Raw genomic sequence first — 144,179 nt, forward strand, 5'->3', positions numbered from 1 at the left:
TACAAAAATAATTTATCCTAGTGTCCAAAAATGTCTCCAAGTGCCCAAAAGCCTCTCCAAACGAATAAACCATTATAAATGTACATAAGAACTAATTACACATGCAAACACAACAATGACTGAAGGTTTGCACAGCATGCAGACATGATTTTAGTAATGAGATCTCACAGAATGAGTGTCTTTTGACTCAATGAGTCTGTGTCATTTACTTGGTGCCATCTCCTGGTGGCCATTTGTAATTTCGTGCTTCATGTGGATTATTTAATGATCTGTGAATTAGATTACCTTGTGTGTGTGCTTGTTTAAAAGATAAACACCTATATGAAATGATATGTGATATTTTATGTTCTTATTTTTCGTGAAGTTGTAAGCAAAAACGCGGCATATAAGCAACAACATAATTGTCTAAGAAATATACTTCGCTATTGCTCGCAGATTTTTGTCTAGCAAACAAACAGGCTGGTTGTTTTCTACTCTTTGAGAGCTTTCCAACAACACATGACACATGGCTATTTGATGAGTTTGATGTTTTTACTGATTGCAATAAAATGTACAGTGCAGTTTATAAAAACGATCACTTCTGATTTGTCTGGAAATTTCAAAGCACTTTTTCAGCTTTGGTCATAATGCCTGCATGCACTGGAAAGTAGAGCTTCTAAGCTTTCAAATGATACCTATTTTGTTTTGGTCAAGACGGTTAATATTTTATATTAATATTTTGACAATTTGTTTTTCTCGTTAGTGGGCCCATCCGAGCTTAAAGGGTTAATCCCTCCACAAATTGGCCCCATTCACTTCCATTGTAAGTGTCTCACTGTAACCTTGATATTTTTTTATTTTTTTTTTTATAAAGGAGGGACGAGTTTAGATTTTTTTTGTGGTAATCCACATTATGCCACAAATGCTGTTGATTGAGCTTAACTTTTATTGAACCCGGAATATTCCTTTAAGCAGTTACATACATTTCAGTTAGTGCACATTTCTGTTGCTGTTATTATAATTAATTAGCTTACATTAAAATTTACTCCAAGAACACACTGTGTGAGCCCAAGTAAATATTTTTTTTCTGTTGTTGAAATAAGTTGTACTGTTTATTCTGTTGTAAAAGTCAATTTATATGGAACCAATTAATGAATGTATATTAAAAAAAAAATCTCTTTTTTGTTTTACTCTATTTATCATAAAAAAAATATTGGAATTTTTGAATAGGTTAGAGATTACATTAAATGAATATGTAATTTCTGAAAAAACTCAGAACAGTTGCTGGCAGATATCAGTTCTTCAGGTACAAACATAGATGTTACCAGGGATTCATATAGACTTTACTTCTGACCAGCCATTTTTGGTAGTTTCAAATCTTCTCTGTATTGTACACGAGCCATTGCTCTAGATATCAACTGTTTCATAAGAAATAAACACGAACCAGTACTAAAATTATTGTTTCTTTTCTTTTATTTACCCTGCTTGTTGCATTGATACCAGTTGGTTAAAAGTAATTGCAAAAATGCGATGAGAAAAGCTCTAGCATCAGTTGTTTGCAAATGCCACTTCACTTGGTTTCATATTTTGTTATATAGTACAATGACAGACATTTTTAGTCAATTCATTTTTATTTGTATAGCGCCTTTCACAACACACATTGTTTCAATCAGCTTTACAGATGATCATGCCTTAACAGAAAATGAAACCGTAATATCTATAATGTCTTAGAGTCATCATTGTGTAGTTTGATAAAATAGGATTGTGAACTGTGTTTAAAAATATGTAATTAAATAATAATTGTATTTAGAACCCTAGTGAGCAAGCCGAAGGCGACTGTGGCAAGGAACACAAAATTCCATAAAATGTTGGTTAATGGAGAAAAATAACCTTGGGAGAAACCAGACTCAATGTGGGGGCCAGTTCCCCTCTGGCTAACATCATGAATATAATGCCAGTATTACTTAATTATGTATAGTGCAAGTCATGGTTTAAAATTATTACACTAAGTAAGTGTTAAGGGTCAGTGTTTAAACAAAGATTTAGTATGAAATGTAAGATTAATGACTAATGTCTTTGAAGTCCATCCTGGATTAACTGCAGAAGTTCACATAGATGCATTGTCCTTTGTTAGTTGACTGATGAAGGGTTTTGTTGGCAATTAATTGATAGTCTGTGTATTCCATTATAAGAGTGTAGTCCATCATTAAACCGAGGTGATGCAGGCACAGATCAGTGAGGTGCATCGCAGTTCAACAGGCCGGTAATTTCAGTGAGGTTGGGTGGGGTCCATCTTAAGTCCAAGGTTCAGGCAATGGCATATGAAGTATCCCATGTCTTATGGTTGGAGTTGGCATCAGTTCATCCTCTGAAGTCCATCGTAATAGACTGAAGTGATGTCTGGCTGGCACTGGCTGCATTTAGTCGTCATCACTCAGAAACACATAGCAGTGAAGTGCAGCACGAAGCAGGATCGGAGCTGGATCCAGCCGGTTCTGGTGACCTCAGGATAGGAGTCCCGAGGTTGAGACGGGGGTACAAATAGAATAATATTAGCATAGATGCCATTCAATTTATTGCAGAGTTATAGAGCATGATAAATGTTTCTGGTTCCGGCAGACCTAACTAAAGCAGCCTAATTGTGAATTGAAGGAAAAATTAGGTATATGCCTGGCTAAATAGATGAGTCTTTATTCTAGACTTAAACTGAGTGAGTGTGTCCGCATCTCAAACAGTGTTAGGGAGACTATTCCATAGTTTAGGAGCTAAATATGAAAAGGATCTTCCTCCTTTTGTGGATTTTGATATTCTAGGAACTATTAACATGCCAGAATTTTGTGATCGTAATGAACATGATTGAATATAGTGTGGTAGAAGGTCACTTAAGTACTGTGGAGCTAGACCATTCAAAGCTTTGTATGTAGTTAACAGAATTTTTAAATTAATATGAAATTTAACAGGTAGCCAATGTAACGATGATAAAATGGGGCTAATATGATCATATTACTTGTAGTCAGCACTCTGGCAGCTGCATTTTGAACCAATTGAAGTTTATTTATTGAACTTGCAGGACATCCTCCCAGTAATGCATTACAATAATTTAGTCTTGAGGTCATGAATGCATGAATTCGTTTTTCAGCAACAGTGAGCTTGTGTCGTAACTTAGCATTATTTATGAGGTGGAAGAATGCTGTTCTACAAACATTGGTAATATGATATTCAAAGGACAGATTGGTATCAAATATAACCCCTAAGTTCTTTGTTGTTGAAGACGATGTAACAGTACATCCATCGAGAGTCAAATTATATTTTAGCAGCTTGTTTTTAGAGGTTTTTGGTCCAATAATTAGTGCCTCTGTTATGTCGAAATTGAGTAGGAGGAAATTTCTGGCCATCTAATCTTTGATTTCATTGATACACTCTGCTAATTTGGAGAATTGTGAAATTTCATCAGGTTTTGAAGAAATATAAAGTTGGGTATCATCAGCATAACAGTGGAAACTTATTCCACAATTCTTGATAATATCTCCCAGGGGAAGCATATACAAGGAGAAAGGCAGAGGCCCTAAAACTGATCCCTGTGGCACTCCATACTTAACTTTTGTTTGATTTGACAGTTCCCCATTTACACATACAAAGTGGTAGCGGTCTGCTAAATAGGACCTGAACAATGCTAATGCAAGTCCACTAATCCCAACATAATTCTCCAGCCTATTCAAGAGAATGTCATGATCTATCGTGTCGAAGGCAGCAATAAGATCGAAAAGCACTAGAAGTGAAATGCAGCCGTGATCAGATGATAAGAGCAAGTCATTTGTAACTCTGATAAGTGTAGTCTCTGTACTGTGATGGGGCCTAAATCCTGACTGAAATTGTTCATATATACTATTTCTCTGAAGAAATTAACATAGTTGGGAGGACACTACCTTTTCTAGTATTTTCGACATAAATGGGAGATTTGAAATCGGCCTATAATTAGCCAATTCTCCAGGATCAAGTTGTGGCTTCTTAATAAGCGGTTTGATAACTGCCATTTTAACATTTCTTGGGACATGTCCTAAGGATAGTGAGGAGTTAATAATATTAAGAAGAGGTTCTGAGATTACAGGAAATACCTCTTTTAAGAGCTTAGTTGGTAGTGGATCTAACATACATGTTGTGGCGTTTGATGTTTCAATAATTTTGTTAGCTCTTCATGACCTATGACAGCGAGGGATTGAAGTTGCACGTGAGGAGAATTATGAGACACTGTTTTCTGAGGTACTGTGACAGATGTGACATATACCAATTTACAATAAACATCAGATTTACACAACACAATTTAAAATCTAATATACACATAATTACACATAACACAATATACAAATAATAATATACAATGTACAGTATACAATACACACAATATAGAATACACATTATACAATAAAAATAGTATATATAAAATATACAGTAGGTTGTATTGTACTGTATTGACATTCAGGCTGTTGGTTGATAGTAAGTTTGCAGTGTGTTGTTAAGAGAGAATATAATTTATGACAGTCCGTGTGAGATAATAAGAGTAATAAAGTGCAGTGCTGATGTATTTTTATCGTGAGAGATCAAGAGTTCAAAAGTCTGATTGCTTGGGGAAGAAGCTGTCATGAAGTCGGCTGGTGCGGGTCCTGATGCTGCGATACCGCCTGCCTGATGGTAGCAGTGAGAGCAGCCCATGGCTCAGGTGGCTGGAGTCTCTGATGATCCTCCGAGCTTTTTTCACACACCGCCTGGTATATATGTCCTGGAGGGAGGGAAGCTCACCTCCGATGATGTGTCTGGCAGTTCGCATCCTTCCATGCACCGTGAAATACCTCTAATTTTGTATTCTTAGATCCACTGATACTTCCTAAATTGAGATTATGTTCCTTTTAAATGTCATTTGTTTAGAAAAATACCATCATATTTCTATCTCATTACTAAGTAAATTGATATTTATCGGCCAAGTAAGCAGGGCTGGGAAGGTTACTTTTAAAATGTATTCCACTACAGATTACAGAATACATGCTGTAAAATGTAATTTGTAATGTATTCTGTTAGATTACTCAAGGTCAGTAACGTATTCTAAATACTTTGGCAGATTTTGTTTTACTTGTTTTGACTATAAACACATTAATAACAAGTGAAAAAAACATACTGCCAGGACAGTATGACAAAATACACTTATATTAAAATACATATTCTGATCAAATTTATGTATGATCGAACATGGATTTTCTTGATTAAAAAAAAAAGTGTAATCATGGCTGGAACCATGTGCATGTAAAAAGGCTAGAACTAGCATTATAGCTTAGCATAAAGCTAAATGTTCACATGGCAATTTATACTTTTATGTAAAGGTTAACTATTTCTGCTGCTCCAAATGAACTTCAAAACCTTACAGAGTGTACACAACCACTTTTTCCTAAATTATGTCATATCCACCTTTTAAATAATGTAAAAGCACCCTCTGCTCGTATGAATGTAACACATCTTAAGAAAGTGTTTCACTGCTGTTTAAAAGCTCCTCGGATCGCATCATTATATGGATAAATGTTTTCCAACTGAACTGACTAAATATTAAATTAAGCAAATTTCAATAAAAGGCAAATAATTTCATCTGTAATCAAAATACATTTTGAATGTAACTGTATTATGATTACCAACTATTTAAATTGTAACTGTAGTGGAATACAGTTACTTATATTTAGTATTTTAAATACATAATCCCGTTATCCCCTCCCCCACCCCCAGCCCTGCAAGTAAGTATCACTCACAAGGAATTTGGCTTTATGGGTTGCACAAAAACCCAAGTTGCTCAGTTGGTGTTTTTTCCCCCACTTAATGTGGTTAATGTAGTAATGGTTCTTTCGAATTTGGTTTTTGACCAGAGCTCTTTCCCAAAGTTTGTATTTAGAGCTTCTGTATTGATCTGAGCATTAAGACGCATCCAAATTAGCATGTAAAATAACTTTTCCTACTTTTATTAGCAAAAATATGACCATACTTTGTAGGTCTAAAATAGTATTAAAAAAAAAAATGTCTACAATACTTCAATACACATTTAAGTGTAATATTCAAAGCAGATGCAGACAGAAACTGTAAAAATAAAAGTAGAATCGTTGTGTCAAAAGAGAAGGTTTGACTTTGACAAGAATCTGTCAATAATTTTTCCAACTATGCATACCACATATGTGTTTCCACTTCTGAAAAATATAGCAAGAGGTGCCATATTCTTGGCATAGATTAAAACTTCTGTTTTCATAAATAAATGCAATGACTCTTTAAATCTAAAAGCCTTATGAGTATAAGCTGTTGTGATGTGGCTGTTGTTCAACATCCCTTGACTTGTGCAACTTTCTTTTACAAGCACGCAAACTTGAAGGAAGACCATATTTGGAAGTGGAAACACCAATAATATCCTGTGCTGAGAGGTAGCATCATGCAGTCAGCAAACAATTTTCATGGTGGTTCCAAAATGTTTTTGGACACTTAATTCACACTAGCAACAAAATATCATGACATATGCAAACTAATGATACTAAACGTTTTTTTAAAACTAACTTATTTTAGTGGATGTATGAAGTCAGTTCCGCTCACGTTCACAGAGGTGTCTAAGCAGAGGTGGAGTTCAGCATATTAACTATGAACATTTTCCACTAACGTTTGACAACCAAATACTAAGCGGCCTAAAAGGAACATTGCAGGTGCAATACAAGTTAAACTCAATCTACAGAATTTGTGGCATAATTTTGATTACCACAAAAACGTATTTCAACTCGTCCCTCATTTTCTTCAAAAATAGCAAAAATCTGGGTTACAGTGAGGCACTTACAGTGGAAGTGAATGGGGCCAATCCATAAATGTTAAAATACTCACTGTTTCAAAAGTGTAGCCACAAGACATCAACAATATGTGTTAATATGATTTTAGTGTGATAAAATCACTTACTAACCTTTTCTGTGTAAAGTTACATCCAATATTAAAACTTTGTTGCCATGTCGGTGTAACACCATAAACCCTAAAACCCTAAAGTGACTGTAAAAACGACAATTTAAACAACTTTACAGCTAAAAATAAAACAAGTTTTAACAGAAGAACTAATGTAAGTGCTTTAATATAATAATAAGCTTCACATTTTTGCCTTTAAACCCTCCAAAAATTGGCACCATTCACTTCCATTGTAAGTGCCTCACTGTAACCTCGATTTTTGCATTTCTTTAAAGGAAGGACAAATCAAAAACATTTGTTATGCAACAAAAGCTGTCATTGCTTAACTTGTATTAAACCAGGAATATTCCTAACATTTTGAACTATTGTTTTATCTTTTGAAACCTAACAAACTTCTTTTTGTGGTATGTTTTGCTTGAAAAGTGTGCTGTCTTTAAAAAATAAATGCCTTTTTGTTTGAAATGTTGTTTTGGCATTAATGCACTAAAATCATAATAACTGAAATCAGGACTTGAAGTTTTAATAGCTAAATGGAAAAACAGTAGCATTTAAAAATTCCATAGTAACATTAAATTGTAATCCTCTTTTCCCCCAAGTACCATACTTTCGCACACCCTTTCACACTCCCACGAGACAACTGCCTACAAGAAATTCAGGCTACGATCTTGTTAAGTGATATCTGATGATGCAACACAACTATTACAGAGTTCACTTCACAGCCAGGTAAGCACATCCTTTCACACACCTATTGTATTTAACAAGCCAGAAACACTTAGTCACAGTACCACATCATAAAATCTGAGACTGGCATAAACTGGATTTGCAGGGGTGAAAACAATGGGAATGTCATGTTTATGTCCTAAGTACTCATTTCCTGTGCATCACTTCTGTTTACCAATTTCAACTCTGTGTCACTCTTGTCAAGCCAGTTGGCAATTTTACAAAGTAACAGCCATATTGTTTTATTATCAATACCAAATGCACTTTTATGTTCTGAGTTTTTATTAGATCTCTTCAAGGTCCCAAAAAGTGGCAATACACTACAAGCTGCTGAGTGCAACGATTTTGACCAACGTTTTAAAAACTCAAAATGAGGAAGTGTTACATAAGCACAAAACTTTTGCTGGACAATCCAAAGCAAATATCTGCTTTAAACAAATGATTGATTGCTTAACTATAGACAAAACCCTAAATATCCTCACTGTTGAAGAATTTACAACTCATTTTCCTCAACTCAGTTTTGGATTTTCTGTTATTGGAGTTGCTAATTCACCCAGAAATTCCTTTGTGAAAATTACAGCGTTAAAAAGTTCTGACTAGCTGCTAGAGTTTATGGTTTTATCTTAAATGTTACAGTTATATTGTCATATTAGAGATTTCACTCGCAATAACACTTAAAAGCAAAAAATACTGAAAGTAATTCTGTCAATTCAATTTCGCTGCCATATATATCTTTTTTTAGAGCACTGAAAACTACAGATGTGTTTTGAAGCTTTTACAGTTAATTTCTGCACCACTTTTGCCACCAAATGAAATTGCAAAAATAATGCTTTTGAACCAACCTAGTCTCATAGAATTACGTTACAATACCTACATTTTTACTAAATTATTTTTTGTGGCTCATAGTTATGTATCACAGCAGTTTCCTTGTAAAATTAACACTAGAGGCGTTACAAGGACAATGTATTTTATTTATTTTCACACAAATCATGAGTGAAACAGCATATTATCAGTTATATAACGTTTACTTTTCACCCTGTTCCTCACACTACGCTATCTCGTGACATCAAAACACTTTTACTATTTCGCATGACTTGTAAGGTGATAAATTTAAATGTTTGCATTACATAACCAACTACATTTTCTAACATGCGATGAAGTTCAAATGAAAGAATGAGGTACAAGTCCAGAGAAGTACGACACGCAAGCCAAAAGTGTCATAGATGCACCATAAAATGACGTGGTTGCTTCAGTAATTGCATTTTTATTACATGCTTTTAGACACTATCGGTTAGGTTTAGGGTTTAGGGTAGGGAGGTAGGTTTTGTTGATTTAAAACTCATTAGATCATTGACCTTAAAATCTGTTACGGAGAACATTGTCGCTTTGAGCGCCACACAGTGGACATTTTGCCTCAGAACTGTCGCAATAAGTGTAATGAACAATATAATATCATTTTGCAAAAATGTCGTAACAGGCGCACAATTTTTTTAAGAGGTCAGGCAGTTTCAAACAGGTTTCCAGAACACTCCCCCTGTGTGCCATTGGTTGGTCAAACAGATAGCCCCAACCCAAACTCACGCCAAAAGTCGAGTCAACGTTGCTGTGTTCGGTTAGTTCGAAATGCTCAAACAAACAAAGCAATGTTTTGTTAGTGCCACAGAGCCAAAGTCTTTTCAGGCGCATCAACTTACAAATTGGTTACTTATATAGCTGTCTCTGAATATTGAGCTGAGATAGGAAAAGTTTTTTAACACTGAAAAAATTACACACTTTTCCTTGAAACAGGTGATTCAATTTTAATGATTATGAACTTACAGAACTGATACTAAAAATTCCAGCCCTCACTGCTGCAGTAACCATAAACAATTAGAACAACAACAATACAATAATAAAAGCATCAGAAACACTATAACAACTGGATATTTTTAGTCGTCTTGCGGTCCTTCACTATCTCCAGTGGACACTGACTCTGACCTCTTCATGTGATATTATGGGATGTTATCTTATTCCTGCAGAGGGGCCCGAGTGAGTCGCTGGCCCCTTGCAGTCAGAGGGTGATATTTCAAGATCAGTTTAGTGTTTAAACTATAAGCACCTCATTGCACATATTGTATATAGCTGGTTGTAAAGCAACACTGTCTGTAGGTAAGACACTATCTGGATTTGATTCTGACAGCTACTGGCAGCCAATGCAAATTCACAACTGGAGGCAAAATATAAGTTGTGTACATAAAAAGTTAGTTTTAATTACATAGTTTTGTTTTGTTTCTTAATCTTAATTTTTGTAATTTAATAAATGTGTAGTTTCTTACTCTGATTAGACATCTTATTGCATACCTTAATAAAAAAAAAAAAAAAAAAAAAATATATATATATATATATACTAATTTTATTTTATTTAATAATTTATTTACCTATATGATATTGAGCTTGAAAATGTACTTTTTTGAATTTTCTTATGAATATTTTCTCAAATACTGAACCAATCCTCATAAATTATATACCGTTTGAAAGATTAAAGTCTTCCCAGATTCCCAGATCTCAGTTTTATAGGTATTTACAGCTTCGCCATCTATTCTGCACTGTTTTTGGGAGTGGCACGCACCCCCCTAAAGTGGCAGATACTCTGGGAGTGGTGATTACTGCTTTTGGAAAAGGTCATGAGGCATCAGTGTATTACTTCCTGCTAATTCAGAGTCTGGGGGACGGAGCTTCAACTTCTCTCAAGAGATTATGGGAGAAAGATCTAAACTTGACATTGGGGGAGGGGGTGTGGGCTAGGATCCTAAAAAACGTCAAGTCTGCATCTAGAGATGCAAGGGTGTGTCTGATGCAATTTAAGATTTTGCATCGATTTTATTGGACCCCCTCTAGATTGTATAGGCTTGGTCTTAAAGACACTCCCACCTACTGGTGATGCCAATCAGAAGAGGGGGACACAACCCATGTTTTTTGGGGATGTGTTGGGATCCAGGAGTTTTGGTTGAGGGTTCAGAGCTTTGTGTGTGATGTAGTGGACACTCAATTTTCGTTTTGCCCCAGAATGTGTATTGTAGGTGATGGGGCGGTCCTGAATATAGATGATAAATATATAAAAAGATGGGTCCTAACCAGCATGATGATTGGCAGACAGGTAATTCTCAGGGGATGAAGTCAACTGATGCGCCCTCATTTCATGAGGGGTCTACCGAGATGGGCAGGGTAGCAGCATTTGAGGAGATGGCATGTAGAAGGCTAGGCAACCTGGATTTGTACATCAGGAAATGGGGCAGCTATTTAGCCTTTTTGGAAGGCTCTTGGGGAGGGGCAGTGGAGAGAGACTGGTGTTTTTGTGTTTTTGTCTATATGTGTGTCTTTCTCAGTTGGCTTTTGACCACTGGGGTGCTTGTTTGTGTCGGGTGGGGGTGGGGGGGTTAATATTCGGGGGGAAAAGTTGTGATTTCATGTGGTTTGATTCTGCATTTTCTGTCTATTTGATTTGCTGCATGGAATCAATAAAAATTGTTAATAAAAAAAAAAAAGTCTCAAGAAGCAAACTTTGTCCATTTAAAAAAATTTAAATAAAAATAAAAAATAAGATGAAATTACAAGTATAAACACTACATGGCTGCAGAGAGCTACTTATTCATCCCTGGTTGAAGAGAAGATTATTTCTAGATTTTGTCACAAGTTCTGCATTTAGATATATATTTAAACATTATCAAAGACTACTTTTGTCAAAGTTTAGCTTTTTGTTTGATTTGTCTGAGGTTATTTTTGTCAGCTTCTGCATACCTGAAATGAGTAGAATAACAAGTAATAACCTAATTTATCCCTGGTTGTAACAAGACACCCGTCAGATAAAGGAAATCAGTTTTACTGAAGAAAGAAAATTGATTTTGGTCAAATTACCAAACAGTGCATGAGGATTAAAGATGGCACTGCTGAATAAGGTCGTTTAACAGATTTAATAAAAAACACACACTAAAAAGCCAAAAGATATCCGATTTTATATTATTTCACTGTCGTTTTTTTTTTTTATGGGAAAATGTTCCTAGTGCTTGAATTCTTAATTTGGTGCTCTGAATAAAAAAAAAATATTAATAGCCTAATAAACACAATGGATCCATATTATTATGATAGCAGTGATGATCAAGCTCTTCAACATGCAAAGCTTATGCATTATCACGTGATGAAACATTTTCTTATGAGGAAATCCAAATAATTCTGTTTAATAGCTCTGTATCTTGGCATTTAGCCAACAAAGAAACATTTATGACTTTATGTTAGAAGGGGCATTTCCCTCTAGTCTAGGCTATAGAAAAACATGCTTCACAGCTGACGTACGAGAATGTCGAAACCTGTAAACTTCTACTTCCCTGGGAATTCCCGTTTGAAGAAGGATATAAAACACACACACACACCCTCTGTCACACAACAGACCACAGCTTCTCATGAGAGAGACGATCTAACAAACTCATTCATTCAAGAAAGAGAACTTACCACCCGACTGGTATGTGGCTCAGAAATTACTACGACTTGCATTCATCCTCAATCACTATGCTTTTTTAACGCAAAGTTTGATCTCTTCTCAGTGTCTTAACAGTTTTATGCTTTATTTTAGAATGATGGCCTGCAAGGGATATGAAATGACACTGTCTTTAGACTAGTAAGTATTCCCAGATCAAATGCATTTGTATTATTTTCATGATTTCAGTTGCAGTCTCAGAGCATTCTTGAATGTTTGGTGCATGCAGTTCTCTAGTGGATGCATGATACGTAGCTAGTTTGCTCATTTTGATGATATATTTGTTTCCTAAACAGTGCATACGAAGTTGACAGTGCGTTTGACTCTGACAGCACTGATTATGATGAAATGGACTGCTCAGATCCACTAGCCATGGTGGGTTACTTTTAAATATGTTTGCATTATGTTAGCATGGTCTGAATAATAATAGCAATCTGAAACATGGTTTTAAAAATACAGTTTCTCTAAAAAATAAATCTGATTTCTCCAGAGTGGGCGATGCGACACGCATGAAGGCATCAAAGTGGAGATGTTGACGCATCCTCACAACAGTATGAGACAGGTGGTGAACCTCATTGTTGCTCTGCGGAGAATGAAATGCCTCAAACAACAGTCAACTGAATTTAGGAATGACGAACTGCTCAGAATATTCATGGATGATGTGATTGAAGGTACCATTACAATGCATTCATGTAAATCCACCCTGCTGGTTTTACAAGATTTCTGGTCTAGATGACTGATCAGCTGATGGAACTGGTTTCAGACTGGTAGACCGTCTTGGTTAAACTGGTTGGGGCTGGTAGACCAGCAACAAACCAGCTACCATGTTCTACAAACCAGTTCTGGTAACATTTCACAATAGGGTTCCACTCGTTAACATTAATGCAAGCATTAGGTATAATGAACAAACAATTAACAGTATATTTTGTACAGCATTTATTAATCTGTGTTAATGTTAGTTAATAAAAATACAATTGTTCATTGTTTGTTCATCTTAGTTCGTAGTGCATTAACTATTGTTAACATATACATCTTTTGATTTTAATTAACCAAGATTAATAAATGCTGTAAAAGTATTGTTCATGTTAACCAATGTTTACAAATGGAACCTTATTGTAAAGTGTTACCCCATTTTTAAATAAGCCATTTTTTCTGCTTACTTAGACACACTTTATCATTTATAATTAATTATATCGTAATTCGATACCAAGACCAAGTTTTTTTGATGAGGCATTTGCCCTCTTTTGGTTGTTGACAAAGTGGTGAATTTGCACTCTGCAAGACTCATTAATGTCTTTATACTTCCACAGAGCGGTGTGTGAATTGGAATCGGGAAACGGCACGTACCGGAAAAGGATCCTACAATAAGAGCAGCCGGATCTTGCAGTGCACTGTGTGCGATAAGTTCCAGAAAAGTCTTGTGCGGAGTGGTACGGAGTATCATTTGCAGGCCGTGACACTAAAAGCAGGCAACACTCAGCAGAAAGGTAAATCTCTTTGAATTTATCCATTTAGACCAGATTTATCTTCAGAAATGTTCTATTGAATAGAAGTTGCTTGCGGTTCTGAATTGCATAACATTGCCAATACAACTGCCAATCAGGACTGTAACCACTATTGGGGGGACATGTCACATTTTCTATTTCTTTCCCAACAGTTTGGTTCAGTCTATCAACATATGTATCTACAAATCCCAGTGTGTCTAACTCCCAGCCGGTGTGCCTGGGAATTTCCAAGAGCAACCTCTACCTTGCTTGTACCAAGCAAAACCCAACTGACAATCCTACCCTGGTCTTAAAGGTTAGTGCATTATGATTACTGTGAACTTTTCTGTGAACTGTGAACATTTGCACATTCATATTCTGCACATATTTTGCACATCCCTGCACAACTGCACATATTTTGCACAACTGTACAGCTCCTTTACTAAAACCAGTCAGTTTACTTTTTCTCTTAAATATAGTTTATTATTTATCTTACTATGTTTATTGTTTATTGTTATTGTATGCATAAAACACCAAGGCAAATTCCTTGTATGTGAAAACTTACTTGGCAATCAAGTCAGTTCTGATTCTGAATCTGATTACATCCTTTTCAAACACACTTCAGCCCACAATGTGTATACAGTATATAAAAGAGAGGAATTAATCCCCTTTTATTATTTTATTTTAGGAGGTCACTGATACCTTAAACACCATCACAGCTGATGATCCAAATGGGCTCCTCTTCTTCAGGAAAGAGACCGGTGTGTCTGTCAACACTTTTGAATCTGTTAAATATCCCGGATGGTTCATTAGCACAGCTTTTGATGATTATGAGCGAGTGAATGTGTGCCAGGAACCAGCTGTGGACCGCATCAAGAGCTTCATGCTGAATGATGAAAAAATAATCCAGAGTTAAGAATCAGATTTGATTCAGTAGACCCGTTTCCAGAGAGTATGTACCAAGTACAATGAATAGTCTGGATTTGTCTGTTGTTATTAACCTGTTAGATCTTGTTTGGAAGATCCGTTTTTAAATTATAATTTTTTTGCCATATACAAGTGAGGAATATGTTGTTGTAATGGTAACAGGTAAATTCACATTGAATTCTTTGTCAATATGAATGTTTTTCTATTGGATTTGTATTATTGTATCTATTCATATTTAATATTTATTTTAAATTATATAAAGTATCATTGAAAATCAAACTTTATTTTACACTTGATTTTTGTATTTAATTTTGTACTTAACTTTGAATAAACTTAAAACATGAACATTACATAATGTCACATCCAGTTTGTAAAAGTATCACAGATATTAGCAGTGTGATTGTCTTATGCAGGATTAGAAAACAAATCTTAGAGCGCCCCCATGTGGTGGATGAGAGTCACTGCACACAAAGAGCTAAGTAATGATGTCAGATGATTTTACATTAAGGGCAAAGTTTTAGCATTTTAATTCGACATTTTATAAACTATAAAAAATTTATAATCTATAAATTAAATAATTAAAACATAAAACACATAAACCAATGAACAAGAAAAAATGCATACAGGCTGAAAGATAGATAGAAACATATTATGAAGGAACAATGGAACAAATGAAAACTAATTTTGATTGACAGCTTAATGCTCGCCAAAAATAACGCTCTAGCACCACCTAGCTTTCTGAAAAATCATAACACACATATGAGAGAGTTTCACAGCTGGATGCTTTTCCGACAACATGAAAGATTATTATTTATTTATTTTCTCAAAAAATATTGAGACATGGAAACAAATAGAATAATATTAGCATAGATGCCATTCAATTTATTGCAGAGTTATAGAGCATGATAAATGTTTCTGGTTCCGGCAGACCTAACTAAAGCAGCCTAATTGTGAGTTGAAGGATAAATTAGGTGTATGCCTGGCTAAATAGATGAGTCTTTAGTCTAGACTTAAACTGAGTGAGTGTGTCCGCATCTCAAACAGTGTTAGGGAGACTATTCCATTGTTTAGGAGCCAAATACGAAAAGGATCTTCCTCCTTTTGTGGATTTTGATATTCTAGGATCTATTAACAGGCTAGAATTTTGTGATCGTAATGAACATGATTGAATATAGTGTGGTAGAAGGTCACTTAAGTACTGTGGAGCTAGACCATTCAAAGCTTTGTATGTAGTTAACAGAATTTTAAAATTAATATGAAATTTAACAGTTAGCCAATGTAACGATGATAAAATGGGGCTAATATGATCATATTTCTTGGTTGTAGTCAGCACTCTGGCAGCTGCATTTTGAACCAATTGAAGTTTATTTATTGATCTTGCTGGACATCCTCCCAATAATGCATTACAATAATCAAGTCTTGTGGTCATGAATGCATGAATTAGTTTTTTGGCATCAGCAACAGAGAGCAATATTTCAGAATGCTGTTCTACAAACATTGGTAATTTGATTTTCAAAGGACAGATTGGTATCAAATGTAACACTTACGTTCTTTGCAGAAGAAGACGACATATGTGGACATCCATCGAGAGTCAAATTATAACAGTAAAAAAAATATATAGCAGTTTTATAAATTTTTTTTAAAAAACTTCATTGAAAATAATGCCTTATAAAATATTAAAATTGCCTTAAAAATAGTACATACCTTCACGTTCACTTGTTTCACATTCCTGGCACGTTTTTCTGCTCCTGACAGATGGGTAGCCATATCTACTTCTATGTAATGTATCATCACTTGGGCTACTTTAAACATCTTTGACAGAACAAGGGCCCCCTGCTGGATCGGGGGCCCAGACATCTATGAAAGGACATTAACAAGAGCCTAGTGGTGGCTATTCTTGGTGTTAAAGGGATAGTTCACCCCAAAATGTAATTGTATTATCATTTATTCACCCTCATGCCATCCCAGATGTGTATGACTTTCTTTCTTCTGCTGAACACAGACGAGCATTTTCAGAAGAATATTTCAGCTCTGTAGGTCAAGACAATGCACGCAGAACTTTGAAGGTCCAAAAAGTACAAAAAGGCAGCATAAAAGTAATCCATAAGACTCAAGTGGTTTAATCCATGCCTTCAGAAGTGATATGATAGGTGTGGGTGAGAAACAAATCACTATTTAAGGCCTTTTTTACTATAAATCTTTATTTTCACTGATCTGTTTCTCACCCACACCTATCATATCGCTTCTGAAGACATGGATTAAACCACTGGAGTCTTATGGATTGCTTTTATGCTGCCTTTCTGAGTTTTATGGAGCTTCAAAGTTCTGGCCACCCTTCACTTGCATTGTATGGATCTACAGAGCTGAAATATTCTTCTAAAAATCTTCGTTTGTGGTCAACAGAAGAATGGTGAGTAGATGATGAGAGAATTTTCATTTTTGGGTGAACTATCCCTTTAAGACAAAATGTTCATAGACTTTCACATTTTAAAGACCTAAATTCACAAATAAGGCCAAAAAAATAAATAAATAAAAAAATTATTAAAAAATAAAAAAACAGTAACATACTTATGATGGAACTGTAACTAATAGCTGTACAATTTGGATGAATAGTTTTTATTCACACTTTCCAAAGACTTGGTTTCTTAACATGGGACTTGGACTATCTGGTTTAAACTAGGGTGCTTATCCCAATTCTGAAGAATTACCTATAAAGTGTACAAACATTTGTCCCTGTAACCGCACTACAGTGGATTTGTAGAGGACAAACAGCATTAATGCTCTCAGTTACAGGTCCATCAGCAGGATTGAATTGCAAAACCTTAAACCATGAACACGGTCATAAAAGATGCTTAAAGGAATATTCTGGGTTCAATACAAGTTAAGCTCACTCGACAGCATTTGTGGCATAATTTTATAACAAACAAATAATAATAATTTAGTCTCGTCCTTCCTTTTCTTTAAAAAAAGCAAAAATCGAGGCTACAGTGAGGCACTTACAGTGGAAGTAAATGGGGCCAGTTTTGGTGGACCGAATGCAGAAATGTGAAGCTTATAATTTAATTAAAGCACTTCCATAAGTTGTTCTCTGAAAACTCATGTATTATTTGAGCTGAAAAGTTGTTTAAATCACCATTTTTGTGGTCGCTTTAGGGTTACGGCATTACATCATCATGGCAACGAAGTTGTAAAATTGGATATAGCTTTACACAGAAAAGCTAGTTAGTGATGTTATCACACTAAAATAATGTTAACACGCATTTGTTTACATCTTGTTGCTATACTTTTGAAACAGTGATTATTTTAATGTTTACAGATTTGCCCCATTCACTTCCATTGTAAGTGCCTCACCATTCAATTTTTTTCAAATAAAAGGAGTAACGAGTTAAATTCATTTTTGTGCTAATCAACATTATGTTACAAATGCTGTCGCTTCAGGTTAAATTGATTTGAACACAGAATATTTCTTTAGGGTAGCCTAATTCTTTGCTTCTGTGAGTCATATTGCATTTTTACTTCATTACTAAAAAAAAGAAAAGATAAGAAAAAAAAAGAAAAAAAAGATACATTTCTTAAGAAATGAACAGGAGTAAATCCATGCAATGCATTACTCAACAAAGCCCTTTACTTAAAATGAAAAGTTAGTCCAATATTTCTAAACATTTTGCAAGAATGCATTCATGCAATTCATTATTCAACTTATTTTTAATGGACTGAAACATATAATTAAAAATTTGGTTAAATTCTTAAATTATTTTTAACCAAAAAAAATAACAACAAATGTAGTTGATTTAATTAATGCAACTGATTATTCAACCTATCAAGGGGTTGAAACACCTAATTGAGCACCTTCCATGACAGAGCCCTTAAAATCATGTTTCAATGTAATTTTTGTGAACAACCCTTCCCCCTCCAGCTGTCTGGCCGCTCACATGCGCATGCTGCAGAATGTATGTCTCACATTCCGGGCACATGGCAACACCAGCTAAATATAGACTGCCAGCCCAGCAGCACGCTGGGATCAGGGTTTCTTCCTGTGAATGCAGAATCCCCATCACGTAACTCCCCTCCCCTCCCCTCTCCTTTGTGTGTGTGTGTGTGTGTGTGTGTGTTACTCTCCCTTGCTCATGCACCAGGAAACTCGATATGGTTGCCAGAGGCAGCATTTCATTTACAGGGTCTAGCATCGTGTGCACCAAAAGAGAGTCACTGTTCAAGTTGTCCAGGGACTTGAATGCCTTCAACTGTGATGGCGAAAGAATCATGGCTAAATAACATATCAAAACACACAGTGTTTTCTTCCACTCCCACAAAATACATGAGCAAATATGAAGTGCATTGTCACGCATTAAGCATTTTGCAGTTCACTTTATCAGCTTCTGTGTTCTTTGGGAATCAAACTCATGACTTTGATATTTATAATGATATTTTAATTGCATTTTCTCTGAAGCAATGGTCATTTCTGAGAAGGGGAGAAACTAAGCCAACCCAAATTTTCATATGGTTTTATCCAATGCAAACATGTTGGCTTTTTGCTATGATGTCACACAACTCCACCCACCATGAACTCAGTCAGAATAAGGAGTGACCCGCCAGATGCTCTTTTGAGTCTAAATTGGTCCACGTTTAATACTTAGTCTCTTTTTAACCAATTGAACATTCATGTGGTCACAGCAGGGAATTCGTTGCATTTGAAATAATCCTGGCCTGATTTGGCCGATGCTTTAGCATGGCATTATGTTCCCGTATGCCACTCCTGTATACAGTGCCACCCTGTCTAATTCCTTGGTTGGATGGGGGTCAATCAGGACACAGACCATATTAACACCTAGTAACCCCCTTCAGCTCCATGAGGAATGTTTAACAATCCCATTGGTTTCTGTTAGAATGACACATCAACCAAATGACAATCAACAAAAAGGTTGCAGACGAAACGGCTGATATCTGCGTCACTAGAGATGCTGCAATGTAGTTAAAATCACACATATCAGAAAGTTGCACTCTAGTATTGCAAATTTTACAGAACAGCAACACATCTTATCACACGAGTCAATTTTTGATGCACTTGTTTATGCAAGTCATGCAACAACATGGAATATGCAACACTTTTCCAAATTAACCATGATATTTACGACATACTAGAAAATATTTAGAGAAAAATATTGCTAGCAACCACTTTTGTAGTGGCAATTGGATGGCGAACCGGAGGCTGAAGGTCAAGTTTACCCTCAAGTGCATCTCGACATATATCATCAATGGTAACCCAGTATTAAATTACTGCATTGAAGAAGCCTAAAAGGAATATTCCGGAATCAATAAAAGTTCGACAGCATTTGTGGCATAATGTTGATTACAACAAAATAATATATATATTTCCGACTTGTCCCTCATTTTCTTCTTCTTCTTCAAAAAAAAAAAAAAGAAAAACAACAAAAAACAAAAAGCAAAAAGGATGGACAGTGGAAGTGAATGGGGCCAATTTTTGGAGGGTTAAAATGCAGAAGTATGAATCTTATATTTTAATAAAAGCACTTACATTAATTCATCTGTTAAAACTTGTGAATTGTTTGAACTGTAAAGTTTAAAACGTCCTTTATACAGTCATTTTAGGGTTTTAGGGATTACGATGTTGCGTCACCATGGTAAAAAAAAGTTGTAAAATTGGATATAACTTTACACAGAAAAGGTTAGCAAATTATTTTATCACACTAAAATCATGTCAACACACATTTGTTTACGTCATGTGGCTATACTTCTGAAATAGTGAGTATTTTAACATTTACAGCTTGGCCCCCATTCACTTCCATTGTAAGTGCCTCACTGTAACCTAGATTATTTTATTATTAAATTTATTTTGCTTTTTAAAGGGACAAGTCGAGATACATTTTTGTGGTAATCAACATTATGCCACAAATACTATTGATTGAGCTTAACCTACACTGAACCTGGAATATTCCTTTAACAAAGGGTTATCAAACATTTTGTTGACAAGGACTGCCAAATGTAATCCCCTTGCGAGGGACCCCCTTTCTGAAATATAAAGGCAGCTACATACAGTATTTTCATGTATAAATGACCAATATAGTAAGTGTGAGATTATAAAGACAATACGTTGTTAAATGAAATATTTTTCCAAATGCAAAATTAAATAATTGGTCATTGTAATAAAGCCAAAAGAAATTTTCTAGAAAATATTTACTTTGTATTAAGTTGAAAGTTTATTTTCTCTGACTATTACAGTAATGCAAACATTTGAAGAGAAACTATTTCAATTCAACCTATTTATATACAGTAGCACTTTTCACAATAAATTATAATAACGACTTACATCTAGTGAGCAACCTAGAGTTGACAGTGGTGAGTAAAAACTCCTTAAAAAAACATGAAAATATTCTTGTACAAGTACAAAATATGTACACTGCAAGAAAGGAGAGAGATGAACAAAAAAATTTCCACAAAACTATTTTTAGACTTGTTTTTAGATTAAAATAATGGCCGTCAATAGAATACACACAATTTATCTTTTTTTGATCAATCTTCAGAGGCAGAATGAAACCCAGATATGGTTCAATATGGTAAATGTTAACTTTTTTTCTCTTAAATTTTTTAAAAGATTCATTTTTCACAGACCCCCTTGTGGCCCCCTGGGGATCCCCGGACCCCAAGTTTAAAAACTCCTGGCCTAAACAATGCCTAAAAAGCTTTTTGGCTATTAGTTAAGTTCAAAAGCCCAAACAGCATTAGTAATGTCATCTAAAAAAAAAAACACTTAAGAGGCTAAATAAGTAATTACATTTTGATGAGAGATTACAAAGACATTTTATTTTTCTGTGAAATAAAAAAAAAAAAAAACATTCACTGATAAACTGAAAACAAAAGACTGGGAGCATGCATTAAGAAAATAAACAGGGTCAGCTTTGACTTCATGTTGACTTTAATACTGGAGAACACGAGCAATGTACAAAAATTAAAAGAAAGACACCAGGCCAGAAGGCAAATGCTTTCCATCATTATAATTTCCTTTATTCTGTTACAAACATACATAGCATTTTCTAAATATAGACTTGTAAATCTCCAAAAAACAAACAAACAAACAAATGGTGTAGCCATGGGAAAAATGGAAGACTGCCCGTACTGAAGGAGGCAGTCTGGGTGGGGCTTGATGGGCGGAGATACTTATAGAGTATCTGAGACCTGAGCTCTTGACAGTGTCCTGCAATAGCCTATGAACTCTTTCTGTAACTTCAATATTATGTAACAGATCGTGAACATGAATCGCACAAATATGTTTATATATACTGAGAATGCCAAGAACCTGAGTTGAAACCAGACAAAGGCATTTCAACATTAAAATCTCTGCTGAAAACATAAGATATATTGGAAAAATAGCTATCTTCTTGAAAAAGATTGTTCTGTGAATTGCAAAGCTTGTGCGTACGATCCGGAAAACGGTGTTCGAAAAAGACGGCGGTTGACGCATGGATGCTGTTAAGAGCTCGGGTGAATTACCTGGAATAACGTAACATTCTTCAAAAATTCTTATATTTCATACAGAGGTATTGTTCATTTGAAAACACATGGAGACAACCCACAGAACTTTTGCACATATCCTAACCTCAGGAAACAGGAAGACTAATCAGCCAATTGTGTCAGTGAAGATCCTGACAGGAAATGAACTCATAATCCCATCCCTCTGGATGAGTATTGCTTCCTGCCCCTGATTTCTTAGCAATAAGGTGGTAACAAATCACAAAGCTTTACAGAACATGTATTTATATATATATATATACACATAATACATCTGAAATAAACACAGCCAAGTTTAGTCGAAAGAAAGTCCATTTTTAGTTTTTATGATCGCTCTTGCTTTATGATTTGTGCCCAATTGCATTTCAAATGGACAGGTCATCAAAAAGTGCTTAAAAATTGTACTATATTTTAGAGTGTTTGCCTTAAGGCCAAAGCATACTTCATCTTGCGCATGGTGCACGTGGCACAAATTTCATCATTCCGCAGTTTGCATGGACTGTCCACGTCTTTGCACATCTACTTTGAAAGGTTGAGCGCTCGACAGAACGGCATGCGGAAAAACTAAGTATACTATAGCCTTTACTCAGTGCAGGTATAGATCTGTTCAGCAGTGATGTCAATTTGTAGGCGAACCCGGAAGGCTAATTCGCCATGGGATCCCTCTGGATTTTCCAGTGGGTTTTTTATAATTTAAGTTTTCGACTTGTGTAAAATAAACTATGTCGTAACCATTACTTGCCGATACATGGACATTTTATTCTACAACATAAATTACACAATTTCATAACTCAAATGTGAATTTTGAAGCCACCCTGTTTCTTTTTTAAGTATGCAATTCAATACAACTTCAAAATTCACATTTGAGGTATGAAAGTGTCATTTATGTTGTAAAACGAAACATCCACATATTGTCAAGTAATGTTATCACAGACCTTGTTTTACTTATAAATCCAAAACTGTCATTAAGAAACTAGGCTGGGATCAATGCCTTTTTCATGCATCGATAATCAGAAGATTTTCCAGATGATTATTGATATATATATATATATATATATATATATATATATCGGGATTTCTTTCAATATAAATAGGGCTACCCATAGCACAATAGTTTTTGTCTCTTCAAACATATTTCTCAACACACCTTTGGTAAAGCGTGAGTGACAGGGTAAATTAGGGGGGGGGGGTCGCTCTATGTGTCCTGTGCAAAGAGCTTTAAAATACCTGTCCTATGTTGTGATACCTGTGCCTTGCGACCTGCTTCAGTAAATGTTATATCACTCCCATGTGGTCTCTCAACGCTATTATGCCAGACATTAAACAGAAGCCCAACTGAGTGAATTGGAAAGCACACAAATCAACCTTCTAATTTAAATGTCAGCTAATGTTAATATATCGATGCCTCAAAAATATATCAATTAAAAAAAAATTCCGATCAATAATCGATATTTTATGCCATGCCTCATAAAAACCCATAGGAAAATTCTGAGGGAACCCATGGCGAATTCTCTTCCGGATTTTTGGACTACAACCTGAACAGTTCTAAACACCTCAAAGTGAAGAAAAAGACTCAAAATGGCTTATTGTCAGTGATTTGCAAACTGTATTGAAACTGTAGAAGCAAAATTAGTCAACGATCTTGGTTCGTCAGCATGTCACATTCAATATATATGTCAGGGCCATTAAGAACTCTCTGGATTTAGCAAATAGCATTAATGGGTCATACAATCAAATTTTAATTCATATTATGATTTATAAATAGTGCTATTGTCGATTTAGACACACCACTGTAAGCACAAAGTGCTAAAGAGCCACAAAAACAACACAGATCTCCTTCCTAGAGCAAGTTTGCAAAAAAAGCAGTAGTGATGTAAAGCTATCTCAACCCCCTGACTCCTAAATGGTGCCTCCCATTTAACAGAGCAATCCGAAACAGCAGCTGAGGAGGAAGGGAGGGCATGGGATGCAAGAATTTCCTGCCAACAGCTGTTGTGTCACGCTTTCAGTTGGCGTTCAGGCTCGGCTTCCAAATCAGACCCTGTTTTTTTAAAGTTAGTCTACAAACATAACCATAACAGAGCCAACAATTCAATACCAACAACTTCCTAAGCCAAACAACTTGAGCCAAAGTTCATTGGATCACTAAAAACACTGCATGCCACGCAACTTTGAACAACATTTTTTTGGGGTTTTCCCCAGTACATGGCTGCAGCAGCCCCCGTGACATGCAGTAAATGTGGTCTGCTGATGTAATAACATTTGCAGTAGCGCGTGGATAGCTCAACAATCAGGCCCTTGTACCTCCCTGCACTTCAGAGCTAACGCCACAGCTGAAACCACGGCCACCAGGGCAGGAATGCATACCCTCTTCATGCTTCTCACATTAAAATAGCCAGCCTGCTAAGTCAGCTTGTGAAGGAACAGCTGCCACAATTGTAGATGTACAGAAAATGAATCTGGATGAATCAGGCATACTGGCATCCGCTAACAATTATGCAGTTTATAGAAAGTGTGTGTGTGAAAACTCTCCATGTAAAAGAGACAAATTCTGAAATGGACTATTAGGAAGAAATTGATCAATTGACTTACTTCATACTTAATACAATGCAATTTGACTTTAATCGTTTGGGAAGGATTACGACTCAGTTGCTATTTAACACGAAACAGTACGGATGGTCAAAGCACACTTGAAGAAAAAGGTTGATCAGATCTTTGCGGTGGACATCAAGCATGTCATTGCATGAACATCACTCTAAGTAAACTACAGTTTGCTTGTTTCTGTGCTAAAGTGCGTAGATGAAATGTTTTCAATGTAACAATCTTTCTCCATCATAACCCTCTGGTCTACTTGGTTATTTCAACATATTTTTGGTGACACACTCGCCCAGTATATTCTTTATTTTCTAATGAATTAAAAAAAAGTTTTGCATTAATATAGTTGCAGATACTACGCAAGAAAAGCAATAAATTAAAGGCAAATGCAGGACAAGCATGCACAGAAATGGGCTTACTACAAAACCACTGAAGACTTTTGATATCTAGGCCTATTCTATAGAAATTAAATGCAATGATGCGTGCACAAACTCAAGAGGATTATGGGAGGAGCTTGGGGGATGACATTTCATTCAGCTAATCTGAAATATGCAGTCATAGATGCATTGTTATTGATGTTCTTTAATTATGACACTATACTCGTTCACAAAACAAATACACAGGACATTCTTTCAATCCCAGCTTATTTATCTCTTTCTTTTTTTAATTTTTTTTTACAAAATAAGCTTCTTGAGCCTTTATAATTCTTTAGTTTATATATAATTTGTACTTTGTATATCCAAAAATATGCTGGTTTGTTGACGTATTCTCTCATATAGAATGATCCTCCATTTACTAAAAAGAAAAGAACAACACAAAAAGGGAGAGGGGTGAAAATACACACACTCATGTAGCTTTGTCCTTTATATAATGGAGTGTTATCATGCTGTACTTCTATTAAGCAATCTGCTTTTAAATATTCAGAGGGGACTTTAAGTCCAACATAGTCAAAGATTTGGACCCAAGTCAAGAAAACAACAAAGCCCTTTGTATGTTGACCCCTATCCCTAAATATCCCATAAGTCCCCAGCAGGCTGTAGCCATAATGTCAATTCATAACAGTGGAAGAGTATAAACTTCCGGTAAAATGAAATCACTGCTTGAAAGATTCTGACCTCCGATTTAAAGTCTCTGAGACCACAAATTAGGGGTCAAAACTTCCATGTTTAAAGGGATTGTTCAACCAAAAATAATTTACTCACCCTCGGTCGTATGATTTTCTTCTGTGGAATACAAAAAGAGACAGAATGTTGGCTTCAGTCACCATCCACTTTCATTGCATGGATTGGAAAAAGGATGCAATTACAGTAAATGGTCACTTGATTCCCCCCCCAAGTTAAAAAATTCATTCGGGTCTGGAACAACACAAGGGTGAGAGTTTTCATTTTTGGTTGAACTCTCTCTTTTAAGATATTTTCCATCCAAATCTGAATTTAAAACATGTCATTGTCTAATCACCAAACTATAAAACTCATTTTGCTGGATACATGGCTTACCAAATGAAACAAATAAAACAATAAGTTATGAGACCCTTGGGAACATTGGTCTATTAAAAAAATGAAATAAAATAATCTGGAAATGCAAAGTTATTCTGATGCACAACAGTTGTGTCTGCCTTGGTTAGAAACACACCATAAAGACCAGTGACACTGAATATTTATACAAAATTTCTTTCCTCTAAATCTGTTAGACAATTTGCACCCATGTAACCTGGTTTTATTGACAGCAGTCTTAGTGTTGGATATACTAAAGGTTTAATTGTTAACCAAGACAATTAAACTTGCTGGTTTACAAGGACAGGGAAGCATCAGGAGTAAGTCAAAGCTCATGAGAAGGGCTGTCACTAAAATAAAATTTGTATGTGTGGGATCGCTCCAATGAGTAGATTATATCATATCATAGAGGGCCCCATGAGGACAAGGAGACCCCTGATAACAGCCCTGCAAATGAGACATCCTTCGCCCATGGCTTCTTATATATGACCCTCACCACATAAAAACTTCACAGATCTATTTTTCTGTCAAATTAATAGTATACCACAATATCTTATTAGGCTAGTTGAGTTCAATTCATGCACTTATCGTTTCTCATACATCTATTGAACTTTTCATGTGACCTTAATGTCAGTCATCGTCCACATCTTCCCCTTCCGACTCCTCTCTCCTCTCGTACATTTTATCCCGGTGTCTCTCCTGGATCTCCTTCATCTCCTCGGCATAGCGACAGAACGCTCCACCAAACTTACCCCAGGCTTTGAAGGGAATGGTGATGGAGTTCCTGTAGCTGGGTTTGACCTCGCTGACCCGCAGGAACACCCCGTACTTGTTGGAGCCGACGTCGAAAAAGAACCTCTTGGAGTCCACGATGATGGAGGTGCCCTCGGGCAGCTCTCCGTATCCCCCAGGGGCGCCGGGCCCCCCGCTCAGCTCCTCGTCCTCGCCGCCGTAGTCGTCGATGAGTTTGGCCAGGGCGTCGCGGAACTCGATCAGGCCCTGAGCCGGGAGCGCGATAGTCTGGCCGGCCTGCACGGCGCCCCCGGGGCCGCCGCCGACTCCAAAGCCGGGCCCTCGATTGACGGTCTGCCGGATCCTTAGGAACCTCCCGCGCTGGTTCTCCTTGAGGTCGAGGTAGTATTTGCGGTTCTCGCGAACCAAGAACTCGCTCTTGAGCGCCCGCCGCGGGCCACCATCATCGCCACCGGAGGACTGTGCGATCTGCTCCGGGCTGCTGGGCCCCAGCTGGGCGTAGTGCTCGATGAAATCTCCGAGGTAGTCGCGGAACTCCGCCGCAACAGACATGGAGAGAGTCAGGCGGCTTTTAGAGCCCCCGGCTCCCACCTCCGCTATCTTAATGAAGCGGCCCTTCGAGTTCTGCTTAACGTCCAGGTAGAAGCGCTTGTTCTGAATGTCCAGACGCTTGGACGCCAACTCCTGGGTCTCCTGCTCCCGCTGGAAGTGCTGGAATCCCCCACCGCCACCGCCGCTACTGCCACCGCCGCGCTCGCTCCCACTGTCTCCATCCGCCATCTTCACCACCTCCAGCCAACTTCTCCCACAGAGAAACGCTCCTCTCTGCCCCTGCTCCACACACTCGACTCTCAACACCACAGCATTGGCCTAACATCTGCCAATTGCAGGCACTGCGCATGCGGGTGGTCACTCATAGGTTTAAGCGCTTGTCATTCGGAGCACAAGGGAGGTGCTGTCAGGCTCCATTGGTTAGAGACATTTCCCCCTCCTCTGCATGCATTTCCTGTCCTCAGAATAAACAACAATAATAATAAGGATAATAATCATTTAAAACACAGTTAATGATTTTTATATAGCATATAATTTATTTTATATAGCATGGACATTTTTTTTTTTTTATTGTTTTTTTTTGTTTTTTTAGTTTGGAAGCTTTGAAGGAGAAATAACACTAATAAATAAACATTATTATTTTATGTAGCATATAATAACCTCTTTTGACCCATATAAAAGTGGTTGTAATTTATTTTATCCATGTCATTATAGAGTTTGGAAGCTTTGAAGGATAAATAATAGGTACTAATAAATATATTTAAAAATAATAATAATAAAAAGAATACTTTAAAACACAATTATTTTTATATAGCATATAATAACCTCCTTGGAATAGAAAAAAAAAAGTTTTTTAGATTTATTTTTTGGAGTTTAGAAGCTTTGAAGGAGAAATAATACTAATAAATACAATAATAACATTTCTTAAAAACAGAATTATTTTATGCAGCCCAGATCAAAGTGTTTGTAATTTATTTTATCCACGTCATTATAGAGTTTGGAAGCTTTGAAGGAGAAATGATTGGTACTAATTAATATAATAATACAAAAACTGAATTTTGTATGCAGTATATAATAACATCTTTAGAACTAGAAAACGTTTTGGAATTTATTTTTCTACGTTATTATAAAGTTTGGAGCATAAGAAACATAAGACTTTAAAAATAAATAAATAAAACTGACATTTTTTATCCTCGCAGGAAAATCCTACTGTGCTTGGAAAATTCACTTACATTTTTTTTTTTTTTTTTTTAGATGTTTATCTACAGGAAACCGTAAATATAACTGATAATAATAAAATAATATCAAGGCAATCTACTGTTCCTCTTTCTAGTATTTGTTATTTAAATGTCAGCCTATTTTAAAAATCAAATAATTTTTTTTTATTATTATTTTGTTTATGTATTTATTTTTAGGTAGTGCTTTACAGAGAACACGTACATAAACACACATACATATTTCTGTATTGCCCTTAAAGAACTGATCCAGGACCAGTCATTTTTGCACCCTTGGATTTTGGCTACTTATGACATGACGTAAACGCTGAATTGAGATCGGATACTGAACTTCCGTCTTTACATGGATTTGGGGGATGGCGTCAAAAATGACGTCATGCTTTAATTCCCGAGGTCAGTGTATTGCGTGCACAAGTGATGTGAAAGCACACACGAATAATTACTGCATGTGATTTAAGTGCTCTTGATTATATTAGAGTTGTAATATACAATCTTTAGGCTACATCAAATAACGTAATTGATTTATTAATGAGTAATTTGAATAAACATGATTACTTTTATATAGGAAGCAGTTTATGAACATGTTACCAAGTTTACATGGTTTAAATGATGCAAACAAATAATTAAGTAAAACATGCGTCTAAGTATAATAAAAACGACAAAACAAAACGGGGGGAATGTGCCACAAATTAATAAATATCACTTACTTAATGATATTTAATATATTTTTATTATTATTATTATTATTATTATTATTATTAACAACCAACTATACCCAATTAAATGACAATGACATGTCAATATTCAAAGTATAATGATATTTAATATCGACCTCAATGACCCCATGTGCAATGACACAATTTAACTGTCACCGCAGCTTTAACAGCCAAATGCAATACACAGCTTCTATCAAACACGCTATTAGACTTTTATTTCTAAATATGCTCTAAATTCATATATTATTGTAATTAAAACCCGCACTTCAAAACATGATAAACCCTTTAATTTATTTAATCCGCTCTACTGTATTGACTGCACGCATGCGCACAAGACCAGTGCGCTGGTGGTCCAAAAAAAAAAAAAAAAAAAAGAAAGAAAGAATGAACAAAAACCACACATATTTAAAAAGCACTGTGATTGGTTGGATGCGACAATTCAAATTAAGACGGAGCCCGTTGATTGGCCTTTACGCTGAGCCGTGCCGCGCTATCACTGAAGTGGTCATCTTTGTGTTTTCCCTCCGTTTCGAGCAAACAGACACGAAGCTCATCCGGCGACATGGTAAATTAAGTTTTGTAATTTCTTAATTTTCAAAAATGCGTAAATCGGATCGTGATGTCAAGTATAAACTGTAATGGTGCACTGTTTTTGTTCGATGCATGTAGTGGCTTTAATAAGCGCGCAGTGTTTGTGTTTTGGTGAAAGAGCGCCGACCATGGGAATAAAGTAAATTTAGTGCATCTTTATTTTGCAAAAAGAGTTAAAAAGATCCAGGAAAATGTGTATGTGCATTTAATAAGTAACACACGAGACGAAGTTTCCTCGTTTTAAACTAAATGTAAGACTTGTGTTTGATCACCAAGTCAATAAGTACTCTGTATATACACATTATGACCCAGGATGGTGGGACATTTTGGTGGTGATGGGGTTTTTTTATGCCCTGTTTGGTAGTCTTTCTGATTTGCATTGGCCTCCATGTGGATTTAGTGAGTTTTTGTGTGATTTTTAATAATATAGCCTATATAAAAAAATACTCAAAAACCTATTGAATCCACATGAAGACCAATGCAAGTCAGAAAGGCCAGAAAATACCCATCATCATCATCAAATTATCACATTGTTTTTGTGCTGCCCTAGGCAGGAGGAAAAGCTGGAAAGGACAGTGGCAAAGCCAAGGCGAAAGCAATCTCCAGATCTCAAAGAGCTGGTCTACAGGTAATAATATTTTTCCTAAGAAAATATAGATTGATATTATATCTAAATGAGTGATGTTGTCTTTATCTGTGGCTTGTTCTGCAGTTCCCTGTAGGCCGTATCCACAGGCACCTGAAGACGCGAACCACTAGCCATGGGCGTGTTGGTGCTACAGCAGCGGTGTACAGTGCGGCTATCTTGGAGTATTTGACTGCTGAGGTAATGTTTTTATAGGACTGGGTTCCGAAGGTCATGGAAAACTTGGAAATATCAGGGTATTTTAAAATTCTGATTTACACACTTGGAAAAATAATGGAAATTTCAGTTGGTAGTAGTTGTGCTCGACTCCAAAATATGCAGTCAGCTTGAAATTGCTCTGCTTGTCAAAATTACAGGTGTTGGAGTTGGCTGGTAATGCCTCTAAGGACTTGAAGGTGAAACGTATTACTCCAAGACATTTACAGTTGGCCATCCGTGGAGATGAGGAGTTGGACTCGCTCATCAAAGCCACCATTGCTGGCGGAGGTGAGCTTTGTGTACAAAACCTGCATTTTTCAATTTAGTTTGGAAGCTGTAGAAGTATTCGTTTATTTTACATGACGCTGCAATGATTGACAACATTATATTATTGTTGGATCATTGGGATCTTGATGTTTCATGCTTCATTAAAAGTGTTAATTAAGCTTTTATCTATTTCCGACATGCAAGTAGTTTGTCTGTCGAATTTTCCAAGTTGATCGAATTCAAAATTCGGAAGGGCTTTTACAACCATTATTTTAATTGTAAAATAATTACTTGATGATTCGATGACCTTTGCTGTGACTTGAATGATTTGTTTTTGCAGTGGTAGAACTATGAAAATCATTAAATACAATATAAAAAAATGACTGCTTTGAGGGGGCCTGGGTAGCTCAGTGGTAAAATACGCTGGCTACCACCCCTGGAGTTCGCTAGTTCGAATCCCAGGGCGTGCTGAGTGACTCCAGCCAGGTCTCCTAAGCAACCAAATTGGCCCAGTTGCTAGGGAGGGTAGAGTCACATGGGGTAACCTCCTCGTGGTCGCTATAATGTGGTTTGTTCTCGGTGGGGCGCATGGTGAATTGAGTGTGGTTGCCGCGGTGGATGGCGTGAAGCCTCCACACGCGCTATGTCTCCGTGGCAACGCGCTCAACAAGCCACGTGATAAGATGTGCGGGTTGACTGTCTCAGAAGCAGAGGCAACTGGGATTCATCCTCCGCCACCCGGACTGAGGCGAATCACTATGCGACCACGAGGACTTAGAGCGCATTGGGAATTTGGCATTCCAAATTGGGAGAAAAAGGGGGAAAATCCCAAGAAAGAAATAAAAATCACTGCTTTGGACTTTTTGCTTGTGTTTTTAATGCTGTCTTTTCCTACAGGTGTGATTCCACACATCCACAAGTCTCTGATCGGAAAGAAGGGCCAGCAGAAAACCGTATAAGATGCGTCTGGACTGTATTGTCTTTATCATAAAAGCAATCAGCATGGAGAAAGCAGTTGTTTCGTTACGTTCCATTTTTGTTTGGTTATGATTTTAAGCGTAGTTTTTACTTAACAATGGTTACAGTTTAACATACTGTTTTCATGGTGGGAGGGCAATAAGTGGTCTGGGGTAAGAAAACAAATCATGTCTTTTTTTTTTTTTTTGGTGGTTTACGAAATAGGTTTGGCTTTTGAAAATCTGTTTTATACATTAAAAGACCATTTTTCTACATTTTATACCTTTCCTGTGATTATTTCATTTGATGAGCACTTTTTTTCCATAGACTATTAAAGGGATAGTTCAAACAAAAATGAAAATTCTCTCATCATTTACTCACCCTCATGCCATCCTAGATGCAGATGACTTCTGCTAAAAACAAAGATTTTTTTTTAGAATATTTCAGCTCTGTAGGTCCATACAATGCAAGTGAATGGTGGCCAGAACTTTGAAGCTCCAAAAAGCACAAAGGCAGCATAAAAGTAATCCATACGACTCCAGTGGTTAAATCCATATCTTCATAAGTGATATTATAGGTGTGGGTGGGAAACAGACAAATATTTAAGTCTCTTTAAGTCTATTTAAATCTTTTTTTATTTTTTGCCATAAATTCTTCTCCCTGCCCAGCAGATGGTGGTATGTATGAAGAATGTGAATTGACAAAAACAAAAGAGGAAGAAAGTTAAAGTGGAGATTTATAGTAAAAAAGGCCTTAAATATCAATCTGTTTCTCACCCACACCTATTATATTGCATCTGAAGACATGGATTTAACCACTGGAGTCTTATGGATAACTTTAATGCTGCCTTTATGTGCTTTTTGGACCTTCAAAGATCTGGCCACCATTCACTTGCATTGTATGGATCTACAGAGCTGGAATATTCTTCTAAAATCTATGTTTGTGTTTGCACAGAAGAAAGACATACACATCTTGGATGTCATAAGGGTGAGTAAATAATGAGAGAATAAAAAAATCAAGTAATGAGAGAGGGGGTTTTTTTATTTATGGGTGAACTGTCCCTTTAAGTGTGCTGGTTGCTGTGAGTTATTTATTGAAATTCTCAAGGTTCAATCCTTACACAAGTATTTCACCCATGTTGAAACATGACTCGGACATCTTGCAGTTGTTTACCAATACACAAATGTTTCTGCCCTGTTTAACTTTGTACATCATGCAATTTGCTTGTTTGCTACGGCATCGACTGTAGTGCAGTTATACATTTTTATATATTTTTTTAAAAGTTTATTGTTAAAAATCCCAACCTATAAATTGCAGGCTAATTTGAAATGGTTCTTGGATCAGGTATAAAGAACCATAAAGCAACATTAATGATGTATGTGGAAAAAATGCTATATATTAACCATTAGATATAAATGTGTGTTTAAATACAGAGAAATTCTACTTTAGGCAATTTAAAGCCAAAGCATCATGCCATAAACATATTTGAGTATTCAGTTAAAATAAAAAGTTTGGCTTGTTCCTGTAGCTCAACTGGTAGATCATGTTGTTTGCAACACCAAAATCATGGGTTTGACTCACAGGGAACACACAAACTGATGAAATGTATACCCAGAATGCATTGCAAGTTGGTTTGGATTAAAGCGTCTACAAAATGCTTGAAGGAAATTATTTATGTCATGATGACCTGTAAAATGTATCTAAATTGCAATGAGTAAAATGTGTGCTTATTTCCTTTGGAAATAAAAATGGAAGGAGTATTCAATTTAAGCAAGGTCCCCAAAACAGTACTTATAGCAATGAAGTACTTTATACTCATGGAAATAACTAATTTACACAGTGTACTCAAATAGAAAAAGATTTATTTATAGGCTCCTCTTGTACACATAGACATGAATGAAATAGAACTTTATAAGTTTTACAAACATATTTAAATAATTTGTCAAACAATATAAACAGCATCACCAAACTCAAGGAATCACATTCGATTGCACTTTACCCCCCTGTATTCACACATGTAAACCATGCCAAAAAAGCAATGACGGTCTGAAATGAATGTTTTGTTGGCGTTCTCTGTTCTCACTGTGTGTTGTAGAACTGAGAGTGGTAAGGCTGGTACGGTGCCATCATGGAGGTGTTGCTAGGATGCACTGGCAAGCTCTGTAGGGTGCTGTACGGGTACAAGGCCTCCACTGGCAGGGTCGGGATGCTTCCCGCTGTGGCCGGACTGTAGTGGAAGCCTGGGGGACACTGGGCGTAAACTGCCGGGCTCTCCTGTACTCCTGAGTAGTAGCTGGGATATGGAGCGGGTCGGTAACTGTGCAGGTCAGAATAGTGCATCATATGGGACGCGACCTTTGCCTGACACGCGTGAGCCAAGCTGTCCTGAACGGTCCTTTTCAGCTTCATGCGGCGGTTCTGGAACCAGTTTCTAATCTGGCGGAGAGAAACATGACGAAGATTCAATCTCTTGAATGTTTTTTGTCCATTAGTTCTAGTAAGAGTCTAATTCTTTCCTTTCAGCCAAATTAAACTTCGACCTATAAAACTACGCATAAAAACAATATATCCCTTTTTTTTTGTTTTTTGTAAGATCAGCCATCATCTTGTTAAATATGCATTTAAAGAAATTTTGGCATAATGTACATCCAAAAAATTGCCGTTAAAGGGATAGTTCACCCAAAATTAAAATTCTCATTGAATCCCAGATGTGTATGACTTTCTTTCTTCTGCAGAACACATATGAATGCAAGTGAATGGTGACCAAAACTTTGAAGCTCCAAAAAGCACTTAAGTGCAGCATACAAGTAATCCATATAACTCCAGTGGTTTAATCCAAGCCTTTAGAAGCAATCTAATCACCTTTGAGGGAGAACAGACCAGAATGTAACGCCTGTTTCACTGTAAATCTTGCCATTACCGTCTCTAGGCATGTATTAAACCACTGGAGTCTTATGGGTTACTTTTATGCTGCTTTTATGTGCTTTTTGGAGCTTCAAAGTTTTGGTTACCATTCACTTGCATTGTATGGACCAACAGAGCTGGGATATAAATCTAAAAATCTTCGTGTTCTGCAGAAGAAAGAAAGTCATACACATCTGGGATGGCATGAGGATGAGTAAATAATGAGAGAATTTATTTTTAGGTGACTATTCCTTTAAAAGATGCTAACCTATATTTTGTTTACTTGGTGAAGGTGATATAAAATCACTTAGATTTTAATACTTACACATCTTTATAGCTATTATTTTGGATGTTGTCTAAAACTTAGGAAGTTGACTGCCAAATATTGCAAAAAGTCAAAATTTGTTTCCAACTAAAATCATACATGCATACAGTCTGTAGTACCTCTCCTTTGATATGACTTACATTGTATACATGACTCTTATACTGTAGTAATGGTAAATATTTTGTGTGAGAAAACACTACATACCTGTTTATCTGACAGATTTAGTCTTTTGCAGAGCTCTGCTTTGTCTTGAGCTCCGAGATAAGCGTTTCTTTTGAAGGCTTTCTCCAGACTGCTGATCTGCTCAGCGGTGAAAGCCGTTCGGGGCCTGCGGCCAGCAGACGGCGATACAGATTGAGCCGTGTCCTTTGGGGCCCCAGGTGAGAGAGAGCGACACTCTTCACTCTCATACCCTGATGTCTCCTCCTCCTCTGCACTGCTACCGAAACCTGGCTCTGATGCTATTAGAGAAAAGACATATATGAATGTAAATATAGGCTTAAGTAACAAAAAAATGACAAAAATGGAAGAGCGGATTTGCAGTCTATAAATTTGCATTCTTTAATGTTATTATATGCACTAAATTTAAAAAAGAAAAATTTGTTCTACAACATTAGAGAAAAACATTAGGGGAAACAACTTTAGATAATGTTGGAATAATTTAAGCTATTATAGACTGCATGCAAATTGTAAATTTACTGTATCATTCTTTAAGCATTTTTTAAAATAGGATCAGGATTAACCTAAAGGAAATAGCGTAATATTTTTCTAAATTTTAAACAAATAAAATTCATTAATAGTATTTTAATATGATAGTTTTGCAATATTACTTATTACTATTCTTGTCAAAACACAAGAAGTAGTATGAAGCAATTTAACTATTATTTACATATACGATTTTTACCATTAAATAGTATTTTAAGAGCATTTAATTTTTTGCTCATAAAAAAATGTAGAGCAGATTTAAAAGTGAAACTTATAAAATAGTTTTTTTTACCATGAGTGTGTTGCTGGACAATATTGCTGTTTGTCTCTTGCATAGATGTACTCAAAGAACTGTTTCCTGACTGCACTGGCTCCATATGTTTCTCCTGATTTTCCATTATTTCTGGTCTCCATCTGCTGTAGAAGCCAGGGAGGCTCTCAGAAGCCGTGCCAGATGTGCTGGGCCCCTCCTGGCCAGAGAAGACCCAAGAGTTTGAAAGATGTGTTGTAGTTACTGGGCTACATGTGACCTGGCTGCTTTGGGACAACCACTCGATGGAAAAAAGACCCTTCATCTCAGATGTCCAAATCCAGGAAAGAACAAGAAATATCCAGCAAAAACAAGGCAAATAAGCAGTTCTTCTTCTTTAAGGTGAGTTCCCAGAGTCTTGTGAATAGAATGAGGTCCTCTGATTGAGACTCTGTTTGTGTTCTGGTAAGTGTGGCTTCGGGTTCACTGGTCAACACCTCCTGTATAGGGCTCAAGTATTTATAGGGGTAATCCCAGCTCATTTACAATTCACTTTGCCCAGGATCAAAGGAGACATCCTCCCCTGTCCTGATCTCCACCCCTTCAGTTTTCACAAGCGTGGTAATGAAGACGTCTCAATCGGCCTTGAGTGAACCCATTAACTACTGGCACCAGTAAGTCTGGAGATGTAATCCCCTCCCTAAAACCATCTCTGATCCTGTCTCCTATCCGAGGTGTGTATGTGCGCGTGTCTATGTGATTTCATATGTCCTCGTTAGAAGAATCTGATAGGTGAAGTTCAAGGTTAAAAACGGTGTCAATCAGGTGTAATCATGGACATCATCAATACCAATATTTGTAAAGTTTTGGTTATTAGTTAGCCTATTTCTCATACGAGTACTACTGCCAAAAAATCCGATGCAAGCTACTTAAACTGATGTGACATGGTAAAGCATAATTTTGCAATATCAACAGGGCTAAATGCAGCTTTGAAAAAGAATCACTTTATTTATATCTTACTTATTTTATCATTTATTTTTATTTTATCAGTTTTACTTATTCCAAAATAACAACATTAAGCACAAAGTTTTCATAATGTACTGGTCACATCAAACAACTTTAAATAAGGACTTGGGTTTATGTGTTTGTTTGTTTGTTTGTTTAGAATAATGTTTACTGATTCCAGCATAACAAAACAAAGAGCAATTGCTTCACAGTCTGTTTTCGTAGTAAAATAGAAATGGTCACACAACAACTTCTAATAAGTACATCCAGTTTGTTTGTTTGTTTGTTTGTTTGTTTGTTTGTTTAGGATCACATTTACTGATTCCAGCTTAACAAAACGAGGCACAAATGTTTCATAGTCCTTTTTCAGAATCTCTTTAGAATAGAAATGATCACTTCAGATCAGTTTGATGTTTTTTTGTTTGTCTAGAAATGCTTTTATTGATTTCAACATAACAAATTAAAGTGCAAATGATCATAGCCCGTTTACATTGGAAGTATTCAAACAACTATTTCAGAAAAGGACTTCTAGCTTGATATTTGTTTGTTTGTTTGTTTGTTTAGAATCACTTTGATTTCAAAATAACAAATTAAAGTGCAAATAATCATAGCCCGTTTACCTTGGAAAAAATATTCAAACAACTATTTCAGAAAAGGACTTTTAGCTTGATATTTGTTTGTTTGTTTGTTTTGTTTGTTTAGAATTGCTTTTATTGATTTCAGAATAACAAATTAATGTGCAAATGATCATAGCGTGTTTACATAGAAACAAATGGTAAAACAACTACTTCAAAAAAGGACATCCAGTTTGATGTTTGTTTGTTTGTTTGTTTGTTTAGGATCATATTTACTGATTCCAGCTTAACAAATTAAAGCGCAAATGATCATAGCCCGTTTACATAGTAAGAAATGGTCAAACAGCTACTTCAAAAAAGGACATCAAGTTTGATGTTTGTTTGTTTGTTTAGGATCACATTTACTGATTCCAGCTCAACAAATCGAGGCACAAATGTTTCATAGTCCTTTTTCAGAATCTCTTTAGAATAGAAATGGTCACTTCAGATCAGTTTGATGTTTGTTTGTTTGTTTGTTTAGAAATGCTTTTATTGATTTCAACATAACAAAATAAAGTGCAAATGTTTCATAGCGTGTTTACATAGAAGCAAATGGTAAAACAACTACTCAAAAAAGGATTTCCAGTTTGATGTTTGTTTGTTTGTTTAGAATCAATTTTATTGATTTCAGCATAACAAATTAAAGTGCAAATGATCATAGCTGGTTTACATTGGAAGAAATATTCAAACAACTATTTCAGAAAAGGACTTCTAGCTTGATATTTGTTTGTTTGTTTGTTTGTTTGTTTGTTTAGAAATGCTTTTATTGATTTCAGCATAACAAATTAAATTGCAAATGATCATAGCCCGTTTACATTGGAAGAAGTATTCAAACAACTATTTCAGAAAAGGACTTCTAGCTTGATATTTGTTTGTTTGTTTGTTTGTTTAGGATCACATTTACTGATTCCAGCTTAACAAAACGAGGCACAAATATTCGTAGTCCTTTTTCAGAATCTCTTTAGAATAGAAATGTTCACTTCAGATCAGTTTGATGTTCATTAAGATCTTTAATTATTTATTTAATTCACAAACTTATTCATCAAGAATCTCATTTACTGATTCAAATGGAAACAAAAAAGAAATGAATGCAATTCTGTTGCTCTGAGAAAATCTCTGTCACTCACAAAAAAAAAAAAAAACTCTCACTCTTTCTGTCTCAGACACACTTAATGTTCCTGTGAGTGGCTGCAAATGTGGGTAATTCAGCCCTTGTTTATGCCCTTTTCAGTGGGTATTGGTATCAAAGCACACGGCTCTTTTGAAGTGGCAGGTGGGTTAATGGGCTGTTTTAGAAACAGTACACGAGTATAGAGACAGTAGTCTGCAGAGGCTCAACTACTGATGGAGATAACTGCCGGCCCTTGGAACTATTCACCCCCCCACCCAAATGGGATCATTACGCATAGTTGATCTGGTTTATCAGCTGCTTGTTGGAGATTAACTTGATCAGTCCCACTATTGAAGAATCCATGATTTCAAAGCTTGCCAGACATGTTTGATTATCCCACGAGCAAATAAAACAGGCTCAGATTGTCCCGTTATTGTTTCTAAAAGATCTAAAGAGTTTGATCCGTTTTAGATACATTAAAGGGAAGAAACAGAAAGACGGCGCCAAGGGTGGAGATTTTACACATACAGAGGTCCATACACATTAAGACATGAGATATCAGTCAATGCATTATCACCTATCTGCTTCATTCTAGCAAATGTTTTATAGTCCTCTTATTTATTTATTTATTTATTTATTTGATCATTGGGTTCATTGGTTTGTTGTTTGCTTATTTAATTGTTTGTTTTTTTATTTGCTTATTTCTTTTGAAAATCATAAAATTATGAAATTATATGTTTTCTTTGGCTTATACATCCTTCAAAAGCAAAACTCATTTTGTCAGGACAATACCAATTATTTGTCTATTAATATTCTAGATCAATCCACTGAAGAAAAAAAAAAAAAAAACTAAATAATGGGAAAATGTTTCATTGCGCTTTTACATAGAGCAGAAATCATCAAACAACAACTGTATAAAAAAAAAAAAAAAAAAAAAAAGGATTATCCAGTTTGGTGTTTTTTCTTTGTTTAAAATCACTTTTACTGATTCCAGCGTAAATTAGGTGCAAATGTTTCATTGTCCATTTTCTTCAGAACAGAAATGGTCATGTCAGGTCAGTTTAAAATTCATTAAGATTTATCTTTATTCATTTCAATTATTCATTCATCAAGAATCACACAAAAAAATGATTATAAAGACTTCAGTATGACTCCTTTTGAATGACCTTCAAGTCAATGATAAATGTTATTAAAATGATATAGGCAATGACTTATATAACTGTTCATTTTATCAACTAATTGTAATAAAATCATATAGCTTAGATTTGCACAGTTTAGTCTGAATAAATTCCACCCTCTTTAGCTCATTTAAAAGTTCAAAGGGCAGATACTTTGTTTACACTATCTCATCATATCTTCATTTCTTTCTCTCTCTCTCTCTCACTGAAAGGCTAAACCAGCACCCCGATCTCATTCTTGCCTTATCTGTCACTGATCTCTCATTTAGGGTTTCTGTATTCCAGTAAGGATCAGCATTAGGAGACCGTCCCCGTCTCGTTTCCGCTTTCCCCAGGCCCTGATATGTGATAAAGGCAGGTTTGACTTTGATGTGCATGTCAGAACTCAGGCTACATTACAGACCGGAGCCTGTTTTTATGGATGACAGACGGGAGGGGTTGGAGACGGCAGGTCCACTTCTCATTTCACTAACACTGTCATTAAAACATTGATTACAGTGTGAGAGTCAGACTCACGTGTGATAATGTTTCTGAGCTGATAGGAGCAAACAGTGGTATGAAGTATTAGAATGACCAAATTTACATGTATGCACTTGGCAGATGCTTTTTTCCTATTTTTCTTTACATTAAGATTGTGTGTTATATAGGGAGGGAATCTGTGAAATTAGTCAATTTACTTTTTGGAAACTAAGAAGGTTACTGTCTTGGCATAAATATATATTTTTCATCAATGTATTATTTAGATTTTTTTCATATTTTTGCATGCTTTTAGAGATGTCAGTTCTTCAATAAATACTATGATTTCTTTAAATGTGCACTCAGTAATTTTGCAATATGTCGTCTTGGACTTACACTGACACCTAGCAGCCTGGGTGCAGCATCATTCAAACACAATATTTTGCTGTTACAGATGCCAGTGTAAAAATTCACTATTCACAGTAAACTATGATTAATCCATGAATGAAAGTGTCCAATAACAGGGCGGTTTCTGAGATTAAGTGAGTAGTATTTTGCTGGTCATATGATCCTAACATGGCAGCTCCCATAAGGAGACCCTCTTCATGTAGAATTAAACAGCTTTTATAAGTTTACTAATATAATTGGAGTCTTCATCTCATTTGAGTGGTCATGACTGTATACATCTGTTTCAAAATTGCAATTGACTTCTTGAGGAGTAAAACTTTAGTAATGATGAAAAAATTACTGAGTGAAACTTTAAACCAACACATAAATTAGAGATTTAGGGCCCTATTTTTAGAACCGCTTCGTCTGAAGGGCAGTGCTATGCAATGCATCATATGCGCAAAGTCAGTGGGTATTGCCATGAAGTTTTGGTATTTTTGTGCAATTATGCATATAGTCTTTGTCGAAATAGCGGGTTAGGTCAAGTACAATTTAATTCTAAGGTTCTTCTCCAGTTTATGCAGTTTGTGTCCTATTATATATTCCATCAAGCAATGTTGATATAAATGAAGACAGCCCATTCCTAAAATTTGGTAGTGCATTAATTAATTAATTAATGCAGTGCATTAGAAGAATGCATTGTATGCTCAATTTACTTAATTTAAATGATCTGATGCAACACAATTCCTGAACATTTTGCCACAATTTAATAGCATGCGATCCACTTAAATTTGTTGAAGTTTACTTAATCCATCTGTGTTGGGACAACATAAAAAAAATGTTGTTGGCCAAACTAGGTGTACATTTGCTGTCCGTTTCCCAGCATGCAATGTAGCATGAGTAAATATTTGGAATTAATGTTTTAACATTTACTATTTAATGCTGTATTTGTACTGGTGGTGTTGTGTTTGTTGCTCTTTTGAGTTATGTGTCATGAAGTATTTGCTTAGAGTTGTAGAGTCACCATCACTGTGGTTTGTGGGTTGGATATTAAGGGCCCTGTATGCCTGTAAAAATGGTAGGTTTAAATCTCTTGTGCAAGATGTTGTCACCTACTTTATATGTGAGACTATGAGCTCATGGCTCTGTGCATTTACAGTAAAAAATGACTGGTTGAAAGCTAAGAACAGTGGAAGTTGCGTTGCCTCAACATAATTAAAATGATGACATTTGACATTTTTAAATGGTGGATATTAAAATAAATTTAAGTTCATTCAACAAGACTAGACCAAATCCATTCAAACTAATTATTTTGGGTTGAAATTATGTAATGTAATTGCATGGAAAAGTTTCCCTTAAATTTATTTAGTTAATTCAACTTTTTATTTTTGATCAAACAAGCTCCTTATACACCGATCAGCCACAACATTAAAACCACCTGCCTAATATTGTGTAGGTCCCCCTAGTGCTGACAAAACAGCGCCAACCCACAGAATAGCATTCAGAGATGATATTCTTCTCACCACAATTGTACAGAGCGGTTATCTGAGTTACCGTTGTTCGAAACAGTCTGGTCATTCTCTGCTGACCTCTCTCATCAACAAGACATTTCCATCCACAGAACTGCCGCTCGCTGGATGTTTTTTGTTTTTGCCACCATTCAGAGTAAATTTTAGAGACTGTTGTGTGTGAAAATCCCAGGAGATCAGCAGTTACAGAAATACTCAAACCAGCCCATCTGGCACCAACAATCATGCCACGCTCCAAATCACTGAGATCAAAATTTTTCCCCTTTCTGATGGTTGACGTGAACATTAACTGAAGCTCCTGACCCGTATCTGCATGATTTTATGCACTGCTGCCACACGATCAGCTGATTAGATAATCCCATGGATGATTGTTGGTGCCAGATGGGCTGGTTTGAGTATTTCTGTAACTGCTGATCTCCTGGGATTTTCACGCACAACAGTCTCTAGAATTTACTTTGATAGGGATGCACAATATATCAGTGACTGTATCGGCAGATATATATTTTCTTACTTTTGTTACTTTTTAGTTGAAGGGATGCACAATATATCAGTGGCCATATCGGAATGGGTAGATATATATTTTTGTAATATTGTGATGAGGAGGAGGGCGTGGATCACGACCAGCGCTGAATCAGCTGATCAGCGGGAGAGCAAAATAAAGGGGAGCGAGCGAGATGCACGTGGCCGCATTGTGTGTGTCAGTGTTCATGTTTGTTTTATGTTGTTTTAAGTTGACTTTTACCATTAAATTTTGTTTACTGTTCAGACGGTTCCCGCCTCCTCCTTGCCCATCCTTTAACTGTTACAAATATAAAGCAGTTTTAATAGAGAGTAATTATGTTACTTTTTAGTTGAGAGAAATATCATTTTTGATAGGGATGTACAATATATCAGTGGCCATATCGATATGGGTAGATATATATTTTTGTAATATTGTGATGAGGAGGAGGGCGTGGATCACGACCAGCGCTGAATCAGCTGATCAGCAGGAGAGCGAGATAAAGGGGAGCCGGAGGCGCCAGTTTGAGAGAGAGAGAGAGATGCACGCGGCCGCATTGTGTGTGTCAGTGTTCATGTTTGTTTTAAGTTGACTTTTACCATTAAATTTTGTTTACTGTTCAGATGGTTCCCGCCTCCTCCTTGCCCATCCTTTAACTGTTACAAATATAAAGCAGTTTTAATAGAGAGTAATTATGTTACTTTTTAGTTGAGAGAAATATCATTTTTGATAGGGATGTACAATATATCGGTGGCTGTATCGGTATCGGCAGATATATATTTTTGTAACTATTGGTATAGGTCTTGTTTGGCCGATGTGTGAAACAGATAATATCAGAGCTTATTTTTCCAATTCAAACAGTAAAGACAAAGCAAGCAGTTTTGATTTGTAATATTGGCCATCGCAAAATTGATCGGTTAATTTTTCTATGGCAGGTTTCAAAACTACTAAACAGTTATCTATCTTTCCTGCTATACATGGTGCCTTATTTGACTTGAAGCATATAAAAATCTAGTTTGGAGCTTCAGTGTGAATGCTGTTTAAAATAAAGTTGTCAAAGCAGTAGATTTGTAATATTGGCCATCATATCAGTTTTCGAATATTGCAAAAATAACCATCCATCAAATGTTTAGGTGCATCCCTAATATTTGATCTTCCACAGTTATTGTTGAGAATTTTTTTTATAAGCAAAAGATGATTAACTAATACCATACAAAATAGCTTGCAGCTATGTGCTTGTTTATAAATTAGTCATTAAATTCTAGTGCATTTCTTATGGGGCTTTCAATTTTTGTCTCTGAATTTGTGATTATGAGTCTAGTTAAACATATTTGCATCCATTATTTCAGCTGTTAGAAGAATATGGGCTTTCAGTGTCATGAGTTTGAAAAGGTCATTGGAAGTGTCCGTCAGTGAGTTCTCCTCCCTCACAGTTTAGTCTGAAGTGCTGCTACAGACGACAGTCTCTCAGTGTAATGGCCCCCAGCAGTGAGGCCCTTTGATTGTCCTCATTGAGCCCCTTTCATCTCTAATAGGGCTGTTTGCTGCTCTGCTATGACTGCATGCATTGTGCTGCAGGGGCCGGAGTGGTGGACACAACCAGCTGTGCAAAATCCACACCAGCTCCAAGTTAGTATGTGCATCACTTTCCTAGAAAATAAACAGAACATCAAAATTTGCAGTTGGTATTAACCTTATGAGCACCCATGCATAGATTTATGCACAGACCCAAACTGAGAAACTTTAGAAACTCTAATCACTAAAATACAAGGATCACTTGATGCAGGTATCATAAATTACAGTATAAGGTTATAAGATTTGCTCCAGGACCCAGATTTTACATCAGACATCAACTGGCAACGTAACACAGTACTAAAATTGATTATCATAAAAAAGTAAACAAAAAACTCAAATTAAATATTAAAATGTATTTTACCATGAAATGCATAGGCCCAACAAAATGCAAAATTATATTTATAATAGATAATAGATGCAATAAGAAAAAGTGATTATTTTTGTGTCTGTATGATTCTTGAAGTTTAATTCAATTTTCATGCAAGTTTAATTTTTTGCATTGTGACCCAGTTGAAATCCATTTATTTAAAGTATAATGAAGTAACAATAGTGGTATTAAAAAAAAATTTTTTTAAATGGTATACATAATATAATAAAGTTACAATAATAGTATCAACATAAAAATACAAATGAAAAAGATACAATGTAAATCAAAATAATAATACATTTGGTATACATAATAAAATAGAGCAACAATGTAACATGTACAGAAATTTTATGAACAAAGAAACAATATGAAAAAAATAAATAAACTGAATTTCTCCAAAATCTTAATACATGGTAAATTTGTTATCTTTAAAAAATAAAAATGTATGTATATATATATATATATATATATATATATATACACACACACACAACATTGCAAAAAATCCTAAGTACTTTGCAATCATATATATATATATAGTAGTATATTGTCAATATTTTAGTACCAGGTACAGTTACAACTACTTTTCCTCCCTAAAAATATAACTAAATGACTAAAAACTGAATATATACTTTATATATAATATAATAAAGTTGCAATGTAACATGTACAGTATATTACAAAAATAAAACTGTGTAAGTCGGCAGGAGAATTTCTCCAAATCTTAGTACACTATAGTGTAACATTAATACACTTGATGATCTTGAGAGCATTTTACTTCCAAGTACTTTGCAATCTTTTTTTGTGCAAATATGCAAACTGAGTTATTTCCATGTTTGTGATTTTGCATATTGGGCACTATCTGTTACATCAGAATTTAAAATATGACTGTTGAACCTCCCAAAATGATCTTCGAAATGATCTGTTTAATTCTCAATTGGACATTTTTTGCATATCTTGCATATTGTAAGTAACTACTCCGGTTAATCTCATCAATTTGATTGCCACACATCCAGTAATCCCCCAGTTGACTCCTATCAGAGCAATCAGCCTCAAAGAATAACCAGAGGAACCGCCTTGGTTGGAAAAGCAGGTCTGTAATTAACAGGCAGGGCTAACAACTGTGAGAACTCAAGTCAGACCATCGGCAGCCCCGCTCTGTCAGAGCCCAGAAGCCGAGGAGCCCTGTCTCCAGTGGGCCAACGCCATGTCTGCGCCTCATAGAGGCCAGAGGTGTCCCATCCTCTCTATGGCCCCTTTCACAACACTTTTGTTTCACACCTGGAAGAGTGGGGAGGTGTGAAAGAGGCATTAAGCTCAATTGAGCATAACTGTTGATACCCCACCCACCCTTTATGGCCATCTTTTAGGAGCCGGGGGCCCACTCGCCATGTTTGTGAATGCTCTCAGATCATGGACAGTTGTCTGAAAAGCAGCATCCTTGCAGAGAGTGACAAGGGAGGAGGGAAAACTACATTTGGGTTTTTCCTTTTCCTGTTAAGAAAGTAATGTAAAGCCTGATGTTAGGTGTGAACACAGACATGCTCTTTGAAGTTAAAATGACATTTAGAGGTCAATTATGTTGTTAGCAGAAGGTGTCCGCTGGTTTGAAACCGCCATAAAATACAACTTAAAGGTAGATAAAATGAGACGCACCAGTTTATGTCCTGTCAAACCTGAAAGTGTTGTAGACACAGCATTTACAGCAAACTAATAAGCATCAGGTATAAAACAATATAACATTTCACGATATCTATTAGAGAAACATTTACTTTAATGAGGTGGAACAGAACATACACAGACCTATATACAGTATATACTATATATATATATATATATATATATATATATATATATATATATATATATATATCAGATTTCAGTTCAGAAAACATCACTTTTTGTGACTTCATGTGAAATTTCAGGTCATATTTCTTATTTTCAAAAACATACATAATTAATTTGTTCAAATACTACACTATAAAAATAATTTTGAGTGAGGTAAATATATCAGAAAAGATTAAGTACTTTCTACATTGAATAAGTTACTTAACATGAAAATATTAAGTAAATTCTACATTCAAACATGCTCTATCTTATAAGTAAATATTATTTATGATTGATAATTATCTTTACAGTGTCATTATGTATCAATCCTAAAGTAGAAAACTTTGCAATTTTTATCTGCTAATTTGAGTAAATTTCACTGGTAAATATAATTAGTCAATTTTACTTAACTTTTCAGAGCTGGTGTTCCCAGCATGCACCGGGCTTGAATAATTAATGAGCTTGCATGGTTTCACTGTTTGCAAGTTTATTTACACTGTTTGTTAATTTGATTGTAACATTTGGTAACTTCTTGTTTTGCAGTCTTAATTTCATTTTCTACTCAAAATTACCTGTTGATTTAAAAAAAAAAAAAAAGATTATTACTGTCATCTTGTTTTGTGCACTGTATCTTGTTTCTATCTCCAGTAATGTAAGTAAACATGACATGTTCAAATAATGTTTATTTAAATTTTACTACGTTTAATCAAGTACCATGTATGTCATATTTGTAAGTAAACGTTACTGTATTTACTAACCTGTTTAAGTAAAATTTACTCACTCCAATCAATGATTTTATTTAATTTTATTCCATTCATTTTTACTTAGAGAAACTGTGTGCAAAAACTTGTGAAAAAAAATGTCATTTTTTTTCAGTGTATAAAATTAATAAATTAATCATTAAATCACAAAATAAATCAATAAATGTCCCTTATATTTCATTTTTGCACTAGTTTATATCTAGTTCAATTTTAACCATGTCTTCAGGTTGATTTTTTATGTAAGCACAAGCTTTGTGTTATTTTATTTTCATTGTTGTGGTTAGTCAGGCATGTCACTCAACGACTGTCATTATGTAAATATTTATTTACTGATTTAATTTTGAGTAATTTGGCCTCTTTGCTGTGAAAATGGAATGTCATTTTGCATTTGACATTTTAAAGGAATGATGCTTTGTCACTGTGAAAATAAAAATAAAAATGTAATCGCTTAATTTGATTTTTTTAAATGACTTTTTATGTACTTTGCAGAAATGAAATGCTTAATGGTATTTTCATTTTCTTTTTTTCCTTACATTTTTATTTTGTATTTTAAATAGGCAGAAAATACGATCTATAAATTACTATATAAAAATGAATGGCAATTAATGTTAAATATTTGTGTGGATTCTGTAGCGCATTTCCAACTTGTGGTCATTTCTACTACAAGTAATTTTTTTTATTAGCAGGTCATGCATTTTTTTCTGTAGGTAACTTTCTTATTAAGTATATTTTCTGTAACTTTGACCAATGTTACTATACAGTATATAATAATGTATAACTGGGTCTGATATGTGGATTCATTTGTTGCTTTTGTAAGGACAAATAAACAATGCTGCCATTAACACTGAAAGAAAGAAGCCCTGCAGAGACAGAGACGTCTGTTTACAGTAAGGAGGGAGAGCTCAAAAGATATATAGTCAGTATGAAAATATGCATGGTGGTTGGGGAAATCAGGTCAAAATGATCCAGGTGCAAATACAGGAGACACCATGCAACCACAAATGCATCCTGCAGACTTTTTATCATATATTACATCCTAAAGATGAATAAACATGCAGAAAATGCTCTCTCTGACAAACCTGTAAGCCCTCCAAGAGATTGATTCATGTGTCTGTATCACATTTAAGTGTATTGCACAGGCAAGGAAGTGCCAAAAGAATGACAGACTATCTTATATTTTTACAATAGTTTTACTATTTTATTTGCGTCACACATACTGTGCGTGGAGGGATCAGCAACGTGGATATACGAAGTATACTTTGGCCTTAAGACACATTTGAATCAGGCCTACATGATCCCCCACTTTCCTGTCTCTCTAAACAGTCCTATTAAATTAAAAAGCAACAAGCCCCCCCCCCAAAAAAAAGAAATCACTGAAGGCCACATATCGAATTAGTTGAAAAAAAACAACAACAAAAAAGAACTGTCAAATTACAACAGTGCTTTGTGAAAAAAATTAAGAGACATTTTGAGTTGCAATTAAAATGATCTTTATAAAGTATAAAATATGACAAATAATTTAATGTTCAATTTTCAAAAGAGACAAATAATGTCTCATTACAATATCTTATTTACAAAGAATTAAATGTTAAAACCTCATCCTGTGCTTGTGTCAAACTTAGTACAGTACATAGTATTGATATGGTGTAGAACGCTGAAACTAAAACAGTGTCTGGATATCTGATCTTTGCAAAACATTTGCAGCCTTTTGACCATTACTTTCTATAAACTTTTATATATGACACTTGATGTGATCATAACTAGTTTGAGAGCTAAAATGCATTTAAGAGTGCAGTCTAATGGAAATGTAAGGCTCTGTGGTGAAAGCACACATGCACATGTGTAGTGTGAATCAGAGATGAACAGATTCAGGCATTCCGTTCACAGGGAGGAATAAACTCCAGTCCCAGGTAGGCAAAAATCTCCTCCTCTGTCTGAGCTCTGAGATAACACTTCTGTACAATTTTACACACAAAGAGAGAAATAGAGAAAATTATAGTATATCTGGTATGAAAGTAGGAAGTATAATATGAAATTTGTTTAGGAGGGATTCTGATTTAGAGGCGTTCAGTCTTAATCCCACAGATGGTAGCTTCGCACCAGTGGCTCCTCAGCCAAGCACACGCACCAAATGTCTGAACCTGCGGTTCCTCTTGTACTGAGCAGGATTACTATTGCTACAACACATCATCAGTAGGGTAAAACTAACCTGTCTCACAATGGTCTAAGAGTCTATGATTGGATCATTTTTGCAGTGATTAATATGTTTCAGCTGGCAACAATTCTTTTAAGCCTAACTGATGCAGTGTGTAGCTTCTCATTTCTTAAACATCCATGTCGGAAGACGTATCGTTAAAAAGGTGTTACTGTTTCAGTAGGGGCAAATTATTGGCCTGCATCAAGCAAAGAAAACAACTAAGGAGATTGCTGAAATCACTGTAATTGGGTTAACTGTTCAACGCATTATTAAATCCTGGAAGGATAGTGGTGAACCGTCAGCTTTGCGGAAGAAATGTGGTCGGAAAAAAAATCTTGAATGATCGTGATCGGAGATCACTAAAATGCTTGGTGAAGTCATATCGTAAAAAATCGACAGTAGAACTCACAGCTATGTTTAATAGTGAAAGTAAGAGCATTTCCACATGCACAATGTGATGAGAAGTTACAGGATTGGGACTAAACAGCTGTGTGGCCAAAAGAAAGCCACTTGTTAGCGAGCGCTAATCGGAAAAAATGACTTCAATTTGCTAGGGAGCATAAAGATTGGACCGTGGAGCAATGGAAAAAGGTCATGTGGTCTAAGGAGTCCAGATTTACCCTATTCCAAAGTGATGGGCGTGTCAGGGTAAGAAGGGAAGTGCATGAAGTGATGCACCCATCATGCATAGTGCCCACTCTACATGCCTCTGGAAGCCGTGTTATGATCTCGGGTTGCTTCAATTGGTCAGGTTTAGGCTTAGCAACGTTATGCAGCAATAAAATGAAGTCAGCTGAAAACCTGAATGACCAGGTTATCCCATCAATGGATTTTTTCAATGACCAGGTTATCCCATCAATGGATTTTTTCTTCCCTGACGGCACGTGCATATTCCAGGACAACAATGCCAAGATTCATCAGGCTCAAATTGTGAAAGAGTGGTTCAGGGAACATGAGGAATCATTTTCACACATGAACTGGCCACCACAGAGTCTTGACCTTAACCCCATTGAAAGTCTTTGGGATGTGCTGGAGAAGACTTTATGGAGTGGTTTGACTCTCTCGTCATCAATACAAGATCTTGGCCAAAAATTAATGCAACTCTGGATGGAAATAAATGTTGTGACGTTGCATAACAATGCCACGATGAATGCACGCCAAAAACAAAGCTAAAGGCGGTCCAACGAAATATTAGTGTATGCGACTATGCAGTGTACTATTAAAGGAATAGTTCATACAAAAATGACAATTCTGAAAAATTAAAATTCTCTCATCATTTACTCACACTCATGTCATCCCATATGTATGACTTTCTTCTGCTGAACAAAAACATAGTTTTTTAGAAGAATATCTCAGCTATGTAGGTCCATACAATGCAAGTGAAGGGTGGCCAGAATTTTGAAGCTCAAAAAAGCACATAAAGGCAGCATACAGGTTATCCATAAGACTATAGTGGTTAAATCCATGTCTTCAGAAGTGATATGACAGGTGTGGGTGAGAAACAGATCAATATTTAAGTCCTTTTTTACTTTGACTTCTCCTACATGCCCAGTAGCTGGAAAGAAGAATGCAAATTGACAAAAACAAATGGAAAATGTGAAAGTGAAAGTGAAAGACTTAAATATTGATGTGTTTCTCACCCACACCTATCATATCTCATGCTCTCAAGAGAGCAGCTCGAAAAATGGAGCACAAGTGGAAGAACACAAAATTAGAGGTATTTCGCGGTGCATGGAAGGATAGTGTCTGTAGCTACAGACAGGCACTAAAAGCTGCCAGGTCAGCATATTTTAGCAAACTCATAGAAAATAACCACAACAATCCTAGGTGTTTATTCAGTACTGTGGCTAAATTGGTTAGGAATAAAGCCTCGACTGAACCAGATATTTCGTCACAGCACAATAGTAAGTAGTCTTCATGAATTTCTTTACTGATAAAATAGAAATCATCAGATATAAAATTGGAAACTGTCACAGTACCTCAGAAAACAGTGTCTCATAATTCTCCTCACGTGCAACTTCAATCCTTCGGTGTCATAGGTCATGAAGAGCTAAAAAATCTTATAAAAAAATCAAAAGCCACAACATGCATGTTAGATCCAATACCAACTAAGCTCTTAAAAGAGGTATTCCCTGTAATCTCAGAACCTCTTCTTAATATTATTAACTCCTCACTATCCTTAGGACATGTCCCAAGAAACGTTAAAAAGGCAGTTATCAAACCGCTTATTAAGAAGCCACAACTTGATCCTGGATAATTGGCTAATTACAGGCCGATTTCAAATCTCCTATTTATGTCAAAAATACTAGAAAAGGTAGTGTCCTCCCAACTATGTTCATTTCTACAGAGAAATAGTATATATGAACAATTTCAGTCAGGATATAGGCCCCATCACTGTACAGAGACTGCACTTATCAGAGTTACAAATGACTTGCTCTTATCATCTAATCATGGCTGCATTTCACTTCTAGTGCTTTTAGATCTTAGTGCTGCCTTCGACATGACAGATCATGACATTCTCTTGAATAGGCTGGAGAATTATGTTGGCATTAGTGGACTTGCATTAGCATGGTTCAGGTCCTATTTATCAGACTGCTACCACTTTGTATGTGTAAATGGGGAACTGTCAAATCAAACAAAAGTATGGAGTGCCACAGGGATCAGTTTTAGGGCCTCTGCCTTTCTCCTTATATATGCTAGGAAGCATAAAGGAGATATTATCAGGAATCGTGGAGAAAGTTTCCACTGTTATGCCGATGATACCCAACTTTATATTTCTTCTAAATATTTCACAATTCCCCAAATTAGCAGAGTGTATCTATGAAATCAAAGATCGGATGGACAGAAATTTCCTTCTACTCAATTTCAACAAAACAGAGGTACTAATTATTGGACCAAAAACCTCTAAAATTAAGCCACTAAAATATAATTTGATACTTGATGGATGTACAGTTACATCGTCTTCAACAGCGAAGAACTTGGGGGTTATATTTTATACCAATCTGTCCTTTGAAAATCAAATTACTAATGTTTGTAGAACAGCATTCTTCCACCTCATAAATAATGCTAAGTTACGACACAAGCTCTCTGTTGCTGATTCCGAAAAACTAATTCATGTGTTCATGACCTCAAGACTAGATTATTGTAATGCATTCTTGGGAGGATGTCCTGCATGTTCAATAAATAAACTTCAATTGGTTCAAAATGCAGCTGCCAGAGTGCTGACTACAACCAAGAAATATGATCTTATTACCCCCATTTTATCATCGTTACATTGGCTACCTGTTAAATTTCATATTAATTTAAAAATTCTGTTAACTACATACAAAGCTTTGAATGGTCTAGCTCCACAGTACTTAAGTGACCTTCTACCACACTATATTCAATCATGTTCATTACGATCACAAAATTCTGGCCTGTTAATAGATCCTAGAATATCAAAATCCACAAAAGGAGGAAGATCCTTTTCATATTTGGCTCCTAAACTATGGAATAGTCTCCCTAACACTGTTCGAGATGCAGACACACTCACTCAGTTTAAGTCTAGACTAAAGACTCATCTATTTAGCCAGGCATACACCTAATTTATCCATCAGCTCACAATTAGGCTGCTTTAGTTAGGTCTGCCGGAACCAGAAACATTTATCATGCTCTATAACTCTTCAATAAATTGAATGGCATCTACGCTAATATTATTCTATTTGTTTCCATGTCTCAACCTCAAGATTCATATCCCAAGGTTACCAGAGCTGGCCAGATCCAGCTCAGTTCCTGCTTGTTGTCGGTCTCCACTGCTATGTGTCACTGCGTGATGATGACAAACTACAGCCGGTGCTAGCCAGACATCACTTCAGTTTTTGGACTTCAGAGGATGAACTGATGCCAACTACAACTGTAAGACATCAGATACTTCATATGCCACTGCCTGAACCTTGGACTTAGGATGGACCCCACCGAACCTCACCGAAATGACCTGCCGGTTGAATTGCGATGCACCTCATTGATCTCGGCCTGCATCACCTTTGTCTACTGATGGACTACACTCTTGAAATGGAATACACAGACTATCATTTAATTGCCAACAAAACCCTTCATCAGCCAACTAACAAAGGGCAATGCATCTATGTGAACTTCTGCAGTTAATCCTGGATGGACTTCAAAGACATTAGTCATTAATCTTACATTTCATACAAAATCTTTGTTTAAACACTGACCCTTAACACTTACTTAGTTTAATAATTTTAAACCATGACCTGCACTGCACATAAACTAATATTAGCATTATATTCATGATGTTAGTCAGAGGAGAACAAGGTTATTTTTCTCCATTAACCAACATCTTATGGAGTTTTGTGTTCCTTGCCACAGTCGCATTCAATTGCTCACTGGGGTTCTAAATACTATTATTATTTAACTATTTAATTATTTATTTACACAATGATGACTCTAAGACTTTATAGATATTACATTTTCATTTTCTGTAAAGCTGCTTTGAAATTATGTGTTTTGAAAAGCGCTATACGTATAACAATTACATGACTATCACATCGCTTCTGAAGACATGGATTTAACCACTAGAGTCTTATGGATAACTTTTATGCTTCCTTTATGTGCTTTTTGGACCTTCAAAGTTCTGGGCACCCTTCACTTGCAGACCTACAGAGCTGAAATATTCTTCTAAAAATCTTTGTTTGTGTTCAGCAGAAGAAAGTAATACACATCTGTGATGGCATGAGGGTGAGTAAATGATGAGAGAATTTTTATTTTTGAGTGAACTATCCCTTTTATATGCATTATTAGACATTAAACCTATATATTATATAATACATTAGTCCAGAAATATTTAATATATCTGATTACATGTACACATGACAATATATATGTTCAGTGTTGTGAAACATGCCCATATACAGTATGCAGTTAGTCACCTGATTGCTGTCGTACAGGGCGTGGCTATTCAAAGACATGTGTTTCTCTTGCCCTGCCCACCTTCTCAACTCCCTCTCAAACAGCTGCAGAACAAACAACACAACATGAGAGAGCTGACTTTAAAAAACTAAGAGGATGAAGATAACTAGACTAGAATGAAGAGTTCTAGAAAACACATCACACTAAAGATTTTAACAGCACACAGTAAATGAAAATGATAACTAAGAGTGAATATTTGTAACAACCAAGAAAAAAGAAGATTTTTTTAGTAAAAGAATGAAAACTAAACTGTCTATAAACTATAATACCAATGGAAAAAAAATTATAGAAATACAGAGAAAATTGTACTCATTTTCAAATTACTGAACACTTTTACATGCATGTTCTTACACCGAATGTGCTTAATGAGCTGACAATGTGTAAAGTCATGTAAATGCATTAAACAGCTTTCCTTTATCAGGGCAAGGTCATAAAAACGGTTTAAACAAAAATCGATCGGCACATGTAGATTTTTGCCCATTACCCTGATTTTGCACTGCATGTAAACACCTTTACCGCTGTTATTACCGGCTTATCTAAAGTGGGCAAGTGTTGTGCGCATGCCTGTTTTGACTTCAAAAGTAGAATAGAACCCAATTATTTTCTATTTAATTAATTAATGTACTATAAATGCTTTTTTGCATTGTCAGATTTTCTGGGTAAGCTGATTTTTGGTAGTTATCTGTGCTTTGGCGTGCATGTAAGTGGACTCATTGAGCTGGTTTACATGCACACCAATACACTGAAAAACTCCCAAAAATCAGCTTTTATAAAAAATCCGACAAAGCAAGAAAACTGCATTTACATGAGATTTGAAATGATTGCGTTATTCTCTGCTTTTGACATCAATCCATGAAGAGGCATGCACACAACTCTTACATTCATTGGATAAGCTGGTAAGAATACCTGTAAAGGGGCAGTGGTGGCTCAGCGGTTAAGGCTCTGGGTTACTGATCAGAAGGTTGGGGGTTCAAGTACCCGCACTGCCAAGATGCCACTGTTGGGCCCTTGAGCAAGGCCCTTGACCCTATCTGCTCCAGGGGCACCATATCATGGCTGACCCTGTGCTCTGACTCCAGCTTAGCTGGGATATGTGAAAAAAAGAATTTCACTGTATATGTGCAAATGTGTGATAAATAAAATTAATTAATTAAATTAAATGTGTGCAACTCAAAATCAGGAGTTAAGAATAACCCATGTCAAATGGGTTATTCTTAAGCCATTTATGACCAATAAAGGAAAGCATTTACATGACCACATTGCTGGCTTATTAAGCATAATTGGTGAAAGACCATGCATGTAAACACTCAGTTGAACACCAAAGCCAGACTTATGACAACTATGAAAATGACTAAAAGTAGAAATTCAAAGTAGTACCTTTTAAGCACCATTAACTATCTGAAATTAAACTAAAATTATAAAACCAAACTACTAAAGACAAATACAAACTAAAATGAGTGACATTCAAAACAATGTAATGTATTCATTCGGAGGGTACAAAGTTACAGACCTTTGACCCTGTCCAGCCAAGAGTAGCAAAGGCAAACTGACTGTAGGGGCTGACCACAAGATCTACACGTACAGCTCGCCAGCTCGAGGCCTCTGATTGTTTGACGGATCTTTCAGCTTCACTTTCTGTGCTCTCAGCAAACCTCTGAAGCTTAAATATGGAGAAACATCTCTCAAACTGATCCATATTATTAAGTGGCCGAGCTGGGCCGTCCATTTGCTCCAAATAAGTGTTTCTGGTCGTCTTCTGATATAACAATAAACCCTGATGACAAATACAGAGTTCCTTTTACATCCAAAGTGAAAGGATCTACTCAAAAAATTCCAAAGTTACACATGTAATACTTTTTAAAAGCCTTTTTTGTTATAGCTTAAAGAAATATTTGTGTTAAGTTAAGCTTAATCGACAGCATTTGTGGCATAATGTTGATTACCACAAAACATTATTTCGATTCTTCCTTCCTTTTCTATTTTTTATTTAATGTAATTTTTATCCCCTTTTCTCCCAATTTGGAATGCCCAATTCCCCCTACTTAGTAGGTCCTACCGGTGGCACGGTTACTCACCTCAATCCGGGTGGCGGAGGACAAATCTCAGTTGCCTCTGCTTCTGAGACCGTCAATGCGCACATCTTATCACGTGGCTCATTGTGCATGACACCGCGGAGACTCACAGCATGTGGAGGCTCATGCTACTCTCCGCGACCCATGCACAAATTACCATGCGCACATTGAGAGTGAGAACCACTAATCGTGACCATGAGGAGGTTACCCCATGTGACTCTACCCTCCCTAGCAACTGGGCCAATTTGGTTGCTTAGGAGACCTGGCTGGAGTCACTCAGCACACCCTGGGTTCAAACTCACGACTCCAGGGGTGGTAGTCAGCGTCTTTACTCGCCGAGCTACCCAGGACCCCCCAACCCTCCTTTTCTTTAAAAAAAGCAAAAACAGAGGTTACATTGAGGCACTTACATTGGAAGTGATTGGGGCCAATTTAGATTTAAATTTGAAGGACTTAAAGGTGCACTCTGTAGTTTTTTTTCCTCATTTAAAAAGTTTTGTTTCTGAAGAAATTAATAGTAATTTTGAAACACATGTATAAAATCTTGACCACTCATGTGAGATGAAGACTCCAGTCATATCAGTAACCTTATAAAAGCTCTTTTATTCTACACGGGGCAGGGGCGCCTCATGGGACCTGCCATGTTAGAATCACATGACCAGCTGAATACTACTCGTTTAATCTCAGTAACCGCCCTGTTATTGGACACTTTCATTAATGGATTAAATTAATCCTGGTTTACTGTGAATAGTGAATTTAAATGGCATTGATAACTAAACCCTATTGCATTTGAATGAACCAGCATCCAGGCCACTATGTGTCAGTGTAAGCCATAGTTCAACATACTTCAAAAAATTACTGAGTGCACTTACATTAATCTTTCTGTTAAAACTTGTGTATTGTTTGAGCTGTAGAGTTGTTTAAATTGTCATTTTTACAGTCGTTTTAGGGTTTGTTGACATTACATCTTCATGGCAACGTAGTTGTAAAATTTTATATAGTTTTACACAGAAAAGGTTAGTGATTTTAAAACACTAAAATCATGTTAACACGTATATTGTTCACATCTTGTGGTTATACTTTTGAAACAGTGAGTATTTTAACATTTACGGATTGGCCCCATTCACTTCCATTGTAAGTGCCTCACTGTAACCCAGATTTTTGCTTATTTTTTAAAGAAAAGGAGGGACGAGTCGAAATTAATTTTTGTGGTAATCAATATTATGCCACAAATGCTGTCGACTGAGCTTAACTTGTATTGAACCTGGAATATTCCTTTAATAGTGCTTGAACAAAATACAACGGGTCTCTATGGAATCTATGAAATTCATAATGCAACTGCTGAAAGAATTTCATAAAGTACTTTCTCCTCCAACCAGTTTATGATTTTGGCAATCAGTCCTTCCTCTTTGCCCTCTTCTGGATGTGTTATGAGAAAGTCAACATCATGACCAACTTCTTTCCCCCTGAAATGCACATGAACACTCAACGTGGCTTTTATAGATACAGTATTATGGGAAGTTGTGCATGTCATTAATGCATAGCGTTCCCAAAAAGCAAAACACACCTCTTGAATCCCCCCATCAGCTGGATCTCTGCTCCAGGAAGAACAGTGTGCACAGCTTCCTGTACGATATCACTGATTACTTCCGCCTCTGCTTTAGTCACAGGCTTCTGGAGATCATTGTAATACTGTACTCCTATAAGTAATGAGGTCAGATTGAAACTCTAGATCATTTCGGATTACCAAAATAGACCTTATATACTTTTTTAATACGCTGGACTTATTGTGCACGATTCACTGGTGCACATCATCAATGCAACTAAAGAAAATGTTTGACTTCCTGATTTTATCAAAATGGATTGTTAATGGTTGTTGAAACACAGTACCTGCTTGCTGTGCACGGTTCAGCTGTTGTCCCATCTGGATCAAATCAGAAGGAGATCGTAGACCCTCCCTTAACCAGCGATCTGCCGTTCTCACACCCACCCCAAAAATACCAGTCAATGCCTATTGGAAGGGAAGATGAGAGTTCAATATGTTCGCAATTAAATACTAGCATAATACTTACTGCACCGTATATACTGTATACTGCAAACTATCTTTTAAAGGAATATTCAGGGTTCAATACAAGTTAAGCGTAATCAAATGCATTTATAGCATAAGTTGACTACCACAAAAAATATGCTCGACTCGTCCAGTTTATTAAGCAAAAAATAATAAAATAAAAAAAATCAAACCAAAAATCTGGTTTCCAGTGAGGCACTTACAATGGAAGTGAATGGGGCCAATCCTTAAACGCTAAAATACTCACTGTTTCAAAGGCATGGCCACAAGATGTAAACATTATACATGTTAACATGATTTTAGTGTGATGAAATCTCTTTTCTACATGGTTTTAGTGTGATAAAATTGCATGGGTTTACCCGCATTGCATCGTCATGGCAACAATGTTGTAAAATTGGATATAACTTTACACTGATATTGTTAGTGGGCAATTTTATCAAACTAAAATCATGTTAACACGTATATTGTTTACATCTTGTGGCAATACTTTTGACACAGTGAGTTTTTAAACATTTATGGACTGGCCCCATTCACTTCCATTGTAAGTGCCTTACCTACATTTTTTTTTAAATAAACGAGGGACGAGTCGAAAATATTTTCACATGCCACAAATGCGGTCGATTGAGCTTAACTTGTACTGAACCCGAAAAATAGTGTATGAAACAGAATGCAATACGTGACAATACAGTAAATAATTTAGTATCTCGGAAATAAATATATAATAATTTTGCAATTTGAAACCAATTTTGAATTCAAATACGTAGCTAATCGTCCATTTATTTCTTTGTTGTTGCATCATGGGATACAATGTATAATGTGTACTTCAAGGAGGTCATTCGGGTATAGCATACAGAAATCTGTGCACAGTATACACTGCAAAAATAATACGTGTAGTATTGTGTATGCCATTCTGTTCATGTCCACTTATTACCTTCATGGCCTGAAATTGCTCACACTGTCTTGTTGTCTCCACTTCCCTTGATGTTCCATCTTCTAAAATCTCCTAAAAGAGTCATTATGGAGTGATGCTTGTTTGTCTGTTTAATAGCTTATTTAGTTTTATTAAAGAATGCAAAGGAGTCACAATATCACCTTTATAACCCTCTGTGAGTGCTCACCCAGCCAAGGCAAACACTTCAGCTCATCCACGCTGTGTACTCGACAGGGAAGTGCCTTTAGGACCGACGCTGCCCGTCTGAATGCCACACTTCGTCCTTCATTCTCGCTAAATTCTGCATTCTCAGCCAGGAGCTCGAGAGCTTCCTACAAGACAGTGTGGGAAACTACATCAGTAATAAAATGAGCTAAAATGGATCGAAAAAAATCTCTCAATGGTAAGACTAAACAGTGACTAAAGGGGTTAAAAGACATAACGGACTCACTGTCAGAAATACATTGTGGTGCTTCAAGGGTGTTCTTCTTTGGCAAGCATAACTTTTCATCAGAATTATTTTAGCGTCACCATTGGGTTTTGGGTTAACCTGGAACATATTTACACATCAGGGGCTGATAATGGAATTATATCATTTCTCTTCTTGTGCAATTGTCATTTTTAAAGTAACGTGCCCATGAAAGCAGCCTATGCAAGTGAGATCTGTCTTTTTACCTTTAATCTGTGTTTGTCCTGAACTGTAACAGGACGTCCTGCCTCCATGCTCTCTGTAAACCAGCTGATGTCCAACAGATGGACAGAAGTGGATGTGTCTCCTCCGCTCTGGTTGTCCAGCCAGGCCTGGACGTCATCTCCACTGTTGTTTTCTGATACAACATGTGTAACGGAAGAACTGTGAGACAAAATAAACTGGAATAGTCAAAAGCTTCTTCACGCCTTTTAAGTTATGATTACTATACTTGGTAGTACCATGGTTTCTAGACATGTACCATGGTAGTAGCATGGCATTTTTGGTACTGTGAGGGTACGTTTTCATAAGTGCCATGCAAATTACCATTACAAACAAGTGTTGTGGTGATATCAGGTGGTAATCTTATGTACTTTTTGATATATACCATGGTAATGAAATTCATGTTCCATTGTATTTGCATGGTACTCCAAGGTAATTCCAAGAAAATACCATGGTACCATGACAAAAAGGTTCTTTTAGCACTATTTTATAAGTAGAATGTTTATCATATTCATGCACCATGGCTCAAACAATACCATGGTATTACCATATCCAAGAAATCATGTTAGAGACATAATATTATGTATATTCTAAATGGAAAGTAAATATACCTGTATTTTTCTTTAATGAGAAATCCTTTGCTTCGTGCCAGTCGTGTAAGGAATGCTCTTCTAGATGCCCCCATCTTCCTCTCCAGAATGAAAATTGACACATGGGGAAATTTACAAGTTTCATCCTGTTGGCTTTCAGTATGTGATATTTTCCTGCGCTTTAATGGTATCATTGTCAATGAATATCACATTTGAATCACCTCAGGTGGCTTTAAAATTCACATACACTTTAATTACACTGATCAACTCCATATACTACCACAGGGCAGATTAGACAGCTTCTACCCCCTGAGTATATCTCTGCACCTCCACCGCACTGAATGTCATGTTAAAAGAAATAGAATAAGTCGGTAGCGAGGCGATTAATGTAAAACATAGCATAAAATGGGCGGGGCGTGGTGGCCCGGAAGTTTTCTCGACAAGTTATGATTGATAAAAATATTGTTTTTCCTTAGTCTTTACAATGTGTTTTCATTTCGTTCGCTATTTAAGAGTTTTTCAGGTGTATATTATTATCCAGACAGCTGCTAAAACAACACTTTTGCTGCGTGGTCACATGGCACCTGTTACTTTTCGCAGCGCTCATTAGGATTGACCAATCATAGTCATTCATGGTTACTAGAAAATGCATTTTCAAAAATAATTTTATAGAGAATTTTATACATTTCGATTTTTTTTTTTTTTTTTTTGTCAGGTTACAAATAATTTTAATTAATAGCTTTAAAAGATTATACTTCTTAATATACAAATGTCTTCACTTCGAAAAAAAAAAAAAAAAAAAAAATGTCCTGAGATTTTAATGCAGCTCAATGGAGAATTCGGCTTTTTGAGTCGCCACGCGCCTCCTTGTGTACAATTAGCAACATTTACCGACCGATGCTTTCCCAATTATTATTATTTTTATTTATTGATGGTATTTCCGAATTTTTATGCTTGAATTATACAAAACAAAATACAACAACAACAACAACAACAATAATAATAATAATAATAATAAACAAACAAAAGAAACAGAGGTGCTTTCCTTATTTTATTTTATTTATTCATTTATTTTCTGTGTAAAGAATTAATAATGTGAAGTATTTTTATATATGAAGTATTTGCACTGCTTGAATGGTTCGTTTGGCTGTGTCACTGTCAGCTGCTGAATCAGGCTGCGGTCATATGACTCTTTCTCGTCTCACTTCCTCAAACTTTCTCAGCCCATCCCACCTGCGCGTGCAGCTGCTGTCCGCCACTCCGAACCCTTCGGCCGTATACTTTCTCTCCAAACAGATCAGATCACGAGTAGTTTTGGTCTCATGGCAAGCTTGTGGGTCGGTCACTGGAGGTCCAGCGCGCGTGTCGTGGCTACCTGTCTGTTCGTCACGCTGCTCACCTGCACGCTCAGGTGTTCAGAATGCGTCAAACTGAGCAACATCATCCTCATTCTCACCGACGACCAGGATGTGGAGATGGGGGGAATGGTAAGTGTACTTAAGTTTACTTCTAATTTAGTATACTAACAAAAAGTACCGTATGGCATTCACAAAGTACTACATTCTTTTTCCGGACATGTACCATATTATTACCATGTTTTAAACGCACTGTGGTACTACCGTCATTTATTAAAATGGTACCACCATGGTTTTTGGATGTGTACTGGACATATACCATAGTGCAACTTTGGTATTCTTTAGGGCTGGGTAAAAATATTGATTTTCAGAAGAATCACACTTGATCACCATATTTATTCTTAAAATCACAAGATCGATCTCTTTACCTTTACCTTAAAGTTTACTTCAGTTTTGCTTGTGTTGACAATTATATCTGTTAAACAAATAGCAATTGAACTGCATAGTTTGGTTCCTGTTGTTAATTTTTTTAATGTATAATTTCATGGCGTACTGAGTTAGAAGGTTCCCTGTATAATTTACAGCATTAGTTTAGAGAGAATTTCTTTCATATGCAGTGTTGGTAAGTTACTCAAAAAAGTAATCCACTACACATGACTACATATTTCTGTACAATTGTAATCAGATTACTTTACTACAGAGCCCCTTAGAGGACAGAGCAGGAATTTTGTTTCTGAAATGAGTCTTGCTTGCCCTCGCAGTACATTTACCATGGTTTTACTATTGTAACCATATTTTAACCTTGATATTCTTAGTAAAGACCATAGCAATAATACAGGGAAATTAAAACTATGTTAATAAAAATCATAATTTTGTGGTTATGGTTTTACTATGAATATTTTGTAGTAAAACCATAGTAACCACAAGAATTACCATGGTTAATCTATGGTGAAGCTATGGTTATTATATGGATACAGTATACTTTATTAAAACCATGGTTTCTGCCAAAAAAACAAACAAACAAAAAAAACATGGTTACTTACTTTTCATAGTTACTACAATATTACAATAGTAAAACCAATGGTTTCCACCAAAAAAAACATGGTTAGCCTACAAAAGTTATGGTTACTACAGTATCACTTTAGAAAAATGATTTCCGCCAACAGGTATGGTTACTACAGTCTACAATATTACTACAGTAAATCCACAGTTAAACTATGGTATTTGTATAGTAAAACCATATTTTTGTTACCATAGTTTTTTTTTTCCTCTATTATGACTATGGTTTCACTATGAACATCATGGTTAAAATAAGGTTACTGTAGGAAAACCTGGTAAATTTATTGTGAGGGAACGCAAAACGTTTTTAGAAAACAAAATTCCCGCCTTGTCTTCTAATGGGGCTTTTCCACTGCACGGTACAGCTCGACTCGACTCTGCTCCCTTTTTGGGGGTTTTCCACTGTACCTGGTACCTGATACTTTTTTAGTACCACTTCGGTCGAGGTTCCAAGCGAGCCGAGCCGATACTAAATGTGACGTCAAAACTGATCACTGATTGGTCAGAGAGAATCGTCACTATCAGCGTCACCGGATTTGCGACACGGGACATCAGGACGCTAGTTTTAAAGTAAGCAACAGCGACATCAGTATCATTTGTTCACGCGACTTTCGAAAATTAAAAAGAAATGGCTGTGCGCAAAACCACGCCGTGGTCAATAAACGAGGTGCAGACGTTCCTCTCGTTAGTGACGAACGAAACTATGCTAAACGAAAAAGTCTTTCAGGAAGTGTCTCAGCTGTTGGCCGCACACGGCTACCACATAGCATAAAGTTAAAAAAACTTAAAAGTGACTACAGAACCATCAAGGACCACAACAGCCGGAGTGGTTCAAACAGAAGAAAGTGGAAGTGGTTCGACCAAATGGACGCTATCTATGGCAATAGATCTATGGCGTTGTTGGAGTCCACGATGGAGAATGGTAAATTTTGTTACGTTAACTCTATATTCTACTTGAAAGCTTCACTTTATTTAGTTGACCAGCTACTGGAAAGCTTGCTTCTAAAACAACCAGGCCAATTTAACTGTTACACTTGTGTAAAATCACCATGCAACAACTGCTTTATGCAGCACAATGAGCTAGTAGCTAACAGCTAGCGGTCGTGTTATTGTTTATGGTCAGTAATGTTTGTGTCACGTTTAAGATGATGTCACGGCAGTAGAGGCGGCGCAACTGTGACGATCAGCCTATAATCCCACCCATGTTGAGGCGACACTAAACTGCAGTGGAAAAGCAAGCTCAGAAAAGTAAAGCGAGCTGAGTCGAGTCGAGTCTAACCATAATGTGCAGTGGAAAAGTGCCATAAGGGGCTCTGTACTTTGCTGATTATGCCATCGAAAAAGTAATTCAAGTCAAAGTAAACACATTACTAATCACTTTTAAGTTACTTTCTGAAACATTTTGTTTTATTTGTACTTAATGAATTGTAAAATAATGTTAATATTTCCTCCTTGTTCATTGTCGCATGCAAGTTATACACCCAGCAACACACGTTTCTCCTTTACAATGACTTTCTAGGGTGCGTACGCACGTATGTTCCTCACAGAAATGCAAACAGAATGTATACATAATTCATATTTTAAATTCTACATAAAAAATACTATTTTAGAAATGTGCAACCCAAGTAATGTACTAAAAAGTGATTAACTTAATTGAAAGTCAGTATTTGTAATCTGATTACTAGAATTTAAAATCTAACGTGTTACACTACTCTTTGAATTTAAAAGTAATTCAATTACAGTAACTAGTTACTTTGCTATCAGATTACACCCACTGTTCAAATGTAAGCAAGATGGACAATATAACTAAAATACACCCAATTTAATCAGAATTGAATCAAATTGTACTGAAATCTAAATTGAAGCAAGAGCTTGTGAATCGGAATCAAATGAGGAAATCTGTATCGATACCATAGTATTCTTTGATGTACTCTGGAGTATCATGTAAATACCATGGTACATGAATATTGTGATCATTCAGCACCATGGTATTCCATCTGATACCATCACTGCACCATGGTACTTTTTAAAGGGTATTTAGCTGATGTTTTAATCCTAAGTGACATATAGAAGAATTAGTAAGGGACATTTCCCCTTGAGTAACCTGATGTTAAGTGTTTTGGCATCAGATCAAGCATTAGTAAGTTCAGCCCTTGTTGGTTTGAACCTGCAACCTTTCAGTTGACAGCCAGGATCTACTATACCTATTAGCTTACAGCACATGCTGAAGGGAAGGCATGTTAAAATCATATTGAAACCTCTGTCATTGTCTTGTGGTGTGTGGGGTCAAGTTTTTCTGACAAGAACTTGCCATTTGTCTAATGTGTGAAGTCTTCCATCCTGTGAAGATGGTAGAGAAGATAAATTGTTATTAATGCTGTTACAGCTTCATTTAGTCTTTCTATATCCACAGACACCCATGAAGAAAACCCAAGATTTGATTGGTAGTAATGGTGTGACCTTCTCCAATGCTGTGAGTAGACAACAGCGAAGTCCTTTTCATACATCTTAATAAGGAGACACTAAAATATCTGTCAGAGATATTTTACCTTTAAAAGCCTGTTATTGTTTTGTCATGCATTTGGTTAAATATCCCAAGTATCTCCTGTTGTGTTTAGTTCACAGCAACCCCCCTTTGCTGTCCCAGTCGTAGCAGCATCCTCTCCGGCAAATATCCACACAATCATTTGGTCCGAAATAACTCAGTTTCGGGAAACTGCAGCAGCGTGGCGTGGCAGAAAGTGGCCGAGCCCTATGCGTTTCCTGTCTACCTCAATAAGATGCACTACCAGACTTTCTATGGAGGGAAATACCTGAATCAGGTTTGTTTTTGTCACCTGTGTTGTACTCAACACACTGTACTAGTCTATTTGCATGGTGTTTATCCTTGTAAATTTGCCTACAGTGAGATCAGAATCAGAAGCTCTCCACAACTTTGCCAAATATTTGCAAATCCTTCAAATATTTGAAATGTTCTTAGCCAGGAGTTTGATTGAAATAAATACCGAAATGACAACATTCCTTTTCAGTGGCTGTCCCAGTCGCTGTTTTCACTGACTCAACTTACATTACCAGTCAAAAGTTTGGACACACTTAACTGAAATGTTTCCCATTAACATTTGAATATAAAGGCTTATGTTTCAATGCTTGAAATTAGTTTTGTAGACAAAAAGTTGATTATGCCCATTTATGAAATAAAATGTCTTGGTTTAGTTGTACTCTTAAATGAAAAGAAACAAGTAAGAAATTTTGCACAGGAAATGAAGCCCTTTTTTAGGTCTGTTAAATTTTTTTACATTGTGACACTATTTTCATGACAGTTATGCACATTTTACCCTCTTCCGCCCATATCATTAGCGCAATGTGAAAAAAAAGATATGTGAAGTATTTATACATCATAGTTGTACTCTCTTGGTCCCTTTCGTTTTTGCTGATTTTAATTTAACCCTTTAAGCTTGGATGGGCCTGCTGAGAAAAAAAAATATTAAACCATGAATAACTACAGTCTTGACCAGCAGAAAATAGGTATCGTTTTAAAGCTTAGAAGCTGTACTTTACAATGCATATAGGTATTTTGGTACCTTTAGGTGCTTTGAAATTTGCAGACAGATCTGAAGTGTTCCATTTTGATAATTTCTTAATAATTTTGCACAGTACATATAATTGTAGGTGGTAAAAATATCAAACTGATGAAATAGCCATGTGTCATGTGTTGTTGGAAAGCTCTCAAAGAGTAGAAAACAACCAGCCTATTTGTTTTACTCACAGACCAAAGTATAGCGAGTAATAACTAAGTACATGTCTTTGACATATATGTTACATATAAACAGGTGTTGCTTAGATGCTGTGTTTTCCCTTATAACTTCATGAAAAATAAACAGAACATAAAACATCACATACCATGACTTAGAGGAGGCGATTAACTTAAACTAAAACAAGCCCACACACAACGTAATCTGTTGTATAGATCAACAGATTATCCAGACAAACCACAATGTGCGTACAGCACATCATATGCTATCTGGCTAAAAACACATTGGCTAGATCAGATGACTTCATCGGAAATGATGTAGTAACTTGTCCAGCGTTGTGGAATGCTAAACCAATCATATTAGGATTCATATCGCTACAACCAGAGGTGGAAGTCATCCAAATATGGGCAGAGAGGTTTGTTCACTCTAATTACATATGACCACCAGTAGATGGCGCCAAGAACATGACACAGAATGAAACGGAATGAGATCTCGTTACTCATGCCTGCATGCTTTGGAGAGAGAGCATACCTTTATTGTTGTATTTGCATGTGTAATTAGTTCTTATGTACAATTATTATGTTTTGTTTGTTTGGAGAAGCTTTTGGGCACTTGGAGACGTTTTGGACACTAGGATAAATTATTTTTGTAATGCTATAACTTTTGATTGCTTTGTCATATCAACACAAAATTTTACTCGGTTACAGGTGACATCGTTGGGAGCAAAACAAAAGCTTTTCAGAGCTACCTTATTTGTACCCTGATATATATAATGTCAAATCAGAAAAATAAGAAAAAAAAATTATTTATTTTTCAGCAGTTTCTTGTATATGTATTTCTATAATGTAGGCTTATTGTTTTGGGGTTAAATATGACCAGGACAGGTTTCATGGTAAACAAGTGTCCATCATGTATGATAACTCCTTCAGTATTGTTTAAAAAGCATCTCAGAATGCACCTTATGAGGTTCCCTGAGAGAATGAACAGACAGAGCTGTCATCTAGACAAAGCATGCATACTTTTGAAGTCACTAAAATATAAGATAGTTTTGATGTGTTTCAAATATTTTGGGCACTATAAAATTCCCATGAGCCATTTGTGTTATTTCATAGTTTTTTTTTTTTTTTTTTTTTTCCATAGAATTCTATTATTCGAAAATGTGATTAGTAATAATTAAGAATGAGTAGGTGTGTCCAAACTTTTGGCTGGTAGTTTACATAAAACTCTCTCTTTGCTTTCAGTACGGGACTAAAGACGCAGGCGGTGTTGCTCATGTGCCCCCCGGCTGGGACCAGTGGCACGCACTGGTGAGTTACCAACAGAATCCTCATCAGAGCTCAGTCAAACACTTCCAGTTTCACTTTGTTGTCCCTCTATGTTCAAATCAGCACAGAAAAGCTATAGGTGCTGCAATGTGTCCCATACTTCCCTTATTTTGCAGTATCAGTAACTTCATGCACAACAGCCTGTTTGGCTTGATTATGTGCTCTCATATGTTGCAAAGCAAAAGCAGATCCAGTTTTAAACCATCTTATTTCTTGATAAGTGCTGGTTTAAATGTAGACAGATATTTCATTTATTGGATGCTAAAATGTAAAATGATTTAAAAAGCATGTCTTATTCCTTTTTGCTTGTATATGCAAAGGTGGGGAATTCTCGATATTACAATTACACACTTTCTGTGAATGGAAAAGAGGAAAAACATGGCGACAGCTATGAAAAGGACTACCTCACAGACCTGGTTGTAAGTTTTTAATGCTTTTAAGTTTATGCAATGGCCTTTGAAACCAATTTTTCCACCATTATGTGATATATTAACAATTGGAGTGGAACATTTAACTAGAAAAAAAAAGTAGAACAGGACTTAATTTTGTTCCATCAGGAATTGATGTGTTTAGCTATCATGCCACATCAAATCAAACATTAGTTTTTAAAAGTGAGGTCAACAGTCACTAGTTTTCTGAACTGAAGTGGGAATATTTACTTAATGGTAAATGTGGAGGTTTAAAAATTTGACTAATTGCATGCCAAACTTGTTTTACTTGGCCAATAACATTGTTTAGTTGTTATCCTGTTAGTTTTCAACACAGTGTGGTTAATAAACAATTTTGCCACTGAGAAGCTGTTTCCCTGATTAAATGAATAAAAAGCCCCTTGTTGCACCCCACATGACTTTGCATGCTAGTCATAATGTGACTCCAGATATCAAACTGTCTACACAGCAGTATGTGTCATGCGACTTCTGTGAGATGCATGACCAGACATTTTGATATGTGCAATAACATTGTTTTATAGCTGTCAGGCACCATAACCTAGCCAGAAGTGAAAATGCTGCCTCTGTTATTATTTAACTACGGGCAGGTGTCCCGGAAACAGATTAAGACTAATCCTATGTTAAACTCCACTAAGAATAGTCATTTTCCTTGGATAATCCCTATTTGTAAGATGAGCCATTGCATGCCTTAATTTACTTAATTTACTTTGCAATAATGCAAAAAAATACGAATGGTCCTAAAATAAAAAAAATAAAATAATAAAATAAATTTTTCCCTTTATGCAAAATATAGTTTCTTATTGTACTGAAGCTAGCACTATTTTTTTCTTTTTCTCCCAATTTGGAATGCCCAATTCCCAATGTGCTTTTAAGTCCTTGTGGTCGCGTAGTGATTCGCCTCAGAATCACTACGCGGAGGACGAATCCCAATTGCCTCCCCGTCTGAGACAGTTAACCCGCGCATCTTATCACATGGCTTGTTGAGCACGTTGCCACTGAGACATAGTGCGTGTGGAGGCTTCACGCCACCCACCGCGGCATCCAAGCTCAACTCACCGCGCACCCCACCGAGAACGAACCACATTATAGCGATCACGAGGCGTATAGCGTTACCCCATGTGACTCTACCCTCCCTAGCAACCGGGCCAATTTGGTTGCTTAGGAGACCTGGCTGGAGTCACTCAGCACGCCCTGGGATTCGAACTAGTGAACTCCGGGGGTGGTAGCCAGCGTCCTTACCACTGAGCTACCCAGGCCCCTGAAGCTAGCACTATTAACTGTTCTCACAATCTGGTCTTAAAATATGATCCTGTGTCAGAGTGCATGAAATACAAGGCAATCGGGTTCATGTCTGCATAATATTATCATGAAAAATTGGTGATTTATAACTGATTCAGAGTCTGTTTTCTTTATTCCAGTTGAATCGTTCTCTGCATTTCCTGGAGGAACGGAGCCCTAATTATCCGTTCTTCATGATGTTGTGTCCACCATCCTCTCATTCGCCATGGACGGCCGCTCCTCAGTATCAACAGTCCTTCAGTAATATTAAAGCTCCACGCAACGGCAGCTTCAACAAACCTGGAAAGGTCATTAGCTCTTAAATTATGATTTCGGTTGGATTTAACAATTTTGACTTTCCATCAGATTTTCAGAAAACATAATATGGCAATGAGTACAACAAAGTATTATTTTTAGGGCTGGGAAGTTTAAGGCGTTCATTTCTGTGATTAATACAGTAGTTACGGAAGCCCTAAACCGCAAGGTGAAAAAAAAATTCACGAGGCGAAATTTTTTTTTTTCAGTGTCTTAGTGCCTTCCTTAGCCTGTCCTCAAGAAAAAAAATTCTCAGCAAATTCTTTTTTTTTTATTTCTCTGGAAAAATCTTTTCTCTCTCTGAATTTTTCTCTGAAATCTTTTTTCTTTAAATTTTTTCCTTTGAAATTTTTGTTTCTTTGGAATGTTCTCTGAAAGTTTTTTTTCATTGGAAGAATTCTGAATTTGTTTTCTAAATTTTTCTGAAATTTCTTTTTCTTTCAAAGATGAGATTTTTTTTTTCTTTTCTTACAATTAGCAGGTGGTACCAACCTCGGCCACTAGGTGCCACTATCAGTAACCATGAAATCTTCACCCTAAGGTGTTACCTCTTGAGAATAACAAAAAAAATATTTTGCCAGAGACAAAAACATTTGCAGAGACACCTAAAAAAAAATTCACCTAGCTAAATTTTTTTTTTTACCTTGTAGTTCAGAGCTTCCGTAAATAGCAAAAAAAATATTAACACAAAGCAGTATCCATTTTTTTTCACTTCCTGTTGCTAAAACAAACTGGCATATATACATTTTTAGGAGGTACGCACTTGACATCCTAGCACAGAAACTGATTATTTGGAGCAGTGCACACTTATTTATTATGTGCGATGCATGTCCCAAGCATAATAAACACGGGAGCGGATTTACTGCACAGAGAATGGAGACTTCACCCGCAAGTGGTGAGCTAGGTATGAGAGAGATACGGGCAAGATATCTCTTCGCATCACCCAAAAACGCTCTCTCACTGTCATCTGAACCAGTGTCAAAAGCGACACCATGCGAGATACTGAATGGCTTAATAAGAATTGAATTTGCATTCTCAACCTTAAAAGTCACAATAACAAAAAATCACAACAAAGTTGTTTAAATTCCTCTGTAATACATCCCCTTAACTGCTGTAAATGCCAGATGTGTGTGGCCTCGGCATGACCCTTAGTAACAGCAAAGATACTTTTCTCAATTCTCAGGACAAACATTGGCTACTAAGGCAACCTGTGAACCCGATGTTAAACAACTCCATTCAATACCTGGATGACGCTTATCGCAGGAGGTACACAGAGCATAAATACATTTAGTAAGAAGTATTAGCAAATAAATCACGTCATAACCTCCACATTTAATATTTCCAATAGGTGGCAGACACTTCTCTCTGTGGATGACATGGTGGAACAACTAGTGAATAAACTGGTGTCAATGAAGGAGTTGGACAACACATACATCTTCTACACGTCTGACCATGGCTATCACACTGGTGCGACCTTTATGACCGTGTGCCTCCTGGTTTTATCGACCTGTTGTCGTCTGGCTCTATAACACAATTTGTTTTGATACATTTGATATTCACAGGCCAGTTCTCTCTGCCCATTGATAAGAGACAGCTGTACGAGTTTGATATTCGCATCCCTCTCTTGGTTCGTGGACCAGGAATCAAACCAAAACAAACACTACAGGTTAGCACAGAGAGCTGTGTAGCTTAAATGTATTGAGTTCTATGTTTGTGTTTATACAGTGCGATCTATATACATTTGGGTAACAGAAACATTTGGTTTGTTTGCATTTGGCACATGTTTACCACCCTAGTACATGTCCCTAACATTATATATACCTGTATATCTTATAGTGGCTATATCTTATAAAAGATGTAAACCTGAGTGTATATAGTAATACATACTTTGTTAATAGCAACAAACAGCATCTTATGTATACTAACAGCATCTTTTGTTAACTAAATTTGCAAATAGTGATGGAAGTAATATGCTATTTTTACTAGGTGTAAATTGTCAGAGCAATAGTTAATGTACAGTTGTGGCCAAAAATATTGGGACCCTTGGTAAATATGAGCAAAGAAGGCTGTGAAAAATATGTCTTTATTGTTTATCCTTTTGATCTTTCATTCAAAATATTCACAAAATTGAACCTTTAATGGATATCAAACAATTGCAAACAGAACACAAGTTTTATCAAAAAACAAATATTTTTGTCAAATATATGTGTAGCACAATTATTGGCACTCTTTTATTCAATACTTTGTGCGACCTCCCTTTGCCAAGATAACAGCTCTGAGTCTTCTCCTATAATGCCTAATGAGGTTGGAGAACACATGGCAAGAGATCTGAGACCATTCCTCCATACAGAATCTCTCCAGATCCTTCAAATTCAGAGGTCCATGTTGGTGGACTCTTCTCTTCAGTTCACCCCACAGGTTTTCTATGGGGTTCAGGTCAGGGGACTGGGATGGCCATGGCAGAACCTTGATTTTGTGGTCAGTGAACCATTTTTTGTGTTGATTTTGATGTTTGTTTTGGATCATTGTCCTGCTGGAAGATACAACCAGGGCCCATTTTAAGCTTTCTGGCAGAGGCAGCCAGGTTTTGATTTTTTTTTATCTGTTGGTCCCATTTGAAGTTCCAGTAGTGTCTGGCAAACTGTGTTTGTTGTTGGATGAGAGCAGAGGTTTTTTTTCTTGAAACCCTCCCAAACAACTTGTGTTGATGTAGGTGATGTCTGATTGTGCTTTTGGAGACTTTCTGACCCCAAGACCCAAATAATTTCTGCAATTCTCCAGCTGGGAACCTTGGAGATTCTTTGGCCACTTGAACTATCCTCCTCACTGTGCGTGAAGACAATATAGACACACGTCGTTTTCCAGGCCGCTTCTTAAGATCTCCAGTTGATTGGAACTTGTTAATTATTGCCCTGATGGTGGAAATGGGCATTTTCAATGCTTTGGCTATTTTCTTTTAGCCACTTTGCATTTTGTGAAGCTCGACAGCCTTTTGCCACACATCAGAACTATAGTCTTTAGTCTAACCCACTGTGATTGATGATTAAGGGAATTTGGCCTGTGTGTTACCTCATATTTATACCCCAGTGAAACAGGAAGTCATGGCTGAACAATTTCATATTCCTAGTCACCCAGGTGCACTAAAAAATGTAAAATATGAGTGGGAATATATTTCAGATAATATTTTACTTAAGAATTTCTAGGGGTGCCAATAATTGTGGCCAACGTGTTTTGGAAAAAAAAAATTTAATTATGAGACTTGTTTCCCCCACCTTTCAGTTATTTTACTTCAGTTAAAGGTTAGATTTTTTTGTGAATATTTTGAATAAAAGATCAAAAGGTTAAACATTAAAGTCATATTTTTTACAGCCTTCTTTGCTCATATTTACCAAGGGTGCCAATATTTTTGGCCACCACTGTATGTACTGAAAATATCCCTTGCCAACAAGGTTTCCTATTTGCAATTAGTGTAAATAGACCCTGCCACATATAACTGAGATTGATAAAAGATTAAGTAACATCTGTCTGAATGTCCATCAGTCTCCAGTGATGAATATAGATCTTCCTATGACTATCTTGGACATCGCTGGAGTCAATCTCTCCACTGTCAACATGGATGGACAGTCTTTCCTTCCACAGATGGTGAGTGTGGCATGTTATTTACTTCCTGTTTTCTGAGATGTGTATGTATTGTGTATTTTATTTTGTAATCATTCTTATACTGCTAACTTATTGCATTGTTCTTGGACTATTCATTATACTGTTGTAAACTAGAGGTCGACCAATAGTGGATTTTGCCGATACCGATAACTAAGTGTTGGAAAAGGCAGATAACCGATTAATCGGCTGATAGTTTTAAAATCGGTTTATAGAATGTAAAAAAAAAAAAGAAAAATGTGTCTTTTGTTACTACGACGGGCACAGACATTGATGCTACAAGTGTCCAAAATGAATAAAATCCCAAATGCAGTTTACTGTGTAACCAAAACCCCAATAACTTGGGATTTTTTTTAACTATAAACAAGCCTGAAATGCAACGGGGACTCTAATTTGGAAAATGTTTAAACCGTTAAAATGCTCTAAATGTCAGTATTTGTCAAATTAAGATTTTTATAGCCTATATATATTCACCAGATTAAGAATTTTGTGTGTATATATTTATATATACGTTTCCATATAATCATATTTTTGTTTGCATGCCCTCGCTTAAATTTTAGGGCTCTATGATTTGCGCAGTGCGGAAAATGCGGACAGAATCGCATAATCCAGTGATTAAAAAAATGGAATTAACTAAAAAATTCCAAATGTCATGGAAATCTGCATATTTGGGATAAAATGAATGTATGAAAGTAAAAATAATCCAAGTAAAATCATCATATGTCCTAGTGTGATGATTAAACCATAAAAGGCTGTGATTTAATGAAATAAATATACAGTCTGCATATGCTGTGTGTTTCAAAATGAATGTGTGAAGCTGGCCACTCATACACTGACAACACCTTGGTCACATTGGTCCCTTTCAAGGCTAAATATTCTCTGATCATTAGCAATGCGCACTCTGTGTGGCAGATTACAGAAAGCAGAGCACTCATTAACCTTGAAGTGTGCAGCACATGCAGACTATATATTTCTATAATTAAATTGCTGCCTTTCTTGGTTTAATAAGCACATTAAACCATAAAGCGAACTGCTTATCCGAAAGTGAGAAGCCACTGTCAAACAAAAACTGAAAGGGCTTCTCTCCAAAATAAAAGCTTTCACCAAATGTAACTAGATGCGTGAAATGTAAGAAATTGCGACAAATATATCAATACTATATGGTAAAGTGTAGTAGTAGTAGTAGTAGTAATAATAATAATATTATATCAATAATAATTACATTATATTTAAGCAATATCTCACAAGCAAGAGTGAGTAATATAACGGAAAACACTGAATTTGAAAAAAAAAATAAAACTTTCATAGGACCCTACTATTTTGAACGCTTGATTATCGAATAAAATAAATAAATATATATATATGCATAGAAGTGAGGATAAAAATATGGATGACTATTGTCACTGATTGTCAGCGATTATTAAAAAATAAATAAAATTTAAAAAAAATAAAAATAAAAAAATGTTTTCACCTCTAAAGTCCACTGTTCTAAAAAGCAACTATCGGCACCGATTTATCGGTAAAACCGATATATTGGTCTACCTCCATTGTGCACTACATTGCCTGTTTTATGCTGCTTTTTTGCATTTTTTTTTCTCAACATGTACCTCAAGGCAATATTATATCACACACTTATCTGTATATACAACTCAAATTGATATTTATTGTGGGAGAATCATACAAAACCTGTCTAGAGCCTGTCTGGGTCATATTTCACCGCAAAATAGAAACAAATAATACATTTTATTTTGCATTAGATTTCATTTGTGACATTATTTTCATGAACTTTAAGCACATTTCCCCTCAAAATTCTTAAATGTGAAATAATCTTATTCTCATTTGGCATTTACCAAAAACTTTAATCCTAATTGTAATTTTCATTTTAAAAGTCGTGCACTATTTTGATTTTTAATATGATTCTTTATACTTTCATCGTGGTATCTGTTATATCAGTGTTAGTGTGACTGTATACTCAGTGTCTTTTCTATTCGAATGTTCTCCATGAAGGCTCCGTCATTGCGTAATGGCACAGAACGGCCCTTCTTTCTGGTGGAGTACACTGGTGAGGGATATTCCTCTGAAGACCCCAGCTGCCCCAAACTAGGCCCTGGACTTGCTGTAAGTGTTTCTGAATTATTATGAAGCATTTACCCATTAAACATTTCCTTGATTTCTTAAAATATTGAGCAAAGTTGTATCATTCTTTCCTCTTTAGCAATGTTTCCCAGACTGTGTATGTGAAGACGCTTTTAACAACACGTACGCCTGTGTCAGAACTCTGAAGGATGGTAACCTGCAGTATTGTGAGTTTGCTGATAATGAGGTGAGCACTTCATAGCACCGATCAGATTTTACACCACAAGAGCACTAGAAAAAGACATAAAATCTTGTTGTAGCTGTATATACACAGTCAGTAAATTAAATGAAGTCACTAAATTCTCCTGTGATCTTTTGCAGTCATTCGTAGAGGTGTACAATCTAACGGTCGATCCCCATCAGCTGGAGAACATCGTGAAGAAGGTTGACCCTTCTCTCCTGCAGACCATGAACCAAAGACTCATCAGACTGCAGTCCTGTATGGGAGACAGCTGTCGAAACATCAAATAAAAATCTAAACGCAAAGTGTGGGCCAAATCTCACCTGCTCTGAAATTTCAAGTCCAAGATTTGGTAGTATGAAGATGTATCAGGTGTTCACTTGCACATTTCTCTGCTGAAACTTTTAATTCTGATCGCCTGAAGTCATGCTCGCATCCCGCCTTCAAATGTGAATGTATCTAAAGCGTGATATTCATATGCACCTTGATAATTTCCTGTGCTGTCATACAGCTATAAGGAAACTGTTTCTGAGGGCTTGAACCAGTTTAACTGGAAGTTTACTTGTCATCAGGCATGTTTTACTTACAACTGTCATCATGCATTTGTTGTTTTGACTCTTTTGAGCACTTTTATGGTCAATGAAAGTTTAAACCAAATGTTTGTGTGTATGAACTGTGCTAGAAATATACTACCATCAAAAACATTTACCTTGTGTTTTAAAAATCCGATTATGGTCTTATGATTTTTTTTGTTTTACGTCTTTTTTTTTTTCTCTCATGTTGTTTTATGAAATTACCTTCACACTGTGAATCAAACCATAAACAGTATATATCCATAACTGCTAATCCAAAGACCAAATGCTCGTCTCACAGTGGAAATCACGTTCTGATGTTATTTTTTTATTATTAATTTTGCTTCATAAAGGGAAAGATGTGATATTTAAGGGAATTTTGCCAATTTTTTATCTAAAATGTGATTGTGCCTTTTTGCCTTGAAGCAGTGTTTGTGCCTTTACTCAAATTAAACATTTGTATTGTACAATCAATACATTTATAAACAAATATGGTTTATAATCCCGTGTCATTTAATACTTATTAAACATCGGTGTATGAACATGCATATAAACGTGCTGCTTATTCATCTCGAACATTAATTGATCAAAGAGATTTTCATCCTTATTAGGTCTATATATATATATGTTTGTCCTGAATTTTGAGAAACAATGTTACAACTTAAAGAAATAGTTCATCCAAAAAGGACAATTTAAATTCTCCCTCATGCCATCCCAGATGTGTATGACTTTCTATCTTCAGCTCTGTTGGTCCATATAATGCAAGTGAATACTGACCAAAACTTTGAAGCTCCAAAATGCACATAAATGCAGCATAAAAGTAATCTGTAAGACTCCAGTGGTTTAATCAATGTCTTCTGAAGGGATCCAATCAAAAGAGGGTGAGAACCGACCAAAATGTAACCTAATTTTCACTATAAATCTTGACGATTACAACTAGTGCTTGACGCATGCGCAGAGCGCTAGATGGTGCTAGGAAGGGTAATCGAGCTTGAAATCATGATCGCCAGTTGAGTTACATTTTGGTCGGTTCTCACCCAAATTCGACTGGATCCCTTCAGACGACATGAATTAAACCACTGGAGTCTTACAGATTACTTTTATGCTGCATGTATATGCTTTTTGTAGCTTCAAAGTTTTGGTCACCATTCACTTGCATTGCATGGACCAACAGAGCTGAGATATTCTTCTAAAAGTCTTTGTGTTCAGCAGAAGAAAGTCATACTAGAGGGATGGCATGAGGGTGTGTAAATGATGGGAGAATTTTCATTTTTGGGTGAAATATTCCTTTAATTAACAACAAAAACATGTTTCTCCCCAGTACATTTAATATAACATTTTAGTCTTTACAGAAATACACATTATAGGATCCTTCAATTAAAATATGTGAAAGTCATTTATTGTTTATTCTCTGTACAATTTTAAACATAAAGACCAGATAAGTTTCTAAAGCACATTGTCTTTTTAGAGATATTTGTAGACTACTTTTTCTTCTACTGTCTGGACCTCCATTTTAACTGGACACTTGTAGAAATGAGACAGCAGTTCCTCAGTGTACCCGATGAGAAAATAAAGTTTCGTTGGTAAGAGCTTCTGTATCATCAGAGCACAAATGACAAGGATGTTTCCCCTGCGTTTGATCACCAGTTCATCAGCTAAACAGCCGTGAAATGTGCCATATATGAAGCGCCTGATGAAGACGTCCTCCACTATCCGCTCTGCCGCTCCATCTTCACCTTGAAGATTGCCTATGTGGAATGAGAAGGGGTTAGGAAAATTATGCATTAACACACTTTCCAATGCAAAAAAAATATAATGTATATTTCCAGGTTTTCCACAACTGTGGGAACCCGGGTCGAATTATTCAGATAAGAATTTTTTAAAATGCTGGGAATCTAATAGGGTGAAGATCTGATGTAGGACACAGATTGTGACTTACTGGTGTGTTGGGACAGCCAGCCCTTCCTGTGCCCGATGTGATGGGGGTGATATGACTGCTCATAAGTCAATGGCCTGTCTCCTTTACCCACTCGAATACGAGCTGCACGGTTCTGTTAGAGAGAGGTTCATTTTAAATGAAAAGTTCTTGAGTGAATGAGACACACAAAAGTCACCTTATTAATTGTAGTTACCTAATTTCTGGTTTCATTTAACCACTTAAGTTTGCATACATACCTTCAAACATGCTGCTGTGCAGTGAATGTTCCTCGAACATGCAACAGAATTTAACTGACTGCAAACCATCTGCGAAAATATCGATTATTAGATTAATAACATAATTCTACACATCAACATGCTTTTGCCATCCCACATTGCATTCAGTGCCAGTATCTCTATTTTAAACGGAATACATGTCACTTTCATCAGGCATGTAGGGGTAAGGGGTAATTAGTTACAAAACTAAGAAAATTAATAAATACAATCTTACCGACAACAATTTTGTCTGTCTGATCAAGGGCGCCGCCATGTTTTCTGCCATAAACTGCACGAGGGCATCAGCATGAAGAACACGTTACTGCCACCTGCCGGATTGTAAAGCAATATTCCCTGTAAAGCTGCTTTGTGAAAAGTCTTATTAAAAGACATTTCAATTGAATTGAATATACTTCTCTTCAGGTTTTTACATCTAACATGACTCTGATATTATGTAGAAAAAAGATATGCTGTCCACTTAATACAGAGTAAATAGTTTCCAGATATTTTAACAAGATAATACTCTACTCTTTTTGTCTTTAGTGCAATAACAATATAAAAGCCAATTATTTAAAAACTTTGAAGGCAACATGTTGTGTTTATAATGTCACACTTACTATTTTTCTCACATTAAAATAGGGACTTTGCATTAAAATAAATAGCTGACTTTATATTTTAAGGAAAGGGGTCCTTCGCAAGGGATCATCACATTTGGGGGTCCTAGATGGCAAAAAGTTTGAAAACCCCTGCTCTATGCAATTAAAAAGATAGGAGTACAGGTAAAAATACTAATACATATTTAAAAGCTAAAAAATATTTAATCAGTTACAAAAGAGCCATCTTTTACGGCCATTCTTAAACTTCTCTCAGCCTGTATGTATATTTCCGAAGCACTGGTAATTTATTCCAACTGTGCTTCTGTATGAAAAGTTTTTTTTTTTCCCCCCATTAAACTCTTCAGTCTACGTGGATAAATATTTGTATTATTACCCCCTGTGGCATAAATGATGATCTTTAATCAAGTTTATGCAGTTGGCCAAACACCTTGAAAAAAAAAAAAAAAAATTATATATATGTATATGTATATGTGTATATGTATATATATGTGTATATGTGTATATATGTATATATGTATATATGTATATATATATATATGTATATATGTCCCCACAATGTAGGTGATCTCAGGTTTTACTATCCTTGTGGGAACATTTGGTCAATTTTTTTTTTTTTTTTTTTTTTGGTTTGTTTTTTGCACCAGATGGCAGCAATACATGACACATTCTAATATTTTCTTCATGTTTTAAGTGTAGGTTTTTAATGTAGTGAAATTAACATAAATTTGCTTATTTGCATATGCAAATCAATGGTGTAACTGAGAAATTAAAAAATAGCATACCCCCCAACCCTTCCACCCACAATAATAATAATAAAAAAAATTTAAAAAATTAAAATGACACGTTTATTGTTTTCGGTCAATTTTGACCGCGAACAATACAAGTGTGAGTCTAAAACGAACACCGCACAGGAGATAAAATAATCGTTTTCAAAGTCTTCTATTTTGGAGGGACTTTTATTCTTGTTTACGAAGAACAGGAAGTTCCTCAGCAGCTGGTCTCTTCCGGTAGATCTGTTGTTGTTGCAGTGCAGCTGCGCAAGTTTGCTGCGGATCTGCTGTTGCTTTACGTTCCTTCCCCACTAAACTACATCTAATTAAAGCAGCTTTAGGGCAGATTTGATCTCGCTGAGGCCCTCAGTCATGTCTTCGCCGGTGGAAATGACAGAGTTGTATGATAATGCGCTGCTCGGGATTCTGCAACATGTTGGAAACATCCAGAATTTTCTGCAGGTTTATTTCGGGTTTCTCTACAGAAAGACGGACTTCTACCGGCTTCTCAGCGGCCCACATGACCGCATGGGTTTCCCACCGGGAGTAGCAGAAAAAATGGTGTTCAAGGTAGAGAAGCAGATAGCCAACTGTGTGTGACTGACTTTTATAACGTTTGTTTTGATCCAGTAAACTTGCTGTTTGCCCTACAAAAGTATTCTGGCGGCAGCACCATACAGTGATGGTGTCAGATGGAAATGATGTATAATAACATGGTCCATATTAATTTATGTCATGGATGTACATGGTATTTCAAGGTGTAATTAATGGTAAAATCATGATGTATCAATGTGTGTCAGTGTTGTGATTTTGTATTTTTACATTTTCTGGGCTGAAAAAAAAAAAAAAAAATCTAGTATTTGTACACAGTCCTGGCTCTGCAATTGGTACAAAAACAAAGTGGATCGGACCGATCCACACAACATTACTCCAGCCAATCAGCAACAGGGGGTGGTTCTTCTGCATGCACAAGATGGGTGGTGGGGGCAGAGCAAGAGGGAAATTCATTAGAAACTCCAAGGAGGACAAATGGCTGAGAAACAGACCAAAAAAAAAAGGTCAGACGAAAATAAACCGCAAAAGGATTATGATAAGTCGAGGCACGATTATAAAGCACTTTTATAAAATCACTTGCAATAATAGACATGTATCTAGTAGGTATGTCGCAGTACCATTTTATGAGAATGTACCGATACTTCCTTTTTGGTTCTTGTCGTTACCAATACCTGTTTTTTTAATTCCATATCAACAGTTTATTGATTTTTTTATTTTATTTTTTTTATCAAAATGCTGCCTAAATAAATGAATTAATTAAAACTTTAATCAAATGGAAATTGAACAATACATTTTCAACATAATATTGTATTATTTTTATCAAATGAAGTGCTTTTATACAGAACCTCACAGCACAATCCAAAATACAACATTAGTTATATTTTATCAAACAATATTTTGTTTTGTATAACAGAGAATCACATATGAGAGATATTGCTTAAATATTATACAGTTACTATTGATTTATTATTATTAGTATCACAGTGAATATTACATAACTATACAGTAGTGATATATTTCTGTTGTACTTTTCTCCATTTAAATGGAGCTTTTATTTTGGTGGAAGCTTTTATTTTGAAGCCCTTTCCATTTGTGTGTGTTTTTGACGTTAGCTTCTCACCTCCGGAAAAGCAAGTTACTATGTGACTCAAAGTGATAATTATGAAACCACAAATGGCTGCTATTTAATTAAATAAATATTTAGTCTGTATGTGCCTTGCGCTACAAAGTGAATTAGCGCTCTGCTCCCTGTCATCTGCAATAAACAGAACGCGCGATTCTCATGATGGTGTTTTACGTGTACGAGCCAAGGAGCTCTAAAAGGCACAACACCGACTCCACACATTCACTTTTAAGCTTGCAGCACATGCAAACTATGGATTTATCTCATTAAATCGCATCCTTTGCGTTTTATAATCACACTAGGACATAACATGATTTTAATTTGTGCGCTGAATGTTTACAGAATAACATTCGAACTTCAGAGGGTATCAGTTTTTGGTATTGGAGCATTTTTTCGAGCAGAAGAACACATACATGAGCGCGGTATTGGACCCAGTTCCGGCATCAGGACATCCACAAAATCTAGTTCACATTGCCCTCAAAATTTCATGTTTGTTCTTAACCAGTTCAAATTTCTGGTGTTATTCTTTTTCCAGACTTTTAAATTATTTGAAAAGCTGGCAGAACAGGACAGAGAGAGAGCCGCAAGACTATCAGAGGAGACAAAATCAGCTCCTCCTGCACTACAGGAGCTGGAGGTTCAGTCTGAGCAGGAGGCTGAAGCTCCTGTGGAGGAGATGAGGAGTACAGAGGAGCCCACACCTGTCACCATCCCATTAGAGCCAAACACCGAGGCAGGTAGAGAGACTCCACACAGCAGTACAGCTGAAGCTACAGGAGAGACACAGACAGCGGCAACAACAGTGTCATCAAATACGGACTCCAGCAAAGCCAAAGCGTATGAGTGTTTTTCTTTTTTTTAATTAAAAGTTTTTATTGATTCCATACAATATATATATATATATATATATATATATATATATATATATATATATAATATATATATATATAAATAACAGAATATTTGGAATCACATTATATTATTTACAACCCTTCCTCCCGAACATTAACCACCCCACCCCACCACCCAACACAAACAGATACCCCAGTGGTCAAATACAATTGACAAAGACACACAAACAGACAATAAAGCAGAAGAAAATATTTAGAAATACATTTAAAAAAGTATATGTTCAAAAACAAAAAGGCTACAACATAAATATTTAAAACAACACGTCTCCTTCCACTGCCCTTCCACAAGAGCCCTCCAAAAAGGCCAAATAGCTGCCCCACCTCCTGATGAACATATCCATGTTGCCTAGACTTCTATATGACAACTCTGCCCAAGCTGCCACCCTGCCCATCTCCTCGCACCACTCATGAAACAAGGGGGCTCCAGCTGACTTCCATCCTCTAAGGATAACCTGTCTGCCCACCATAATATCGGCCAGGATCCAATTTTTCATGTACTTATCTCCTACATCAATGACTGCCCCGTCACCCAAAATACAGAGTCTGGGGCAAAAGGAGATCCGAGTACCCAATACGTCGGCCATAAAATTCTGGACCCTCAACCAGAACTCCTGTATCTTACGACACCCCCAGAAAACATGGGTGGTGTCTCCATGTTCTGAATGGCATCGCCAGCAGGTGGGTGTGTCTTTAAGACCAAGCCTATACAATTTATTAGGGTCCAATAAAATCTATGTAGAATCTTAAATTGCATAAGGCGCACCTTTGCATCTCTAGATGCAGACTTGATGTTTTTAAGAATCCTAGCCCACACTCCCTCCTCCAAAAACAAATTTAAATCTTCCTCCCATAATCTTTTGAGGGAATTTAAAGCTCCATCCCCCAGACTCTGAATTAGCAGGAAGTAATACACTGATGCCTCATGACCTTTTCCAAAAGCAGTATCACCCCTCCCAGAGGATCTGTCGCACTAGGGAGGTGCATGCCACTCCCAAAAACAGTGCAGAATAGGTGGCGCAGCTGTAAATACTTATAAAATTGAGATCTGGGAATCCCAAAATTTTGAACCAAATTTTCAAAAGGTCTCAATACTCCACTCTCATATAGGTCACCGAGTGTATTAACCCCCCTCACAATCCACTCTGACCAACAGTAAGGGGACTTATTAATGCATAGTTTAGGGTTCTGCCAAATGCTCAAGGATACGTTTAAATAAATATCAGAATTTAACACTCTGGACACTTTTGTTCATATCAAGTGTAAATGCAAAATAACAGGGTGTGACTTAACTTCTCCAGTTAATTTGATCGAAAGGCTTTGCAGAGGCAAGATAGGGGCAAGAGCCTCCTTTTCAATAGAAAACCAGGGAGGGGCTTTCTCAGGTGGAAGCGACCAATGAGCCAAATGTCTGAGACCTAATGCATAATAATAAAACAAAATCTTGGGTAGGCCTAACCCACCTTTGTCAATCGGCCTATGTAACTTATTGAAATTTAACCTGGCACGCTTACCATTCCAAATGAAGGACTTCGCTATGCTATCAAATTGCTTGAAATAAGAGAGGGGGACATCTATAGGGAGAGATTGTAACAGGTAGTTGAATTTTGGAATACAATTCATTTTAATTACATTAACCTTCCCAATCATCGATAATTGTCATGAAGCCCACCTGTCCACATCATTCGAAAACCTTTTTATTAAGGGATCAAAATTAACTCTGACTAAATCAGACAAATTTGCTGGGAATAAAATTCCCAAATACTTAATGCCCTGTTTGGGCCACTGGAAGGTGCCCGGCTGGAAGGCCGTTACTGGACAGTACGCTGTCAAAGACAAAGCTTCGGATTTAGACCAATTGACTTTGTATCCTGAGAACTTGGATAAGGACTTAATAAATCTGTGGAGGCAAGGCATAGATCTAGTGGGGTCGGAGATGTATAATAAAATATCATCTGCATAAAGCAGAAGCTTATGCGCCACACCTCCCGCCACCACCTATGGAAAATCATCTTCCCTTCTTATCAAGGCTGCTAATGGTTCCATTGCAAGACAGAACAAAAATGGGGAAAGAGGGCAACCCTGCTGAGTGCCCCTATTCGGAGTAAAATAATCTGAAATTAATCCATTTGTTTGTACCGCTGCTACAGGGTGTCTATAAAGTAACTTAGTCCAACCAATAAATGTACTCCCGAACCCATACGTTTCCAAAAACTTAAAAAAAATAATCCCATTCTACCATATCAAACGCATTTTCGGCGTCAAGTGAGATGGCAGCAACTGGAGACTGATCATTCGCTACTGACCGCATATTGATTTGTTGATGAATGAGGCATACTGTATTATCCGACCCCTAACAACCATCTTAAGTGCCTCCCAAGCCACGCCCACAGAGGATACTGAGGACCAGTTGATCTCCATATAAACATTGATTTCAGTCTTTAACATTTGTTGGAAATCAGGATTTTGCCAACTATATGATTTATTTTTCTCTGTATATGGCAACACCTCTAAACTCACCAGGGCGTGATCTGAGACTAAGATATTTCCAATTGAGCAATCAACAACAGATGAAATGAGGGATTTGGATATTTAAAAAAAATCTATTCTAGAATAAATCTTATGGACTGATGAAAAAAATTATAGTCACTACCAGATGGGTACAAAAGTCTCCAAATATCTGTAAGACCAAGATTTTTACACATCCTGTGAAGCGTCAATGTTGCTCTAGGGGGCTTACACACTTCACTATGATCAAGGACTGAGTCCATCAATAGATTAAAGTCTCCTCCCAATATTATATCATGAGGGGTGCCAGCGGTTTGCAGCATCCCTTCAAAATCTATAAAAAAGCCCTGATCATCAGCGTCAGGTGCGTAAATATTAGCCAAAATCAACCTTTGCCTCTGAATTTCAGCTAAAACAATAATTACTCTTCCTAATTTATCTTTAATCTGTTTGAGAAATTTGAATTGTAAGTGTTTATTAATCAATATAATGACTCCCTTGCTCTTACTTGAGCCAGCATTAAAACAAATATGTCCACCCCATATCTTCCCAAATTTTTCAGCTTCCTGCGGGGAGAGATGTGTTTCTTGAAGAAACATTATATCATATTTCTTACGTTTAAGAAAAGTTATAACCTTCCTTCTTTTTATGTGGTGCCCCAACCCATTCACATTCCATGTGGAGAGAGATAGTACACTCATATTACCATTTGACATTTTGATATAGTAGAATAAATAAATTGTGTTTCAAAAACAAAATTATACAGACCACATTCCCCATTAGTGAAACAATCAAACCCTGAACTTCCCCCCGAACAAAACAAACAGAAAAAAGAAAAATGTGCGCATTAACCCCACGCATGACAGCACCAACTGGCGACAATCCCTCTAAATTCAAAAGGTCCATGAACGCCCACGAGCCCCCACGACAACTTTGCCATCGGATTGCTCAAATTACATGACAGAAAATACTTTGTAAAATAAACCCCAGCCAATAGGAAGAATGAACACAAAGAACGTGTAGATTCATTCACAGAACTGTCTCAAAGGTGTGATCTTCCACAAAACAAATTCCAGCTGATATAAAACTGTTCAGATTCCTCGGATAGACAAACGAATGTTCAGTGAATGACGTAATCATTCCAATGTCCCGTAAAAATACTCAACAAAACAAACTCCAGCCGCTCGGCGGAGCCAACGCAAAAAGAAACCAAAATGATGCCCAGCTTCCTCAAAAGCCAGAGTAAGTACAGCGAGTCGACCCACTCACATGAGAAACACCCAATGGTTTACACACCCATTGATTCTATAAAAGACATTGCCTGATTGGGACATGTAAATACTTTGCGACCGTCCTTTGTTTCTGTTCTCAGTTTGCCCGGAAACATCAGAGCAAAAGTGATCTTTCGCTGCTGTAAGAGTTTCTTACATTCCTTGAACCGATCGCGTTTATCTCTTGTCGAACTTGCGAAGTCCGGGAACAAGAAAATATTATGGTTCTTCCAAGAAAGCTTCCCTTTGCTCCTCGCCTGGTGCAACACAATATCTTTATCGGATGATTTCAGAAATCTGGCCAGGATTGATCGGGGCCTATCTCCCTCAGCAAATCTGTGAGCTGGGACTCTGTGAGCTCGCTCGATTTCCAGTTTATGGCCTGTTATGTCGAGCAGACTCGGGAAAAGCTCGTCTAGGAATTTCACCATATCTCTGAATTCCAACAATTTGAACGTTATTCCTGCGGCTTCTATTCTCAAGATCTTCAAGCTTTTCAAGGAGATGTTCCAAATCAACTTTGGTCACGGGCGGATTAGCGGCTAATTTTCTCTCCGAAGATTCCAGACAATCGATTCGTCTCTCAACATCAGTCACTCTTGTAGCTAACTCAGAGAATTTTATTTCCATCGCCGTAAACGATTGACGTATTACAGCGAGATCCTCCAAGTGAGCAAGAATCTTCGTCAGCATCACCGACATGTTGAACAACTGATGCTGGATCGCCTCTCCCGCCGCGCCATCCAAATCCAGTCCCCGGTCTGTAGGCCTGTTGGGGCTTTAATTGTAAGTGTCTTTTAATGTCTCCAGAGCCTGAGGATTTTGACTTCTTTGCCATGTTTTGCCTCAAAGAGCAGATGTGTAACTGGGTGTATCAAATTTCACCAGATTATAACATGAAAATAATTAAAAATTTAGCAAAGTGCGCAGAGCTCGTCGTTCACACGTCTGCTTCTTGCATGGTGTCGCGTGACCCCCGAGTGTCTTTCAATACATAAGCACAAAAGTATCATGTAAACGAACATGTTCGAACACAAACTCTGTATGCAAATAGATAACTTGTTATAAGGACACAACTTCACATCACAGCTTTTAAACACAATGGACTTTATTCACTGAACTTTAACAGAACAAATTTCAGTGTAAATTGTTTACAATGACTTTCTTACATAAATTGCAGCTTTCAATTCAGTGAAACAGTTTACATAATGTTTTTATAAACTATTTACACATAAATCTGTTCTCCTCGTAACTGAGGCCCATTTTTATATTGCATGTCACATCCTGCATTTAGACAGCATTTTTGCAATTAGGTGGGTGAAAATATATCAATGCATCGATCATACAATTAAAAAAAACGGTATTTAACTAACTATTCTAGTTACAATAATAATGCCAAATGTATTGCACGTTAATTTCTTATCTAAAATGGAATTCTTGACCTTTTTTGCTTGTACAAGTTTGTTGTTTCAGTTAATGAAATGTACCATTAAATCGGTACAATAAATCTCCCATGTACTTCATTTCTGCACTAGCTTTGAATCCATTTTAATTTTTTAAAATCCTTTTCCAAACTAAAGTCAAAAGATATCGATTTAAAAATATGACACCCATTGTGATTAAGTGACGTGCTGATCACCGTAACCCTAGCATTTTTTTTTTTAAGATATGAATATCATGCTTTAAAGACTAAAAACAGCCCAAAGATAATGCTAAAATGACAATGGATGCCAATTAGTGCTAAAATGAAATACAAGAGACGTATTGATTTATTTAGTGATTTGATGATTAATTTAATGATTTTATAGTTTCACTATGTAATGAATGATTTATTTACATTTTTATTTGATGATTTAATTTGAGTAATTTTCACCCAATTTAACATTTATAATCCCGGCATATTTTTTTTAAGTAATTATGAATCGTACAAAAATAATCCAAGCAAATTGAGGTTGAGTTAAAAAATGTTAATACAATAGCTTTGTACAATGTGTTACATTTTGTTTGGGAAATGTTAATAAAGCATTATTGTTACATATTGTTTTGTTTTCTTTCCTAAGAAGGAAATAAGTGCATTTTGACAGGAAAGTATGTTTAGAGTAAAATTTCAGCACTTTCAAAATCTACGATTAATCACGAGTAAATAAATGTAATCAAATGACAGCACTAATTGCATTAAGGACAACTGTTTGTTAGTTTTTTTCTTCTATTAACCAGTTCATTTTCATATGTACTTTCCAGGGGGCAGGATTCCTTTCAATCCAACCCAGACAGTTACAATGGTGCCATCAGGGACAATTACACCTGGTCACAGGATTACACAGATGTGGAAGTTCGAGTGCATGTCCAGCCGAACATCGTTAAAGGCAGACAGGTGTGTTTTAGCTGCTGGGATCAATTTACTTCTGGCAACATTCACATTTAGAGATTTATCCCACAGTCTCCCATTACCACGAGCATAATTCGATTCCAGGTGTCTGTGGATCTGCAGCCGGGGAGAGTTTGCGTGGCTGCGAACGAGGGAGGATCGCAGAGAGTCCTGATGGAAGGCGAATTCACACACAAAATTAACACAGAGAATTCCTTGTGGAGTTTAGAGCCAGGCCGCTGTGTTGTGGTACACATTGTTTTTTTAATCAGATCTAGCATCTGTATTTTAAATAGCGATAGACTGGTGGGGCCTGGGTAGCTCAGCGAGTATTGACGCTGACTACCACACCTGGAGTCGCGAGTTCGAATCCAGGGTGCTGAGTGACTCCAGCCAGGTCTCCTAAGCAACTAAATTGGCCCGGTTGCTAGGGAGGGTAGTGTTACATGGGGTAACCTCCTTGTGGTCACGATTAGTGGTTCTCGCTCTCAGTGGGGCGTGTGGTAAGTTGTGCGTGGATCGCGGAGAGTAGCATGAGCCTCCACATGTTGTGAGTCTCCGCGGTGTCATGCACAACGAGCCACGTGACAAGATGTGTGGATTGACTGTCCTTCGCCGCCACGAGGACCTACTAAGCAGTGGGAATTGGGCATTCCAAATTGGGAGAAAAAAATAGTGATAGACTGATACTATATTGGCCATGCCAATTCATTTGCTAATATTGGCTGTTACAGCTTGGTGTAAATTTTACATCCCCTTGTGTCTGTTCCAGAATCTAGTCTTGTTTTTTTTATATATATTTTTTTATATATATTGTTAATATTGTTGTGTAAAATTAGTGTTAATTTCATTCAGTTTTATTAAGGATATGTCGTATTATAATGTGTAAATTTGTATGTTGTATTAAATAATGTTTAAATCCCCCAGCTCTCCCTCAGTAAAACCGGGGAAGTTTGGTGGAGCGCCGTGTTGAAGGGTGAGACTGAGATTGATGTAAACCAGATCAACCGGGAACGCTCCATGGCAACCGTGGATGAGGAGGAGCATGCCGTTCTGGACCGCCTCTCCTTCGATTACCACCAAAAACTCCAGGGGAAGCCACAGAGTCACGAGATGGTGAGCACATGACTTCTTAAAGACCCCATTGTTTTTTTGTTTTTTTTTTTGGCTTTTAAGGCCTGTTCACACCAAATTTGTGATGAATTTGAGAGACGAACTGCCGGAGAAAAGTCTGTTCACAAAGAGACTGAAACAAATTAAATGAAAAACAATTTCACCCTTGTACAGTAGGTGGCGCTGTTCTACATACATATTTATTCTTGCATATTGCAAGAATCTTTAAGCATTCAGCTGTCAAAGCATGATGTGGGTTTACTCATTCATGGGTTTGCCTTTCCCAAATGTATAAACACTGAACCTCCCAGGCACTATCAAAACATTGATGTTTATATTTTGAGTGGGCCACTCAGCTCCATCCATCATTTTCTAACTCAACCTATAGTGTGAGTTTGGGGTGTGGCTACGTGAACTAGCTGTTCAACCGGGAAAATATGAACATCCATTGCAGACGTGTTACAGAGGAAAATAAATGTAGCTTTGCCTACAGATGTTAAAGCCAAAATTCGAAGAATTAGTAAAAAAGACACAGAGAACAGAGTAAAACCAGAGTGAACATTGGCGTCGCATTCACAAGGTGACAGACTTTGAGGGAATTTTTGGGGTTCGATGGAGAGTTGCTTCTTGACAGGTAAGCTACACTCAAAGTATTGCCATGTAAGTTAGCTCATTACTGTCGAGTTCCAGATAAATTCGTAACCTACTCAGAATATTTATCGTTACGATTACTAGTTACCAGAAGAAACATCATTATATTTATGCATTCCGTCTTATATGCTACAAGTATATTCCAAACGAACTCCCGAACCCAGCTTTTCTTTTTGAATACCTAGATAATATAATACAAATTACAGTGATATAAATACACGTGAAATAATGTACATTAAGTAAAACACGTATAGCAAAAAACATAATGCAAACACTTGTAGAAAAATATTTGCATAAAAAGAGACTTTGATGTGATATTTACTATTACTAGCTCATATCTCATATCTCATTGGTCATTCAGTTTTCATCCCAGTTCAATGGAAAAAAAAATCAGACTTGTCAGCAGAGGATTTGTTGGACCGAGTGTCTTGGTGTGAAAAGCCATTCGGTCTGTTAGCTTTGGCCATCTCTATGCTAGTGTACGCCTTATAGTTGACTAAATTAATTGACGCATTAAACATTTACAGTATATCTTTTTCCTGGAAAATGGACCAAATCATGGTCTGTGATGTTTACAGAAGACTTTTACTTTGTATTTCAGAAAGTCCATGAAATGTTGAAGAAAGGCTGGGATGCAGAAGGATCTCCGTTTAAAGGACAAGAGTTTGATCCCTCCATGTTTAACATCCCTCCCAGTGCTGTCCAGTTTTGAGATTATAACACAATGTCAGATGCAAGGTCAGCACTTACTGTAACTCACACGTACAGACTCACACTGAAGTACACACAGAGGTAGCGACAGTTTCTTGCGATGCTACAAAACGAACAACATCAACAGTGTATCTGCTCTGCAAACTTCCTCATGCCAAACTGATTTGCTGACACTTTGATAATTAAATCAATTATTTTCAGTTATTGTTTCCCTTGGAAACTGGGACCTCATTACATTTGTCAGGTTACTGAAAGGAGGTTCTTCCATTATGTACTCACCCTTATGTGGTATGACTTTCTTTCTTCATGGCACGAAGTTTAGGCACTCTCTCAAACAGTTTCGCTATGAGTAATCAGCAGAATCATGGGAAGACTAGATTTAGAGATCAACAACTGAACAACACAATGATAAATATTTCAGTGGCTTTCATCAGATATATAAAGACTTGTGTTTACTGTGACCGCTGGTAAATGTTCCTTTTTCCCCTCATTTGCATCAAAGCATTTTTTTTAATTATTTTTTTTAACATATGTGCCTGAATATATTAAAACTTTTTGCAAACATGGAATTTGTTGCATTATTGTTTGACTTGTAAATGGCTGTGTTTCTGAAATGAGTAGAAATCACCGGTAAATTGTTACCAGTCTTAAAAATCACTACTGGAGCAGATTCATATATCATCATGTACATGTATCTAAAGGATTTAAGTCTGTCATGCAAAACATGAACTTATTAATGTCATTCAGTCAGTTTGAGTTTTTATTCCAACCTTTACACCTGGCCTCCAAAAATATTTACTTTGTTTAAGGTTGTTTTTCACCTATGTTTAAGGATGCAATGCTCAAATATGTAGTAGTGCGTAAACTGTACCTCTAACTTGGCCCCCATTTACCCTATGACTAGTCAAACCTGTAACTTATGCATGTCTGATGCAGACGGTCCCAGATGTGCAAATTGTAGAAAAACTTTGTACTTTGTCACTATTGGTCTTTGTAAGTTGGTATATGTACAGTACTGTGCAAAAGTCTTAGGCACATAAGATGTTTCACAAAAGCATTTGTCTTAAGATGGTTATTTATATTTACATTTATGCATTTGGCAGACGCTTTTATCCAAAGCGACTTACGGTGCCCTTATTACAGGGACAATCCCCATGGAGCAACCTGGAGTTAAGTGCCTTGCTCAAGGACATAATGGGGGGTGGCTGTGGGGATCGAACCAACAGCCTTCTGCTTACCAGTTCAGTGCTTTAGTCCACTACGCCGCCGCCACCACCACCACCACTCCACTGGACTTTATATCTTCAGCTTTAGTGTGTCAGTAGGAAATATAAATGTTAGACTCACAAACATTACATTTGCAAATAGAAAAGATCAGAATAGAAGAACAGGGAGCCCTGCAACAGATGTCATGTCCCCCACAAAGACCCCCACTGAACATTGTGTCTGTCTGAGATAAAGTGACTCCATAAAGAGACAGAAGCAATCGAGACAGCCTAAATAGATAGAAGAACTGTGGTGAATTCTCCAAGAAGCTTGATACATCCTATCTGCCAACAACCAAGAAAAACTGTGTCCAGATGTACCTAGGAGAACTGGTGCTGTTTTAAAGGCAAAGGTGGTCACACTGGATATTGATTTAGCTTTTTTATGTTTACTGGACTTTGTATGACATTAAGTGATAAATGAAAACTATTTATTTCATTATTTTTGAACACTGCAACATTTTTCACAAGTGCCTAAAACTTTTTCTCAGTACTGTATGTATGTCAAACTTCAGTTTAATTGCTTCCGTATGTTTTCAAACTCAACATTGTTTTTGTACACTCATTAAGCAGACACATTGATATACAAATAAGCTACTAGCACATTGATTCACATACACATGCACAATTAGCATACTCACTTTGTTATTTGCACACACTCAACGAACAAACAATTAACGAACACAATGAACTTAAGACTTCGCAAGGAACAATAGGTTTTCTTATTTTTAGTTTTCCACGTGGAGAGAGTTCCTGATATGTTACCATGCCAATAAAGCTACTTTTTCAATATGAGAGAGAGAAGAATACAAGCAATTAAAAGGGTGAATACTGTGTTTCAGGAACGGATTCTACATCAATAACACTTTTACTGTCTTAGTATTTGGTATGTGCCCCGCTTTTGCTTTAATGACATCATGACATCAAACAGATGTCGAACAGAATAATTTTTTATAAAAATATTTGTATTCAATTATAAAAGTGAGAATCTCTCAACATTTTAGGATTCCCAGACCTTTTATAGGTATTTACAGCTGCGCCACCTGCTCTGTACTTTGGGAGTGGCATACACCCCTCTAAAGCAGCAGATACTCTGGGAGTGGTGATTACTGCTTTTGGAAAAGGTCATGAGGCAACAGTGTATTACTCCCTGCTAATTCAGAGTCTGGGGGATGGAGCTTTAACTTCTATCAAGAGATTATGGGAGAAAGATTTAAACTTGGTATTGGAGGAGGGAGTGTGGGCTAGGATTCTAAAAAACATCAAGTCTACATCTAGAGATGCAAGGGTGCGCCTTATGCAATTTAAGATTTTGCATCGATTCTATTGGACACCCTCTAGATTGTATAGGCTTGGTCTTAAAGACACACCCACCTGCTGGCAATGCCAATCAGAAGATGGGGACACAACACATGTTTTTTTGGGGATTTGTTAAGATGCAAGAGTTTTTGGTTGAGGGTTCAGAGATTCGTGTGTGACGTGGTGGACACTCTGTTTTCGTTTTGCCCCAGACTGTGTTTTGGGTGATGGGGCGGTCCTGAATGTGGGTGATGGATATATGGAGAGCTGGGTCCTGACCGGCGTGATGATTAGCAGGCGGGTAATCCTCAGGGGATGGAAGTCGTCTGGTGTTCCCTCATTTTGTGAGTGGTGCGTCGAGTTGGGCAGGGTGGCAGCGTTTGAGGAGATGGTATATAGAAGGCTGGGCAACCTGGATATATACATCAGGAAGTGGGGCAGCTATCTGGCCTTTTTGGAGGGCTCTCAGGGAGGGGCAGCGGGGGGGGGGTGTTATATATATTTTCTGCTGTTTTATTGTCTATTTGTGTGTCTTTGTCAGTTGGCTTTTGACCACTGGAATGCTTGTTGTGTCGGGTGGGGGTTAATGTTCGGGGGGAAAAGTTATGATTTCATGTGGTTTGATTTTGCATTTTGTGTTATGTCTATTTGATTTGCTACATGGAATCACCAAAAAATTGTTAATAAAATAAACTAAAATAAAAAAAAGTGAGAATCTCAGATCTCTTGCTTCACATGTCTAATAAAGAAATGTTGTTAGATGTTTTGCTTTAGTTCAATGAAATACAGTAAAGTGTGTGTGCAGAATAGTCTTTTATTGCCAAGCATGTTTCACCATTTTTAAATGCACGTTTTCTTTTTGCACTTCTGAACTTCTTTTTGAATACTCATGCTGACTTTTTATGGAAGTTTACTTTCCTAGTTTGAGCCATCTCCACAGGGGACTTCTTTCTTCTCCATTTTCTTCAGCCTTTCGCTCAGCTTCAGCTGCCTTTTCTTCGGCCATTTGCTCGATTTCAGCTGCCTTCTTCGCAGCCTTAGCTCGCTTTTCCTCTGCCTTTCTTTGAGCCCTGGCTTCCATTTGTGCCTTCAGTTGGTCTTTCACTCTCTGATGCTCTAACTTCAGCTGGTCCTTGGCTCTTTTCTCATCCATCTTTTGCTGGGCTATGGCTCGCCTTTCATCCAAATTTACCTGAGCTAGGGCTCTCTTTTTCTCAACCTTTAGCTCGACCTTGGCTCTCTTCAGCTGGTCTTTGGCGTTCTGTTCCTTCATCTTTTGTCTTACTTTTGCAATCTTCTCCTCCGCCTTTAGTTCAGCTTTGGTTACCTTGAGCTTTGCTTTGGCTGTCTCTTCATCTACCATTTGCTTGGCTTTCTCTCTCTTCTCCTCAACCTCTTGCTGGGCCTTAGCTCTCTTTTCATCAACCTTTTTTTCAGCTGTGGATCTCTTTTCCATCTTTAGCTGAGAGATGGCTTGCTGTTGCTCCCTCACAAGATCAGTCATCTGCCTCACACGGCGATTCAAATCCAAGATCTCTACGTCTCTATCATGTAGCTGCAAGTCCCTTTCATAGAGATGTTCTTGGAATTTCTGGTTAGTTGCTTTCTCGGCCTTCAGTGCTTCTTCAAGCTGGATTTTCTCATTTCTCAGCTTTATCATCTGGTTCTCCAGGCCTCTGCCCTCATCTCCCCATTCGGCTCTTTTCTCTACCTTCAGTGCTTCTTCAAACTGGATTTTCTCATTTCTCAGCTTTATCACCTGGTTCTCCCAGCTTCTCTTTTCCTCTTCCCATTCAGCCGTCAGCTGATCCATAAAGTCATCATCTACATAGTACATCTTGTTTGAACTGTTTAATAGTCGACAGTGATCTGTGGATGTGCGCTGGAAAACGAACATGTTTATCCTTCTCTTGCCTGAGTAACATTGTGACATCATAATCGCTACACGCGTCTCATTCGGAATTCTATAGAAGAGTGTTTAGTGCTGTCTAAAGTCAAGGAAACGGGCCAATAATAATATATAGATAAAAAAAAATTAACGGTGGTTTTTACCAGTTTTGTTGGGTGATTTTGGTTAGTACCCCCCCAGAATTTGTTTTACCCTTGTCCCAGAAACAGACTTTCAATCTTAAAATATTAAAATGTGTCATAAATATATTATTACCGTTTAAAACTATGGTAAATTTGCTATTCAATTCTATTTTTGCGCAATAGGCCTACATAGAAACCTCTTTATTAATGCATTAAAATGAATAAGAATAAGAAAAAGATTCAACCACACTTCTCACTTCTCTTCTATGGATTCAAAGTTTTCTCTTCCATAATTGTTCAGCCATTAAAACTAAACTGTAGCCTACGCCTCATTTTAATTACAGACGTGCTTCTTTATGGGGTTTGAAACATTTCATATTGGCAAATAAATGTACAGAGATTCATAAACAGAAGTTTGATTGATAAATAAATAGAATGAGGTTCAAAATAAATAAATAAATAAAAATAACAGATCGATCAGTTTGCGAATGTTTGTTGTGCTGTCAGCCTCCTTAATACGGGAAAAGTAGTGAAGTTTTCATTTTATTTTCATGACTGATGTCAACATTCATTCAGTGATAAAACTAATAATGTATTACGACATTTTATTTGACGCATTCGCTAAATAACAGTTTGGGTCAGACATGACTGAATATTATCTTTATATGATATTTAAATACAATAATCATAAAGCAATATGTTGAACATTACAGCCGACCACAGAAAATCAGCCATTTTTAGGGCATGATTTTTAATCAAGGTTTTATTTAAACTACTCAGCGGGGACTTTAAGACATTACAGACATCACAGCATCATTTTCGGTAAAGCTGCTTTGAAATGAAAAGACCGAATTTTCGGTGCGAATATTTCATTCCATTTCCATAGCGCTAATTACACTCGGTCCAACAAATCCTCTGCTGACAAAAAAAAAAAAAAAAAAAGACTGCTTAATTTGACAAAAGATCAATGTATGAAAAACAGCCTCATATTCAGCAACAAACACATGCTGACAAACTAAAAATCTTCATAAACATGGACATTTAATAGCCTCGGGAAGCAGGATATGATGGATATATTCCTATAACATTTTCCTCGATAGAGATAAACTTGTGGACTATTGGACTATTTAATCTAATGAAAAGAGATGAAACGTTTAACTGTATATTGGCTTTTATCAAAGTCAGACTAAATGTTAATGATCATGAAGACGGAAATTCATCTCTTTGCAGTCCTGAGACAGGGCAATAATACATTAAAGACTATTTAAATCACATGAAAATGTTTAGATTATAAGAGTCAACTTTGTCTTAAAGGGATAGTTCACCCAAAAATACAAATTCTCTATCAGTTACTCACCCTCATGCCATCCCAGATATGTATGACTTTCTTTCTTCTGCTGAACACAAACGAAGATTTTGAGAAGTATATCTCAGCTCTGTATACAATGCAAGTGAATGGGTACTAAAACTTTAAAGCTCGAAAAGCACATAAAGGCAGCATAAAATAATTTATAAGATTCCAGTGGTTTAATCCATGTCTTCTGAAGTGATATGAAAGGTGTGGGTGAGAGAAAGATCAATATTTAAGTCCTTTTTTACTATAAATCTCCACTTTCACTTTCTTCTTTTGTTTTTGCTGATTCACATTCTTTGTGCATATCACTACCCATTGAGCAGGGAGGAAAATTTATAGTAAAAAATGACTTAAATATTGATCTGTTTCTCACCCACACCGATCATATCACTTCTGAAGACATGGATTAAACCACTGGAGTTGTATGGATTACTTTAATGCTGCCTTTATGTGCTTTTTGGAGCTTCAAAATTCTGGCCACCATTCACTTGCATTGTATGGACCTACAGAGCTGAAATATTCCTCTAAAAATCTTTGTTTGTGTTCAGCAGTAGAAAGAAAGTCATAAACGTTTAGGATGAAATGAGGGTGAGTAAATGATTTGAGAATTTTCATTTTTGGGTAAACTATCCCTTTAATATATATGGCAGTATATTTTCCCATCTGGGCTTCTTTACATGAAGTCTTCATAGAAGATAGAGTCGTCACTTCGCAGTATAAATATCTTCCATACTGGAACTGGTTAAACACTTTTTCTCAACAAGATAAAGAAAAATTCAAATATGAAGAGTTCTAATATGAGTTCAGATTTGATCAGATGGCGTTCTTGTTGACATTCATCTCTTTGCAGAGGCGGGACACTCTCCTTCCTGTTCTGCTCAGATGATGTCTGCAGGTTCTGGAAGTGTTCCAACAGTCTTCTCTGGCTCTGTCTTCAGTTTATCTTTGGACAGGAAGTGCACAATCTCATGGACACACTTTAATTGTTGTGTATTTTTGTGAATGGTCACAAATGGTGGGAAAACTCTGGAGGACAGACTCACAGTTCTAGTGTCATTAGTATCCTAAACTCCCAACACAACCTCAGTATTAGACACACACACACACACAAATGAGTAATATTTTTTCATTCATGCACTATTGGCATTGAAACCTCTTGTTAACAGAATGGCAGCTTTAAAATGTATTTACCTGATATTTTGGATAAATAATATCAGGGGTGTTTTTCCTACTAAATATTTGTCTATCCTAATATATCATGAAATATTTACAGGCCGAACAGACAAACAGTCAAGTCAGATACAGATGTACAAAGCTGGTTTGTGCATGCATTTGCTCAAGTAATCGAACAACCCAAGTTCTCTTTCATCACAACATGGCCCTACATTGTATGAATCATTAATTTTTGCAAGAACTGAAATGAGCTATTTCTGTACAATTAGACTTAAAAATGTGCTTCTCTTGTATAGATAAAAAGGATCACAACACATTCTCAAGTACAAACACTCACTGAGAATTTTATTACGAACACCTGTACACCTACTTATTCATGCGACTATCTAATCAGCCAATCGTGTGGCAGCAGTGCATTGCATAATCTCGTACGGGTCAGGAGCTTCAGTTAATGTTCACATCAACCATCAGAATGGGGAAAAAACATGATCCCAGTGATTTCAACTGTGGCATGATTGTTGGAGCCAGACAGGCTGGTATTTCATCTCTTTGCTGAGGCGGGACACTCTCCTTTCTGTTCTGCTCAGATGATGTCTGCAGGTTCTGGAAGTGTTCCAACAATCTTCTCTGGCTCTGTCTTCAGCTCATCTTTGGATCTCAGTATTTCTGTAACTGCTGATCTCCTGGGATTTTCACCCACAACAGTCTCTAGAGTTCACTCAGGAAACATCCAGTGAGCTGCAGTTCTGTGGACGGAAACGCCTTGTTGATGAGAGAGGTCATCAGAGAATGGCCAGACTGGTTCGAGCTAACAGAAAGGCACCGGTAACTCAGGTAACCACTCTGCACAATTGTAGTGAGCAGAATGGCATCTCAGAATGCACGACATGCCGAACCTTGAGGCGGATGAGCTACAACAGCAGAAGACCACATTGGGCACTTTATGTTCCTTTATGGACCATAGTGTTCCTAATAAAGTGCTCAGTGAGTGTATAACCGGTTTGTCCCATCTTCCAATAGGTTGAAATGAGATCTGTGCACTAAAATACACTTAAGATTGTTCAATGGATAGATGCTGCAGGTGTAATATCACAACTCCGCTGCGCCCTCTACCGGTGACAGAGCGCATCTCTCTGTCAGCGCTTCAGTGCAGCGGAAAACAAGTGGACTGCAGTTGAACGGCGCATTCGGTGAGAGGTTGAAACGGCAGTCGTGCCTGCTCGTCGGCGAACCTCTCCCGCACTCAAATCCGCATCTACGTTTGAGTTTTTATCCTATAAATCTCGTAGCTCGAAGGCACAGAAGCAAACTCGCAGTGTTGACGCGTACTCGGATTTAGCCACGAACTAGGACAAACACAGAGGAGTGAGAAATGGCAACGACAACCTGTACGCGCTTTACCGACGAGTACCAGCTTTATGAAGAACTTGGAAAGTAAGATTTTGTTTCATGTCACTCTGCTGGGGTAAATGCATAAGCCGGTTGTCATATATTAATATCAAATATTGCTTTTGAATACTCATTAACACTGCACATGTCATCAGGAGTGTTTAACGATCACTGACTATTACCAATGAGGTATTGGGTTATCATTGCGAGGATGTTGCATTGAGGAAACATTCAAGAGAGATGCATTTAAATACTCACACCACTGCATGTTTTAGTGTAAATTTAATTATATACAGTCTCTAATCATAATCATGAGCACTCGTGTGTTAATTGTGAAGATATTGCATGTGCTTTGGGCCCTTTGAACTCTCGTGCATTTAATGCAGAATGCACAGAGGAGCTGTCAGGTAACATTAGAGGGAGTTGCATTGACATACTCCCACTATACTATGCCTGTGACAGTGAGTATTCAGTCAACTGTATACAGTCTGAGATATTCGGTGACACTTTTGCAATATTGCATGTTTTGGCACCTTTGAGCTCTGGTGCATTGCATGCAGAATATACATGAAAAATCAAAAATCAAATCACTTATTGTCACACAGCCATATATACAAGTGCAATGGTGTGTGAAATTCTTGGGTGCAGTTCCGATCACCATGAAGGGGTTTTCCAAAAACATTAGAGGGAGTTTGAACTCATTTTATGCAGAATGCACGGAGTAGCTGTTACGATGCCTAAATATGATCGATTTGGGCGATACGTTGTAGCTACTCGTCACTGCTGTTAAACATGCCAGTCGGTCGCTACAGTGTATCTCCTGATGAAGAGTCGCTACACGCGTTCTAAAGTGATCGCTAGTTCGCTACAATGTATCATTAACTGAGTGAAGAGTCGCTACACTGTATCTGTGTGTGTCCGGTGACATTTGGAGCTGCCAGAGCTGCCCGGGCGGCTGTTTGCTGTCTATAATCGGTGTGTGTGGGCGGGTTTGGGTGGTTTACGAGGACAATTTTTTTTTAGGTTATAAACTGGTAATTACAAGGGTATTATGCTGTAAGTGTGGTTCATGAGGACATTTCTAGTGTCCCCATAATTCAAATCGCTTAAAAAACATTCTAAATGTTCATTTCTTTGAAAATGTAAAAATGAAGAAAGTTTTTTTTTTTTTTTTTATTTATTTTTTTTGTGAGGGTTATGGGTAGGGTTAGGGGATAGAATCTATAGTTCATACAGTATAAAAATCATTATGTCTATGGAGAGTCCTCATAAGGATAGCCGCATCAACATATATGTGTGTGTGTGTGTGTGTGTGTGTGTGTGTGTGTGTGTGTGTGTGTGTGCGTGCGTGTGTGTGTGTGTGTCGGGCATGCCTGCAGCCTGACGTTAGGAAATTATTTTACTCTTCTGCACCCCCCAACCCGTCAGTATTGCGTTTCTTTTGCTCCATTTTCTCCTGAATTATTAATCGTCCCCGTGTATGTAAACCCACGATAATAGTAACACACATATTTCTCTCAGATAATAATACTCACATATCTCTATGAAATATTCAACACATTCCTCTCAGAAATTACACGTTTCGTTATTTCTTTTTGTTGCGGAAATTTGTTACTCATTTTTATTTTTTTATTTTTTTACAATTGTGATATTTCACTCTTACAGCTCTTTACCATACTGCACGCTTTACCACATCCCCAGTTTGTGGTTGAGATCAGAGCCGTATTAAGGTGCTCCGGGGCCCCGGGGCTTAACGTTTCGCGGGGGCCTCTGTCAGCCGCTACACGGACGGATTTAACCGTTGCGCACCTTCTCTGTGTTTATATCAGCGTCTCCCGCTGAACGAGTTTTCACGCGCGCCTTCCCGAGTGGAGGATGCCGCGAATTGTACTTTGGTTCTTTATATTTTTTGTCTTTTGTAATGGATTGTGTCCCTTGCAAAAAAAGTACCATGGTATTACCATAAAGTACCAAGGAAAACCAATAGAGGAAACTCCCATGATGGTAATACCATGGCATTCTTTGCAAAACATTACAGTACCATTTAACTGCCAAAGTACATGAATATGGTAATCATTCAGTGATGTTATATAGCCTACATTAGTGTACACCCTTACAAATAAGTAATGTGGTACAATAATAGTATCAGATGAAAATTCTCTCATCATTTACTCACCCTCATGCCACCCCAGATGTGTATGACTTTCTTTCTTCTGCACAACACAAAGATTTTTAGAGGAATATTTCAGCTCTGTAGGTCCTCACAATGCAAATCTACAGAGTTGAAAACTTTGAAGCTCAAAAAAGCACATAAAGGCAGCATAAAAGTAATCCAAATGACTCCAGTGGTTTAATCCATGTCTTCAGAAGTGATATGATAGGTGTGGGTGAGAAACAGATCAATATTTAAGTCCTTTTTTTTTTACTATAAATTATCCTCCCTGCCCAGTTGGTGGCGATATGCACAAAGAATGCGAATCGCTCAAAACAAAAGAAGAACTGTTAGGACAGAAGAGTGCCTAGGAGGGAGATTTATAGTAAAAAAGGACTTAAATATTGATCTGTTTCTCACCCACACCTATCGTATCGCTTCTAAAGATATAGATGTAACCACTGGAGTCGTATGGATTACTTTTAAGATGCCTTTATATGCTTTTTGAACTTCAAAGTTTTGAACCCTGTTGACTTGCATTGTATGGACCTACAGAGCTGAGATATTCTTCTAAAAATCTTCATTTGTGTTCAGCAGAAGAAAGAAAGTCATACACATCTGGGATGGCATCTGTGCGAGTAAATGTTGAGAGATTTTTCATTTTTGGGTGAACTTTCCCTTTAAATAGCTGCATTTCATGACATGTCAGACCAAAAGCTGCTTTGTTTGTTGTGAAGTTCATGTCCTTGCACAGAGAGCCTCATAAGTTTTCTGCCACTCTGTGCCAGTCTACCTCAACACCTCAGCAGCTCGCAGCTTGACGGGTCGATCTTCCTGACAGTAAATCAGCTCAGTGTTTCTTGTGAGACGGTTCAGGGTGCTTCAGGAACTAATGAAAATACACGTTTGCGATTACAGTTCACGATCTGCAGATGGACAGGTCTCCAGCCTCGTGCTCCAGGCACTGACCCGGTCAAGAGATAACAGCTCATTGTTGTGACACTACCTGACCTTCTGAGAAGATTCTTTTCTACTTCATTGAGTATCAAATGTGATGTTTCTATCACACTGACAAGCCTGCAATATTATAATTAATTAAATACATTCATGTTAATGTGCAATATAAATTAATTATAATCAGCGTTGGGTGTTATCTAATTTCTTTTTTTAATTCAAAAAGTAGTGTAGTGCACTACATTTCAGATGCTTGTAATTAGATTACAGCTTCTGACTTTTAAAGAAGTGAATTACTTTTTAGGTCACACATATTTCTTAAATAATATTATTTATGTAAAATACATTTAAAAGATGAATTACGGTAATATGTCCATGCTGGCATACAGAACAGTCACTGGGTCTGCTCCAGCATACCTAAAATCATTTCTGCAGAGCTACGTTCCCACCAGAAGCCTGCGGTTGGCTAATGAGTGGCGCCTTGTTGTACCAACACAAAGAGGCACCAAAACACTTTCCTGGACTTTCGGTTTCACTGTACCACGTTGGTGGAATGATCTTTCCAACTCCATCCGTGAAGCAATATATATTCTTGTTGCATTCTAATCTGTCTTGGATACTACTATTCTGATGCTAGTGAAACTTTGTAATGCAGCACTTTTCGTACTACTGTCTCCTTAAGATAATATTATTTATTATTCCTTATGTCACTTTGGATAAATGCGTCTGCCAAATGAATAAATGTAAATGTACATCTGTTTGTGTTTCTGTGACAGCTGAAGGAAATATAGACATGAGAGGTAATGGGGTAGAAATATTTATATAAAAATTAAAAAGTCCTTCACATAGCACATAAATGGACAAGTCATATATCAAATGAAAGCTCTCTCAGGGATGTGACTATACGTTTAATTTTGTTGCCCTAATACCACAGTTTGAAAGATTTTCAAAAGAATCACAAAGTGATAGATGAATTCTGTCATCAAATACAAACATCTCTTTATGCTCCATTAACTGCTGCTGTAAGCCCCAAATAGCTAAAAACTTTATATCTGCTTTTACCTTAGGAAGTTCTCTAAAAATGAGCCATTGTTTACTTATCTGTGAGCTTGCATGTGTGAATAATCCAATGTTATATCTCAGATGTCCAGAACAAAATATGCCATCCAGAAGGAAAAGCATGCAATACAAATCATAAGAAAATAATCTTTCGACTACTGATGATAAAATGTTTTCTAATCTCTGTTTTCTAATGACCCCTAGATTAAGCTTCTAGTCCACTCAGAGGCCGAGATTTTCAATGAAACAACAAGGGTGGTGCATGAACTGATAATTAGACTGAATGTTTATGGTCGAGCACATCAGTGAGGGCTAAAATGCGTTAGAGCGTTACCTACATTTTAGATCTGTTTATTGTGATGGAATGTGATAGAGAAAAAAATATTTTTTCTAGTGCTTTCTGCCACCTAGTTGAATAAAATGAGACTTTTCAAAGTGAGGTTGAGGTTTTTTTTTTTTTTTTTTTTTTTTAATGTTCTTTTAAGATTATAAACACAAACAATATTGTTCATGAATAATTGGAGTCTTTTTTATATTTGGGCAGTTCTCTGAAATGTGTGAATGGTGAGCTTTTAAAATAGAGTGTGAAAAATTGCGGGCGGCAGCCCAAAAATGCACCAGTGATTAAGGGTTAAGTAATCAATAAAGTCAGTACTCTGATTACAATTATAGAAAAGTAATTTGTAATTTGTATTGAATTACTTTTTTTGAGTTACTTACCCAAAACTGATTATAATGTATACGTAGTGGAGCTTGCTAAAGCAAACATCACTATTACTATCGCTCATACTTTTGAACAAACCCCTAAGTGTTAAACATCAAACACTTATCCTGCACCGTTTATGCTACAGACATGAATGATACCTCAAATCTTGCGGCTTGGTGAGCACTGAGCAGAGGTGTGCAATTACTTTTCTAAGCAATCATACTTGCAATTTTTGCCTGGTGGATTATAAAATGGGTGAAAAAAATCCCATATATTTACATTGAAGTAGAAAATCGGTGAGCTCTTTTGACTTGGGCTAGTAAGCAACCACCTCCATGGTACTTTGATGTATATTGTGGTATGTAATGATTACTATATTCATATATCAAGGTATTTACACGATCACTCTGAGATACTTAAAAAAAATACCATGGTATTACCATGGCACCATGATCAACAAAACAAAGGTCAGTGTATGATCAACCTTTAGCCCTTATAACTCTTGCATGATGTTTTGTACGATGAAGTCAAGAAATGACCCGCACTTAAAGATTTCCAACATCTCCCAGGCGTCTTTTCTTGTAGCCAGCCAAGCGAATCGCACACAGGTGATTGGCCTGCAGTCACAGAGGGGCATATGCTCTGTATATATCACATGTTACCGTCACATGGGAGTTTCTAAGGGCATTTGAGCCCTGTAGGTCAAGCTCTGGCAATGCCCGCCGTCACGGTCTTGTGCGTAACAGATCCGCCTCTTCTTTTCAGAGTTGCTACTCAAGACATGCTGAGTGGATTGTGTAACTGTAACAAGGTGTGCTAAAATTAGCCAGTAAGGAATGACATCAGACCATTATCATGACTGTCTCCAGTGATTTTATAACGCAGGTCTTTCTGAAAATAGACCTAAAGAGGCAGGCGCTTGAGAGACAGCATGTGCTCTACATTTTGTTCCCTGGCTGTAGTTTCACTCCTTGTGTTTGATAATGTGCAAGATATATGTGCTAAATTTATATAATGATTATTGTTGCATCAAACAGCTGCTTATTGGGTTTTCAGATCTGAACTTGTACTGTCGTGGCATGTATTATAAATAATGAAATGTAAAACTGGTTGGTATGTTGACGCTTTTCATATCAGTTAAATAGGGCTTGGTATCGATAGAGATTTCCAGATTTGATTTGATCCGATTCACAAGCTCTCGATTTGATTCGATTCCGATTGATTGGGTATGTTTCAGTTATAATGTCTATTTTGCTTACATATGAAATAAATACTCTTCCAGCTAATGTTGTTAATTACAAAGGGAACCTTCTAACTTGGTACATTACAAAAATATTAATTTTAATCTGGACCTGATCTATGCAGTTCAAGTGCTATTTATTTAACAAATATAACAATGAACACAATAAAAAAATAAAGTAAACTTTAAAGTAAAAGATCGACCTTGGGATTTTATGAATCGATATCAGGATTGTTCAGATGGTTGCGGTTAACCCTTTAAGCTCGGATGGGTCCGTGAGAAATAATTGTTGTCAAAATATTAATAACTACAGTCTTGACCAACACAAAATAGGTATTGTTTGAAATCTTAGAATCTCTACTTTCCAGTGCATGCAGGCATTATGACCAAAACTGAACAAATGATTTGAAATTTGCAGACAAATCAGAAGTGATCCATTTTGATAATTTATATAAAAAAGTGCACTGTAAATATGATTGCAATCAGTAAAAACACTGAAACACAACTGATGAAATAGCCATGTGTCATTTGTTGTTGGAAAGCTCTCAAAGAGTAGAATACAACCAGCCTATTTGTATTACTCACAGACAAAAATATAGCAAGTAATCGCTAGGTATATTTTTTTTACATTTATGTTGTTGCTTATATGCCACATTTTCACTTATATCTTCATGAAAAATAAACAGAACATAAAATATCACATATTTTACATAGGTGTTTGTCTTTCAAACGAACACATATACAAGGTAATCAGATGCACTGATCATTAGATAATCCACATGAAGCACAAAATTACAAATGGCCACCAGGAGATGGCGCCAAGTAAATGACACAGACTAATTGAGTCAAAAGACACTCATTCTGTGAGATCTCATTACTAAAATCATGTCTGCATGCTGTGCAAACCTTGAGTGATTGTTGTGTTTGCATGTGTAATTAGTTCTTATGTACATTTATAATGGTTTATTTGTTTGGAGAGGCTTTTGGACACATGGAGATGTTTTTATTGTATTTGTAATGCTATAACTTTTGATTGCTTTGTCATATCAACACAATTTTTCTCAAATACAGTTGACATGATTTGGAACAAAACAAAAGCAGTTTTTTGGAGACATCTTATTAACACCCAGAGATATATAGTGTAAAATCAGAAAAATAAGAAAAGAAAAGTTTTGGGTCCATTTTTTGTGAGTTTTTTCAGCAGTTTCTTAGGCTGAGAGTCTTAGAATGTATCATAATCTATATCACTAAAAAAATGGAAAAGTGTTCTTTACAATGATACCAAACACTTGACCCTCCTATTTATTTGTATATTTTATTTTTTATTTTTTTAATTTTTTTTTTGGTCAAGTTATAAGCCTTTAATCTTGGGTATGCCACTTAAACATGAAATCTTTAAAAACACCTTAAGAGCTTAAAGGGTTAGTTGGAAAATGAATATGTTTACCCAGCCCTACATTTAAATGAAGCTAAATCACATTTTTTCTCCTAAAAGTGAGTTAACCCAAAAATACAAATTCTGTCATCATTTACTCACCATCATGTCATTCTAGACCTGTATTGTTTTCATCTTGAGTGGAACACAAAAATAAATATTTTAGCAGAATAACCAGGCAATACTTTTCCACACAAAGTGAATGCATACTGAGGCTGTCAAGCTTCAAGAAGGACACAAAGCACCATAAATCCACCATAAAAACAGTCAATACAATTCATGCATTATATTCTAAGCCTTCCGAAGCTGTACAATGGCTTTGTGTGAAGAACAGACAAAAATGTGGGTAAATATTAAATAATAATCTCCTAAAGTTCTTAAATTTCATTTGCACTTTTGCATATTCAAACTTGCACAACTTTCTTCAGTTGCAAAACACATGAGAACCAATGTTTTCCCATGTCATAGACGTCAAACCTGGTGCGATGCATCTTAACACGCATTAAGTTAAATGTGCATGTGTGAATGAGATTTCTGGCAAATTCAAATTAGATTCTGCATATTCAATTTTATGCCTTGTGTTCGCTTACAAGACACAAAATAACCAAGGCTTTTGGTGTCACTTTTCAAGTTTCTCTTTTTGTGTTCCATCGAAAAACGAATGTCATGCCGCTTTGGAATGAGAATGAGTAAATGATGATAGAATTTTCATTTTTGTGTGAACTATCCCTTTAAGCAGATTAAGTATTTTGGATTCTGTGTGAAGTTCAACTGTGTGTATCTGCAGATCTTTTAAGCTGCTATGTTCTTCTCTCATCTCTTTCTTCAGGGGGGCCTTCTCAGTTGTGCGCCGTTGTGTCAAGCTGTGCACAGGCCAAGAGTATGCTGCCAAAATCATCAACACCAAAAAGCTCTCAGCAAGAGGTAGGCCGATTTTTGGGGTTGGTGAAAGGGATCGATTGCGACAGCATGTCAAGTGTTTCGTTTACCCTAGTAACCATAACTTCGTCCAAAATACCAAAGTCAGTTCAGTTATCGTTACTTCTCAAAACCCATAACTGATTAAAATTGAATTGCCTTTAAATAGTGTAAGGGGCTGTTCACACAGAATGTGTTTTGTGTCCGTCCAAGCTGTTTTCTTTGTAAATATGTAAATATAAGCTAGATAGACATCTTTGACCATTGCGCAGGGTCTCACTGTATTTTCAGCATCTCACACAGGAGCACCATGTTTTTAGGACACCGTGTCAAGAACGTCAACTTTTAAAAACGTGTCTCATAGCACCGGTGTTCTGTTCCATTCGTTGCGCTGCATCTAACAATTTTTTTTAAAGTTCTGTCTGAACGGCCCCTGAGATGATTTCAGAATCTTTCCATCGTTTGGTTTAATTTCATTTTTTTAAGGTTACACAGTTTTATGGTAAAAGGAGAGAAGTGTTGTATGGATGAGCTTAAGAGACTAAGATAATATTAAGATGTCAGTGCTTGTTGTTGACTTGCTTGTTGTGGTGTCGTGTGATAGTCTGTGTATGTGTGTGGGTGTGTGTTTTGGAAGTGTTGGTGCATGGCGGGGGGTGGGGTGGGGTGTACATGGTCTGCAGGTCATTACAGGCAGCCTAACCATTTGGCATGCTGCAGACGGTACGTCTGTGAGCCCAACATGCCAAGAGCACGGGACTGATTGCACCCACAGAGGGGGCAGAGGGCCATGCACACATGCAGACAGACATACACATGAACATGTTCAAACACACGCCCACGCTGGTGCATAGGGGCTTCAGCATCAGAACTAAAGCATGCATGCTTAAAGGGATAGTACACCAAAAAAATTTAATTTGGTTGTCATTTACTCACCCCCATGTTTCAACTTTCCTTCTTTTGTGGAACACTAAACGAGATGTAGTAAGGCAGAATGCTTGTCCCAGGAACCATTCACCATTCAACATTTGGGTGAACTATCCCTTTAATACACTAACACAAGGTTGAATTTTACATTGAGAACTGCGCTTCTACTGTTCTCCTCAAACAAAGCCAACACTTCAAGTGGAAAAAGTTCAGGCTGACACTTCGTCATTGCTGCTTTTGTTTTGACTCAGCTTTTAACCACATTTTGCTCTACGCTGGCCCCAAACGCCCATGTGAGGATTCGTTTTCAATCAAACATCAGAGTGGATTCAGATTCTTGTGGTTTGTTCTGAATGTCGCAATGAAGGCAGGTTTAAAGAACCCATGACATCACTTGATAAGTGCTGTTTTCTTTCCTGTGTTTGTGCATTACACATCAAGGGGCTCATTAAAAAAAAAAATTGCCAACAACCTTTAGTTTACGTCACATCCATGCTGATTTGCTACTTGCTTTTGCTAGTCAGATGCAGGTGGTGTTAGAAGGAGGGGCATTATCATTCTAGAAGCCTTTTGTATGTGCAAAAATTTGTATGTGCCCCTGAGTGCAAGATGGGTCATCAATAATTTTCGTTCTTTTTCCAGGAAGAGAAAGACTGTACATTTTAAAGCTGAAGTATGTAATTTCTGCACCACTAGCGCCACCAAACGGAATAACAAAAATTCCCCCAACTCATGCCATTGGTTGAGTCAATGTTATTGTCTCTCTTAAAACGGGTTTCTCAAAACAAACAGAGGAATTTTCATAGAACCACAGAGACACAGTGTTTACAGTTTTCAAGAAATTAACCTATGATTGGCTTACTTATAGTTGTATCTGCATATTAAGCTGGGATAGGAGAAAGTATTTTAACACCAAAAAAGTTACATACTACAGCTTTAAATTCTTAGATATTTGTGATAAGTCACTCATTCTCTCGTGAAGGTGGAAGCAGGAGCCGGATAAACAATCCAAAGTAAGTTTTATTACCACACTTTTCAGTGTTACACACACAAAGATCTGCTTTTCAGCAACATTAAATGCGCACACGATCAATGCTGCAAGCGTCTCTCTCTGTCTCTCTCTTCCGGTGGTCTGGATTGCCTCTTTTATCCCTCTCCAGCTCTCACTGCAACACAGGAAAGCTGTTAGAGATAATTTCCCACAGGTGTCAATCCTTACCTCTCTACAGACGTCGCTCGGCCACGCCCCCATTACCACAATATTCTAAAAGATAATTTTTAGTAGTACACTAGTATATAGACAGCCTGATTTCATGAAACAGATTAGGTTTTTAAGGTTAATGCTCTATTGAGTTTCAAATCAACAAAACCAACATCCCTACTCTGAACCTAACCGATAGTGTCATAAAAATCAAATGTGAGATGAAAAATGCAATTGCTGAAGTTTTGTGGTGCTTCAATGACTCTTTCGGCTCACATGTCAACTCGTGTGCTCTTCAGGATTCATACCCCGGTCCATTTCATCACATCGCTCTATCAGAGGAACAGTACAATTTGTTTACATCCAAACAAGCTTGTAAATGTAGTTGGTTATATAATGTAAACGTTAAAATGTATTGCCTTACGCTGGTTCCACATATCCTCTGTGAGTGGGGCGTGAGTGAGGCGTTTCGTTTTGGTACCCATGTTAACAGATTCACATTGCAAGCGTGAGTCACGAGGTGAAGCATCCCAGAAGCGTGTGTCCCAGATGCTCACGTTGAACTCAGCGGGTCTGGGTGTAACAGAAATCTAAAATAATCAGGAGATTATAGAAAAGACCCAAAAGTGGGGGCCTGGGTAGCTCAGTGGTAAAGACGCTGGCTACCACCCCTGGAGTTCGCTAATTCGAATCCCAGGGCGTGCTGAGTGACTCCAGCCATGTCTCCTAAGCAACCAAATTGGCCCATTGCTAGGGAGGGTAGAGTCACATGGGGTAACCTCCTCGTGATCGCTATAATATGGTTCGTTCTCAGTGGGGCGTGTGGTGAGTCGAGCCTGGTTGCCACGGTGGATGCCGTGAAGCCTCCACACATGCTATGTCTCCGTGGCAATGCTCTCAACAAGCCACGTGATAAGATGTGCGGGTTGACGGTCTCAGACGCGGAGGCAACTGGGATTCGTCCTCTGCCACCCGGACTGAGGTGAGTCACTACGCCACCACAAGTGCATTGGGAATTGGGCATTCCAAATTGAGGAGAAAAAGGGAGAAATTGGAAAGCCCGCCTTACAAGTAAAAGAGCCAATCACCTTTTAGATAAAGACATCGCCTGTCAATCAACTTAAGAACGCGCATGTGCATTAGCTGCTCCAGACTGAAAAAAGTGTAATCTGAGGTAAAGCAGCACAATTTATGATATTGTTGTCAGATTAAGTGCTGACTTTATGTTATTTGATCTAAATTATGACCAATCATTTTGGAAATTTCAGTCTTTTAGTCTTTTACAAAGAAAATAGCTGCCCAGACTGCCCGAGAGCGTTCCAATGACCGCAGAGTGGACTGACTTGCTTGAAATGGGCTTTGATATATTAACTAATTACAACCAATTATGCTGATGCTGATAAACAAGTGCAAGTGACTGCCCGCCGTTGCCGTAGGAACCTAGAAAAGAGACGCGGCCTATGTGAAAGTCCAAATGCGACGCATTGCTGATGCCTGTAGAACAGAGCCAAAAAGTAAGTGTTTTTGAACTGATAATATGCCGTGATGTTTGTTTTAGCACCTCTAGTGTTCATTTCACCAGGAAACTGCTGTGATACATACAATGAGCCACGTAAAAATCTTTAAGCAAAAATGTAGTTATAGTAACGTGATTCCATGAGACCCTATAGCATATAGATGACCACAAAGCTAACAGACATGGGCTAAAAGCCACAAAACTCCTATTTTGATTTCATGGGATCTTTAAGATGTCATGTGAAAGCTGCGCCATTGCTGAATAAGTTGAATGTATCTAGTGGAAAGTGGAGCAAATATGAGGGGGCAGGGCCAGGGTGGTGTGATTGACACAGGATCCAGCCAATCAATGCATAACCCCTCCAACAGGATATCAAGAAGAACAATTCTTCAAAAAGGATTCTCTTAGTACGCAATGAGAGCGACTGAGGAGTTGTGATTGGCGTGAATAGTTTATGTGCATAATTGCAGCACCTGCAATGCAGCATGGAGATGACCTGGATTTACCCGAAAACCCACACACTCATACAGACAGGACTGAAGCCACTAGGTTGCTCAGAGCAATTTGCTCCATGATCGTTTCCAATTATAAAGGCTTACTGCTGGGATAAATACTGATACTGAATACTGAAGCGATGATTTGAGTTGTAATTGTTTCTGACAGACCTATTATTTCACCATGATTATTGCATACTGTTTGTCTCAAATGAGCAGGTTCCTCTTTGTGTAGTGAATGATTATCTTGGTGCATCGATATGCATAGGAAATTCTCTGGTATTCCGTTGTATTGAATTCTAATACAGACTTTTGAAAGTATGTCTTAAAGGAATGTTCTGGGTTCAATAGAAGTTAAGTTCAATCGACAGCATTATGTTGAATACTCGTGCCTCATTTATTTAAATAAAGCAAAAATCGCTGTCACAGTGAGGCACTTACAATAGAAGTGAATGGGGCAAGTCCTTAAACGCTAAAATACAGTTTCAAAAGTATAGCCACAAGACATGATTTTACTGTGATAAAATCACTTACTAACCTTTTCTGTGTAAAGTTATATCCAATTTTACAACTTCTTTGCCATGACGACATAATGTCAACAAACTCTAAAATGACTGTAAAAATTACGATCCTAACAACTTTACAACTCAAATAATACACAAGTTTTCACAGAATAATTAATGTAAGTACTTTTCTAAAATTATAAGCGTCACATTTCTGCCTTTAAATCCTCCAAAAATTGGCCCCATTCACTTCCATTATAAGTGCCTCACTGTAACCTTGATTATTTTTGTTTTTTAAAGAAAAGGCCGGATGACTCAAAATAATTTTTTGTGGTAATCATCATTATGGCACAAATGCTGTCGATTGAACTTAACTTCTATTGAACCCAGAATATTCCTTTAATACACACTCCTGGCCTTATTGTGCATGATTAATCAGTGCACGCTATTCCAAACAAAAAGAAAAAATTATTTAGTCTACATAATCTTTAATCAAAACATAATACCTTGCTCCACCTCTAAATCTACTTTCTTTTTCGTGTGATGTCACCAAGCCCTCTTATTTTACAGCCCCTCCCCTCAAACCACCTGACTCCATTCTGGTATGGAGCACCAACATTTCAAATTCCAAACATAGAGGTAATTTACATATAGAAGTCTTAAAGGTACAGTAGCACAAACAGCCTGTTTAAATTTAAGGGTCGGATAGAGAGTGAAAAATTATCTACTAAAATAAGGTTATTTGCATATAATTAATCTTTGCAATGCTGCTTAAATGTTGAATATGGACTCTACATGTTCTTCCCATATGTATAAATTGAGTTATGTGCACAGGTGAGTTTCGCTGTCAGTGTTTGGTTCATTTCTGTAGTCCAACGATGAGATTGGTGTCAGTCGGTTTGAGCAGACAGAGCAATTTTCTCTCCAGAGATTCTGATGCTGTTTGCTGAAGAGGTGATTTCTCTTGTACTGTTTGGGTGTCAGCATTCTCACAGCTTCACACCAGTCGCACTGCTCAATGTGACAACTTCACAAGTTGTTGTGTGCATGTGTGGATTTTGTGGTGTGGTTACAATTAGGGCTGAAAAGATTAGTCGACGTTATCGACAACGTCGACAATAAAAAATTGTCAACAAAGATTTTCGTTGTTGAATAGTCATTTGATCTTCTATAACCTAACATGAGATCACATTAAACTCTAATGATGGCACGCGAGAGCAGCACTGCACTTCGTGTCTGACTGAAGAGAGGAAGAATTACACAGCACACAGTCCAGATGCACTCTAAACTTTCCAGACAGCTTCAGGTGATGTAGATCTTAAATGCAGTTATATTTAATGCATTATAGCTTTATTAAAATTCAAATAATATGGAAGCAGGTCATGTAAATAACTACAAATTCCAAAACTGACTTTTCTTTGTGCGGTCAGAGCTTCTTCTATGAGTTGCGTGAAGTGTCCCGATCTAAGGGGGAGAGATTGAAACTGCACCCGGCTTAGGCACACTCTTTCGCGGGACACTCATCCCTCGAGAGCACATGCTTAATGCAGCTAGATTATAACGTAATGGCTCGCGACTTATTGAGTCATAATATACACTACCGGTCAAAAGTTTTGAAACACTCATTCTTTATTATAATTTATTTTCCACATTTTAGAATAATAGTAGTCATTAAAACTATGGAATAACATAAATGGAAAATGGGAATTATGTTGTGACTAAACAAAATCCAAAATAAATCAAAACTGTGTTATATTTTAGCATCTTCAAAGTAGTCACCCTTTGTCTAGAATTTGCAGACATGTACTCTTGGCATTTTCTCAACCAACTTCTTGAGGTATCACCCTGGGATGCTTTTTAAACAGTATTGAAGGAGTTCCCATCTATGTTGGGCACTTATTGGCTGCTTTTCTTTATTATTTGGTCCATGTCATCAATTTCAAAAACTTGTTTTTTTTAAATTAAATTTTAGTTTTATAATGAAATAAATTAATATGGTGGCACAATTATATTTTTGTCTACAAAACTAATTTCAAACATTTAAGCATACGCCTTCAGATCAAAAGATTTTTAAGATCATGAGAAACATTTCAGTCGTGTTTCAAAACGTTTGACCGGTAGTGTATGTCACTGTGTGTTTCTTATCGTGAAGAAAATTGGCAATACGCAGCTTTATTAATAAGAGAGAGTTTGTTTTTTGGCGAGTTAAAGATGGATTGAACAGAAAGGTGAGAGAGGGTAGTCTTCGCCCCATTATACATTGCAACAAAATATGTTTTTGATTTGTTTTTGTTTTGGCTTGTTTTCCAATATAAATATCTAAAACTCCTTTAAAACAACGTACATTTACTTTAGCAGCTATACTGCAGAAGAACAAATTGTTATCTGAGAATGTTGAATATAATATTAAAAATACAAATATATTAAAATATCTAAACATCCTTTAAAAAAGATGCATTCTCCTGAGAAGCAGCATATAAAGATATTTAGACTTGTTTTTAGAGAATAGATCTTGAATAAAAGTATATTTTGTCTTTACTGCACTCGCAGAAGTATAACCAAGTGAAAAAATATACTTATATTTAAGATACATTCTCTTAAAGCAAGTCTAAATATCTTATATGTTGCTCCTCAAGTAAATGTGTCTGGTTTTAAGGATTTTTGGACAATTTTAAATGGAAAACAAGACAAAAACCCTTGATAACGATAGGATTTTTTGCAGTGAATTTCTTTACTGAATTAAACTTGATAAAAAGTACTTTTTCCCATCATTTAGAGGTATTTTTAAAAGATGTTTGTCCTCTTTATTGTTAGTAAGAATGTTTAATATAAACTTTTAATCGGTTAAGAGCTAATGATTAATCGTTGCAATAATCGCCGAATAGTTGAATAATCGTTCTAATAATCGTTAGATTAATCGATTATCACAAAAATCGTTAGTTGCAGCCCTAGTTACAATGAGGCCACAGTAATGTTTTGTGAACTAGCTGTAGTTACACTAGCTCAAGAAAAATGTATTTTCTCATGATAAACATTACTACATTCACAAATCAGACATTTTAACAATGGCTGAATGCATTTTAGCCAATTTTGGATGACTAAATGATGCTCAGATGATAGACAGCTTTGATAAACAGCTCAGGAGTCTTCTGAAACAGTGGAGATGATCTGCGCCCGGTTTCCCAGCTGTCCTTCTTCCCATATGACTCATGCATGGCAGACAGCAGGCTTCCTCTGTAGGATGTGCTGGAGTGCACGTCTGTCTGAGTGAATCACACGAAAGCTGTCAAGAACATGTCCGGCTCATATTTCACCCCAAAATCAAGAGAAAGAAATAAGAGTTATATTTTGCTTAAAGGAATATTCCGGGTTTAATACAGTTAACCCGGTTGACAGTATTTGTGCCATAATGTCAATTACCAGAAACACTTATTTCAACTCATCGTACCTCCTTTTTTTTTATTTTTTTAAAAAGAGCAAAAATCAAGGTTATTGAGACACTTACAGTGGAAGTGAATGAGGCCAATTTTTGGAGGGTTTAAGGCAGAAATGTGAAGTTTATAATTTTATAAAATCATTTACATTAATTCATCTGTTAAAACTTGTGTATTATTTGTGCTGTAAAGTAGTTTAAATCGTCATTTACCAGGATTTTAGGGTTTACTACATGGCAATGATGTAAAATTGGATATATCTTTACACAGAAAAGGTTAGTAAATTATTTTATCACACTAAAATCATGTTAACACACATTGTTTCTGACTTGTGGCTATACTTTTGAAACAGTGAGTATTTGAACATTTATGGATTGGCCCCATTCACTTCCATTGTAAGTGCCTCACTGTAACCTAGATTTTTGCTTTTTTAAAATGTGATAATCAACACTATTCTACAAATGCTGTCGATTGAGCTTAACTTGAATTGAACCCAGAATATTCCTTGAATATTCAAGAAATATTCCTTCCATTGCTGACACAGCAACATGAGTTTGGGGCGGGACTATCTGTTTGTCTAACCAACGTAAAACAGGATTAGTTTTGGGGGAAGCTGTTTGAAAAGTGATTATTTTTGCAGTTGTTTGATGACGCTAGTACCACAGAAATTGCATACTTTTAAAGTATTAATTCATCATGGTAATATTTGTTGTACTGCTTTTAATTTACGCTGATTTATTGTATGTTTACTGTAACACAGTATGTATTACAGCACTGAGAATCAAATCACCATTGAGAATAATGGGAATAAAAAAAAAAATCTTTAAAGTAAAATGTCCAGGTGCATTACGGTAATGAGAATTTGAGAGGAAAATCTTAATTCTCTTAACATAAGCTTCATTTTCTTCATGCAAATTATTTTGACTTATAATTTTTTTCTTTTGATTTTTGGGGTTAGTTCCTCTGTGTTTGTGTAAAACTTGTGCTTTACAGTCAGACTAAACTAGGGCTAAAGTCATAGCAGTTGTGATGTCTTTAGCTGCTGGTTGGCCACTGCACACATACTGTGTGGATAACAGTAGTGACTGAGGTCGAGGTGATGCTGAGTGTGACCTTTGCTTTGCCGTTTGAAGTGACGTCTATGAGCAGATCTGAGACTGCTTTAAATGTGCAACTTAAAAGGATTGAAGTGAGAGTTTGATGAGGATCAGGTGATCTCAGATCAGTGTTAAAGTAATAGTTCACCCAAAAATGAAAATTATCTGATCATTTACTCACCCTCATGCCATCTCAGATGTGTCTGACTGTCTTTCTTCTGCAGAACACAAATATTTTTTAGAATAATTTCTCAGCTCTGTTGCTGTATGCAATGCAAGTGAATAGTAGCCAGAACTTTGAAGCTCCAAAAAGCATAAAAATACAGCATATAAGTAATCCATACAACTCCAGTGGTTTAATCCATGTCTTCAGAAGTGACATGATAGGTGTGGGTGAGAAACAGATCAATATTTAAGTCCTTTTTTACTATAAATCTCAACTTTCGCTTTCACATTCTTCTTCTTTTGTTTTTGCCATTTCACATTCTTTGTGCATATCGCCAGGCAGAGAGGAGAATTTATAGTAAAAAAGGACTTAAATATTGATTTGTTTCTTACCCATACTTATCATATCGCTTCTGAAGACATGGATTAAACCACTGGAGTCTTATGGATTACTTTAATGCTGCCTTTATGTGCTTTTTTGAACATTTAAATTTTGGTACCCATTCACTTGCATTGTATGGACCTACAGAGTTGAGATATACTTCTAAAAATCTATATTTGTGTTCTGCAGAAGAAAGAAAGTCACACAACTTTGGGATGGTATGAGGGTGAGTAAATGATAAGAGAATTTTTATTTTTGGGTGAACTATCCCTTTAAAACTGCAGGAACACGCTGCAATGAGTGCAGATGAGCAGGAAGAGAACTTTCACACCCAAACAAAAGTCTGTAGATAAAACCTAATAGGTTTTGAATGGAGAATGTAAAGCTAAGTGTAAAGGATCTTACTCTATTTATGAACAATGAAACACTGTTCATCTATCATAACATCTGAACTTTGAATTTGAGTTCTTATTAAAGTTTTTTTTAAATCCATCTGTCCAATCATCCATATAAACCATTCATCTGTTCGTCTGCCCATCTGTCTGTCCATCTATTCATCTCAGACAGATAGCAGTGATATATTTACTTCAATTTCCAATATGAGTGTGTTGTAATGGATTGTAAAGTGGTCTGGGATCTGTTGATTAGTGGTGATGTGGCATAGTGGATAAAAAATGCTTACAGTTGGTAACCAGAGGGTTGCTGGTTTGATTCCAGCAAGGAGAAAGCCACAGGCTGTCAATATTGTTATTTCTGCACCATTAGCATGACCATATATAATTCCAAAAATTATTTTCATTTAGGATAGGAGAATGTTTTTTTTAATAAAAAAACTTTAAACTTTTAATTACTCTTTATGAAGTTCCACCATATATGATACTTAACGTGGACTAAATCTTGCTTTTTCCAGATCACCAGAAGCTCGAACGAGAAGCCCGTATCTGCCGTCTGCTCAAGCATCCCAATATCGGTGAGTCTCTGTCCTCATTTAGACATTGAACACTGTCTCACTTACTGTAGGACATAATATTATATGAGTATTAATGTAAGCTTCTCCAATCTGCCAGAACTCTTCCATTCATGTCAAAATCAGTGTGAAATGTCTAATTCAGGACGCAGGTGTGGAAAACTCAGAGACAAATGACTTAAAAGGGTCTCAAGGGACGTTGATATAGAAAATGCTTCCTGTTCATTTCATTTTAATGCATAAAGCAGTTTCCTTTCCATTGAGGCAACACTATAGAGCTCTTTTGATAATGCTGTACATTTAAATGAATGGGAAATGAAAGTGTGTGATAATATTATTACTCTCTTTATCTTGTATGCAGTTCGGCTCCATGACAGTATATCAGAGGAGGGTTTCCATTACCTCTTATTTGACCTGTAAGTGCTTCTACAGTTGAAGTCAGAAATGTACATACACTTAGGTTGAAGTCATTAAAACTAATTTTTTAACCACTCCACAGATTTCATATTAGCAAACTATAGTTTTGGCAAGTCGTTTAGGACATCTACTTTGTGCATGACACGAGCAATTTTTCCAACAATTGTTTACAGACAGATTGTTTCAATTTTAATTGACTATATCACAATTCCAGTGGGTCAGAAGTTTACATACACTATGTTAACTGTGCCTTTAAGCAGCTTGGAAAATTCCAGAAAATGATGTCAAGCCTTTAGACAATTAGCTTCTGATAGGAGGTGTACCTGTGGATGTATTTTAAGGCCTACCTTCAAACACAGTGCCTCTTTGCTTGACATCATGGGAAAATCAAAAGAAATCAGCCAAACATTTGTGGACCTCCACAAGTATGGTTCATCCTTGGGAGCAATTTCCAAAGGCCTGAAGGTACCACGTTCATCTGTACAAACAATAGGACGCAAGTATAAACACCATGGGACCACGCAGCCATCATACTGCTCAGGAAGGAGACGCATTCTGTCTCCTAGAGATGAACGTAGTTTGGTGTGAAAAATGAAAATCAATCCCAGAACAATAGCAAAGGACCTTGTGAAGATGCTGGAGGAAACAGGTAGACAAGTATCTATATCCACAGTAAAACGAGTCCTATATCGACATAACCTGAAAGGCTGCTCTACAAGGAAGATGCCACTGCTCCAAAACTGCCATAAAAAAGCCAGACAACAGTTTGCAAGTGCACATGGGGACAAAGATCTTACTTTTTGGAGAAATGTCCTCTGGTCTGATGAAACAAATATTGAACTGTTTGGCCATAATGACCATTGTTATGTTTGGAGGAAAAAGGGTGAGGTTTGCAAGCGAAGAACATCATCCCAACCGTGAAGCATGGGGGTGGCAGCATCATGTTGTGGGGAGTGCTTTGCTGCAGGAGGGACTGGTGCACTTCACAAAATAGATGGCATCATGAGGAAGGAAAATTATGTGGATATGTTGAAGCAACATCTCAAGACATCAGCCAGGAAGTTAAAGCTCGGTCACAAATGGGTCTTTCAAATGGACAATGACCCCAAGCATACCTCCAAAGTTGTGGCAAAATGGCTTAAGAACAACAAAGTCAAGGTATTGGAGTGGCCATTACAAAGCCCTGACCTCAGTCTGATAGAAAATTTGTGGGCAGAACTGAAAAAGCATGTGCGAGCAAGGAAGCCTACAAACCTGACTCAGTTACACCAGTTCTGTCTGGAGGAATGGGCCAAAATTCCAGCAACTTGTTATGAGAAGCTTTTGGAAGGTTGCCCAAAACGTTTGACCCAAGTTAAACAATTTAAAAGCAATGCAACCAAATACTAACAAAGTGTATGTAAACTTCTGACTCACTGGGAATGTGATGAAAGAAATAAAAGCTGAAATAAATAATTCTCTCTACTATTATTCTGACATTTCACATTCTTAAAATAAAGTAGTGATCCTAACTGACCTAAGACAGGGAATGTTTTCTATGATTAAATGTCAGGAATTGTGAAAAACTGAGTTTAAATGTATTTGGCTAAGGTGTATGTAAACTTCTGACTTCAGCTGTATATAATGTGGTGCATAATATATATTCTGCTGTGTTTTTCCTCTGTGCGCTTTAATAGACGCCCACACGCTCCACCTTCCCCTAGAATCTCTCTCTCTCTAACCCCACCCCCCAGTTCTCCCACTCACTAAAGAGCCAGTTTCCATGGCAACAGAGCTGGGCTGCCCAGTTGAAGAGAAATCCTGCAGCAGGGGCTTCCCCCCCGAAGCCCCCGTGATCTCTCTTCTAGAGGATTCCCCCATCCATTACTGCTAGATCTCTCTTCTGCTCTCTCTCACGCACTTTGTATCGATTTTTCTGTCATACAGAAGCTCATGCATACATGTCTGTAAATTACTATTACTGGCATAATCAGTTTAACCTTCTTAACTAATTTGTTTAATTAATGGTACTTCATTTATTACATTTATCGATTGCTGCTACTTCAGTTTTGTACTATTATTTAATTTAACTTGATTTGAATTGAAAAATTAAAATGTAATATATATATATATATATATATATATATATATATATATATATATATATATATATATATATATATATAATATTTAATTAAAAAATGCAGTGATGTGAAATACAATGATTAGACAATTTGTTGTCTTATAATTTAATTTACAATTTAATTTAAATTAAATACATTAAAAATAAATTCAACTGATTTTTTTTTACATTATCTTTATTTAATTTTTCCCCTTTCTCTTATAATTTAATATATAATTTAATTATGTAAAATTATTCAAATGAAATAATTAAAATAAAATTAGTTCAAAATATTTTATTTTTGCAGTATCTTTATTGTACTTATTTTAACATATTGTTTCTTATTATTTAATTTGTAATTAAAGTAATATTCCATGTTCAATACAAATTAAGCTCAGTCAATATAGTGTTCAACATAAAAATGTGTTTCAACTCGTCCCTCCTTTTTTCAAAAAAGGCAAAAATGGAGGTCACAGTGAGGCACTTACAGTGGAAGTGAATGGGGCCAATTTTTGGAGGGTTTAAATGCAGAAATGTGAAGCTTATAATTTTATAAAAGCACTTACATTAATTCTTCTGTTAAAATGAATGTATTATTTGAGCTTTAAAGTTGTTTAAATTGTCATTTTTACAGTCATTTTAGGGTTTTGGGGATTGTTGACATTACATCGTCATGATAACGAAGTTGTAAATTGGCTTTTACTGTACACAGAAAACTTTAGTAAGCGATTTTATCACACTAAAATCATGTATACATGCATATTGTTTAGGTCTTGTGGCTATATTTTTTAAATAGTGAGTATTTTAATGTTTAAAATATTTTCACTCCCATTGTAAATGCCTCACTGGAGTGACGAGTCTAAATTAATTTTTGTGGTAATCAACATTATGCCACAAATGCTGTCAATTGAGCTTAACTTGTACTGAACCCGAAATATTCCTTTAATTATGTAAAAATAAAAAATAAAATGAAATGCAAAAAAATAGATATTTATTTTTTATTTTTGCAGTATCTTTATTTTACTTATTTTTCCTTACTTTTTTGTTATTTAATGATTGAAAATTATTGAAATGAAATACAGTTAAAATTAAAATATTTCATAATAAATCTTTTTATTTGACCTAATTATGCACCATTTCACATTGGTATTTTTATGGCAATATGAATGCACATTTTTCACTATACCAGTGAAGCACATTAAATTAAAATGTGAATATTTCAGATTAAATTGAGTATTTGCATATGGTGACTCTGGAGCTGATATCTTCTCTGTGTCTTGCAGTGTGACGGGTGGAGAGCTGTTTGAGGATATTGTTGCCAGAGAATATTACAGTGAAGCTGACGCCAGGTAAAACAGTCTTTCTGATTTCCCCTGTCAGTTTTCTGTTGTCTTGTCAGATGTTCCCTGTTGCCATTTCCTCTCCATTCCTCCCAGCCACATTCCATTTCTTTATCCCCTTCCTTTTCATTCCGATTTTAACCGGTTAGATTTAAGTATTCTGAGCTGTCATAGAATAATACGTGCACTACAAAAAAATATATATATATTTTTTTTCAATAAAAAATGTCTAAATATACTTAAAACAAGATAAATTTACTTAAGAGGCAAAATTGCAAAAACAAATTCCCTTTCTGCAAATAGTTGTTTCTTGTTTTAACAAAATGTATGTAGTGGGGGAACAACCATGATACACAAGTAAGTTGATCTTGTTTTAAGAAAGCTTAGTAAAGTTTACTGGAAAACAAAAATATTTTTTTAAGAAAAATATTTTGTGCTGCGTGATATTTTTGTGCTCATTATGTGAGTGATATTTTTTGTTTAGGGTCTTTTTTTATTTTTAAATAAAGGCAGTGTCTCGCTGAGGCAGTTAAGCGTGGGCGGCCTCATTTTCTTTATCTACAGTTGCAATTTACTTTTGCAGACCCCTTTACCCTCCTGTTTTTTCCATTGGCTTCATTTTTTTTATTTCATCTTTTCCCTATTTGCATCAGATCTTCTCACAGATCCACACGACGACACGCACACACAGACACACTGCAGTCGCCCTCAGGAGAAAAGCTTTAATCAATTTGACTGTGTGGGTATGCATGTGGGAGTGAGACACACAACGTGGAATAGAAAGAGAGACAGTTACCAAGGGAGGAAATACAAGAGCTCGCGAGTGATGAGAGGTAGCGCAATCAAAATCCATGAGCTCATCGGCCGTATTTGTGGGTGGAAATGTGTTGCGAAGTCCCCCGTTCCCCTGTCAAGACGGTGAAATGTATCTGTCCCTGGGGGCCGTAGCCGCTCCACCTGCCTATACACACACACACACACACACACACACAAGACTGAAAGTAGGGCTCTAATTAATACACATACAGTAATTATGGTGTCAGCTCATATTCAGAACAGCACTGCACACGTACCCACTCACACCTCTGCAGAACTACACTCTGCCTTTTTTATCTGTTTCCATAGAATTATCACTGAGAAAAACAGAATTAAAACTAGATTTTAATATTTTATGGTGATTATCCATATAAAAGTTGTGGGTAGGATGTTACGGTGTTGTAGGTAGTTGCCAAAGCATTGCTATATGCTTGCTAAGGTGTTTCAAAAGTATAGCCACAAGACATAAATATTATACATGCTGACAGGATTTAAGAGTGATACAATCACGTACTAACCTTTTCTGTGTAAAGTTATATCCAATTTTGCAACTTTGTTTCCATGATGATGTAATGTCAACAAACCCTAAAACGGCTGTAAAAATGACGATTTAAACAACTTTACAGCTCAAATAATACACACGTTTTAACTTATGAATTAATGTAAGTTCTTTTATAAAATTATAAGATTCATAGTTCTGCCTTTAAACCCTCCAAAAATTGGCCCCATTCACTTCCATTGTAAGTGCCTCACTGTAATCTAAATATTTGCTGCTTCTTTTTTTTTTTTTAAAGAAAATGAGGGACAAGTCAAAATTACTTTTTGTGGTAATCAACATTATGCCTTTAACCCAGAATGTTCCTTTAAGTATAAGGTGAATCATATTTTTTACTTCTTAAAAACATATATTTTTATAATATTTTACCATAGAAACTACATGCATTTAATTTTAATAAATTAACAGTTTTTACTGAAGCATTTGTACTTGTACTCTCATTCGATTAAAATATGTAATCGCGATTAATCGCATGATTTTTCATAGTTAATAGCAATTAATCGCTGATTTTGAAGGTGCTGAAAACATCCTGGTTACTTTCGTAACCTCCGTTCCCTGATGGAGGGATGTAGTGACACTAGGAGTCGCCCTTGGGAGCCCCGAACACCTTTGATCTTTGAAAAAAGGCCATTGGGAATTGGTGAGTGGAATTTGCATGCCACTCCCCCGGACATATGAGTATAAAAGGAGTTGGCTCGCAACCACTCATTCAGGTTTTGTGCTGAGGAGCCGAGACAAGGTCATGGCCATTTCAGCGGGTAGTTCAGTGTTGTGGCAAGAGGGACACAACGTCTCGTTCCCTCCATCAGGGAACGGAGGTTACAAAAGTAACCAGGTCATTCCCTATCTGTCACTCATTCGATGTTGTGTCGATGTAGTGACACTAGGGGTCCCTATACAAAACGCCACAATGACTGAACTGTGTTACGTGGACTGGCAGTGCGAGATGGGCAGACCGCTGTGTGCCTCGTAGCCAGTGCACCAGGCCGTCACGTAACCTCCCAAGGGGGAGACACCGTGGAGAACACACCCCGCCCAGAGGGGGGGGGGTATTTGAGTGGAAATACGTTACATGGTCTTACCAAGTTTTGTCATGTGGAGAAGTCCCGTGGTAAGTCCTACCCGAGGGGAGGAGCTCTACAGACATGGAAGACACAGTTTACCAACAGAGAAACCATTTTGCGGAAGAATCATCACACTGGGGGTTACCTACGGGGAACCAGTGCATGTGGAGCACCTACCCCAGTACAGGACCTAGTTAACACATGTACTGGGCCGGCAGCGAGTTTCTCCGCAAGCCCGCCTGCCACAGGGCTAAGGAGGAAAGTCATCCAGGGTCCAGAACTTTGTGGACACGACTGGGAGTCAAAGCGCACATCTTCACCTGGGGGAGGGTAAGTTCCGAGACAGCTGGCTGGGTGTCCTGGAACTTACCTGTTCGTACCTGAAAACACACGGTGCGAAACCGGCTCAACCTGGAGATTATAGAATCTCGCAAAAATGTTGGGTGTTGCCCAGCCCGCCACTCTGCAGATGTCTGCTAAAGAGGCACCATTGGTCAGAGCCCAGGAGGCCGCCACACTCCTAGTAGAGTGGGCTCATAGCCCCAAGGGGGGGCGGCACGTCCTGGGCGTGATATGCCATAGTGATGCCGTCAATGACCCAGTGGGCGTTCCTCTGTTTGGAGACAGCACTCCCTTTCCGCTGTCCGCCAAAGCAGACAAAGAGCTGCTCAGAGTGTCTAGAGCTCTGCGTGTGATCCAAATAGATGCGCAAAGTAGCATTGGACACAGCAACGATAAGGCTGGGTCTGCCTCCTCCCAGGGCAGCTTCGTTTGCAGGTTCACCACCTGATCCCTAAACGGGGTCTTGGGAACCTTAGGCACATAGCCCGGTCGGGGCCTCAGGAAACGCCTACAGGTCCCCTACCCTCTTGATGGAGGTGAGCACCGTCAGGAGGGCAGTCTTCAAAGAGAATGCCTTTAGCTCAGCTGACTCTAGGGGCTCAGATGGAGCTCCCCGTAGGCCCCGAAAGACCACGGAGAGGTCCCACGAGGGGATGAGATGCGATCTGGGGGGGTTTAACCTCCTAGCGCATCTCAGGAACCTGACGATCAATTCGTGCTTCCCCAAATACTTACCGTCTACTGCATCGTGATATGCTGATATAGCGGCTACATACACCTTCAAGGTGGAGGGAGACAGCTGCCCCTCCAGCCCCTCCTGCAGGAAGGAAAGCACTGATCCAACTGCGCGTTTCTGGGGGTCTTCACGTCAGGAAGAACATCACTTAGCGAACAGACGTCACTTCAAGGCATACAGGCATCTCGTAGAGGGAGCCCTGACCTGAGTGATCGTGTCTACCACCGCAAGTGGTAGGCCACTTGGGTCTTCAGCGTCCCGTCCAAGGGCCAGATGTGGAGATTCTAGAGGTCTGGTCGCGGGTGCCAGATGGTGCTCCGTCCCTGAGGAAGAGGGTCCTTCCTTAGTTGAATTCACCGGGGGGCTGTCACGAGGAGCGTGAGGTCTGAGAACCAGGTCTGGGTAGGCCAGTTGGGTGCTACTAGGACATCCTGATCCTTGTCCTCCCTGACCTTGCACAACGTCTGTGCAAGTAGGCTCACTGGGGGGAACACATACTTGCGTAGCACCAGGGGCCAGCTGCCTGCCAGCGCATCTGTGCCGAGGGGAGCCTCGGTCAGGAAATACCAGAGCGGGCACTGGGAGGATTCCCGGGAAGCGAACAGGTCCACCTGCGCTTGACCAGATCGATTGACTCTGGACCACCTGAGGGTGGAGTCTCCACTCTCCCCCGAGCATGACCTGCCGCAAAATCATGTCCGCTTTGCTGTTGAGGTTGCCCGGGATGTGAGTGGCTCACAACGACTTGAGTCGCTGGTGACTCCAGAGGAGGAGACGGTGGGCGAGTTGCAACATGCGACGAGAGAGCACACCACCTTGGCGGTTGATGTACGCTGCCGTTGTCGTGTTGTCTGTCCGGACCAACACGTGCTTGCCCTGGATCAACAGCAAAAGCCTCCGCAGGGCGAGCAATATTGCTAGCAACTTGAGGCAGTTGATGTGCCAACGTTGTCGCGGGCCAGTCCAAGGACCGGCGACTGCGCGCCCGTTGTACACGGCGCCCCACCCACGCTTGGAGGCATCCATCGTAACCACAACGCACCTGGAGACCTGCTCTAGGGGAACTCCTGCCCGTAGAAACACCAGGTCGGTCCAAGGTCTGAACAGATGGCGGCAGACCGGCATGGCGAGCACGCGGTGTGCGCCGTGGTGCCATGCCCATCTCGGGACTTGAGTCTGAAGCCAGTGCTGAAGCGGTCTCATATGCCTCAAACCGGGCGGCGTGACCGCCGCTGAGGATGCCGTATGCCCCAGGAGCCTCTGAAATAATTTCAGTGGGACCAACGTTTTCCACCTGAACACTCTCAGACAGTTCAGCACTGACTGCATGCGCTCGCTCGTGAGGCGCGACATCATTGAGACTGAGTCTAACTCCATGCCGAGAAAAGAGATGCTCTGAACCGGGGAGAGCATGCTCTTTTTCCTGTTGACCCGAAGCCCCAACCGGCTGAGGTACCTGAGCACCAGGTCCATGTGCACACACAACAAGTCCTGCGAGTGAGCTAGAGTCAGCCAGTCATCGAGATAGTTGAGGATGCGAACGCCCACTTCCCTTAATGGGGCAAGGGCTGCCTCTGCGACCTTCGTGAAGGCGCGAGGTGACAGGGACAGACTGAAGGGGAGGACCTTGTATTGGTACTCGAAAGCAAACTGCAGAAAGAGTCTGTGTCGAGGTAGAACCGAGACGTGGAAGTACGCGTCCTTCAGGTCTACCTCCGCGAACCAATCTTGATGCCGGACGCTTGCCAAAATGCGCTTTTGCGTCAGCATTTTGAATGGGAGTCTGTGCAAGGCCCGGTTCAGAACTCGCAGGTCCAAGATTGCCCGCAACCCACTGCCTTTTATGGGTACAATGAAGTAGAGGCTGTTAAACCCCTTCTTCATCTTGGCTGGAGGAACAGGCGCGCGAGGCAGAAGCGTTCTCGCCTTTCACCGAAGTGAAGCGGACACTGTTGAACCTGGACATACGCCTGGCAAACTGAATCGCGTAGCCGAGTCGGACGGTCCTGATCAACCACTGCGACGGGTTGGGGAGCGCGAGCCACGCCCCCAAGTTCCGAGCAAGGGGGACCAAGGGGACAATCGCGTCGGACGTACCGGCGGGTGGGGCCTCGCGATGGGGTGGAGCCTGAGGCGCCACGTCGAGGGGGCTGGAGCCCCGACTTCGTGGCCGTGCTGAATCTGCACTTACCTGGCTCCGGATACCCATAATAGGGCCGGTCAGGGAGGGGGTAGAAGGAAAGTCGTCCCCACAGTCCGTCAGAACTGGCCTGGCGTGGGCGTGTTTGTTACACACAAACAGAGAGGCATCTTTAAAAAGATGCTTTCCGTTAATGCCACTCTTTTAGAAGGGAAAATATACTCTTTCAGTAGGAAGAATATACTCTTTTAGCTGCTGAAGAACCCAGGGGTGTTCTCTTCACTTCACCAATGCAAGAGGGGGAGAAGCCGCTGTAATGCGCTGTAAATCCAACAGCTTTTCGAGGTGAATGGATCGGCAGAGTAATTCAGCTTGCTGAACACAACCGCTTGGCTCAGAAGAGAAAATCTGAATGAGTGGTTGCAAGCCAGCTCCTTTTATACCCGTATGTCCCGGGGAGTGGCATGCAAATTCCACTCGCCAATTCCCATTAGCCTTTTTTCAAAGATCAGAGGTGTTCGGGGCTCCCAAGGGCGACCCCTAGTGTCTACATCGACACAATGTCGAGTGAGTGACAAATAGGGAACTGACTTTTTATACTATATACTTGTTTTCCTGTCAAAATGCATTTAGTTCCTTCTTAGCAAAAAAAAAGAATATGTAACAATAATGCATCAGTATCAACATGAGGTGAAGAACAAATTTGTGTGCATATGCACCTGTTGTGAATCCGGCGAAAATTTAACATGAGAACTTTTTCTGTGCATACAGGTTGGAATACATTTACACAATTATTCAGCCTGATCTCATGAAAATTCCATGACCTTGGCAACATTTTTGCAAAATGAAATTACATGCTTCAATACACGCTTTGCTGCAGTTTCCCAGTGAAATGTCCAGCGGGGGGCGCCAAATGCGAGTGAAATTGTATCGTAATTGGACTAGGTTTTTATGGTGAATATTAAATGGAGGTTTTAATGAGTAAAGCGTACCTCCCTAAGTTAAAACGTTAACATGAACCTTAACAATAAAGTGTCCAAAAAGCAAATGAGAGGTAAACAAAACAGACATCCTTATCCTAAACCAACGCCTAAACCTAACCTAGCAACCATTGTTGTAAAATCAGATGCTACATGAAAAGCACATTTTCTGAAGCAACCACGTTATTTCGTGTCGCTTCTATGACACTTTCGTCTCACGTGTCAGCTTGTGTGCTTGGCTGGGATCAAACCGCGATCACCCGAGTGCAAAGTTTAACACCCTATCAGGTGAGCTACAGAGCAAGCTAATCACATGGGACTAAGTGTGTAAATGTAGGTGGGTCTGTAATACATGGATTAAAATGTAGCGTTTTTCAAATGATGCGTTAGTGTAAAAGTGTTTCGATATCATAACATAGCAGTGTATGAGTAATAGAGCGAAAATTAAGTGTTTATAAAGTCATTATCAGCTGTTTTAATCATGATTTGTGTGAAAGTGAATAAAACGCACAGTTGTTGTAGTGCCTCTAGTGTTTATTTCACCAGGAAACTGCAGTGAAATGTAGAACGCGGAACGTAAAAGTCAGTTGCAAACGTAGTTATAGTAACGTTCATTCTATGAGATTAGGTTGCAATTATTAGTGAATTATGATGCCTTTACGTGCTATGGGAATTATCCTACTTCCCACTTCTGAAGTCATAATTACAAGTACGTCATGTTCAAGTGCTTTGTTGTCAGAGAGAACAGAAAAAAAGGAGGACGCCAGGTTCATTCTTGCACGTTTCTCGGGGAACTCTTATTTTGACTATAGTTGATGTTAATGGAATTTTGGGCAATTACATGCTGTTTTCTCTGGGTAAAAAATATACAATTTGCATCAAATGGTTACTGATACACATACATGTACAGTTGTGCTCAAAAGCTTGCATACCCTTGGAGAATTGGTAATATATGTACCATTTTTAAAGAAAACATGAGTGAGCAGGCAAAACACATTTCTTTTATTTCTTATGGGGTTCATATTCAACTGTAGGTTATAACAGAATGGCACAATCATAACAAAACATGGCAACAAAGAAAAAAATGAAATGATCCCTGTTCAAAAGTCTGCATACCCTTAGTTCTTAATACTGTGTATTGCATCCTTTAGTATCAATGACAGTGTGCAGTCTTTTGTAATAGTTGTCTATGAGGCCCCAAATCCTTGCAGGTGGTATAGCTGCCCATTCTTCTTGGCAAAATGCCTCCAGGTCATGCAAAGTCTTTGGCCATCTTGCATGAACCCCATGTTTAATATCTCCCCAGAGTGGCTCGATGATATTAAGATCAGGAGACTGTGATGGCCACTCCAGAACCTTCACCTTTTTCTGCTGTAACCACCGGAGGGTCAACTTGGCCTTGTGCTTAGGGTCATTGTCGTGCTGGAATGTCCAAGAGCGTCCCATGCGCAGCTTTCATGCAGAAGAATGCAAATTGTCTGCCAGTATTTTCTGATAACATACTGCATTCATCTTGCCATCAATTTTCACAAGATTCCCCGTGCCTTTAGAGCTCACACACCCCTAAAACGTCAGTGAGCCACCACCATGCTTCACAGTGGGGATGGTATTCTTTTCACTATAGGCCTTGTTGACCCCTCTCCAAACAATTTTTCTATTTTGGTCTCGTCACTCCAAATTACAGTGTGCCAGAAGCTGTGAGGCGTGTCAAGGTGTTGTCGGGCATATTGTAACCGGGCTTTTTTGTGGCATTGGTGCAGTAAGGCTTCTTTCTGGCAACTCGACCTTGCAGCTCATTTTTATTCAAGTATCATTGTATTGTGCTCTTTGAAACAACCACACCATCTTTTTCCAGAGCAGCCTGTATTTCTCCTGAGGTTACCTGTGGGTTTTTCTTTGTATCCTGAACAATTCTTCTGGCAGTTTTGGCTGAAATCTTTCTTGGTCTACCTGACCTTGGCTTGGTATCAAGAGATCCCAGAATTTTCCACTTCTTAATAAGTGATTGGACAGTACTGACTGGCATTTTCAAGGCTTTGGATATCTTTTTATATCCTTTTCCATCTTTATAAAGTTCCATAACCTTGTTATGCAGGTCTTTTGAGAGTTCTTTTCTGCTCCCCATGGCTCAGTATCTAGCCTGCTAGGTGCATCCACTTGAGAGCTAACAAATTCATTGACTATTTATACACAGACATCAATTGCAATTTAAAAAGCCACAGGTGTGGGAAATTAAACTTTAATTGCCATTTAAACCTGTGTGTGTCACCTTGTGTGTCTGTAACATTCTAAACATTCAAGGGTATGTAAACTTTTGATCAGGGACATTTGGGTGATTTCTGTTATCATTATTATTTAAAAAGGAGCCAAACAACTATGTGATAATAAATGGCTTTATATGATCACTATCCTTAAATAAAAGACAGTTTTTTTGCATGATCAGTCATATTTTCAAAATCAATGCCAAAATGTCACAATTTCTGCCAGGGTATGCAAACTACTGAAACGGCAAGTGATAAGTTTGCTGCGTTTTGAAAACTGAATTCACTAGAAAAACTGTACTTTCCTCCGCCATGTTGAAAGTTTATGTCTCCTCTCATTCATGTGCAACTTCCAAAACTCGTATTTGTGATCATTCCAATAGCACGTGAAAGCAGCATTAGTTAGCATCTCAGAAACCTATTAATATGCTCACTCAAACACCTAGAAAGACAAATACACAGATTATTTACATATTGTCAGCCCTACACCACTCTATGTATCCACCCATCCCTCAGTTTATAGCAGCCATCCACCTATCTCCCCTACATCAGAGCCCTCAGAGGAAATGATGCATTTCTATTGTTCTGTGTCATTTTAACATCAGGGTATTTCAGCAATTTTGTTTCCACACACACTGTTATCACTCGTCTCATTTCATCACCCTCATATCTGATACGCCTTCGATTGACAGTCTCTCTTATTCCATTCCCGCACTCATCGCCCTGTGAATAATTCACCACCTCCTTCGCTGCACTCGTCCCTCATCCTATCTTTTCTCTGTCCTCCCCTCTCCTCTTGTCTTTACAGTCATTGTATCCATCAGATTCTTGAGAGTGTCAGTCATATACACCATCATGATATAGTTCACAGGGACCTGAAGGTCAGTATGGGAGGTGCACTGGGCCACTGCATGTGTCATGTGACTCCTGCCTGTTCCTAGCCGCCCATCTGTTTGTCCGTGTGACCGACTGTCTGACTGAAATGTGTGTTTGCTGGCATTTTGGCCCTGTTTCTGCACTCAAAAGGGGGTTTCACACTGAAAACGGTCTGAAGCGACATAGCGCCTGGAAGCAGCATTTTTTTTTTTTTTTTTTTTTTATCCCCTTTTCTCCCAATTTGAAATGCCCAATTCCCACTACTTAGTAGGTCCTCATGGTGGCACAGTTACTCACCTCAATCCTGGTAGCGGAGGACAAGTCTCAGTTGCCTCCGCTTCTGAGACCGTCAATCCACGCATCTTATCACGTGGCTCGCTGTGCATGATACTGCGGAGACTCACAGTATGTGGAGGCTCATGCTATTCTCCGCGATTCACACACAACTTACCACGCGCCCCATTGAGAGCGAGAACCACTAATCGCGACCACGAGGAGGTTACCCTATGTGACTCTACCCTCCCTAGCAACTGGCCAATTTGGTTGCTTAGGAGACCTGGCTGGAGTCACTCAGCACGCCCTGGATTCGAACTCGCGACTCCAGGGGTGGTAGTCAGCATCAATACTCGCTGAGCTACCCAGGCCCCAGCCTGGAAGCAGTGTTAATTGTTTCACAGTTTTTTGTTTTAGTCATTTAGTCCTTTAAAATTAGTCAATATTTTTTCATGTCATAATCATAATTTTAGTCAGTTTTACTCTGACGAAAATGACACATTTTAGTCAACGGAAATTATATAATTTTGTTGATGATGACGTGCAAAATGGACAAAAAGTGTGTCAAACTGTAACGGACCAAAATTATATCAAATATTTAAACATTTAGAAAAAAATTGTAAAACATTTTCTAAACATGTGTCAAACATATACATATACATACTGTCCTTGTTGTGAAAATCCTGAGCTCCTGAAATAATGAATAGACTAAACTATTAGCTAATTTTTAGAAGTTAGCCTGTATTCTGAATGCTTCATGCTTTAGAGACTTATTAATTTTCTGTGAAAGGATATTAAATTGCATGTAGCGTTTTTCTTATGGAAACAGTGTATTCACTGCGCAAGTTACTCAACGCAAATTATGCATGTTCTGACTAGCGCAACATTTAGTTTAAGTTAACCTGTTCATTCACTTCACTGTGCAGATGTAAGTTGTTATATTACATATACAGTATGTTTTGGATGTAGTGATTAATCTCATGTATAAATAGGATGCGTTTGAATGAGGTATTTACCCCGTTTTAAAGCGGTTAATTTTGCCAGAGTTAGCAAGTTCAACTCGCGCAGCTCAAGTGGAGAAACCCCTAACATACTGGATTAACTATTAGATGAATCCATGTCTAAAATCTTCTTCTATATACAGATTCTCAAGATGTTTCTTCTTCTGTTAATATCTTGCAGTTATTTTTATCTCATATTTTCGTCAACAGTATACTTTATTGAAATCGTTTATTTATCATCATGATGAGCCTTTTTTGTCTCGTCTTCTTTATCGTCTAAGTCAAAAATACCTTCATCAACGAGCGTTTTCGTCAGTGATTTCATTGACGAGATTAATACTGCCCAGAAGTCATTCATTCAATAGATGGGTTTCCATTGAAACTTTCATTACATTGCGAAATTGCATACAAAATGCTAGATAGAAAAATCCAAGATGCAAATCACATTTCCAAAATGTACATAAAAACTTGAGCAATTTGAGCAATTTCATGTCTCAGGAGTTGATTTGTAGTAAATTTTTAAATGTATTTTATTTTAAAATTAATAATTAAAATTGATAAATTATATATATAAAAAATCTATTTTATAATAAAATTGAAAACTGTTATTTTTTTATGATTTGATAAATGTATACATTTGTATAAATACATTTATAAATGATACATTTTTATGATTTTATTAAACAGATTTTAACTTTTTTCTTTTTGTTATTCGAAGGTCACATTAAAACTAACTATTGTTTTACCTGGCCTTCATAATTTATTTTTTCAGATCCCTTTTATGTATACTGTAGATTTTAGCCTTGATCCAGGCCCAGACTTTCAATATTAAACTATAAAAATTCATTATAAAAATACAAATGATGACATGTTTAAAACTATGACAATCTAAGCAACAAGCAAAATAAACAAAAACCATTTAAATATTTATTGTGTGAAAATGATTTCTAACAAGTTTTAAAAAATTACAACACATCCCACAGTTGTGGCATCATTTCCACCACACATTTTTGCCCTTAATAAAGTTTTTTCTAAAGCTAGGGTACTTGTTAACCAAGTCAACAAAAGTGACAGTGAAGAGCATGCTTTAGATGAAATATGAGACAAGTGATGTTTGAAGAAACCAAAGAAAATTCAATGTAAATTTCACTTATTAGCAGAATATTTTTATTGGGCGTCATGTCACATCCAATCAAGCTGTAATTTTGCCAAATTATGCAAAATCTGTGAAAATATTCATGCTTACTGATAGTGGCACCTGGTGGTCGAGGTTGGTACCGCCTGCTAATTGTTAGCTAGCATGCAAAAAAAAAACACACACACAAAAACAAACAAAAAAAAACAAAAAAAATATTTTCTTTGCCTCTTTGAGGAGGAAATATTTATTTATTTATTTATTTATTTTTTTTTTGAGAAAGCAAATTTTTTTTAAGAGAAAAAAAATATATGTAGGAATAGGCTCAGGAAGGCAATAAGACACCTAAAACTGTTTCACCTAGTGAAATGTTTTTTTTTTTCACACTGCGGTTCAGGGCTTCCGTATTTAGGATACATAAAATATAAGCCGTGAAATTAGCCTTGGCAAGACAAAGGAATCGGCATTTTACTTTAAAAACATTAAAAATGTAATTTCCACCACAAAATTTGAGTTGTGCTGGAAATAACTCTATAATGGGAATTTTCATGACAATTTATTATTATTTTTTTTTAAATGACATAAATCTCCTGTGATGCATGTACATACACTATTGGATATTGTTAGTAGAAAAATAAAAATACAAAATTGTTGGAGTGTGAAAAATGATTTAACAAGACTTTTTTTTAGAAGTTCACACTGTTGAAAGTGACCAAAGTTGATGCGACACCCATACGTGCATGTTTCTGAGACATGTGCATAAACTACAATGTAAACACATTTTTACCAAATAAATTCTTAGTTGCTAAAATAAATTCGACAAGTCATGTGACTGAATAATTAGTTCATAACTGGATGAACAAGCGGACCAACATCATCACATAACATCTGAAATTTTGTTCTGATCATACAAAAATTCTGGAACCAAACCCATCATCAAAATGATTGGCTAAGGGGGGCCTGGGTAGCTCAGTGGTAAAGACGCTGACTATCACCCCTGGAGTGATAGATCGAATCCCAGGGCATGCTGAGTGACTCCAGCCAGGTCTCCTAAGCAACCAAATTGGCCCAGTTGCTAGGGAGGGTAGAGTCACATGGGGTAACCTCCTCGTGGTCACTATGATGTGGTTCGTTCTCGGTGGGGCGCATGGTGAGATGAGCGTGGTTGCCACGGTGGATGGCGTGAAGCCTCCACACGCGCTATGTCTCCGTTGCAACGCGCTCAACAAGCCACATGATAAGATGCGCGGGTTGACGGTCTCAGACACGGAGGCAACTGGGATTCGTCCTCCACCACCCAGACTGAGGCGAATCACTACACGACCACGAGGATTTAAAAGCACATTGGGAATTGGGCATTCCAAAATTTGATTGGCTAATATTACCTCCCAGAACTGACTGACACGCTTTCACTCCCAGACATAATGCATCTGCCTCTGAACGCTGTCAAAGTGTTTAGTCTGTGGGCCCTAAATTGCAAGTCATTTATTACATTTAATAAAAGAACCACATCGGTTCCCCAGTGGAGAAAACTTCCATTTCTGTTTTGCACCAATTTCACTGAAAGTGACGAATTGGGCACTTGGGATAGAAACTCTGTTTTAATTGCAAATAGTTTTCGTGATGTTCCGTTTTTTGCATTAATTAAATTTGCGACTTGGATGGAAACCTGGCTAATGATAGTTTGCGATTTGCAGCAACATTGACCGATAGTGATGTGACAAAGTTGAGTTGAGATTCAGTCTGTGTTTGGGAAGCTAATTTGAAACCATAGCTTTCTAAGCTACAAGTTACTCATACCTTAAAATAGTTTAACTACAGTCAAGCTACTCTTTTAAAAAAGGAGTTAGCTACACTACAAGTTACCAACAAAAAGTAGCTTGCTACATTAAATCTATTTAAAGATGAAAATAATTTTTAGATATATAACAATCGGATGATATTATTTTCAAGTGTCACCATTATTAAATATATAACTATCAGATGATATTATTAAATTCAGTAATATTACCTGATATTTATATATTTAATAAGATGATATTCCCTTACAAAACGTTACCATGTTTTTACTCCAATAACCATTGTTTAACCATGGTATTTGTAGTAAAACCATAGTAACTACAACAATTATCAGTCAAGTAGGAAAGCCTACTAGAAACCAACATTACAACGACCTCCAGCGTTTCAACCGCTGTCAGTGTGAACGCCCCTAACGCTGTTTTCACATTGCTTGGTCCGAACCCAAGTTCTGTTTTGCTACTGAAAAATGCGAGCTATTTACAGATGCCAGTTTTTGTAGAGACAAGCCGCAGTGAGAAATGCATAATAAATGAATGAACAAAAGTTTGTTTATCATCAATGGCAAATTCACTTTGGCAAATTAGTCTGGAAGGCATTACACCAATTGCGAACTGTACTGCTCATCAGACCCCTGTCTACAAGTGGACTTCCTTGGCATGCACCGGAGTTTTCTCACCAAACAAAGTTAATTCTTATGTCAAAGCAACTTGGGTTTTCACCAAAAGTTATTGTGTGAAAATGGCCTAACTGCTCTTGATGCACTGAGAATATCTTCTCAAATCCTCAACCTTTCTGTTTTCTGCTCTATTTCTTTTAATCTCTATCTGTCTCTATCTTTCTCTCTTTTGTTTCAAAACAGTGTCATTTATCTTTGTCATTGGTAATCCTTTGCTGCGTGTAATATCTTGTTTCAATCAGCCCTCGCATTCGCAATGACAGAGTGCTGGTGGAGAACAGACACATTGTTTTGTTTAATAGTCACTTGAGTGAAGGGCTCTTTCTGAGTCTCGTAGCTTGTCGCAGACTTTCTTCAGACGCTCAAACAAAACTGCTGACTGTATCTGCTGTGTTTGGCATTACGTCCACCACCCTAGAGAGAGAAAACATGGTAAAACAGAGGGTTACTCACACGGTACAACCCTCTTTTCTCTGTATTTGATTGGTCTGACCACTCATTTTGCTGACTGGGTGGGAGAACATGAAGCCATCAGTGTTTTTGACGAATGGTTCTGGAATTAGGGGGGATCCCAGAGGAAAGTGATATTGCTCAGATGATGTTCTTTTATAGTTCAGGAGAAATAATTGAGTTCTCATTTATGTTTCATGTACCAGCTTTGCCTCAGATGTTCTCCTTAAATTCCTTAGGAGCAAAAGTCTCCATTTGTTCTCCATTTAATCTCAGTAATGTTTAGGAGCTAAAATTGAGATATTAAAGCTATGTTCCTGGTTCAATACAAGTAATGTTGATTATTTACAAAAAAAAAAAAAAAAAAAATATATATATATATATATATATATATATATATATATATATATATATATATATATATATATATATTATTATTTTTTTTTTTATTTATCCATTTATTTAAAAAAGCAAACGGTGTGGTTACAGTAAGGCACTTACAATGTAAGTGGATGCAGCCAGTCCATAAACGCAAAAATACACATTATTTCAAAAGTACAGCCATAAGACATTAACATTATACATGTTAACATGATTTCAGTGTGATAACATTGCTTAATAACCTTATCTGTTTCAAGTAAAATCCAATTTTACAACTTTGTTGTCATGATAATGTAAACCTGTAATCCTGTTATTCAGTGTTGGGTTACTCAAAATAAGTAATCCACTACAAATTACTAATTGCTTACCTAAATCAGATTACTTTACTGATTACTTCATCTAAAAAGTAATCAAATGACTAATTATTTTACTTTTAAGTTACTTTCTAAATCACATTTCCTAGAAATGTTTTTGGTTTTCCGCAAATTCAAAATGTCTGTATTTCCTCATTCATTGTCGCAACGCTAACGCTAACAGACGTACATATGGATTCATATTTTAAATGTATTATGCATATTACTTTAGCACAAGTAATGTACTTAGAAGTCATTAATTTTAATTACAAATCAGTAACTGTAATCTGATTACAAGAATTTAAAATGTAATGAGTTTATAACTATACAAGGATAAGGTTAGTAAGCGATTTTATCACAATAAAATCAGTGTATCATGGGTAATAATTACATCTTGTTGCAATACTGTTGAAGCATTGTGTATTTTAATGTTTACGAACTGGCCCCATTCACTTACATTGCAAGTTCTTTATTGTAAGCGTGATTTTTGCTTATTTTTTTTATATAAAAGGGAAGAGTCGAAAACATATGAGTTATGCTGAAAATGCTGGTGATTGAGCTTAACTTGTATTGAACCTGGGACGTTCCTTCAAAGGGGTCGCTTCATTTTTGTTATTTATTTTTCCTCTCTGAGGTCCACGAATATGTGAAAATGTATGTTTTTTGTTCCAAAAACGTATAATTTAGTGTTATATTTTGTATATTTATTAAATGTTTAAATGTGGGCTGTCATAAGTTAATACTTCAGGTTTGAGAATGAGTCCTTTCTGCACCTTAGTTCAAATAAGTCATTTTGGCCTGGAGAGTTTTGAGTTTTGAAAAGTAATGTATGTTTTCATAGTACGGTGATCTCTTTTATCTCAAAAGATCAGAAAAACATTTAGTTCCCCATGATTTGACCACATTAAACATATCTCATTTGTTATTTTCCTTTCCAATGGGATCTTTAAATGTTATATTAGTGAATCAAACTGTGATGGCCTAGTAAAACAGCCTCTACTAATAAGAGTACTGGAATATGACTCTGTATGTTCCAGTTTTGCAACATGTACACACACACACACACACACACACAGACATTCACTCTCACTAAATCAGCAGCACACGCCTACACAGGCTGACTCATGCCGTCCACCTCCCTCTCTGCGCACACTTAACATTTCCTTAAATCTCTATCTCGCCACACAACTGTTACCGCTGCCAAAAGCACACCACACAGTGCACTACACACATGCAGCGTCCGAGCAGCTCCTGGGCGATCTGCCAGTCTTACCTCCCTCTTGCAAATCTTTTTCCTGTCTTAAGCTCAAGTCTCTCTCACCACTCTTTATCTTTCCTGATGGCCCTGTTGCTCACTCTCGTAGTGGGTGGTGAGATCATCTCACCCGCAAGAGCTGTTTTTAAGTGCTGTAGTGTTAGGAACAGCTTCCTGTGGCAGTAAACGAGGTTTCATTACACAGGAAAGCATCATGTCTGATGTTTCAAAAGATGTTCACATTTTTCTACTTAATCGGTTGTTGGTTCTTTAATATCTGGTCATCTACCGATATGCAGTACTATTTGGAGGATCTCTGAAAATAGCACCCAACAGTTAGACATCTAATAAATCAAATAAATATCATGAAACCTGTCAAGAACATGTCCACGTCATAATTCACCCTAATAATCAAACAGAGAATTTAGAAATTATATTTTGCTTCAAGAAAATTAAGCCTATTTTTAGGAATATATTGTGTTGTACTGGCCTTTAATATTTTGAATTGCATAAAATCATTGCATGACAGTACAGTTTGTAGTGTAATGTAGTAAAAATTACTGTATTACAGTCATAAGAATCTAATAAGATCATTTATAATTGTATTTAATTCTACATGCATTATTAATGCAGTATTGTGGGTGTGTTAGTGTGTTAACTGTCATGACAACAATGTCATAATGTGAAAGTCATAATGGCCACTAAACATTGGCCCTCTTGTTCATAATGCAATATATAATTTCTTATTTTCCTCTTTTGATTTTGGGGTAAAATGTGACCTGGACATGTTTTAATGAGATTCACTCAAAACTTTGTAGATTAACCTCTTTTTTACACTTTTTATGACAATTTTAAGGACTATTGAGATTTTTTTGTTTGGATTGTGACATTATATTTATGAAAGTTAGGCACAGTTTACTCCTAAATTCACATGACCGTAATGCGAAAAGATTCTGATATATTTTTTTAAAACTGTAACGCATTTATAGTATAGTATTTATTGTACTACCTTTAATTTGTGCTCATTTGAATGAAATAAAAATAATTGTACCCCTAAATTCACATTACTGTAATGCAGAAAAAATCTGTAATGTATTTATACTTCATGGTAGTATACTTTGTACTGCCTTTATTTTATGCTAATTTGAATGACAGTATAATGACTGTAACAGTAAAAATTACAGAATTACAGTAATAAGTCACTTAAAATAATTTCATTATGTTTAGTCAAGTTTTGACGTTATTAATTAATTCCTGAGAAAAACATAATTGCAACTGTTACATTATTAGTAGCTCTTTGCCCTGCATTTCCCGCCTGTGCATGAGAGAATGATGCATTGCTCAGACTAACATGCGCCCCCTGGTGTTTGCATGCAGTCACTGCATCCAGCAGATCCTGGAGGCGGTGCTTCATTGCCATCAAATGGGCGTGGTGCACCGAGATCTCAAGGTGAGTGACAGGTGTCGTTCTGATTTGTCCGTTTGTCTGTGCGTGTGTTCTGCATGCTTGCATATTCTTGTTTGTGCGTACCTGTTGATGCTGTATTATGACTGCTTTTCAGAAGTGGGTGTGGCTTATTCAGGTTGGGGTGGAGATTGCATTGAACACAGTCGTGAACACAAACACTTTCTTTTTTCTTTGAACTGATGAATTGTGGACAATTAGACCACGAACAGGTCTTAAGAATGTAAATTGGATACATTTGAATTCCATGTTTCGCTTAAGAGGCGTTTGTGATATTTCCATGAATCAGGTTATGAAAATTTCTGGCATCCAGTTTCCAGCCTCACTTCCTCAGATACGTCTCAGGGTCACTGAGCATTTCGCACCATCCTACGGATTCTCAATCGGAACGCAGCCCAAATCATGGGCCAGGAACACCGAGACACCATCTGAGCTCCATCAATAGTTCGAGCAGATGGCAGCGGTGGTTTAACCACAGAAGACTGAGAGTTTTTGTATCTTTGGAGATCAGCAGCTGTAGATCAGAGATTGATTTAGTCACAAAAACCCTTGATACCAAATTTCCCACCTGGCTTCACTTTCACTGGAGAAATAGGAAAAAAACCTGCTTAAGAACAGCACAAAGTTACACTTAAAAATGTTTGAATGTCATTGCATTAGCTTATAAATTAAGAAAGCAAGTGGAATCTGCAAACAAAAGCTGCTAGAGCTTTTCTTAGAACTAACTTCACTCTTAATCAACTGGTGTCAAGGTGATTTTTATTGGATGGATGAAGTCAGTTCCCCTCACGAAAGTGTCCAAATACCATTTGTCCTCATTTTGTACATAATATAATAAAAACAATTATAAGTTGAAACCTATAAAATTTCTTTTTGTGAAATGTGTTTACTTCAAAAGTGTGCTTGAGTGATCTTTCTTTAAAAATAATGGCAGTTTGGTTTGATATTTTGTTAAGCTAATTTCCTTGAAATCAACTAACACTGGTGGGATCGCTGAGACACATCCGGTCAATCAAATTGACTTTGTTAAACTAAAGATAATCCAGTCGGGCCTCTGAGGAAGCTGTCTTTAAGAACACTATGGGATAGAATGACAGTAAAGAGCAGCAGCGAAGATGCTGTTGAGTAGAGACAAACAGTATGTAAAGCTCTCGTGAACGTCAGGTCAAATACAGATTTCCCAACTTCCAGCTTGCATTGTCAGCTTCTAATATACAATATGACACGCCCTCAATTCTAAAATTGCTATAACTTTTAGTCCAAGCTTTTAGTGAACTTTACAGGTGACAAGCCTGGCACAGCATATTTTGAGAGATGATTCTGTTTGTATGCTGTATCTCGTGAGCAGCTGTGGTTGTATGTTATGTGTTAAGTGTTAAAAGGTGATATGTATCAGATTTTGGTAATATGAGTTGCGCCCTTGATCTCCCTCCCAGCCGGAGAACCTGCTCCTGGCCAGTAAATGTAAGAACGCTGCCGTCAAGCTGGCCGACTTTGGACTGGCCATTGAAGTGCAAGGAGACCAACAGGCCTGGTTTGGTAGGTGGTCACTTTAAATTCTCTTGTAAAAATTAAAAAGTAAAATAATAATAATTTTCTTAATTATTTCATTAAAAATATCTGAACATCCTTAGAACAAGATTCATTTACCTGTGAAGCAAAATTGTGAAAGATATGAGACTTGTTTTCAGAGAATATATAATAAATTAAGTTTATTGGCAAATCATTTTTTATTTTTACAGTATGTATTTATTTAGGCATAAACCTCATTAAATGTTGTCATATTAACGCTTTAAACAGGAAAAAAGGAAATTATATTTTCAGATAACAATTCTTAATATCTTATGCAATTTTGTTTTTCCAAACACAATAGGTATCTTTTTTTAAGGATGTTTATAAAGAAAATATATATCTCAAATTAAGTATATTGTAACATTTTTATTTTATTTTAGCATAAGCCTCATTAAATGTTGATCTAAAAAACAAACAACCACAAAAAAACAACAACAAAGATATATTCTCAGAAAACAGTTTTTAATATCTTATGCAAATTTTTTTTTTTACATGTATATTGTTTTAAGGATGTTTATAAAGAGACTATATCTTTAAG

General features: G+C 37.2%; 9 protein-coding genes across 29 annotated transcripts in view; 5 read left to right on the forward strand and 4 right to left on the reverse strand.

The window, feature by feature from the left end:
* Nucleotides 1-11,785: 11,785 nt before the first annotated feature.
* On the forward strand, nucleotides 11,786-14,938 carry LOC127433909 (interleukin-1 beta-like). The gene is made up of 7 exons (XM_051686250.1): nucleotides 11,786-12,157; nucleotides 12,269-12,313; nucleotides 12,469-12,547; nucleotides 12,663-12,843; nucleotides 13,483-13,659; nucleotides 13,830-13,972; nucleotides 14,345-14,938. Exons 2-7 carry the CDS (start codon nucleotides 12,270-12,272, stop codon nucleotides 14,570-14,572), a joined length of 852 nt encoding a protein of 283 aa, XP_051542210.1. The 5' UTR covers nucleotides 11,786-12,157; nucleotide 12,269; the 3' UTR covers nucleotides 14,573-14,938.
* A 6,556-nt stretch (nucleotides 14,939-21,494) lies between these two features.
* Nucleotides 21,495-27,801, reverse strand: LOC127433907 (transcriptional activator protein Pur-beta). The gene has a single exon (XM_051686248.1). The coding sequence runs from the start codon at nucleotides 27,729-27,731 to the stop codon at nucleotides 26,829-26,831; it is 903 nt and encodes a 300-aa protein (XP_051542208.1). The 5' UTR covers nucleotides 27,732-27,801; the 3' UTR covers nucleotides 21,495-26,828.
* Nucleotides 27,802-29,909: 2,108 nt separating this feature from the next.
* On the forward strand, nucleotides 29,910-32,393 carry LOC127433912 (histone H2A.V-like). The gene is made up of 5 exons (XM_051686253.1): nucleotides 29,910-30,019; nucleotides 30,596-30,673; nucleotides 30,758-30,871; nucleotides 31,048-31,177; nucleotides 32,054-32,393. The coding sequence occupies exons 1-5, from the start codon at nucleotides 30,017-30,019 to the stop codon at nucleotides 32,113-32,115; spliced, it is 387 nt and encodes a 128-aa protein (XP_051542213.1). The 5' UTR covers nucleotides 29,910-30,016; the 3' UTR covers nucleotides 32,116-32,393.
* A 1,671-nt stretch (nucleotides 32,394-34,064) lies between these two features.
* Nucleotides 34,065-36,771, reverse strand: LOC127433908 (homeobox protein vex1-like). The gene is made up of 3 exons (XM_051686249.1): nucleotides 36,340-36,771; nucleotides 35,547-35,803; nucleotides 34,065-34,549 (listed from the first exon to the last, which is right to left on the reverse strand). Exons 1-3 carry the CDS (start codon nucleotides 36,620-36,622, stop codon nucleotides 34,193-34,195), a joined length of 897 nt encoding a protein of 298 aa, XP_051542209.1. The 5' UTR covers nucleotides 36,623-36,771; the 3' UTR covers nucleotides 34,065-34,192.
* Nucleotides 36,772-43,821: 7,050 nt separating this feature from the next.
* On the reverse strand, nucleotides 43,822-61,514 carry LOC127433904 (DNA-directed DNA/RNA polymerase mu-like). 5 transcript variants are annotated; one of them, XM_051686242.1, is made up of 11 exons: nucleotides 61,145-61,514; nucleotides 60,518-60,695; nucleotides 60,294-60,392; nucleotides 60,004-60,174; nucleotides 59,843-59,914; nucleotides 58,734-58,854; nucleotides 58,411-58,543; nucleotides 58,207-58,309; nucleotides 56,282-56,431; nucleotides 54,732-54,815; nucleotides 43,822-44,726 (listed from the first exon to the last, which is right to left on the reverse strand). In XM_051686242.1, the coding sequence occupies exons 1-11, from the start codon at nucleotides 61,315-61,317 to the stop codon at nucleotides 44,544-44,546; spliced, it is 1,467 nt and encodes a 488-aa protein (XP_051542202.1). In that variant the 5' UTR covers nucleotides 61,318-61,514; the 3' UTR covers nucleotides 43,822-44,543. The 5 variants fall into 5 exon arrangements, with proteins under 5 accessions (XP_051542202.1, XP_051542200.1, XP_051542199.1 ...); XM_051686240.1 differs by having other exon boundaries at nucleotides 43,825-44,726; nucleotides 56,282-56,545; nucleotides 60,518-60,669; XM_051686239.1 differs by having other exon boundaries at nucleotides 44,374-44,726; nucleotides 56,282-56,545.
* Nucleotides 61,515-62,339: 825 nt separating this feature from the next.
* Nucleotides 62,340-77,704, forward strand: LOC127433905 (N-acetylglucosamine-6-sulfatase-like). Its single transcript, XM_051686244.1, has 13 exons — nucleotides 62,340-62,610; nucleotides 65,951-66,010; nucleotides 66,156-66,359; nucleotides 68,531-68,596; nucleotides 68,935-69,033; nucleotides 70,482-70,649; nucleotides 71,840-71,922; nucleotides 72,005-72,123; nucleotides 72,219-72,322; nucleotides 74,197-74,298; nucleotides 76,321-76,431; nucleotides 76,529-76,636; nucleotides 76,771-77,704. The coding sequence occupies exons 1-13, from the start codon at nucleotides 62,446-62,448 to the stop codon at nucleotides 76,918-76,920; spliced, it is 1,539 nt and encodes a 512-aa protein (XP_051542204.1). The 5' UTR covers nucleotides 62,340-62,445; the 3' UTR covers nucleotides 76,921-77,704.
* A 674-nt stretch (nucleotides 77,705-78,378) lies between these two features.
* On the reverse strand, nucleotides 78,379-79,703 carry LOC127433910 (28S ribosomal protein S24, mitochondrial-like). Its single transcript, XM_051686251.1, has 4 exons — nucleotides 79,631-79,703; nucleotides 79,378-79,446; nucleotides 79,142-79,253; nucleotides 78,379-78,950 (listed from the first exon to the last, which is right to left on the reverse strand). Exons 1-4 carry the CDS (start codon nucleotides 79,679-79,681, stop codon nucleotides 78,667-78,669), a joined length of 516 nt encoding a protein of 171 aa, XP_051542211.1. The 5' UTR covers nucleotides 79,682-79,703; the 3' UTR covers nucleotides 78,379-78,666.
* A 1,312-nt stretch (nucleotides 79,704-81,015) lies between these two features.
* LOC127433906 (nudC domain-containing protein 3-like) lies at nucleotides 81,016-92,290 on the forward strand. 2 transcript variants are annotated; one of them, XM_051686245.1, is made up of 6 exons: nucleotides 81,016-81,352; nucleotides 82,996-83,297; nucleotides 89,389-89,521; nucleotides 89,621-89,764; nucleotides 90,443-90,631; nucleotides 91,881-92,290. In XM_051686245.1, exons 1-6 carry the CDS (start codon nucleotides 81,155-81,157, stop codon nucleotides 91,989-91,991), a joined length of 1,077 nt encoding a protein of 358 aa, XP_051542205.1. In that variant the 5' UTR covers nucleotides 81,016-81,154; the 3' UTR covers nucleotides 91,992-92,290. The 2 variants fall into 2 exon arrangements, with proteins under 2 accessions (XP_051542205.1, XP_051542206.1); XM_051686246.1 differs by lacking the exon at nucleotides 89,621-89,764.
* Nucleotides 92,291-100,281: 7,991 nt separating this feature from the next.
* LOC127433900 (calcium/calmodulin-dependent protein kinase type II subunit beta) overlaps nucleotides 100,282-144,179 on the forward strand; it is a 94,311-nt gene continuing 50,413 nt past the window's right edge. For 13 of the 16 annotated variants that reach the window (XM_051686235.1, XM_051686220.1, XM_051686221.1 and 10 more), the window contains exons 1-7: nucleotides 100,282-100,546; nucleotides 108,877-108,971; nucleotides 119,595-119,654; nucleotides 120,013-120,067; nucleotides 123,453-123,518; nucleotides 141,982-142,054; nucleotides 143,506-143,608. In XM_051686235.1, the coding sequence (XP_051542195.1) occupies nucleotides 100,485-100,546; nucleotides 108,877-108,971; nucleotides 119,595-119,654; nucleotides 120,013-120,067; nucleotides 123,453-123,518; nucleotides 141,982-142,054; nucleotides 143,506-143,608 (514 nt within the window). In that variant the 5' untranslated portion in view covers nucleotides 100,282-100,484. Of the gene's footprint in view, nucleotides 100,547-108,876; nucleotides 108,972-119,594; nucleotides 119,655-120,012; nucleotides 120,068-123,452; nucleotides 123,519-133,212; nucleotides 133,286-141,981; nucleotides 142,055-143,505; nucleotides 143,609-144,179 lie in introns of all 16 variants that reach the window. The other 3 variants (XM_051686236.1, XM_051686225.1, XM_051686229.1) reach the window with 1 other exon arrangement.

Source organism: Myxocyprinus asiaticus, chromosome 43, assembly GCF_019703515.2.
Source record: "Myxocyprinus asiaticus isolate MX2 ecotype Aquarium Trade chromosome 43, UBuf_Myxa_2, whole genome shotgun sequence".
NCBI lineage: Eukaryota > Metazoa > Chordata > Actinopteri > Cypriniformes > Catostomidae > Myxocyprinus > Myxocyprinus asiaticus.

Excerpts from the sequence above, each read along its gene's own strand:
- LOC127433910 (XM_051686251.1), bottom strand. The coding sequence starts at position 79,681 with ATGGCAGAAAACATGGCGGCGCCCTTGATCAGACAGACAAAATTGTTG. Across the intron at positions 79,254-79,377 it reads GCACAGCAGCATGTTTGAAG|AACCGTGCAGCTCGTATTCG; the intron begins GTATGTATGCAA and ends TCTCTCTAACAG. Across the intron at positions 78,951-79,141 it reads CTGGCTGTCCCAACACACCA|GCAATCTTCAAGGTGAAGAT; the intron begins GTAAGTCACAAT and ends CATTCCACATAG.
- LOC127433906 (XM_051686245.1), top strand. The coding sequence starts at position 81,155 with ATGTCTTCGCCGGTGGAAATGACAGAGTTGTATGATAATGCGCTGCTC. Across the intron at positions 81,353-82,995 it reads CAGAAAAAATGGTGTTCAAG|ACTTTTAAATTATTTGAAAA; the intron begins GTAGAGAAGCAG and ends TTCTTTTTCCAG. Across the intron at positions 89,522-89,620 it reads ACATCGTTAAAGGCAGACAG|GTGTCTGTGGATCTGCAGCC; the intron begins GTGTGTTTTAGC and ends ATTCGATTCCAG.
- LOC127433905 (XM_051686244.1), top strand. The coding sequence starts at position 62,446 with ATGGCAAGCTTGTGGGTCGGTCACTGGAGGTCCAGCGCGCGTGTCGTG. Across the intron at positions 66,011-66,155 it reads GTGTGACCTTCTCCAATGCT|TTCACAGCAACCCCCCTTTG; the intron begins GTGAGTAGACAA and ends TGTTGTGTTTAG. Across the intron at positions 69,034-70,481 it reads ACTACCTCACAGACCTGGTT|TTGAATCGTTCTCTGCATTT; the intron begins GTAAGTTTTTAA and ends TCTTTATTCCAG.
- LOC127433904 (XM_051686239.1), bottom strand. The coding sequence starts at position 61,317 with ATGATACCATTAAAGCGCAGGAAAATATCACATACTGAAAGCCAACAG. Across the intron at positions 59,915-60,003 it reads ACTCACAGAGGGTTATAAAG|GAGATTTTAGAAGATGGAAC; the intron begins GTGATATTGTGA and ends TGACTCTTTTAG. Across the intron at positions 58,544-58,733 it reads GAACCGTGCACAGCAAGCAG|GAGTACAGTATTACAATGAT; the intron begins GTACTGTGTTTC and ends CATTACTTATAG.
- LOC127433907 (XM_051686248.1), bottom strand. The coding sequence starts at position 27,731 with ATGGCGGATGGAGACAGTGGGAGCGAGCGCGGCGGTGGCAGTAGCGGC.
- LOC127433908 (XM_051686249.1), bottom strand. The coding sequence starts at position 36,622 with ATGAAGGGTCTTTTTTCCATCGAGTGGTTGTCCCAAAGCAGCCAGGTC. Across the intron at positions 35,804-36,339 it reads TGTCCAGCAACACACTCATG|CATCAGAGCCAGGTTTCGGT; the intron begins GTAAAAAAAACT and ends TTTCTCTAATAG. Across the intron at positions 34,550-35,546 it reads TAAATCTGTCAGATAAACAG|ATTAGAAACTGGTTCCAGAA; the intron begins GTATGTAGTGTT and ends TCTCTCCGCCAG.
- LOC127433909 (XM_051686250.1), top strand. The coding sequence starts at position 12,270 with ATGATGGCCTGCAAGGGATATGAAATGACACTGTCTTTAGACTA. Across the intron at positions 13,660-13,829 it reads AGGCAACACTCAGCAGAAAG|TTTGGTTCAGTCTATCAACA; the intron begins GTAAATCTCTTT and ends CTTTCCCAACAG. Across the intron at positions 13,973-14,344 it reads ATCCTACCCTGGTCTTAAAG|GAGGTCACTGATACCTTAAA; the intron begins GTTAGTGCATTA and ends ATTTTATTTTAG.
- LOC127433912 (XM_051686253.1), top strand. Across the intron at positions 30,674-30,757 it reads CTCAAAGAGCTGGTCTACAG|TTCCCTGTAGGCCGTATCCA; the intron begins GTAATAATATTT and ends CTTGTTCTGCAG. Across the intron at positions 31,178-32,053 it reads AGCCACCATTGCTGGCGGAG|GTGTGATTCCACACATCCAC; the intron begins GTGAGCTTTGTG and ends CTTTTCCTACAG.